This window comes from Anolis sagrei, chromosome 1 (genome assembly GCF_037176765.1).
Source record: "Anolis sagrei isolate rAnoSag1 chromosome 1, rAnoSag1.mat, whole genome shotgun sequence".
In the NCBI taxonomy this organism is placed as follows: Eukaryota; Metazoa; Chordata; class Lepidosauria; order Squamata; family Dactyloidae; genus Anolis; species Anolis sagrei.
The window spans coordinates 331,021,882-331,166,060 of NC_090021.1; the positions used below are offsets into that span (position 1 = coordinate 331,021,882).

The 144,179-nt window shown below is 40.2% G+C and overlaps 2 protein-coding genes across 6 annotated transcripts; both read left to right on the forward strand.

Moving 5' to 3' along the window:
• The first annotated feature begins 14,300 nt into the window (after positions 1–14,300).
• On the forward strand, positions 14,301–108,488 carry PPP2R5E (protein phosphatase 2 regulatory subunit B'epsilon). Of its 5 annotated transcripts, none has more exons than XM_060754230.2 (15): positions 14,301–14,618; positions 24,118–24,281; positions 68,283–68,479; positions 86,257–86,358; positions 89,140–89,232; positions 89,750–89,880; positions 89,989–90,048; positions 91,396–91,504; positions 94,152–94,205; positions 94,310–94,360; positions 98,135–98,254; positions 100,675–100,802; positions 103,207–103,308; positions 103,999–104,142; positions 106,155–108,488. In XM_060754230.2, exons 2-15 carry the CDS (start codon positions 24,125–24,127, stop codon positions 106,252–106,254), a joined length of 1,548 nt encoding a protein of 515 aa, XP_060610213.1. In that variant the 5' UTR covers positions 14,301–14,618; positions 24,118–24,124; the 3' UTR covers positions 106,255–108,488. The 5 variants fall into 5 exon arrangements, with proteins under 5 accessions (XP_060610213.1, XP_060610251.1, XP_060610222.1 ...); XM_060754239.2 differs by having other exon boundaries at positions 14,532–14,618; positions 24,121–24,281; XM_060754250.2 differs by having other exon boundaries at positions 14,538–14,627.
• Positions 108,489–129,574: 21,086 nt separating this feature from the next.
• On the forward strand, positions 129,575–141,458 carry GPHB5 (glycoprotein hormone subunit beta 5). Its single transcript, XM_060754882.2, has 3 exons — positions 129,575–129,590; positions 134,513–134,718; positions 140,823–141,458. Exons 1-3 carry the CDS (start codon positions 129,575–129,577, stop codon positions 141,009–141,011), a joined length of 411 nt encoding a protein of 136 aa, XP_060610865.2. The 3' UTR covers positions 141,012–141,458.
• The last annotated feature ends 2,721 nt before the right edge of the window (positions 141,459–144,179 follow it).

Here is a 144,179-nt window from a genome sequence, read left to right on the forward strand (position 1 = left end):
GTTTTCCTAGTTTCCAACAGACCTCACAACCTCTGAGGATGCCTGCCATAGATGCAGGTGAAACATCAGGAGAGAATGCTTCTGGAACATGGCCATACAGCCCGAAAAACTTACAGCAACCCTTTCCTTTCCTTCCATCTTATATATCTTTCCCTTCCTACCATTCAATCCCTCCTTTTGAGCCTTCAGTCTTCCTGGAGGCACAGGTGTGAGGTGGTGCCAGGCAAGACCGGGCAGGGCGTGAGGCTACGGGAGCCCAGGGCTTGGGCTGGGCCTACCTCCTTGCCTACCTCCCCACTCTCCCCTGGGCCCATGCCCTGCCTCTCTCCCCGGACTGGATTTCCTTACTTGCCCTGCCGCCCTTTCCCTGCTCTTCTTCTCCTGGTTCTACTCCAGAGGGAGGCAAGGTGGCAAGCTCAGTGAGGAGTGACCAGGCCACAGATCCCAAATTGCGGCTCTAGCCCTGATGGGATCGCTTCGCAATGTGTCGCTTGGATGTCCAGCAGATGGTGCTGTTTTTGATGCTAAGCATGTTTTTACCTGTCACAAGTGTGATATCTATATAATAGTAGGTATGTGCATACATAAAAACATTTGCCTATTTGCATGCTATGCTGTGTCCAAGTTTTGACGCAATCGGTGAAGTATTTTGGGATATTTGATGCCATTCACAAACAGACATTTACATATATATATATATAAGCATTGACAAGCCAGAACTACCTTCACATGTGTGCCTAATAAGTACCAATTACTAATCAGAGCTTTGTTATTGTTCATTTATTCATTTACAATCTCATCACATGGCTGCTGAAAGCCTTCAACAATAACACACTTTTTTGTTTTTAAATGATCGTGAGACGGAAGAAATATATTACCCAATTAAATCCCCAAATATAAACTACAGTCATTTGCCAATTAGGATTCAAGATTTGTTTTTACTGTTCACACCAATTTGGGGACTCCATGGCGGGCCAAAATCTGGTTGGCAAGTGTGCTGGTACAACTGTACCAGGAGCTCCAATTTCCTTTTCTTTCTTTGAGTGTTTGCATGTATTCCAATGTTCCATGCATTTTGCAATAAGGTGACTTCCCTTGGTTTGCAGTCATGGGACTAGTCACCTGCTTATCATCATTGGTTTTTTTTAGTTCTGCCCCTTTCCCCAGGGTTCAGGAGGGAAAGGGAGCCATTTTGGTTCAGTCTTACAGTTGAAAGCTTAGCTACAGGACGTAAATCAGCTCCACCTGTAGAGAAGCTTCGTTTCTTAAGAAATTCTGGGGGGAAACAGTCCCAAAGCTCTGGCTGGGGAATTTATAGACTCACAGCTTTAAGGAAAAGCCTTTAAAAGAAACAGTTTACAGTGCAACCCTTGTTGGAGTTAAAGAAACAAACCCACAACATTCATGGAGAAAATCGAAAGGACTCCAGCTGGAGAATCTACAAAGCCTGGAATGGCAGGTCTACTAGGGACCCAAGAAGCAGTTTGGAGCTGGGAGTAGGGCCCACACCAGTAAAGTTTAGAAAGCAGATTGCCCAGGGAGGGGTTAAAAAGGGTTTTCCTCTTAAAGAAAAGAAACCGTTCACGAAGCCAGTTGCCTGTCCCTTGTGGACAAGATTAAGAAAGTCACTAGTTGATTCAAAGCCTTGAAGTATTTGTTTGATTTATTGAAGACCTAAGCAATAATAAAGGACTTTGTTAAACTTTTCAAGTTTCTAAAGACTTTGTATAGGAAAATCCTTACGGCCTCTCAGCTGAGGCACCTCGGCTTCCTGCTGGGCACAAAGAGCACATCCTGTTCAAAAGCCAATTGCTATAGGCCCAGCGTGTGACAGCACAGCAAGACTATTTATTTTTATTATTATTATTAACTTTATTTGTACCCCGCTAACATCTCCCGAAGGACTCGATGCGGCTTACAAAGGCCAAAGGCCCTCAATAGAAGCAACAGCATAACAAATACACATAACTCATAAAGCAAAAAAAACAAACATTAAAGCAATAACAGTAAAACAGTAAAACAATACACCATGACACAATAAAACTAGGGCCGGGCCAGATGTAATGGGTACAATTTAAAAGTGCTGGATATGACAGGTGAAATATGAGAATTTAGGGTAAGTGTGATGTGCAGACAATCTTAAATTTCTAATAAGGTGCGTTTGGGACATGATGCTAGGAGTTTCCTATTCTGGAAAGGCACACTGGAACAGCCAAGTCTTCAAGCTCTTCCTAAAGACTGCCAGCGTTGGGGCTTGTCTGATGTCCTTGGGGAGGGTATTCCAGAGTCGGGGGGCTACCACAGAGAAGGCCCTGTCCCTCCTCCCCACCAAGCGCACTTGCGACGCAGGTAGGATCGCAAACAGGGCCTCTCCAGATGAACGAAGGGAATGCGTGGGTTCATAAACGGAGATGCGGTCATGCAGGTAGGCAGGTCCCAAACCGTTTAGGGCCTTGTAGGTGAGCACCTGCACCTTGAATTGGCCCCGAAAAATGAACAGCAGCCAATGGAGCTCCTTGAACAGGAGGGTTGACCTCTCTCTGTAAGAAGCATCAGTTAACAACCTGGCCGCTGCCCATTGGACCAGCTGAAAGTTCCGAGCCATTTTCAAGGGCAGCCCCACGTAGAGCGCATTACAGTAGTCCAATCTAGAGATGACCAAGGCATGATCCTCTACGGGGAATGGATTCAGGTTCAATGGACAGGGCAGAATTTTATTTTATATTATATTTTTGGTGCTGGTTCAAGTGCAAATAATGATTCTGGAAAGTTTTGGTTCCCTTAAAGAAAGTCATTTAAGGAAACATGAGTAAATAAGGAGTAAGACACACATCACCTGGCTTATCAATGGGGGGATGGCACAGAATTTTTGGTCTCAGAATATTCTAAAGCAGTTGAGACAGTTGAACAGGAGGGAAAGGAGTTCTGAGGAAAGCGGCACAGAGCGGAGGAGCAGAGAGTAAGTCATGGGAAGTGGCATTGGGAAGTGAACAATTGGAAAAAATGGGGGGAAACAAGTGGGAGCTCAGGCCAAATTACATATGTCTTGACATTCAGCTAAAGAAAATCCTGACAGCACAGTCCTTTTCTGGAAAGCTTGAAGCTTGCAGGGAAATAATGAGGGAGTAAGCGCTTAATCCTCTCTCCTTGTGGTCAGCTTTTTATGGCCAGCTCTTCACTTTCCAGTCGTATATGTTCAAGAGTTTGCAGGAGTAGTTTCAATCTTGGAAAGAGTTTAGAGCCATAAATGGAGAGGTGAGAGAGAAGGAGGGAAGCAATTGTAAAAACTACCTCCACTTATTAAAAACTACCTTTTGGAATTGCTAAATCTGAAATATTTCAAGATCTAAAAGTATCCAAATGGGTGGCAGAGATAGTAGTGACCCCTTCACTTTGTGGTGGTTCAGTGTAGATGTCCTTTGTCTTATGTATCAAATTATTTAAAAATATTTATTTTATTTTATTTATTTAGCAGTTTTGTATACCGGTCTTCTCACCTCCATCGAGGGACTCAGGCCGGTTTCCAACATCAATATTACAAACAATCATTAAAAACATCATATTCCAAATTACTAAAACATTAAAAAGCGAAATACAGTCAAATAATTACAATGGTCAGTCGTCATCATAAAATCATTGTTCGTCGACATCCACCCATATCACAAGAACTTGACTCATTCTTCGAATGCCAGTTTCCAGAGCCAAGTTTTCACCTGTTTTCTGAACGTCAAGATAGAGGGGGCAGTTCTGATCTCCAGTGGAAGGGAGTTCCAGAGTCGTGGGGCCACCACCGAGAAGGCCCTGTCTCTTGTCCCCACCAGACGCGCTTGTGAGGCCGGTGGGACCGAGAGCAGGGCCCCTCCAGACGATCTTAGCAATCTTGATGGTTCATAGGGGAGAATACGTTTGGACAGGTAAACCGGGCCAGAGTCGTATTGAGTTTGAAATTATTTTCAGGCTATGTGCATAAGGTGTATATGAAACATAAACCAATTTTGTGTTTAGGCTTGAGTCCCATCGTCAAGATCTCCCATTGTGTGCACATATGCAAGTACAGGCAGGTATTCCAAAATCTGAAAAACATCTGAAATCCAAAGCACCTCCGTTCCGAAACATTTCAGGTAAGGGACACTCAACTTGTACCACAATTTTCTGACTCAAGATTGCATGTAAGTTCAGTTTGGTTCTCAGAGGCATTTGTCCAGTAAAGATAAGCCTTTGAACATCAACTTTGGGTTGTGACATGGATTGTTATCACTCAGCCTTCTTATCTGGAAGAAACAGATATTGGGTCTCTCGTGCTGGGAGAATTAGTCCTAAACGCCATCTCTCTGTCCAAAGGTTATTCTAGGCCAGTGGTTCTCAACCTTCCTAATGATGCGACCCCTTAATACAGTTCCTCATATTGTGGTGACCCCCAACCATAAAATTATTTTTGTTGCTATTGTAATTTTCTACTGTTATGAATCGTAATATAAATATCTGATATGCAGGATATATTTTCATTCACTGGACCAAATTTGGCACAAATACCCAATATGCCTATGGTGGGGTTGAGGTGGGGGGATTGATTTTGTCATTTGGGATTTATAGTTAATCTACAATCAAAGAGCATTCTGAACACCACCAATGATGGAATTGAACCAAACTTGGCACACAGAACTCCCATGACCAACTGAAAATACTGCAAGGGTTTGGTGGGCATTAACCTTGAATTTTGGAGCTGTAGTTCACCTACATCCAGAAAGCACTGAGGACTCAAACAATGATGGAGATCTGGACCAAACTTGGCACGAATTCTTGATATGCCCAAATGTGAACACTGGTGTAGTTTAGGGAAAATAGAACTTGACATTTAGGAGTTGTAGTTGCTGGGATTTATAGTTCACCTACAAAGAGCATTCTGAACCCCACCAACGATAGAATTGGGCCAAACTTCCCACACAGAAACGCCATGACCAACGGAAAATACTGTGTTTTCTGATAGTCTTTGGCGACTCCCTCTGACGCCCCTTTGCGACCCCCCCCCCCGGGTCCCGACCCCCAGGTTGAGAAACACTGTTCTAGGCAGACCAAAGATGTATTCATTTTAAATCTCAATAAGTGTAAAATGTGTAGAGTTGCTATTATGAGAACTGTACTTTTACAGGATTCCCTAGCACTGAGTTATAGCAGTTAAAGTGGTGGATAGACCTCAGTATCTTTGCTGCCATTGCAAGGAAATAATGTCACAATTGCTGCAAGAATGCTATAGTTATTTTAGGCTGGTTCTACACTGACCATATAATACAGTTTGAACTGCATTAAATGGTAAGTGTAGAACCAAATAATGCAAGATTTATTTATCGTGTCATCAGCAACCAGACATTTGTATTACATTTTTAACAAAAACAAACAGACAAAACACAGAATTTGCAAGCTTGGTAGTTGATTAAATGTCCTTTGACCAGTATCTGGCCACTTGGAGATAATAATGATAATGCAGATAATGCAAGATGAATTGCACTGAATTGCATTTGGCATCATAGCTATCACTTGTGGCTGAGATTGATTGCTTTCCAAGTGTAGAGTGTTGGTGGTGGGTCCATAGGTGACTGTAGTTGCCTATTCTGGATCTACAGGTTCTTTCGCAGTGAAAACATTGATTTCCAGGTGGAAAGCGGTCCCGACAAGGGTGGCCTTGACGTACTTTCCTCTTGACACGTTTCTCCCTTTTGCCGTCTATTCATGCCTCTTTGAGTTCCACAGCACTGTTGGTAACAGCTGACTTCTAGTTAGAATGCTTGAGGGCCAGATATGCATGCTGGCAGACAAAAGGTGGACTGTGCTTGAGATCCGGATTAGTAGACACTCATTATAAAGGCATCACTACACGCATTCCTATCTGAACTACAATTTTGATTCAACAAACAGGAACAGCTACCTGCAATTTCTTAGTTTTCAACAGATGTAATATTGTATTGTCGAAGGCTTTCATGGCCGGAATCACTGGGTTGTTGTAGGTTTTTTTCAGGCTATATGGCCATGTTCTAGAGGCATTCTCTCCTGACATTTCGCCTGCATCTAGGGCAAGCATCCTCAGAGGTAGTGAGGTCACTACCTATGAGGATGCTTGCCATAGATGCAGGCGAAACGTCAGGAGAGAATGTCTCTAGAGAACATGGCCATATAGCCCGAAAAAACCTACAACAACCCAGATATAATGTTATAGTAGTAGCCCCTGGTGGCACAGTGGATTGAACCGCTGAGCCACTGAATTTGCTGACAGAAAGGTCGGCAGTTCAAATACAGGGAGTGGAGTGAGCTCCCGCTATTACCTCCAGCTTCTGCCAACCTAGCAGTTTAAAAACATGCAAATGTGAGTAGATCAATAGGTACCGCTCCAGAGGGAAGGTAACAGCGCTCCATGCAGCCATGCCGGCCACATGACCCTGGAGGTGTCTAAGGAAAATGCCAGCTCTTTGACGAAATGGAGATGAGCACCAACCCCCAGAGTCGGACACGATTAGACTTAATGTCAAGGGGAAAACCTTTACCTAATATTATAGTCCTTATTTTTCAGATAAGTCCTGTGGGACTACACTTGTTTAATAGATGGAAGGATGCCTTCTTTTGTCCCAATGTAAGGGAGGAATGTAAGATGCTACACTTAAGGCAGAAAAATAAAATCAAATGCCCAAATACAGATAGGTGACACCTGGCTTGTCTTAAATGTATTAGAGGTATCGGAAAGTGCAGCGCAGTCATAGGAATGTGTTTTGTGTGTGTATGCTTATGTTTTTGTTTAGCAGCCAAGGTATACATATATATCAGTTCCAGAATTCTGCTTTTGTCACAACAAGCTATGGATTTAAGCCTTTCTCCTGGATGTAAATCAAGCATAAAATAACAACAGGCAAACTGCTGTGTTTTTTAAATGGCTGTCTCTTTATAGATGATTCAGATTAGATACCTGAAAACAGTACTGTTGTTGTTTTCAAAATACAGAAATACAAGCATTCATGGGGAATGTCCAGGATACAAAAGGAAAAGCAACCTATAAGAAAACGAAATATGGAAAATATGTAGTGGTTCAAACAAAAAGCACAATGTAAGTTTCAGCATGATGCTGTGGCCTCTCTTCCTTCTTTATGTTACCACTGGATTCATCTACATATAATTTGACAGTTAAGGAACGGTGATCCTATACTTTATGCTTAAATACTGCATTTCTTGGAGCCTTTGGTGGCGCAGTGGGTTAAACTGCTGAGCTGCTGAACTTGCTGACCTAAAGGTTGATGGTTTGAAGCTAGGGAGCAGGGTGAGCTCCTGCTGTTAGGCCCAGCTTCTGCCAACCTAGCAGTTCGAAAACATGTAAATGTGAGTAGATCAATAGGTACCGCTCTGGTGGGAAGGTAATGGCACTGCATGCAGTCATGTCAGCCACATGGCCTTGGAGGCGTCTATGGACAACGCCGGCTCTTCGGCTTAGAAATGGAGATGAGTGCCAACCTCCAGAGTTGGACACAATTAGACTTGATGTCAAGGGGAAACCTTTACCTACTTCACTTACTGCATTTCTTTCCATGAGCTGCATGCTCTGTTGTAAGTTCTCATTCAAATTAAAAGAACATAACAATATTATCCAACATTTCACAGATGAAAACTGGAATAGGTGGTGGCTGAGCAACATTAGAATGTGGTCAACATGGCAATATATCTTTCTGTACACATAATAAAAGTGAAAATATGTATGTGTGTATGTAGCTGGTGTGCCCACCTTCACAGACAGGCTCCCACTTCCACGAACAGCTATGATTCCCACCTATGAGGAGCCACCAAAGGCCCTCCCTCCAATGACATTGCAGGTTATAACGAGCACTGTGAACATGTACAGGAGCTCTGCCAGTGTCCTCCACAAACACAAGACTGCCCACCACCCAAGTGAAGGCTTTCATATGGGTACAATTTCATCCTAGATTTGATGTGTTTCCTCCACCACAAATATCTCAGTCTTTCTCACTCTCTCCATCGGTGTGGAATTTGCATGCCCACTGCCTCTTCTTCCATAATTCTTTCTTACTCTTTTCTATGGCACACAGCAAACAGAGCAGAATACTGGAGGGGCTTGAGGACCTGACTCAACATGATGAAAGTTGTAGTTCACCCTGCATCAAGACAGAGCATTGTGACCCCCGCCAAGATGGGACCTGGACCACATTTGGCAAACAGAACCCCAATGACCTACGAAAAATACTGGAAAGGTTTGGGAGAATTTACCTTGATTTATAGGAGTTATACTTGACCTACATCCAAAGAGTACTGTGAACCCAAAAAAATATGGATCTGGGCCACACTTGGCATGCATACACAATATGCCCAAGGGGGAATTGTCCTTGACATTTTGATGTAGTTACTGGGATTTAAAGTTTATCTGCAATCAAAGAGCACTTTGAATCCCAACAAAGATGGACCTGGACCTAACTTGAAACACAGAACCCCCCACAACCAACAGAGACAAAACCATAGTTTGCAGTTATTCTGGAGTATTCAGTTCCTGATTGGCTAGCAAATCAAAAGCTGAAGTTTGACACCTGCCTTCTTTGTTCCCACCCCGGCTATCCCCACTTCAGAAAGGCCCATGGGAAAGTGGCCAAATGACTACCCCTAACTAACCTTCACCTTTCAGCCTTCAGGCAACTGTGTTAGCCTGTGGAAGGTTGGACTGAGCACATCTACACTGTGGAATTAATGCAGGTTGAATCCACTTTAACTGCAATGGCTCAATGCTATGGAATCCTGGGATTTGTAGTTTGGTGAGGCACCAAGCCTCTTTGACAAAGAAGGCTAAAGGCTTGTAAGACTGGCCACTTTTCAGCTTGCTGCACTAATAATGGTGGAATGATAATAGTATAGAAATTGTAGTTTGCGTTCTCAAACGTATAAGAGATGAACCATGATTTAGAAGTGCATGCTTGATTGTAGTGTTGCATACTTTGATTACATGTGTTGTCAGTTTGCTTTACATTATATTGTGTTTTTTAATTTGCATTTTATGTGGGTGATTGGTTTTGCAATTGAATTGTATGGGTTTGTGATTTGTTATTGCTTTTTCCCTCCCTGTCTGTAGGTGTACACACTTATATTTTAGATTGTATGCCTCTGGCATGACCCATTAATTTTGCTTCATTTAGTGTAAAGCCAGCCCTCTAGTCACTGGGTGTAGCCTTTAGACAATGCTGAAAGTAAAAGAAAAATGCTTTACTTCAGTAAACAAAAAATTAGCAAATGCGATTGAAAAGTGCAAAAGAAAGCAAGGAAGTCTTAATCCAGACACAAATTAAAGTCTCTTACAAAGTCCCAAAAGAAACACCAGTCTTCCATCAGACAACAGGCAATGAACTAAGTCCTTAGCAGCAGACACAAAGCTGATTCCACTGGAGTGAAAACATCAGTATCAGGGTCGTTGTTACCAGCGAAAATTGACTGCTCCTGCTTCTGATTTATAGCCCTGAATTCCCCAGGCAGGAGGTGCCAGGGCATCTCCCAATTAGCTCAGCATTTTTAGCAGCTATTCTAGCTGAATGTCATCTGTGCTCTCAAGTCTCTCTAGAAATGTGAGCACTTTCAAACCCTCATCGTCTGATTCTTCTCCTCCCTCCAATTCCTAAGCATTTCCCTGCTCCCCTTCCTCTTCCGAAGATGAGGAATCCCTAACATAGGGGTGCACGATCCATGTGAAACTGGAAAAATGCAAATAAGGGAAACACAATTTCTCTACTCAAGAGAATACCTGTCTAGGATTGCATAGCTCTTCCAGCACAACTTCATAGTCAACTTTCACCTGAAATTCATCACAGATTCACACTAAAGAACCTACCAAAGCCTAGAGAAGTATTCTTCCTAGGAATTGCTAGATCCTCCAGCACAACTTTTGACGGAAGAGAACTACAGAGTTGCACTGGAGGAAATACATATTCCTGAACAGAACATATTAAATCTGCAAATGTCAAACCAGCAAACGTGGAAAGGGAAGTGTACAGTACTTTGTACATTTGATGGTGCCATATACATAAGCAATACTAATACCAACAGTAATTTTAAGCAGTTCCTCAATGTCATGAGGTTATTCTTGTCTCTACAAGCAACCAAAGCTGAAATGACTAATAGTCAGATATTTTATGCTGGACCATGGTTAGCACGGGCCATACAAATCCACTTCAAGCTATGGTTTTCATTTCTGGTTTATTGACCAACCACAAATTATAGTTGATCAGTTCATGCATTATGATGAAGTATAATTAAGGCTCTTTAATTATGATGTCACGTCAGTACTGAGTCAAAACTTTCAATACGAACTAGAAGTTATCTAAAGGCAATGACGTCTGTATAGAGGAGAACCATGCTCTTACATACTGCATATACATTTAGGCCCACCATGAGATATAATACTGTAAATGTGGTGTGTCTGCAACCATAAAACCACATAGTTAGAAAAGACCAACCCTGTTCCACTTCAGTTCAAAACGCCCTTTGCTTAAAAGCATTCCTGACAAATTCTTGCCAAGCCTTTTCTTGAAAACCTCCAAGGAAGGCAACTCTACTTTTGAAATTCTCTCTACTTCATAATTTAACTCAGAGAATGTATGTTTTGGGCCACAATTCTCAGAACGTCATCCAATAGATTTCAATGTTTTGGACCACAATTCTTCGGGCAGCATGTCAAATTAGACTATGGGTGTTATAGTTCTCAAAGTAAATTCTTTAATCTCTGGCATAACTCCATAAATCCTAATTTATTATTCCATACATACTGGTATTTCTCTCTCTCTCTTTTAAACAAGATACTCTAAAATATTTGAATTCTAAAAGCACATCCCACTTTCTTTTATATAGGCAGAACACACTCTTATTTCTTCCCAATGTCTTCCACAAATTTCTTTGGAATTGTTTAACTAAACAAAAAGTTCCAAATATAGGTTGAGTATCCTTTATCTGAGCTGAGGATCCTTCTAACCAAGGTAAAAGAAGAAAGTGCAAAAGCTGGGTTGCAGTTTAACATCAAAAGAAAAAAGATTACAGCAACCAGACTGATTGATAACTGGCAAATAGAGGGAGAAAACGTGGAGGCAGTGACAGATTTTGTATCTCTAGGCGCACAGATTACTAGATACAGATTGCAGTCAGGAAATCAGAAGACATTTACTTCTTGGGAGAAGAGCAATGACCAATCTCAATAAAATAGTGGAGAGTAGAGACATCACACAGGCAATGAAGATCCGCAGTGGTATTCCACATAGTAACCTATGTATATGAGAGCTGGACCACAAGGAAGGCTGAGTGAAGGAAGATAGACACTTTTGAACGGTGGTGTTGGAGGAAAATTCTGAGAGTGCTTTGGACCGCAAGAAGATCAAACCAGTTTATACTCCAGGAAATAATGCCTGACTGCTCATTGGTGGGAAGGATATTAGAGGCAAAGATGAAGTACTCTGACCACATAATGAGAAGACGGGAAAGCCTAGAGAAGACAATTATGCTGGGGAAAGTGGAAGGAAAAAGGAAGAGGGCTGACCAAGGGCAAGATGGATGGCATCCTTGAAGTGACTGGCTTGACCTTGAAGAAGTTGGGGGTGGTGACGGCCGACAGGGAACTCTGGTGTGGGCTGGTCCATGAGATCACAAAGAGTTGTAAGCAACTGAACAAATAAACAAGAACAATTCTTTATCTGAAATGCTAGTATTTTGTATCTCCCCTCATCCTGTCTTTCCAGGATGAAGAGGAAGCATTGGTGAGCATCCTCTGGGTTCGTCCATTTAACCAATTACAGATCCACCTAACCGTAGTTTTGCCTTACCCTAAACCTAACGCAAACCCTAACCCTAAAGATTACCCTAACCCCTAACCCTACCCTTAAAGCTTACCCTAACCCCTAACCCTACCCTTAAAGCTTACCCTAACCCCCTACCCTTAAAGCTTACCCTAACCCCCTACCCTTAAAGCTTACCCTAACCCCCTACCCTTAAAGCTTACCCTAACCCCCTACCCCTAAAGCTTACCCTAACCCACTACCCCTAAAGCTTACCCTAACCACTAATCCTATCCCAAAACCTTTCCCTAATACTAACCCTAAAGCTTACCCTAACCCCTAATCCTAACTCTAAACATAACACAAATCCTAACCCTAAAGCTTACCCTAACCCCTAATCCTAACCCTAACGCAAACCCTAAAGCTTACCCTAACCCAAAACCTTTCCCTAATCCCAACCCTAACGCAAATCCTAAAGCTTACCCTAACCCCTAATCCTAAAACAAACCGTAAGCCTAACTCTAACCCATACTGTAAACATTACCCTAACCCCAAATCCTAACCCTAAATCTTACCCTAACCCCTAACCCTAAATCTTACCCTAACCCCTAATCCTAAATGTAACGGCAACCCTAACCCTAAAGCTTACCCCTCATCCTTTCTCTAACCCAATACCATTCCCTAATCCTAATGCAAACCCTAAAGTTTACCCTAAGCCTAACTCTAAACCTTACCCTAACCCTAAAGGTAATGCAAACCCTAACCGAAAACCATTCCCTAATGCAAACCCTAAAGTTTACCCCAAGCCTAACTTGAACCCTAAACCTTACCCTAACCCCAATCCTAAATTTAACGCAAATCCTAACCCTAAAGCTTACCCAAAGCCCTAATCCTTTCCCTAACACTAACGCAAACCCTAATCCTAAAGTTTACCCTAAGCCTAACCCTAAACCTTACCCTAAATGTAATGCAAACCCTAACCCTTAATCCTAACCAAAAACCATTCCCTAATCCTAACCCTAACGCAAACCCTAAAGCTTACCCCAAGCCTAACCTGAACCCTAAAGCTTACCCTAACCCTTAATCCTAACCCTTAATCCTAACCCTAAATTTAACGCAAATCCTAACCCTAAAGCTTACCCTAACCCCTAATCTTTTCCTGAACCCTAACGCAAACCCTAAAGCTTACCCTAACCCCTAATCCTTTCCCTAACCCTAAAGCTTACCCTAACCCCTAATCCTTTCACTAACCCCTAATCCTAACCCTAAATTTAACGCAAATCCTAACCCTAAAGCTTACCCTAACCCCTAACCCTTTCCCTAACCCTAAAGCTTACCCTAACCCCTAATCCTTTCCCTAACCCTAAAGCTTACCCTAACCCCTAATCCTAACCCTAAATGTAACGGCAACCCTAACCCTAAAGCTTACCCTAACCCTAGCTCTTAATCCTAACACTTTTTAATCCTAACCTTAACCCTTTCCTTAACCCATTCCCTAACCCTAACCCTTTTCCCTAACCCAAAACCTTTCCCTAAACCTTCTCCTAACCCTCCCCTCCTTCCTTATCCTTCCACCCTCACCCTAAATCTTACCCTAACCCTAACTCTTAATCCTAACCCTTTTCCCTAACGCAAAACCTTTCCCTAACCCTACCCTCCTTCCTATCCTTCCACCCTCAACGTGTCCCCTTCCCTTATTCACAACCACCGTTGCGGAATGTGCGTAAAGCTCGGAGCTTCCGGGCCCAGCTATCCTACTACCACCAGCCATCCAGCCATCCTTCTTCGCCTTCCGCTTCTGAGAGGAAACAGTTGAGGGGCGTGGCTTAGGTGGGGGAAAAAGGGAGGGCCAGCCACGTGACGGCTTCCCCGGCCAATCAAGCGTCGCGCTGCCTTATGCGCGCAAGGTACGCCCGTATAGATTCACAGCAGCGAGCCGGCTTACGTCTTTTGGCCGGCGTGCGCGCGCCCGCGAGAGAGAGCGAGAGAGAATCAGGGATGAGGAGGGAGGGGGCGGGGCCGGGGCTGTGAGAGCAACGAAGGGAACGAACAGGTTAGGTTGAGTTGTTGGTGAGAGAGAGAGAGAGAGGGGAGCGAGAAGAGAGAGAGAGAGAGAGAAGGTGGGGGCGGGGCCAAGCAAGGTTGCTTGTGAGCGCGGCGACCAATCAGACGTCGAAACCGGAACGAGCGGGTTAGGTTGTCAACACCCTTAATAACGAACGAACGAACGGACGGGGCTGTTCGTTTGAGTGACGGGGCGCGTGCCCCTTGTGCGCGAGCGCGGAGGCCTGGAGCGGGAGCGCGCGCGCGAGAGCGAGATTGAGACTGAGAGAGAGAGGAAGGAAGGAGAGCCATGGCCGGAGCCCAGTAACTGACTGACAATAGGAAAAAGGAAAAGGAAGGACGACGAGGAGAGGAAGACGGACAAGGCCCTTCTCCTCCTCCTCCTCCTCATCGCCAGGCACGACTAGGCCGCGCTCGCCCCTCCTTGTGAAGGAGGAGAAAGAAGACGAAGGAAGGGAAGGGAGAGGGAGGGAAAGGGAGGGAGGGAGCGGGCCGCGTTGCATGGGACCCGGAGGGAGGCCACCACCACCACCAGCAGCCCCAGAAGAAGAAGAAGCAGCGGGAGAAGAGGCCTCCCGTGTTGCCGCCGCTGCCCCTCCTGAAGCCGACGCGGCCTAGCAGGCGGAGGGTGCTGCTGCTGCTGCTGCTCCTGCGGCAGGAGAAGGAGGAGGAGGAGACACACACACGCCTCACCCAGGGATCGCCTCACTCCCTCCCGCCTCTTCTTCTCTCCTCTCTCTGGATCCGGTACCTGGAGGGTTCAAGGTAATCCAGGTGGGGAAGAGAGAAAGCAGGGAAGGAAATCATTACAGATTGAGAGCATCCGGGGATGCTTTAAAAAAAATATAGAGGAGGGTGGGATGGTCTTCTGTCGGGAGGGCTCTGATTGGACTCGCCTTTTATCGCAGGTTTTTAAAGCAGAAGCTGGGGTGGCCTTCTGTCGGGAGGGCTTTGATTGGAGGCTCCCTTCCAGGTGAATTAATGTCAGTGGGGCCTTCCACACAGCCCTATATCCCAGAATATCAAGGCAGAAAATTCCACATCATCTGAGTGTGGACTGAGACAACCCCATTCAAAGATTTTCTCCCTTGGGGCCCTTCCACACATCCCTGAATCCCAGAATATCAAGGCAGAAAATCCCACAATATCTGCTTTGAACTGGGTTATCTAAGGGCCCTTCCACACAGCCCTATATCCCAGAATATCAAGGCAGACAATCCCACATCTGAGTGTGGACTCATATAACCCCACTCAAAGCAGGTATTGTGGTATTTTTTGCCTTGAAATTCTGGGATATAGGGCTGTGTGGAAGGGCCCTGAGATTTGCTTCCAGGTGAATTAATGTCAGTGGGCGCTTCCACACAGCCCTATATCCCAGAATATCAAGGCAGAAAATCCCACAATATCTGCTTCGAACTGGGTTACCTGAGTCCACACCTAGATAATGTGGGATTTTCTGCCTTGGGGCCCTTCCACACAGCCCTACATCCCAGAATATCAAGGCAGAAAATCTCACATTATCTACTTTGAACTGGGTTATCTAAGGGACCTTCCACACAACCCTATATCCCAGAATATAAAGGCAGAAAATCCCACATCATCTGAGTGTGGACTGAGATAACCCTGTTCAAAGCAGATACTGTGGGATTTTCTGCCTTGGTATAGGGCTGTGTGGAAGGGCTCTGCATCCATATTCTGAAAATGTGGGATTTTCTGCCTTGGGGCCCTTCCACACATCCCTATATCCCAGAATATCAAGACAGAAAATCCCACATCATCTGAGTGTGGACTCAGATAACCCTGTTCAAAGCAGATATTCTGGGATTTTCTGCCTTGATATTCTGGGATATAGGGCTGTGTGGAAGGGCCCTGAGTCCACACTCGGATAATGTGGGACTTTCTGTCTTGGGGCCTTTCCACACAGCCCTACATCCCAGAATATCAATGCAAAAATACCACAATATCCGCTTTGAACTGGGTAACCTGAGTTCACACCTAGATAATGTGGGACTTTCTGTCAGTGGGCCTTTCCACCCAGCCCTAAATCCCAGAATATCAAGGCAGAATATCCCACAATATCTGCTTTGAAGTGGGTAATCTAAGGACCCTTCCACACAGCCTAAATCCCAGAATATCAAGGCAGAAAATCTCACATTATCTGAGTGTAGACTGAGATAACCCCGCTCAAAGCAGATATTGTGGTATTTTTTTCCTTGATATTCTGGGGTATAGGGCTGTGTGGAAGGGCCCTGAGTCCTCATTCGGATAATGTGGGATTTCCTGACTTGGGGCCTTTCCACACAGCCCTACATCCCAGAATATCAAGGCAGAAAATCCCACAATATCTGATATGAACTGGGTTACCTGAATCCACACTCAGATAATGTGGAATTTTCTGCCTTGATATTCTGGGATATTGAACTGTGTGGAAGGGCCCTGAGATTTGCTTCCAGGTGGATTAATGTCATGGGCCCTTCCACACAACCCTAAATCCCAGAATATCAAGGCAGAAAATCCCACATCATCTGAGTGTGAACTGAGATAACCCCATTCAAAGCAGATATTGTGGGATTTTCTGCCTTGATATTCTGGGGTATAGGTTTGTGTGGAAGGGCCCCTGCGTCCACCCTGATAATGTGGGATTTTCTGCCTTGGGGCCCTTCCACACAGCCCTATATCCCAGAAAATCTGCTTTGAACTGGGTAACCTGAGTCCACACATAGATAATACAGGATATTCTGCCTTGGGGCCCTTCCACACAGCCCTCTGTCCCAGAATATCAAGGCAGAAAATCCATATTATCTGGACTCAGATAACCCTGCTCAAAGCAGATATTGCGGTATTTTTTGTCTTGATATTCTGGGGTATAGGGTTGTGTGGAAGGTGGAAGGGCCCTGCGTCCACACTCGGATAATGTGGGATTTTCTGCCTTGGGGCCCTTCCACACATCCCTAAATCCCAGAATATCAAGGCAGAAAATCCCACAATATCTGCTTTGAACTGGGTTACCTGAATCCACACCTTGATAATGTGGGACTTTCTATCAGTGGGCCTTTCCACACAGCCCTACATCCCAGAATATCAAGGCAAAAATACCACAATATCTGCTTTGAACTGGGTAACCTGAGTCCACACCTAAATAATGTGGGACTTTCTGCCTTGGGGCCTTTCCACCCAGCCCTAAATCCCAGAATGTCAGGGCAGAAAATCCCAGAACGTCTGCTTTGAACTGCGTTATCTAAGGGCCCTTCCACACAGCCCTCTATCCCAGAATATCAAGGCAGAAAATCCTACATTATCTGGACTCAGATAACCCCGCTCAAAGCAGATATTGTGGTATTTTTTTGCCTTGATATACTGGGGTATAGGGCTGTGTGGAAGGGCCCCGAGTCCACACTCTGATAATGTGGGATTTTCTGCCTTGGGGCCCTTCCACACAGCCCTATATCCCAGAATATCAAGGCAGAAAATCCCACAGTATCTGCTTGGAACTGGGTTATCTAAGGGCCCTTCCACACATCCCTATATCCCAGAATATCAAGGCAGAAAATCCCACATTATCTGTTGACTCAGATAACCCCGCTCAAAGCATATATTGTGGGATTTTCTGCCTTGATATTCTGGGGTATAGGTCTGTGTGGAAGGGCCCTGCGTCCATACTCTGATAATGTGGGATTTTCTGCTTTGGGGCGCTTCCACACAGCCCTATATCCCAGAATATCAAGGCAGAAAATCCCACAATATCTGCTTTGAAGTGGGTTATCTAAGGGCCCTTCCACACAGCCCTAAATCCCAGAATATCAAGGCAGAAAATTCCACATCTGAGTGTGGACTGAGATAACCCCGTTCAAAGCATTTATTCTGGGATTTTCTGCCTTGATATACTGTGGTATAGGGCTGTGTGGAAGGGCCCTGAGTCCACACTCTGATAATGTGGGATTTTCTGCCTTGGGGCCCTTCCACACATCCCTATATCCCAGAATATCAAGGCAGAAATTCCCACAATATCTGATTTGAACTGGGTTACCTGAATCCACACTTAGATAATATGAGATTTCCTGTCTTGATATTCCGGGATATTGAACTGTGTGGAAGGGCCCTAAGATTTGCTTCCAGGTGAATTAACGTCATTCAGCCTTTCCATCCAGCCCTAAATCCCGGAATATCAAGGCAGAAAATCCCACAATATCTGCTTTGAACTGAGTTACCTGAGTTCACACTCAGATAATGTGGGATTCCCTGCCTTGATATTCAGGGATATAGAACTGTGTGGAAGGGCTCGTACTACCTGGACTCAGATAACCCGCTTAAAGCATATATTGGGGGATTTTCTGCCTTAATATTATGGGGTATAGGGCTGTGTGGAAGGGCCCGAGTACACACTCTGATAATGTGGGATTTTCTGCCTTGAGGCCCTTCCACACAGCTGTGAGGAAGGGCACTTGATTTTCAGGGATATAGGGCTATATGGAAAGGCCCTGGGTGGCCTTATTATTATTATTATTATTATTATTATTATTATCTTCCCCAAAAGGAGATTCAAAGCGGCTTCACACAAAAGCATGAGCATACAATTGAAAATATACAGAAATTGAAACAGTAAAATAGAATTAAGCACTAAAAAAATCCACAGTTAAACACCATCAAAAGGGTTAAAAACCACGCGCCCCCTGAAACATCATCTTTAAAAGCCTGCCTGAATCTTTAAAAAGCCCTGCCGGCCTTCTGTTGGGAGGGCTTTGATTGGAGTCTCCTTTTGTAGAAGGTTTGCAATCAAAGACTGGATGTCCTTCTGTCAGGAGGGCTTGGTTGGAGTCTCCTTTTTATAACAGGTTCTTAAGCAGGGGCTGGGTGTCCTTATTGTTATTTATTTATACCCTGCATTAAGCGGCACATGAGTATACAATTAAAACTTTACTTATTTACTTTGTATACTGCTTTTCTCACGGGGGGGGGGGGGGGGGGAGAGGAACAGGACTCAAAGCGGTTTCCAACAGATATACTGCAAAATTTAATACCTTACATACATAAAAACTTAACATAAAATAATAATAACACACAGCTATCAATTCAATCATAAAAATACAAAACATTAAAACCTGGACTTAAAAACATATTAATATAAATGTTAAAACCACACAATCCAACAATCCTAGGCCAGGGCCGTTCCAAATATCAATATCTATTGCACATGATCCTGATTGTTCCTTGTATTGTTTACTGCCCAAAGACTTAGCCCCATAGCCATGTTTTTACTTTTTCTGAAGGCCAGGAGGGAAGGTGCTGATCTAATTTCGATAGGGAGTTCCATAGCCAAGGAACCACCAGTGAGAAGGCCCCGTCTTTCCTCTCCACCAGTTGCACTTGTGAGAGGGGTGGGACCGAGAGCAGGACCTCCCTGGATCTTAATCTCCGAGATGGTTCATAGAGGGACATAGGTTTGGATAGGTAAGCTGGGTCAAAACAGTTCAGGGCTTTATAGATATATTTCTGTATAAAATATGCAGGAATACAGCCATCGACATAGAATTAAACACATTCATAGTTAAGCACCATCAAAAACGATTAAAAACCACCCCCACCCCCCAAGACTAATCTTTAAAAAGCCTGCCAGCCTTTTGTTGGGAGGGCTTTGATTGGAGTCTCTCACTCTTTTGTAGTGAGTTTTAAAGCAGAGGTTGGATGGCTTTATTATTATTATATTTATTTATAGCTTGCATTAAAGCGGCTTGCATTAAAGCATTACTGTACAATTTTAAAATATACAGAAATGCTAATATTAACTTATTTATTTATTTACGCCATTTGTATCCCTCTCTTCTCACCCTGATGGGGACTCGGGGCATCTTACATAATTAGTATTATTCCATGCCCAAACGACAACAATTAAAATCAATTAAAAGAACAATTTAAAACATTAAACGACATATGTAAACATTAGACAACTATTGTGCATAGATCTAAATTCAGGTAATCATATTCATCAATCCAGGGGCAGTTCCAACTGTATTGCACAGATAATTATGGTGGGCCAAATGCTTGCTCCCAAAGCCAGGTTTTCACTTGTTTGTGAAATGACAAGAGGGAAGGGGCTGATTGAATCTCACTAGGAAGAGGGTTCCACAGATGAGGGGCCACTACTCGCAGGCCATGCCTGCAAAGGTGGTGAGACTGAGAGCAGGGCCTCCCAAGAAGATTGTAACCCCTCTGATACATAGGAGGAAGCAAATTCACAGGTAAACACCATCAGAATGGTTAAAAATCACAGCACCCTCGAACTAAACATCTTCATCTTTCAGGATCTGTCGACCTTCTGTTAGGAGGGCTTTGATTGGAGTCCCCCTTTTGTAGCGGGTTTTTAATTGGATGGCCTTATTATTATTATATTTATTTATACTCCATTTTATCTCCTCTAAAGGGGACTCAAAGCAGCTTGACATAAAAGCATTCATATACAATTTTAAATATACAAAAATGCAAACATTAAGGTAGAATTAAACACAGCACTAAAAAATTAACAGTTTAAAAACCATCAAAACAGTTAGAAACCACAGCATCCCCTGACTAAACATCTTCATCTTTAAAACCCTGCCTGAATCTTTAAAAGCTTGCCAGCCTTCTATCAGGAGGGCTTTGATTGGAGTCTCCTTCTGTAGAAGGTTTTTATTTAGAGGCTACATAGCCTTCTGTCAAAGGGGTTTTGATTGGAGACTCTTTTTATTGCAGAATTTTCAGCAGAGACTGGGTGGCATTATTATTATTATTATTATTATTATTATTATTATTATTGTATTTATATTTATACCCTGCTTTAAGTGTCTTGACATAAAAGAATTACTATACAATTTAAAATGCACAAAAATGCCAATATTAACATAGAATTAATCACATACAGCACTAAAAATTCAGTTAAACACAATCAAAATGTTTAAAAACCACAGCACCCCCCCCCCCCCCCCCCGACTAACATCTTCATCTTTAAAATCCTGCTGGCCTTCTGTCAGGAGGACTTTGATTAGAGTCTCCTTTTGTAGAGGGTTTTTCAGCAGAGGCTTCATGGCCTTCTGTCAGGAGGGCTTGGCTTGTAGTCTCCTTTTGTAACAGGTTTTAAAGCAGAGGCTTGATTGCATTATTATTATTATATTTATTTATGCCCTGCTTTGTCACTCCCCAAGGGGATTCAAGGTGACTTGACATGAAAGCGTGAGTATAAACATCTTTAGAATAAACATCTTCATTTTTAAAAGCTTGCCTGAACCTTTAAAGGCCTATCGGCCTCCTGTCAGGAGGACCTTGAGTGGAGTCTCCTTTTGTAGTGGATTTTTAATCAGAGGCTGGATGGCCTTCTGTTGGGAAGGCTTTGATTGGAGGCTTCTTTTCTGGAGGGCCTTTAAGCAGAGGCTGGATGGCATTATTACTATTATTATATTTATTTATTTATACTTTGATTTCTCTCTGCCAGAGGGGACCCAAAGTGGTGTGACATAAAAGCATCAGTATACAATTTAAAATATACAAAAATGCAAACATTAAAAAAGAATTAAATACATACAGCACTAAAAAAAAATCACAGTTTAAAAACCATCAAAATGGTTAAAAACCACATCATCCCCTGACTAGATGTTAAACATCTTCATCTTCAAATCCTGCCTGAACTTTTAAAAGCCTGGTGGCCTTTTGTCAGGAGGGCTTTGATTGGAGTCTCCTTTTGTAGCAAGTTTTAAACTTAGAAGCTGAATGGCACGTAGCAAGACAGCTAATTGCTCCTTGCTATCTGTCACTGTCTCCTCTTTGGGTTTCTTTTCTCTTGATGCTCCTCAGTTTTAATTCCAATGCCACCCTCCCCCCATAATTGGTCAATATTACCAACAAGCTTAGTGCTTTCATTATAGCCGCCAAAGAAATTCCATCACTTTAATAATACATAATCATAATCTGTTCTTAAATCTTCAGTGTTCTACTACATAGGTGAGAACCAAAGACAGGTGTGTGATTAAACGTATGTGTCCCATTTGCAATTCTTATTATATATTTTGGGAGAAAGACCTGGCATAAATCAGATAAATAAATAAAACATATACACTAATTTCTTTATTTTTCTACCAATATAGATGAAGAAACCCCTTTTCAGATCCTTGAATGGACTTCTTCATATATATTAGGAGAAAACAACCCCCTTTCCCAGAGAAGAGTAGATTATTGAATGTTGTTATCAAGTTTGTAAATATTCAGTTCTGTTGACCAAAGGGAAAATGGCAAGAGAAAATAATGATATTCATCTTGGCTCAATAGCTTTGTTAGGCCTGATTAGACTTCAGCAGCTAATAAAGCAGCACAGGAGAACTGTTACTAAATTTACAACTGAGAAGTATTGCTAAAGCTTCTTGCTGACACAATGATCCTGCAGTTGAAGTGATCTGCTTGAGAGTCTGTCCATTAATGAGGTTAGCAGTTCCATTTTCAGACTGTGTGAAAAGATTTCTGGGTGGGTAGAGGCAGCCAACGGGTTGTGGGCAGTGCAAAGATAAACCATCCTTTAGATGACCTGAGCTGTGCCATTCAGGCCATGACTGCGGTGCTATCTCTTCCACATTTAATTTGAGAGTAAGATAGATACATTAACCTCATTGTATTTTAATTCTGGACAAATATGTGGAGAATGGGCTGCCAGAATAGTGTTGGCTTTATACTGGAGTACCAGTAATACCTTTTTGTTGTCATGATTTGCAGCTTCCCTACTTTCACTGTATGTTATAGATCGGTTTTGTATAACTTGGGTATGCATAGCAGTGTCATTCTTCTCTGGAGTCATCACATATTAATGATACATGCAACATTTAAATGGATAAGCATCAGAATAATGCAGAATCATTAATCTCTTGCATTTAGGCTATCAGGATAACAATGCAGCAGCAGCCATGAGAATGATGAGTTGATAAAATAAGGGTTGTTTTAGATAAAGGCACTCTTACAAAGTGTCAAGGATTTACATGCTTCCTTCTAAAGGCTAGCTTTGGTGCAGACAAGTATGGATTGTGTGCCTTTTAAATTTTAGCAAACCCCAAACTGCCTTTAACAAAACCCTCTTCATTTAACTTTCAAATATGAATGTTCCAGTTTTCTGCTTCCATCTAATGAGAAATATTAAAATCAAGCATTCAGAAATCTTCTGTCATTGCATTGCTATTCCTTGTTCTGGAAAAATGTATCAGGAATTTCAACAGTGTGTACAGTCCCATTGACCCGATTGATACATCTTACTTTGATTTAAATATGATTGTTTGTAGTATATAATCTTGGCATTATTTAAACATCTGGCATAAGTAAAAATTAGGTACAGCATCCCATCTTTAATTTAGTCCTCTCGTCAGTGAGGTTCTCTGTACACATGGGGAGGTTTTGATGTAGACTTTTTTTTAAAAAAAGACATAAAATGATATCTAAAATGGTGGAAGGTCAATTATGGCAAATAATTAAGAACCCCTTAAGTTTAAGAGTAGCTTACTAGTGGAAAGCTACTTAATGAAGTATAGTATCTTTCTCTGGATATCTTTTAAGAGAAGGCAACATTGTGGTAATTTAGGATTTGCTGGTTTGGACCCAGAATCGGACCAGTGATCGGGTTAACTTTTGTCATTTTAGAAGTGAAAAGAAAAAGAGAGAAGTATTATATTGCTGATTAGTGCAATAGATAATGAACACAGTAGGTGCCCACAGGAGCTCAGTGTTAAAGTCCCATTGCCTTTTTACAGTTGGCATCAAAAATATTGCATAAAATTAAATGGGCTTGTCTCCATGTAAGCTGAGTCCCGAGTCCCTTCGGGGAGATGGTGGCAGGATACAAAAATAAAATTATGTTATTATATAATTTTCTTAGGTTAGTATGAATGGAAAGAGTCGTTGCAGCATGTTTATAGCGTAAAGTGAATTCTTGTTACTTCTTTCAAATGTTATGAGTTTACTTTCTGCATTACTCGTAGAATCGTTGATGCAGTTGCTCATATGGATGTAGACTGCAATATTCAGCTCTTCTATATCAATTTGGGCCTCAGGATCACTAATTCCTTGTGACATAACCAGAACTGGATAATAATAAATCTTTATTTATAAGAGCAGTGCTTTTTGATAACATCTGCATACCGTTTAAACAGTTGTGTTCAACTAAGTTGTTCACATGTAATGACTATTAGTAGTATGATCTTTGAGGTTTGGTAATGTGTGTGTTTCTTTACATGATAATATTAATGATATTTATTCCTTTCAGTAGGGATATGTCCTCAGCACCAACCACACCTCCATCAGTGGATAAAGTAGACGGATTTTCTCGGAAGTCCGTCAGAAAAGCCAGGCAGAAGAGGTCGCAAAGTTCCTCCCAGTTTCGGTCTCAGGGCAAGCCTATTGAGTTAACTCCACTGCCTCTGCTAAAAGGTAAATCATTCTATTATGCTTCTCATCTGAAAAAGAATGTTTTAATTATGTGATAATTGTGGTAGCAGATTCAAGTGATGTTTTATGTTTATTGAAAGAAGACTAACCTTGTACTAGACTATAAAGATAAGCTGTTTAAGTACGACCTGTTCTTACTTTGTGGATACTTATGTAGAAGAACCTGTGGTGCAGATACTGAAGGTGCACTCTGCTGATTGTAATGAAACTTCATTTGTATTAGGAAGTGCAGGTTTCACGAACTAGAGTTCGGTTACACAGTCTGACTATTTCATGCAGTGCTTACACTTGTTAAATGTAAACATACACCTAGAATAGTAATTCTAAAATAGGCTTCTTGGAATGACTGATCATCATCTATGGTGACTGGATCTTCTGAGAGTTCAAGTCCCAGCAACATCTAGGAATCACTGATCTAGAAATACTTCCAAGACAGCCTATCATCAATAGCCCTCTTCAGGTTGTGTAGACTCGAGGTTCTGGTTGTTTTAAATTGAGTTTATCCACCAGTAATTCAGTATTTCTCCTTTCCCACTTCACCAAGCATTAATTGTCTTTTTTTCATGAGGCATGCTATCTCATGATGTGCCTAAAGTATGATAGTCACAGTTTCCCTATTTTGGTTTCTACTGAGAGTTCAGGCTTGATTTGCTTTAGGATATATTTGTTGCCTTTTTGGCAGATCATGGCATCTATAGAATTCTGCTCTGGCATCATATTTCAGATGACTTGATTCTCTTTTCATCATCTTTCATCTTTGTCCAGATTTCCTTACAGCTGAAAGTGAAAATATTGTTGACTGTCCATACGGAGAATGTGTGAATGCTGTGGCACGGATGATCTGACTTTAGTATTCAATTATCTGCTATTACACTTGAGGGACTTCTCTAATTCCTTCTTTGTTCCCATTCCAAGTTCTAGTCTTCTGATTTCTTGCCTGCAATCTCTATGTAGATTTATAACCTCTTCCAGTGTGCAGTCATTGGCTATTTCTGTGTCTACACCCTCCATTGTACAGTTCTGTAAATCTATGGACATTAAGAAATAAAAATGTTAATCTGATATTTTATTTTGGCACTTTCTTCCTTTACTTCTCAATAGTTGTTTCAAGTCTTTGTTATTTTCTGTTAGTATTGTGTTAAATGGTGATTTTCTTTTAATTTTCATGCCTCCTTCTGTCTAAACCAGTTTTATTTATTTGGTATTTTTGTATATTAGTGTTTTGGACCAACTGTTTTTGTTTATACCAGTTATACAAATATTTTCCTTTTGTTTATCAGATCTGTTTGCTATTGGCAAGAATAAAATCTTCAGAAATGAATCTAATAAAGACCATGTATTTTTTGTTAAAGATAAAAGCAGAAAATACTTAAGTGTCCTCTGTTTGAAATCTGCACAGGTGGCCTGGATTAATATAAGTGCTCTCAGTGAAACATCTTGTGGTAGAGTTATCCTGTGGAGAGTGGAATAGGATCTTGCCCAGTCAAACTTTGATATAAATGGCCACACTGTGTAAAGAAATTATCTGACAGAACCATGACTATGCTCCCTGTAGCTACTTTTAAACAAGCTTCAGACACAATAAAGGAGTTTTGGGGAATGTGTTACCTTTGAGTAGTGCTATGAAGCTTAGCTTAAGGTCTAACTGGAGTCCCCCCTTGAAGATTAGCAACATGTTGAAAGGCACTTGTCTTTCCAACTGAAATAATAAAGGAGGGTTCTCTTTTCAGTCTTAGTACCATGGCATTGGATGGTTATCTGTTATATTCTGGTCATTAATGTATTTGGTGATGAAGAACTAGCACTTTTATGCTTATGGTTTATGCAGATTGAGAGCAGAAAACTAAAGCTGAAGTGTGATACAGTTGAGCTAAACAGTTCAAAGGTCTGGATAACAAGCCCTATGAGAAGTAGCTTAAAGAGCTGGGCATGTTTAGCTTGAAGAAGCGAAGGCTGAGAGGAGACATGATGAGGGCCATGTATAAATATGTGAGGGAAAGTTGTAGAGAGGAGGGAGCAGGCTTGTTTTCTACTGTCCTGGAAACTAGGATGCAGAACAATGGCTTCAAACTACAGGAAATGAAATTTTACCTGAATATTAGGAAGAACTTCCTAACTGTGAGAGCTGATCAGCAGTGGAACTCTCTGCCCCGGAGTATGGGGGAGGTTCCTTCTTTGGAGGCTTTTAAATAGAGGCTGGATGGCCATCTGTCGAGGGTGCTTTGAATGCGATTTTCCTGCTTCTTGGCGGGGGGTTGGACTGGATGGCCCACAAAGTCTCTTCCGACTCTATGATTCAAGGAACATTTGTGGAAAGCAAACAGAAAGGGTATAGATAATGCAACAGTTTTATAGCCTACTGGGTTCTGTAAGTGATGTGTTGCTGAGATTGCTGTTGTAATGCAGGCCTTGTAATGCAGAAAGAGGAAGGAATTGGACCAGGACTGACTCCTATATATCTAACTCTAAAACTCAGAAGAATCTTGGCACAGTGCTAAAGTTTTCTTGTGTAATGAGCTGCTGTAGAAGCACAGGGACAGGTGACAGTTGCTGCAGGGCTCCTGTTCTGAGCTCCTCAACACCTGATACATGGAATGCTTCACCCTGATTCCAGGTCCTATCTCACCCTGGTGTTTTCTTCCAGAGAGTGTGTTTCTAAAAATACTGGTGAAGAATTTGATATAAACACTCTTTACTCTTGCTCTTCGATATTACTGATATCCTGAATCCTTCATGTAGACCAACATTGCTGTAACACTACAAAAATGCTTGTCTGGTATGGTGAAATCACTTGACTTCCACTTGCTTTTTTTAGCCACTGTGATGATCTTTGGAAAACAAATCAGTGTTGCTTATGAATATTAACTATTTAAAAATCTGATTACTCTAAAACACAGCTTGAAATCTGTATTGTGTATGTGTGTAGTGATATTGAAAGTATACATTGATAAGGAGTTTGATAGATCAGAAAGTTTGCCAGTAAATGAGCCTAATAATAATTAAGTGTGTTAAAATATAAACTCACTAGAAATGTTAAAGGTTTGTGCTACTTACAAAAGCTCAAGTTGTTTCACTCATCATTAACAGCAACTCAGAAAAACTGCAGCTTGTTTGGGATGAGAAGAATTAAAACCAGAATCTTCTGCATGAAAAGAATGTACTCTGAGATTGAACTATGCACCCTCATTATGCAGTTAGAAATTAATGTCAGTAGTATTTAAGAAATTGAGCATTCCTTTTAAAGTTTAGATTTAGAACACAGGAGTCAAATTGAAGGCACATAACAACAATGGCAATTATTGTACTCCTAGATAACAAACAGAATGTACTTCCAGTTTAATTTTAGGTGGCACCATGTTATAATTAGAAAAGCAGTCTTCTCTGCATATAAGGGATTTCTTGTACATGGAATATTTGACAGTGAGTGGCATTTGACCAGGCGCTTGATCATTTTTCCAGACCTACAGAGAAAGCTTAGGAATTCATCAAAATTTGATGTTGCTTTATGGAAAATACTTATTGCGTTCTTTAGAATAGTAGAATCATAGAGTTGGAAGAATCCACAGCAGGGATCCTGACCCTGTCATCCAGGAGTATACAATCAAATCACTCTTGAGAGAGGGCCATCCAGCCTCTGTTTAAAATCCTTCAGAGAAGGGACTCCACCAGACTCTGAGGCAGCACATTCCACTGTTAAACAGCTCTTACCAAGTTATTTTTAATTTCTAGAAGGAATCTTTTTTCCTGCAGCTTGAATCCATTGCCCCATGTCTTCGTTTCTGGAGCAGCAGAAAACAAACTGGCTCCCTACTCAATATGACATCCTTTCAAATATTTAAATTTGGCTATCATGTCCCCTCTCAGCCTTCTCTTCTTTAGACTAAACATACCCAGCTTCCTAAGCCACCCCTCATAGGGCTTCACTTCTAGATCTTTTACCATTTTGATTGCTCTCCTCTGGACAAATTTCATTTTGTTTATATCACAGTATTCCAGGTGAGGTCTGACCAATGCAGAATAGAGTAGTACTATTACGATACTTTCTTCAGTCTATACACAGTACTCCTATTAATGCAAGTTAGAATTACATTGGCCTTTTAAGGTGCCAAAGCACACTGTTGACTCGGCTTCTGGTCTATCTAGACTCCAGTTTCCCCCCCACATGTGCTGTTATCAAGCCAAGTGTCACCCATCCTTGCTCCTTGTTGAAATTGCTCCTTGTTGAAATTAATTTTTTTAGTTTTGATCCAAATCTTTGATTGGTAAGGTAATTTTGAATCTGAACCTTTGGATATTAGATACTCCCCCCCCTCCCCCAAAAGGGTGTTACCTGAAAAATTGATAAGCATGCCCACTATTCCATCATCCAAATATTTGATAAAGATGTTGAATAGCACTAGGCTCAGGGCAGAGCCATGTAGCACCCCAGTAGTCACTTCTTTCTGTGATTAAGTAGCTTTTGGGCTACAAATCCACTTAACAGTAGCATTGTCTAACCCACATTTTAAATATGGGAAGTAAATACATAAATAAAATTGTTTAACCCGCATTTTACTAACTTATTTGCAATATTATCATGTGGGACCATTTCAGAGGTCTTACTGAAATCAAGATATGATGTATTCTCAACTTTTAGTTCACCTTCCAAGTCTGTAACTCTTATATAAAAAAGAGAGAGATATAAAAGCTTATATTTCACAACAAAGAGGTAATGCTGGAAATTGGATTTTTCCTCTTAAGTTTGGGATAGGGTACCTTTGTTGTTCTACTGCCAGGGTTTTTAAATGCCATTATTCATATAAAACAAAGTATATAATACTCTACTTTAATCATTGCAAATAACATGTAAACTTAAATATTATGCCTATCTTTCTCTAGCAAAATTTGGTATTTAAATTCATACATGATTAAAGCATCATTTGGAATGGAGGGTATTGCAAATTGATAAAATAAGTAAAAGATAACCTGGAAGTCAGGCTATTGCTTAGATTCAGTTTATTTGAAGGATCACCTACTTCTTCATCAAAATACATTGCCTATTTTCAATAGGACATTGTAAGATATGGCTTAGAAAAAAATATTCTTTCTTCCTGTATGAGTAGTGAGCTTCATGTGATGTATAATTTTTCATATATTTGTAATAGAGAAAGTCATTAGTTAGCTGCTGACTAAGAGAATGTTTCATATTTCACAATACCAGCACTACATTTCACAAGGCTGAATAAATATTTAATAATAGTGTTTAGTATTTCTCGAGTGTTCATAGTATATCTCCAATTTAATAGGACTGTTGTAAGCATAACTTTGATAGTGTATTATATTCATATTATTAGCTGGCAACTGTGTCTGATATAATAGTGTTTGTCTAATGTTTCAGTGTTAGGTTCATGTAGGGGAATAGTTGAGGTAAAATTTGAAATTTTGACTACTCAGTTTATTAAAAAATAAAGTACCGCCAGTTATTTATGTGCTGTGTAAGAGATTAAAATTTGAACATATATTCCTGGAAGCATAAAAGCAAGCAATTGCTGAACATCCCCAACGCAAAATGCTGGAACTGTTTTGAATTTTGTCCCCCCCCCCCCCCCCCCCCCCCCCGGGATTTTGGAATATTTACATATGCATAATCAGATAGCTTGCAGATAGGATGCAAGGCTAATCACAAAGTTCATTTATGTTTTAATTACACTTCACACACATAGTCTGAGCATAGTTTTATACACAAAAACTCTTACTAATTTTAACATGAAACAAAGTTGTCTTCATTGAACCTTCAACCACCCATGTGGAAAATTTTGGAGTATTTTGATTCCTGAATTCTGGATAAGGGATGTTCAACTTGTTTTAGTATTTGTGGAGAGGCATCATGATATCAAATAGGATTCTGTATACAGTGCAGAATGATATATGAGTAGCGCCATTCATGTTTCATTATAATTTCAAAGAGAAACCTGCTGCTGTTAGCCATTTCATGATGGGCTCTGGGTTGGCATGCTGGTGTGAGCCTTGGAGACATTTGAGGACAGGTATACATTAAAGCAGGCATCCTCAAACTGTGACTCTCCGCTGTTTAGGCCGCTAAATCCCAGAAGGCCTAGCCATCTTGTTCAATGGTCAGGAATTCTGGGAGTTGGAGGCCCAAACAGTTGCAGGGCCACAGTTGCAGGATGCCTGCTCTAAAGTATACTAGATCCTAGCAAAGAAAGAATAGTCATTGTTAGTATTAGTATAGGGGACTGCCAGTGATTACCATGTGTGATAGACTATATTTCACAGGATGCAACTAATAAAACCACCTGTTGAGTATTCGTTGCCTGTGAAAACTCTATGAAATGCATGGGGTTGCCATAAGTCAGTAGCTGGCTTGAAGGCACAATCATACAGATAGCATAGTTATGCTGGTAGAGACTGGAAATAGTTCATTTTTAATCATCTTGGCAAATGCAGTGTGGATATAATTGTATTTCATAGGAATTGGGGGCTGTGCCAAAATTTGATAGGTAGTCATTCAGTGCGGAAATATGTATTGAAATGTACAATGTTCAAATTTAATTCAGATGGCTTCCAGAGAACACTTTACTTATTAAGGAAGAAATCAAGGTTATGATAGAAGTAGTTGATAATGACGTTCAAACAGTTCTTGACATCAGTGCTATGTGTTACTCCCTAAATAGCCTGTACAGCTACATAGTTTGTTTGTAATAATTTATCTCTTACTACTGACATGCAAGCCTGAATATGGATCTGCACAGGTGGAGCTTATGACCTCCTGCCAGAACCTCATTGATTTAGGAGGAGATCTAGGCAATTACATAGCTAATGATTGTGTTAGAAACAAGAATTATTATGTCATCTGAAGAATACATCTGTCAGAGTTTATTGAACTAGAGGACACATCCCTATTTTAAATTTATAATCTAAAAACAAGTTTATAAATTGCTTCAGGATATTATTTTGTCTTATGAATATATACTTATTCTGCTCGTATAGTTCTCCTAAACATTTCTCAGTTTCAATATATCATATATTCTACACCTACATGGAACTCTTGGAGGTTTGGGCTAAAGTGGGACACAAAAGCCAAAATACCTGTTGCCATGTAACCGTTGATAGAGCTTAAGATGGTATTGGGTTTATGGTGATGGAGCTTTTGATCCAATAAGTAGCTACTAAGAAAGAAGGGGTGGAAAGCAGGCAGATAGATAAACACACTTCATTTTCAGGATTTTGCCAGTGTCATATTGTCTTTTAAGAAATCTGTGAATCACCACAGTTGGAATACTGTATAAACATGTGGTTGCCAACCCATTAAAAAGATACTGTAAAGTAGGGGAAGGTTTTGAAATAGAACAATACCATAAATTTACAGCTTAATTTCTAAATAAAAAGTATAAATTAAATACTTTTATAAAGCCTTAAACTAAAATCAAGTAGGACATTTTACATAGTTACAATCATTTTGTTAAATTTATAATTTACAGTACAATTTTAAGGACATCAAATTACAGTATTATTGGTGTGGGTAAGCTAAACAAAAATAATAATTGTTCATAGTAAAGAAATTGTAATGCTGTCAAGCTTATCTCCGCGATACTCTCTTCCCCTATGAACCAGTACGTACCTTGAGATCATCTAGGGAGGCACTGCTCTCTTCCCCCCGCCATCTCAAGCATGGTTTGTGGGGACGAGGGAGAGAGCTTTCTCGGTGGTGGACTCTCGGCTATGGAACTCCCTCCCTAGGGAGATCAGACAGGCTCCAACCTTGTCCTCCTTTCGGAGTCAACTAAAAACCTGGATGTTCTGGTGTGCTTTCGATTAAGCAGCTCACCAGTAATTTTCCTGTCCCTCTTGAGTTTCTGCACTTTCGACCCTCAAATGGCCTACCTCAACATTTTTTATGACAGCACTTCCCGCCCAATCTTCTAGTTTGTTGTATTTTTCTTGCGCTCCTATAAAATGTATTGCACTCATTGAATTGTACCTCAGCTATGTTCTTTTTCTCAGCCATGTTGCTCTTATGTTGCTTATAATTGTGTCATATTGTTTTTATCTGATGTTTTAATTGTAGCATTTGATTGCTGTGTTTTAATTGTAATTTTTGGGCTTGTCCCTGGTAAGCCGCCCCAAGTCCCCTAGGGGAGATGGTTGGCGAGGTATAAAAATAAAGTTACTATTATTATTATTATTATTATTATTATTATTATTATTATTACAATAACTGTAAAACACAAATAATATAAATGAAACATCGCAGTAGTAATACTAGGAATTTTAAAGATAATTGTGGTTGTAATAACCATTCTAGGTTACCTGTGTTCTCATCTTATGCTGTCTACATGGTTTGTAGAGGACCATAGTACTTATTAAGTCCTGTCTTTGAAGGCAGTTTTGAGGTTTTAGCAGATAGCAATAGTCCCAAATTTTGGTGAGACGTAAGTGTTTGAACCATACAACACTAATCTTGCTTCAACTCCACTGGCTGCCTATTAGCTACCGAGCACAATTCAAAGTGTTGGCTTTAATCTATAAAGCCTTAAATGATTCTGGTCCAATTTTCCTGTCCAAACGTATTTCCCTTTATGAACCAGTTCGTAGATTAAGCTCTTTATGGAGGTCCCGCTCTCGGTCCTACTGGCTTCACATGTACGCCTGGTGGGGATGAGGGACAGCCCCAAGGCTGTGGAACTCCCTCTCCAGTGAGATCAGGTTGGCCCCCTCCCTCCTGACCTTTAGGAGAAAGCTGAAGACCTTGCTGTGGTTCGGCCCATCATAGAAATATTTAAAGTGAAAGTTGAAAGTGCAATGACCCGTGACTGTTTATGGACCGCGGCTATGTCTATGTGTGATATGTGATTTTATGTGCTGCATTTAATAATGTTTAATGTTTTATTTATTTATTTACAGTATTTATATTCCACCCTTCTCAGACCGCAGGGGACACAGGGCGGATTACAATGTACAGATACATGGCATACATTCAATACCACAGACAAACTACATATATAGACAGACACACAGAGGCTACTTAACATTCCAGCTTTTTTGATGAGGGTATTTTGGCCACCAGGGGAGCTGTTGCTTCACTATCCATTTGTGACACTGATGAAGTACTTCCTCATTCTTTGCATGCTTGCTGGAGATTTTTATGGAGTCATACATTAGTTAAATTAGCCTCCCCGCATACGCAGTAGCTAAATTTCCTATTTGACAGGTGCAACTGTCTTTCGGGCTGCAAAGGTCAACAGCAAGCTACACAAATTGGTTGGAAGCTCACTCTGACCCGGGCTGGCTTCGAACTCATGACCTTTTGGTCAGTAGTGATTTTAATGCAGCTGACTCCCAGCCAGCTGCGCCTCAGTCCCAGTTTTATCAGGGGAGGGTCAGTTTTGATTTTTTTTAATCAATGAATTGTTGCAAATACTGTGAACCGCCCTGAGTTCCCTTCGAGGTTGAGAAAGGCAGTATTTAAATACCGCAAATAAATAAATAAATCAGCAAGCTTAATTCAAAGGATGTTAGTGGGCGACCAAAATGATAAAAAATCTGGCAGTCATAGCCTGTGAGGAGTGACTTAGGGAGTTAGGTATGTTTAGCTTCGATAAGGTTAAAAGTCTGCTTGATAGCCAAGTTTAAATATTTGAAAGGATTTCGTATTAAAGATAGAGTTTTCAGCTGCCCCAAACACCAGGACATGGAGCAGTAGATTCAAATTACAGGAAAAGAGATTCCACCTGAACATTAGGACAGTTCAGATGGCATACTGTGTGCTGTGCTAATAATGCAATATATTGTATACACATATATATTGATAATAATATTATAATGTAACACAATATAATACTAATAATAATACAATATAAGAATTATATTTTATATTACATGTAATATTACTAATAATATTACTGTATAGTAGTGTAGTACACTATAGTAATATATAATACTAATATTGTGCTGTGCTAATAATATAATATATTGTATACACATATAATATTGATAATATTATAATGTAATACAATATAATACTAATAATAAATATAATAATTATATATTTCATATTACATGTAATATTATTAATATTACAGTATAGTGGTGTAGTACAATATGGGAATGTGTTTTACTAATATTGTGTTATTCTAATAATATAATATATTATATTTACATATAACTTGTAAGTTGCTCCGAGTCTCCTTCGGCATGAGAAAGGCAGCATATAAATGTCATAAATAAATAAATAAATAAATACGGTGTCTTGCACTGTGTTTCAATCACCATCTTTGGGAGTTTTTAAACATGTGCTTTGATTCTTGTGATGTAGCATGTTAGTTTAGATAGTGGTGTCTTCAGACTTTTTTTTCTATCATTCTAACATTTGGAGCTTCTGCACCCATAAGTTAAGAGGCAATGTGGAGGCACAGACCCGCACACTTATATGAATCTGCTCAAGTATTAAAATCATCTATGGAGACTCATGTGTCCACCAGGAGGCATTAAATTAGCAGGCATAAGAGAGATGCAGTGAAGCTGTATTTAGGATATAGTTTCTCCTTCAAGGTGTGCTTAACTCCTTTCCTGTTTTCTTTTAAGGAGACCCTGAAGATGTTTTGTTTCAACATGGTTTTTGTTAATGCACATAGTCTAATAGCTCTGTGGCTATTTGCTGTTGTAAGTAAATTGTCTGAGCTTTTTTAGCATGTAAGATGAGATGATTGGCTTGAAATTATAAGAATGTACTTATTAAAAAGATAAAGAGTCATGTTATCTTAGATCAGAGACCTATCTAGGTGTTTATTCTTCTCAAGTAGTGGCTGGATATTTGCCCTTGGGAAGACCATAGTAATAAAGACTGAAAATATCAATAATCATTTTAAATTGTTAATATTGATGTTAAATTGGAAATGTGTGTTTAATTTAATGAAAAGATTAAAAACTCATTGATTGCATTTGTTTTTAGTAATTCATTAGTAATTTGCTAATTATAATTTTGAAAAATGAATTCAAATTACTAAAGATTGCTACCATACTCACCATTTTACCAATATAATGAATTGAAGTGATGTGGAAATGCTCATTGTTCCTTGCCCATTAGTGTCACTGTCATGTTAATTGTTATGATAAGAGCTTTTAATTAAAGCAAGCAAGGTTGTAGGTTAAAAAGCCGAATAAATACTCATACTGAATTGAAAGGAAGCTAAAGCTCATGATTGGACCTGTCCTGTGTTATGAGGGTGACAAAAGTTCTAAGGGTGTCTTCCAGTTGAGTTTTTCCAAAGTTGGCTTTTGCAGTTAGTCAGTGGCAGTTTCTGTTAAGTCTGTAAAACATGTGAATAAAGTAACAACTTAGGCTCTCCTGATGTTTAGATCTAACTTTTGTAATGTCAGAACACCTTGTTCTCTAGTCGCATTTGATGCGTTTGTGAGCCCTGTGAATGTGGGCAAAGTGGGTAGTGATAGTCAACTATGGTTTTTTTTTCTTCTGACATATTGCCTCCTATGGGGATGCTTTAATAGGTCCAGGTCATTCTAGAGCTTTCTTTGTGGCCTATGGATTTGTGTTTGATGGCAAAAAAGACAAGTCCTTCTCTGCAGTAGCTCCCAGTTGTACACCTGAGCATATTTATACTCTGCAGATTGATGGAGGTGACCAAGGATAGTGCCCACATCCTTAGGTTGAGCAGCTGCAACTTATCCCATAAACAGAGAAATTGGTGAGGTCACATTTTAGGAATTTGCATAAGCAAATATGAGAGGGATCAGTAACCTATGTCCCTTCAGATGTTGGGCTAGACCTGAGGATATTTGTGTCCAAATAGTCATTCGCTTTTTGTAAGTTCTTGGCCTAATCTTTGTCATAGGTCTCATGTAAAGGTAGAATGGAGAGGAAAGAAACAAGTGTGCTGTATTCAGCTTCTTGGAGAGAAGGGTGCAGATTAATATCAGTAAAATGTTGATTTATTTGTACAGCCACTAGATCAAACCTGTCAGTTCTTGGATAGTCACTGTCTTAACTGACAGATTGTGTGGTTAAGAAAAAAGAGTTTAAAACACTTTTGCCATTTTATCTTAAAAGCCAGAGGTAGAGCAAAGGGTGTAGGTAGTTCTGTTACTCACAATCTCAGCTGATAGTCTTCACTTGGTATGTCAGAGGAAGTGTTCACAGAATATTGTATGCAAGTACAGTGGATCCTTGGTGTCCACTAGGGTTTTTGTTCTAGGATCCCTAATGGGGAGACCAAAATTTGTGGATGCTTAAGTCCCATGAAATTTATGTAAAATGTAATTTATGTAAAACAATGAACAAATCAAATGGGTGCCAGAGAGAACCTGAGGATTTCTGAAATGGCAGGAAGCTACAGGAGAAAATACCTACATGTTAGTGTAGTGCTCAGTGAACATTTGGCTTTTTGGCATTTCTTTTTCCAAATGTTTAGTGCTGTAGTCAGTTAAATCTGTTGATGTATATCATCTGTGGATACAGTATATGAAAATGATGCCTTATAGTTTTTGGTTTTTTTTTGTCAGGGCTGTCATGGTTTGAGTGTTCTACTTCAATTTGGGAGACTAGGGTTGGAATCTCCCCTTGGTCATGAAGATTCACTGGGTGACCTTAGGCAAGTCACACTCTCAGCCTTAGAGGGAGATAAAGGGGATTATAAATATTTTCTAAGAATCTGCCAGAGAGTAAAATGGGACTAACTCCTAGGTGAGTAGGTATTTGATTACAGCCTTAAGGGCATATTTCATTATTCCTGTTTAGGTATGAATTGTTGTTGTATGCCTTCCAAAGACAAAAGGGGATGGTGTGAAGCATATTTGGCAAAATATTTTGTAGTAGCAGTGCAGTTAAAGATAATGTAGGCTCCTGTAATACTTTTGAAATTGGGATGGAAATATAAAGAGGGCTCTGTCTGAGTATGTTAACTACACAGAACATTAGGATTCTCATAAAAGAGCATGCATTTCTACAGAAATGCTGGACTTGGTGATTCGTAGCGATGGCTACTGATGTTCTTTCAAAAATGTTAAAGGGCCACTTTGTGATTTCTTTTTTTTATATGTGTTACGTACTTGGAAATATGTATATTAGTGACCACCTTTAGGCAATGAATTCCATGTCATAATTAGTATTGCTAGGAAAATACTTTGTTATTATAAATTTGTTATTGACTTCTCTTATTGAGTGGTTGAATGTACAGTGATATATGAGAGAGATAATTTTCAACCATTTCACTGAATTCTTTTTGAATATGTAAACTTCATCGGCCTTCATCTTCCAACTTTTCAGTTTACTTTTAATTAGAATTAAAAGCCCTTCCCAGGTTTCCTGTATAAGAAGCTGGTATCTCTGTCTTAATATTTGGTTTTTATAAATATATTAAAATATTTATATCCAAACCTATATTAAAAGATCTCAGAACAGATAAAATTAGTGTTGACAGATTAAAACTGATTCAAAAGATTAAAATATGTATCGTTTGGCAATTAACAAATCTCAGCTGGCATTCTTTCATTTTTTCATGTAGTATACTAGGTGCTGTAGGCTATATTTTAGCGGAAGGAACTGACGACACGAAGGAACATACACCTACACATGGGGAGATCTGTTTGGAGTGTTTTGGATTTCATATCCTGCATAGCAATACTTGAACCTTACTATTCATCCCTGACTCAGTCTCCTTTGCGAATATTCAGTGATACTGGTTCCAAATAGAACACCACGGGAAGCTCTCTGTTCCCCTTTTCTGCTTTCTGGTTGTTTTAGTTAATCAGCTACTCATATGAGAATTTGCCCTTTGCCATGACTACTGTATTTCTTAGATCCTTTTGATGAGGGTTATTTCAAAAGTCATCTGATAATCTGAATATTTAGTAACGACATCTTCAGTGGCATTTTCAAATTAACTTAAGCATTTGTGGAAGAAAGACTTTCCTTTGCTGATCCTTTCTCTAGCTTTAATCATACTTTTCAGGATTTTAACTGGACAAGCATTGGGATGTCATATTCCATCATTTTCCTAGGTTCACCTGGCTTCTTTAACTAAGTGTTAAGTTGACTATCTTCCATTTCTTTCTGATAAGGCATTTGATTTGCATATTTCAGTTTTTAAAAGCCCATATTTGAATGCCATCTGGTCAAGGTTGCTTGCTATATTTTAATTTATAAAACGTCATTCTTCATCAACACTGTTTGACATAGTTCTTCTACAACGCTCCGTGAAAATAATGGTGCAAGAACATATATCTCTAATATTTTCTGCAGTGAAGACCTGCACAAAAGAATTTATTTATCTTCCTTGCAATTTCCTTTTCTTTTAAGGTTCCTTTTAAAATCTTTGTCATCTAACAGCCTTTGGCTGGTAATTTGCTTCTGATGTAAATCCCAAGAATGCAAGCTTTTTTTTTTTAAACTGACATGGGTGCAAAGATAAGTTTTAAAATGTGATGATGGCATGCCTTTGAAAACTGCAAGTTAAATAAAAAGAGCCACAAATGATCTTTTCAGATATTATTATTTCTGAGATCTTATAGTTTGGAACATGTGACGTTCCTGTAACACCAGAAGTAGATCACTCAAACAACAATAATAATTTGCTTTGATGTCTGAATCACTGTGGACAGTGCTAAGCAGGATTGCCTCCAGCATATGGTTTCTAATTAGACTCAGTGTGTATGTGTATGTGCATTCAAGTTGCCTGTTCTTATGGCAACCTCATGAATTTTCATAGGATTGTTCTAGGTGAGGAATACTCATAGGTGGTTTTGCCAGTTTCTTTCTCTGAAATATAGCCTCCAGCACTTGGAACTTGTTGGTGGCCTCTGCTTCCAGGCCTAACCATAGCTGCCCCTCCTTAGTTTCCAAGACCAGGTGGGATCTAGTGCACTTATGATAGTATTTAGGACAATATCTGAGCACTTTGGTAAGAATTGTCACATGTGGCTTACTCATCCAAGCATTAACCAGGGTCCACACTGCTTCCAGAATTAGATGGAACCTGGTGCATTTAGGGTATTAGATTGTTGTTGATATGGCATGCCTTCAAGCTATTTCCAACTTATGGTGACCTTAAGAAAAACTTATCACAAACCTTTCTTAGAAAGATTTGTTCAATGGTCCCCCCCCCCCCCCCATTTTTTCCCTCGAGAGATCAGGAAATGTTTAAGTTGAAGTCATGTCTTTGTATATTTAAAGTATGGGCTGTTAAAGACTCTGGGAAGAGAAGAAGTGGAAAGTGAAAGCATAGACCCCTATCTGCTCGTCCTTAAGCAATTTTTTTTGAGATTTGAAAAAGGTCAAAACAGCTTAGCTGTTTTGGGTTGAAAATGAAGCAGGAGGAATTGTATCAAAGTGTTGGAAGTACAGTATTCCCTCGCTAGTTCACTTTTTGCGGACTTGCTATTTCACAGGTTTTTGCCTCCTGGCAACGATGGAGTGTGGTTTCATCCTTCCTCTCGGGAGACAGACAGCCAATCATAAAAAAGGAGAGAGAGAAGATAAAAAGCAGTATGTAAATCAGGGCCTTATAGCCCCTTCCTTATAGCTAGCAAAAAAAAAGTGCACGGTACCTTTAAATCTGTCCTTGCTTCTGCCTCATCCTTGGAATATATATAGAGAGCGATAGAGAGATAGATAGATAGATAGATAGCTAGATAGATAGATAAAGAGCGAGCACCCCTATTTCACGGATTTTCACTTTTCATGAGTGGTCCTGGAACGTAACACCCGTGATAAGTGAGGGAACACTGTACATCTGGTGCAGGGTTAATAATAACAAATGAACACAACCTAATGTACATACTGTGGTTTGGGAATAGCATGTTTCAACTAACATAAAAACTAGGTATTTCTGAAGGAAAAAAAGTCAAATTTCAAAAATGAGGAAGAATGAAGCCACTTTACTGTGTTATGATTAATACTTTACAGTTCTTTTCAAAAGTTTATTTTGAAAGCAAATTCAGATAGTGTAATCTCTTAGCTTTTTATAACATTTGCTATTTTCCTGCTTTTAAATGTTCTTCTTCCACTGTAGTTTTTAGCCTCAGACTTTAGTGAGTGGTAATCTATTTAACTATTGAATGAACAGCTCTTACCACTGTATATCCAGGAAAAATCTGCCAGTATATACTTTATGTATATTGCCAAAAAAGTATGGGATGTTTTTCTATGGTCAAGAATACCAAACGTTCTAGATAATGTCACAAAGATGGAGAAATCAAGAAAGAACTGAGTTATATGTGCCTATTATACCTCACATAGTAAAAATACCTTTCACTTTATTCAGTTCACCAAAATCTGTTGTGAGTTGTTCCTTTTCCCTGGGGAAAGCAATGTCCTTGTGAGTTGAAAAAGATCTAGTGCCATTTAAACTGGAGGCGTGGCCAAGTATCATTAGGGGCAGCAGTGCTTTTACTTAAAAGGAGAAAATAAGAGTATGAATGTTGCTCTTGTTCCCAATTAAATAGATATATTATGGTTATTAAAAATACGAACATTTGCAGAAATCCAAAATTCGGCTTTCTTCATGTTTTTGTTGATGGTTTTGTCTAAGATAGAAATGGGCAGAAGATTTGGATCTCTAGATGGATAGATGAAAATATCTAGAGAGAAGATGCCCAAGATGATTGGAAGTCTGGAAATCAGTTCTCTCTTGTAAGGAATGATTGAAGGAACTGAGTATGTTTAACTTGGAGAGAACTTAAAATACCTGAAGGAATTTATTTATTATTTATTTATTTACTTCATTTGTATACCGCTCTCTCTCAGCCCGTAAGCGACTCAGAGCAGTTTACAACCAAGTCAGTATACAAAGTGCACAACATTAGCATTTAAAACAGTAACCAAGGCAACTACATCAATATAACAATACATAAATACCATGTAAAAGATAGAAAAAGCTTATTTTCTGCAATTCCAAAGACTAGATCACACTTTGCAAGTAAAGAGACTCCATTTAAACATTAAGAGGAAATTAAAGGTTCCCTAGCAGCCTCAGACAATGGTGCTGTCCTTCGTAGTCCTATATACAGTAGATCCACTGAATCCTTAGAACTTAGATACGTTTGTTGATCTGCCCAGTTCCTATTAGTTTAGTGGATTTACCATAGCTGGGTTTAGCAATAGTGATCTGGTTAGAAAACAAAGTAAATACCAAGAAGCCTAGGTTCTGGTCACTTTTGGTCCAAAAACTTTTTCACAGAGGTGGCAGCAAACTTGCTTTTACTAACTGATGTTCTTGTGAAGAAATCTTGAGAAATCCAGGTATGTGATAAAACTACTGAGTTTATGATAATGGTTATTTGTGAACATAATAATTACAACTACACATATTGCTTTGTACATGAATATTTGCTAAAAAGGTAATGTGTGAAAATTCAAAATTAACTATTAAATATTTTAATGCATAATTTTTTTTAATGAGAGTGTGTTCAAGGACCAGTATTGGAGGAAGTTGCATTTGGTATTGGAGTGTAAGTGAGAATGAGATGAGTAGTCAGTCACAGATTTACTTAAGGTAAAAAAAAGTGAAGTGTGGAAACTCATTAGAAGTTATGAAATGTTGCTTTTGAATAATGAATTTACAAAAGCCAGGAAAAGTATTGGAAACAGATAACACAGTTCTGAGAAATTTCAGAGGTGAGTGAATGAAAAGGGAAAAAACCCTCTGGCAAGTTAACATGAATAGATTGGAGAGAATGAGAAACTTAATATAAAAAGAGACAAGGAAAGGTTAAGGATAGATCCTAGAAAGTTTAGAGCTGATGGAGAAAAAGAAAAGAAAAGAAAAAGAAAAGATAAAAGCCTAGAAATGTCAACAGTCACAAACTAAGACCTGCACTATGTTAAAATGCAGAAAAGATCTGGGATGTATACTCAAGTATTCCAGAGTCCCAGAACTGAAAGAGTTCATGTGATGCACCAGAACATGGCCAAATGACTGCATAGTAACACAACAAAAGTAAAATATCTTGTTTGTCTAGCATCAGAGCCCCCATCACTCTGAACAGTACTTTTTGAACCAGCTGACATGAGTTATTAGCAAGCCCCCCCCCCCCCCCACTGTACCAGAAAACAGGTTTGTGCCCATTGTCTATAATTTATTTCTTTCTTTCCTGGAAACTCCATAAGGGCTAGGTTGTGAATCAGCACCAGACCATAGACCACCACTTTGAGTAGCACAAATCGAGAAGATTTTTCTCTGATCTTTGATGTTTGAGGTCTAGTGGCATCGAAAACAGATGCTGGGAGTCAACTGCTCATGAATTAAACTCTGTCCACAAGCTTTTGTATTGAGTATTATGAAGTATGGTGTGCAGCACACTGTTTGCTACTACATTGGCAGGATGCCATAGCAATCTGAGCCACTTCCCAAATCAACTGAATGTTGTCATGGGCACAACAGGTTGAGACTAAAACAGATGTCATTTCCTGCCTACTTTGGTTCCTGCTGGCCTCTCCTCTTCCTTCCTCACTTGCCTGTATGGCTCATTTTCATACTATATAAACTAACTGTGCTTTGCAATAATTTACATTATTACTATTCTGAACTAATTTCAAAGGTAGCTAGGTCAGAGTTAATTGTTCTGTCCCATACTATTTGGGTGATCTGAGACTTTGAACTTCATCATAACATAGTGTAAAAACTATGTTCACTATAGCCCAGTGGTTCTCAACCTGTGGGTCCCCAGATGTTCTGACCTTCAACTCCCAGAAATTCTAACAGCTGTTAAACTGGCTGGGATTTCTCGGAGTTGTAGGCCAAAACACCTGGGGGCCCACAGGTTGAGAATCACTGCTATAGCCTATTAAGAGAAATCAATGATTCTAATAAACAATGACTGGAATGGGAAAACACTTCTTTTGAAAAGCAAGGTAGCAAAATCCATCATTTACCTGTTTTGGGGGGATGTTTTATGCCTGAAGAGATAGACGTACTTAAACATATACAAACTAGTGTGCTGGGGTTAGCACTCAAACCAATACACCATACTCTCATGTAGCAGTCATGTTGGGTAGAAATTAAGCAAAAGTATAATTCATTGTTAAGGGTGTTCTTAACAGAGGTGGGACTTTGCATTTTCAGGAATGTGCGAGTGAAATGTTCTTATTAATTTTCCTCCTGTGCTGAAACTTTGTTCCATGTCTCCTCCTCACCGGGTTTTCATTTTTCTCTCCTCCAATTGTTAGCTAGTATTCCATGCCCTTTGAATATGCTTATATTTCATAGGGCTGTTTAGGGGTGTCTTTTTGTGATGTGTTTTTCTAAATAATCTTCTGTTTTTGTTTTTATTTCCTAGGCTTCCAATTCCCTGTTGTATTTACCTTTTGTTATTTTGGATTCACAAATGTGGACACTGTCCTCTGGAGATCAGAAACACAGTATAAGATGTTTGTAGTTTTGTTCCCTCTAGACCTGCTGTTTAAAATAGCCAATTTTACATTTCAACCCTGGTGTTCTTCTAGGGTAGTGGTTCTCAGCCTGTGGATTCCCAGATGTTTTGGCCTCTAACTTCCAGAAATCCTAACAGCTGGTAAACTAGCTGGGATTTCTGGGAGTTGTAGGCCTGGGGACTCACAGGTTAAGAACCACTCTCTAGGGCATGCCAGACAATCTGGGCAAGATTAGTAGATAGATGAGCACATTATTAAGTAAAAAAGGCAGCCCTCCTCCTCCTCCTGATGTAAAGCAGTCAGCCCACCATATCCAAGGATTCTAGATTCATGGATCCAACTATCCATCGCTTGAAAACTGTTTTTGAAATTCCAAAAAACAAACCTTGGTTTTGCTATTTGATATAAGGAACAAAGTTTTATTACACAATTTTATAAAAAGGGACTTGAGCATTCATAGATTTTGTACCTCTAGGGTGGTTGTGGGTGGATAATAAATGCTCACTGCATCTCTGAAATACTTAACAAAGTTCAGTGAAATAGTCGAGTGATAACAGGTAGGGTCACCTTGATATCTTTGATCATTGTGGATCTTTTTTCACATTTAAACTCCAGAGGTAATCTTTGACTGTGCATATTAGGGGCAAAAAACTATTTTGTTCTGAGAACCTCACGTGCTCATACTTTGTATCCCCATTTGTAGACCACCTACTACAATGCCCTGCCACGTGCACAATGGAGGACCTTCTCACAGTGACACCAGAGACACTCCAAGTGGCCAGTTTCTGGTCAAAAGCCAAGTTGTTAACTTTGTTTGTGTTTTAAATACATTTTAACTGTACACCCATTTTGCTTCAGACATGATAAATAAATAAAATATGTGCACATACATATCATTACAAACACACATGTATCAGTGTGCATACTCATTTAACAGGGCTTTTAAAGTTCATTTTTAAAAACCCATTTCTTACTTTAAATAGCTGGCAACTATTGGCTTTAGATACTCATAGCCAGATCTTTCTCTATGTGTTACTCTGGTATTTGTCCTGTCTTAATTGCTTAATGGAGTTGTTCAACTCCTCCTCCTCCCCTCATTATGCAGAAATGTAGACCTTAGAATGCAGTTGTGTAGCATATGTAAGAGTTACAGATGGATTGGAATCATGCTGGCAGTGACACATTATGTTTGTTGTATAGTCTTGTTCTAAAACTGGCTGGAAACAATAATGTTACATACCAGTGGTCTTGTGTATGAAGTGATGCCTGCTTTCCCCTCTGTGGTAAGTTTTAAAAAGAACTGTTGACAAGGAAAGAAGAATATGTCTGTATTTTTTTCTAAGTAATCAGCCTTTGTCTGAGAATCAGTAACTTGAAGTGTGGTTGTTTTGAGTTAAAAGATACAGTGAACTCTATGAGATGGAGATAAATTATGAAAAAATACGAGTTTTAAAGATTGTAGAACCTGAAGGTGATATTTTATTGAACGTATCATAAAACTGACAGAAGCTGTTTTCTTTTTTCTTTTTTCTAACTGAGTTTGGCATTTTTTCAAAGCAGTGTAGATTTTATTAGCAAAATATGAAGTGGAAATAAAGTCAAAATAAGTGTAAATATGGGAAAGAGGTAAAATTAGGCAACATGTCAGGTTGAGGTTGATTTTATATCCCGCTTTTTCTCTCCATACGGAGACTAAAGGCCATACAGAGATTTTGACTTGCTTGGAATTGTTTTCAGGAAAAGAAAAATCCAATGCTACAAATTGTGATATGCATTTATTTGTGCTCATCTTTCCAGACCTACAGAAAGACCACATTTACCCTGTCCCAAGTTTACCCTTTTCTAGATGTCAGCCTATTTTCTGTATCTCTCTCTGCCAAATAGTAGATGAAAAAAGTGAGGAAGTACATTTTATAATTGCATATCTTTGTCTCAAGTTCTTCCCAAAATATTGTTTTGAATTATGCAGGGTTTCTGGTGTTTGGAGGCAAGTTTCCCCTTAATTTAGTCTTGAGAAGTCTTCTTTTTAGGTTTCATATCAGACAGTCTTTTGCTATGGTATGTAAATAATGAATATAAAGAAGTTACTGTGAAGGAAGTTAGTCCAAAATGGGATTACTAGGTATGAACCATTCCAGTTTGACACTTGGCTAATTAAAGCATTGTTCATCATCCTGTTTGTGACAGGTAATTTTTTTGTTAGTCATTGCTTAATTACGAATTATGTATATATGTTCGCTGTGAACTTTTGACAGATATGTATGCAGGGGAAGATGTGGTTTATTAACAAAAATAATAGTTTGTCTGTTGGTGCGAGGCTCTAGAAGACTAAATGAGAGTAGTAGTCACAATGGCAGATTGAAGCAACATCTCCTTTGTTAATGCACATGCACTGAAAAGAGTCCAGAGAGCTGTCATTCAGATACTGTTCAGAATTTATTTCACCAATATACTGTACTTTTTTGTGAGATGTGTGAAGATATATTTTATGGGCAATTGCTAAATGATGGCTTAGGTTTAGATTGTCTGAAAGTGGACTTTTAACAATGTTTCAACAGCTGGAAGAGGGAAGGAAGAGATTTGAGAAAAGTGTCATAATGCCCCCCCCCCCCCCCGCCCCAGATTTTGATGCTTTCCATGAACAGCCACACGCTTTGTGCTCAATAAACTTGTTAACTTTTGTTTGAAGACTGCCTCATCTCCATCAATTCTGCGTCCAGTGTGCCATTTCTCACAATATTATAACTTACCTCACGTGGTGGCAGAAACGCAGGGGAAAGTGACCAAATAGATCTATATTCTTATCTCCAGTCACGCTACAATACATACAGTATAATTACTACTAAGTTATTACTATCTTAATAAAGGAAGAGGTGCGATTGAACAGCCTCCCTTCTAACTTGATGGTAAATTTGGTTCCTTTCAAATTGGTAGCAACAATAATCATCCCTAGGAATTTCTTTTTTAGAGGGCAATTAAGGATCTAGATCTCTGTCTATTGTGTTTTGTTTTGGGTTTTTTTTTGGCAGAAATATGCATATACTTTATTCTTTTTAAGCTGCAGGGAAGATTTTAAAATATTTAATGTAGTAATTAAGAACCCAATAAATACATTGCATCTATAATGAAAAGGGCCACTATAGAGCAGAGTTTTTCAGGTTCATTCCATAGCATTCACTGGTAGAACTGGACAATAAGATATTTGAAATTCTGAAAAATTGCTGCTATTTAGTATAAAACATGTGCTGATGGTGTTAATGTATTCAGTGTAAGACAGCCTCTTGTGTGCCACTTATTAATGATTTGTTTTTTTTCAAGACACTATAGTCTAGAATATGAAAGATATATTTTAGGAATTAATTGCACTTATATTTGGTGAGGTGTTGTATTTTGCTATTTGAAGCCCATATTGGACAGAAAATACCTTATTCTTACAAGCCAAAATAAGGTTAAAAAGACAGGTGAACTTAGTAACGGAGACCTAATTCGATTGCCAGTCTCAGCCAGAGTAAACCTATTGTATCAAATGCTGATGGCAAGTAAATTAAATCAGTCTATTGGCTCTATGCCAGTTTTAAGTCAAAATACTCAAAGGCACGAGATCTTCCCGAGCTTGGAAACGAAGCAGGGTCAACCCAAGTTACTACTTGGATGGAGATGGCCAATGAATAGCATGTGAAGTAGGTATTACAAGGGTTGAATGAAAAGTAATGCCTCCACCTTCATTTGGGTTTGAATAGGAATATTTTAATAAATCAAACACAGAAATAATCCTTAGAATGTGCTCTTTAACTACTACTATTCACTTTTCCACGTAATCACCAGACAATTGGATATATTTCTGCCAGCGATGAACAGGTTTTCTGAAGCCATCACGGTAGAAGTTGACACTGTTTCCGCAACCAGCGTCTCACAGTTCTCTCAATGTGTTCATCAAAAGCATAATGATGTCCCCGCAGATCTTCTTTCATTATCGGGAACAGATGGTAGTCAGGCGGTGCTAAATCTGGACTATATGGAGGATGTCGTATTCTGAGATCCAGAATCTGAAGTTTCAAGTCTGTGCGCTTTCATTTCTGGCACCTGCATCCTGGATAACCATCATGCACAGATATTCTGATAGCCAAGCAAAGCAATAATGTGACCTACACATTCTTGTGAAATGCCGATTATGCTTGAAATTTCTTTCTGAGTGATACGACAATTGTCCTGAATCAATCTGTCAACCCTTTGCTTGTGAAACTCGGTGGTTGCTGTCACAGGACATCCAACTCCTTGTTTGTCACACAAGTCAGATTTTCCCACCTCAGCATCTTTACACTTACTCTTCCAATGACCATAAACAGCTTGCATTCTCTGATGAATCTCCTTTGGAGTGACACCTTCTGCTGTCAAGAATTCAATGATTGCATGTTCTTAAGTCGCATTGACCGACTGTCTGCTCAGGATTCCATACTTTGTGCTTTAACAACACAACCATTCAATGCTAAGGCTTCCAGCCAAAATGAAACAATAGAGGAGAGTCTACTGAACAAGCTAGTATCTGCCGCATACCAGTACTGCCATCTGTTGAGTTATGAAGGTGGATGCATTACTTTTCATTTAACCCTTGTAGTTTAGAGGAAGGAACCAATAAAACCACCCTTGAGTATTTTTTGCCTGAGGAAAACTATGAGATTCATGGGGTCACCATTGACAGGCAATTTGAAGGCACAGTAGCATGTGTGAATCAATGCATGTTCTCATTTTTCAAATCCTACTTTTTATATGTAGAATAACAGTGTAGAGTTAGTTCTTATTTTGAGAAATATTGTGTTTATTATGAATCTAATCAGATATTAGGACATGGAGCATTTAAGCTGCAGGAAAAGAAATTCCACCTAAACAGCAGGAAGAACTTGCTATCACTAAGACCTGTTTGACTGTGGAATACACTGCCTGGGAATTTGATTAATAGGCTGTTGGGAGTGCTTTGATCATAATTGTCAAGGAATTCCTTTTAATGTTTAATTGAAATCTGCTCTCTTGTTACTTCAGGCCACTAGACCTCTCTCTACCCTTGGAGGCAGCAGAACATTCCTCTCCCCCCTCTCTGACAACTGTTGAGGTTTTAAAAGTGTACAATTATGTTACTTCTTAATCTTCTCTTCACCAAGCTGAATATGCCCAACTCCTTTTCTGATATGTTTTCTTCTCCATAGCTCTTATAATACTTGTTGACCTGCCCCAAACCTGCTAAAGTTTGTCTATTTTCTTTAAACGAGGTACCCAGAACTGAACACAGTATTCCAGATGAGACATGACAAATGCAAAATATATTTCCCTTAACTTGGAAACTATGTTTCTGTTAATGCAGGCTCAAATAATGTTCACTTCACACTGCTGGCTCACCTTTCATTTATGGTCCATAATAATCCCAAGATCCTTTCTGCATGTGGAACTGCTGAGTCTTCCATCCTATACCTGTACATTTGGATTTTGTGTTCTAAATGTAGAATTCTGTAATCTTCTGTACTGAATTTCATTTCATGAATTTTTGCCTAATTTAAACCTGCCCAAGTTTATTTAGGTCTATTTGAATTATGTTCCTATATTCTAGCCACTTGTTAGCCACCCTGCTCAATTTGGTGTCATCTGCAAACCTAGCAAAGATTTAATTTCACCTAGTCATCCAAGTCATTGATTAAAAATGTTGAAGTGTAATGTTTCTAGGGCACGATATTGAGGCAGTCTACTTGAGATCTTCCAGTATGAAGCACAGCCATTGAGGAGGACTCTGTTAGTGGGGTTTTCACAATATTATTGGGGATCTTATTAAGGGACCTGAACATTAGGAAGAACTTCCTAACCCTGAGAGCTGTTCATCAGTGGAACTCTCTGCCCCGGAGTGTGGTGGAGGCTCCTTTTTTTGGAGGCTTTTAAACAGGCTGGATGGCCATCTGTTGGGGGTTTTCTTGAATGCAGTTTTCCTGCTTCTTGGCAGGGGATTGGACTGGATGGCCCACAAGGTCTCATCCAACTCTCTGGATACTATGATTCTTATGAAAGGCTTAAATGAAATGTAGATAAATGACATCCTCCTATCTACTAAACTAGTGACCTAATCAAACAAAGATACAAAATTAGTTTGGCACTATCTGCACTTCCCAACCTAAATTGATGACTGGATTGTCGACAAGATACTTGCAGATAGGCTCACCATGTCATTTTTATATTTTTCCTTGTATTGAAGTTAGAATGAGTGATCTATAGTTTTCTGGATCTTTTTTGCCTTTTTTTAGAAAGGAGAGAGGCAATGTTTGTTCTTCTTCTTTGGCACCCCACTTATTCTCCAAAGTTTTTCAAAAATAATGGCAAATGGTTCAGCAAGTTTCTTCAGTGCTTTGGGATGCAGTTCATCTGCCCTGCAGATTTTATTTGCTTAGGTTAGCTAAATAATTCCTGATTAACTCCCTATCAGTCTTGACTTGTAATCCAGATCCCTTGCCAAGATCTCTGCTACTGCATAAATGTATTTAGTTCTTCTTTGGGGAAAAACTGAAATAAAATAGGTACTGAGTAGTTGTGCCTTTTTATTATGATCTGTTAGCATTTTGTCATCCTTAGTAAACAGCAGACCCACAGTCTCCTTGGTCATTCCATTGTCTCAAATGTATCTGGGGGAAAAACCTTTTTTTGCTTTTTGCTTGCTTAGTCCTAGCTCATTTTGAGTTTTAACTTTCCGTATACTGTATTTGGGCTACACATCTGTACCCTTCCCTGATGTCCTTTTATCTCTTCCATTTCATATACATGTTCCTTTTTTCATTTCACTTCCTCCTTGAGTTTGCTGTGCAGCCACATTTTATTTTTCAAAGTTTCCTATTTTTTTCCATGAGATTGTTTTGTGATTTTGCTTTTTGCAACCTTTTCTTCAAGAACTCTCCAGTGATGGGTTTCTTTTTCATTTAGCATGTCTAATCATGAAATTCCATGCAGAATTTCCCTACATTCTTCTTTGCCCTGTCCAACAGTTATGAATTCTAGCATATTATGATCACTTCCCTCTAAGGTACTGACTCCATTGACTAACTCATCACAATTGCTTGGGATTAAGCCCAGGATTACCAATCCCCTTGTCCCTTCTTATACCATTTGAAATAAGAAATTATCTACAAGACACATCAGGAATTTGTTTGGGAGCATATGCTTAGCTAAGTTTGTCTCCCAGTAGGTATCAGAGTAATTGAAATCTCCTATAACTACTAATTCTTGCATCTTTGAGAGTTCTAAGATTTGTTTCTGAAAGACATCATTCACCACCTTTTGGTTCATTGGCCTGTAGTAAGTTTCTATTACAGTGTTGTCTGCCTGCCTGCCTTCCTTCCTTCCTTCCTGTATTTAAGTTTACCCAAATCCTCTTAATTGCTTCACTTTTATCACATTCATGGATTTCTGTGGAACTGAATGTGTCCTTGGCATATAATGTTATTACCCCTCATTTTCTGCCAGGTCTATTCATTTTTTAATAGGTTGCATCTATACCCCAGAGCAACAGGTCCTAAACCACCAGCACCTTTCGTTTCTTCTTGTTGTGGTTGGTGGTGGCCTTGACTCTTTCCTTGGCATGATGTTCCTGTTTGAACATTTTCACTGCTGTAATTTTCTCAAAACTATAGAAATATTTGCTTAGTTGGAGAAATTATGCTTGTGACATTGACTTTCCTTGAGAGTGTTTTCGCACTGCTTACTGGTCCTTTCATTTTCTTTGATTGGTTTTTTGTGGTCAGTTCATCCTGTGTTCTATTGAGAAAATCTTCCTGTTATTTAATATATTGAAGGTACTTAATACATAGCTGTATACACTGACCTTCTATTTCAAGAGCGCCACTAATTTGTACTCGCTACAGGTGTAGATGCTTTCTAGCAAAAAGACAAGCATTTCACTTACATCAACAACAGACAATTATGGATCCTTCTGCCTTTATCTCTGCTAAAGCAGGGAGTAATATGAAATGGAGTTGATTTCTTGTCCGACCAAAGTAACACTTTTGAGTTACTTTAGTAACTTTTGTATGGTTTGCTGGTGTTGATGCATTTCCTTCTAGTAATTGGAAATTGTGTGTACATTTTACCTTTATCTAAGATTGAAAAAGATAAATTAGATACATGTTAGTGTAATGTTAAAGGTTTGTATTTAAATGGAACTCCCTCCCTGCTGAACTCCCTCCCTGTGGAACTCCCTCCCTGCTGAAATTAGACAGGCGCCTTCCCTCATGGCCTTCCGCAAGGGCCTGAAAACCTGGCTCTTCGGAAAGGCCTTCAATTAAGTGCTATGTTTTGGAATGACCACCGGAATGGACTAAGACTACGAGATGGATTATGACCCAAACAAGATGAAGCGGATTTTTAGTCTAATTAGATGTGTGTTAGTAAGATGTGTGTTATGGTCCTGAATTCACTGTAACTGTTGTCTTTATGTTCTTTGTTCTGTACACCGCCACGAGTCGCCTTCGGGCTGAGAGTGGCGGTTAACAAATGCAAATAATAAATAAATAAATAAATAAATAAATAGTTTTATAAACATATTTATAAGAGGTGGACTTTTTGACAAGAATTATCTGTAAGAATGATAAAACGTTTGAGAACATTTTTGTTAGGTGTCTTGTCTGGCATATTGACCTCTGTGGGATTTACTATTAATCATTTTGTCTTTGACATCTTTCTTCCTAGTCCAACTTCACTAGCCAGTCTTTCCGGTTTGTGATGTATTTTTCCATTCTTAGTGAGGCATTCTTGGCTTTGATACTAATCACAAGGAAAATTCAGTAAAGATTCTGGTAAATTTAGTCTGAAATTGATTCAGAGATGAAATTAAGAAGTTCATGAAGCCATGTGTAAATGGGATGAGTCAGTGCAACGCGCTTCAAGTAGTTTGGTTTTTGGCAATTGTGCTATAGTTATCCGATCTGATGATTTCATTCAGATCTTTTTTCAGTACATTGGAATTGTTCCCAGCATACCTGTCACCACTAGAACCACAGGTGTTTTCTTTTCCCAAAGGCACTGAATTTCAATTTGTAGATCCCAATGTTTCATAATCTTTCCCCCTTTCTGTGTTTTTGATTCTTTGAATATCCTGAGATTGCCACATCTATAATTCAAGCTTTCTTTTTCTCAATTACAGTTATATTTTCCATAAAATGCTCCCATTATTTATTGCTTTGAATCTTAAAGTGTCAGAGAATTTTTAGTTCACTATTTTTGATAACGTTTTCAAGTTTATGTTTTCACTAGTCCACTGCAATGATAAATCATGTTTTCACAGATTACAATGTATCATTGCAGCTACTTCATTGTGGGTTTTCTTATATTCAGTCTATGCAGTCTTGGGGCATAAACTGAGAAGGTGGTCATTTGGAACATAAGTGGGTAAATAACTAGAGTAAAACAGGCACTAATTTTGCTAGTGAATGTGTGTTTCTCAAGTTCAAAGGTAAACAGACTTTTTCTACTGTCTTTCTTGTTTGTAAGGACTGGATTGTTGCATTCATACTGAGGCATCATCTGATCATCAATCTGTGACTTGAATTAGACATTTTAAAATTCAGTATAAGGATAAATATATATGAATGTTTGTTGGAAGTCATTGAAAAATGTAGGCTCATTCGCTGAACCCCATTACAGTGACCAAGAACAGTGTCCACCTCCTTAGACTGCAATAACTGGGACAGATTCCATGAAACTAAGACTGTGTTCTCCACAGGGACTGTATCATTAATAGTGTCACATTCAGTGTAATGTTCAGTGATTTTATTTTACCCCTTAGTGCCTTTTAAAATTGTCACAGCAGGCCTCCAAGGGCTTTTATCTGAATGTACATTTCGATCATGGCTGTGCAAGCTTCACTGAGTTTGACGAGATGAGATATGATGATAGGATGCGTGCCTTTCAGAATGTCGAACACTTTGAAGATATGTTTTCTAATCCCCATAGATATGGCAGCACTTTAGACTCGTCTACACTGATCTTAACAGTTGAGGCTATTACCTGTGTTTCCTTGTGAGCAGCAATCACACTTGGCTTTCCCATGCTGTTTGTATTGGAACTGTGTACAGATTATTTTTTCCTTTTTGGTTTTAGAACCTGCCTTACTGACTCAGATAGTGGATGGATCTTCCCCTTCACATGAAGCGAGGCTTTGCTTTACCTTGTTTTTGAAAGTGTCATATGTTTTCTCCATTAGATATAATGAAAATGATTGTCAAAATTTTATTTTGATATTCTCCAGTTTGTGGACATGCCATTTGACATATGAAGGGCTTTTGGTTTTAGTAGACCCTAGGAAAGCTACTTTTGGAGGTCTCCTCTAGTTCCCGCAATCAGTGAGCGAGTTACTTTATTTTTACCCACCTTTCATGCAACATAGTGACCCAAGGCAACTAACAATAAATATGAAATGATGTTCATAAAATAATTCAACTACATAGTAAATATAAATATAAAAATTAAAAAAAAACAATTAAAACAATTAAAATGTAATGTTTAAACCATTAACATTGAAATATATTAAAACTTTACCTCCACCTTAAAATTCTGATTATTTACCCCCAACTTAAGATTCTGGTTACATTATTTTAAAAGCCCAATCCTCGTCAGTATATAAATGCTTGATGGGAGAGAAATGTTTTTACATGTCAACAAAAGACAAGTAGAAAGTGGGCCATTCTATTTTCTTTAGGTAGGGAATTCCAAAGTCTGGGAGCAGCCTTTTTTATTTATTTGTTTATTTATTATTTGAACTTATATGCCACCACTCCCCTGGGGCTTGGAGTGGCTTACAAGAATGGCTAAAATCTAACACAATTTAAAAACAGCAATATCAAAAATCAAAGGCCTGTCGAAACAGGTATGTCTTACATGCCCTGCGGAAAGCTGATAAGTCCCGCAAGGCATGGACTTCAGGTGGCAGAGTATTCCAGAATGATGGTGCCACTGCTGTAAAGGCTCTGCGTCTGGTTGCTGTTAGACACAAAGTCTTGACACTGGGAATTTCCAATAGATCTTGGTCCTCAGAATGGAGAGATCTCGGGTTGGGAACATGAATGAGAAGGCCCTCATTCATGTTCCCAACATACAAGCTTGAGAGAGTGATAGGACAGAAAGGACAGAGAGAAGGCCACACAGAAGATTTTAGAGTTCTAACATGCTCATACAGTGTGTTGAATCCATGCTGCTGTAGTCTAGTTTTTCTTAGCTTGGCATTTAGTTTTGAGGGATTTGGGGCAGTTGCTGCCAAACCTGCTTTTTGCCCGAGTGCTTGTAGAACTGTCTTTGTAAAACTTTAGAGGCTAGGCTGGGCTGTTGCAGCCCAAGTCATCAGAGTAAAGTGCTTTGGATTAAGATAGTCAACATATCTTTTTGAGACAATGAGATTCACCTCATGTCACATTCAAGGGAAATACATAGTCTTAATTATTTTGTTAGTGTTCCTTTTTTCCTAGTGCAGGCTTCCCCTGCTTTGGACAGCTCATTTTCTGACGACTCACTCATTCAGTGCTTGGAGATTACAGAGAATTTCCATTAATTTATGTTCACTCTTTAATCAGTTCTTCTTCTCAATGAAGGTCACTTGAAACTGCTTGCAGGCACACTACGGTTTACTATAGAATGTTATTTATGTATTTTGATAGCCAAAATGTAAGTTAAAAATTATCTGGGTTCCATTTTTCTACCCATTGTACTTTCCAAGAGTGCTGTGGTCCTTAACCTATCAATTAAGCAGGGAATTCCTGTAGTTTTGGCTCTAAATCAAAATGTCAGTAAGGCAATCTGATTCTTTTCAGCTGTTACATCAGAAAGGATTTGAGAATTAATGTACAAAAAACTGACTGAAAAGTGCTAACTACAGTGCTCGGAAACTTCAGCTGGTTCAAAGAGCTTCAGCCAAGTTGCTACCTGGGGCTGGCTGCAGGGAGCGGACAATCCCCCTGTTGAAGTAGCTCTCCTGGCTGCCAGTCTGTTACCGGGCACAATTCAAAGGGCGGGTTATGCCCTTTAAAGTCCTAGACGATTCAGGCCCAGGCTTTTTGGCCGACCCCATCCCCTTGTACAAACCTGCCCAGGCCATGTGACCTTCAGGGAAGGCCCTTCGCCCAGTCCCACCTCCATCTCAAGCTCAGTTTGTGGGAATGAGAGAGTGGGCCTTCCTTCTCAGTGACTGCCCCTGGACTTTGGAACACCCTGCCCAGGGAAGCCAGAATGGCCTCCTCCCTGCTGTCCTTTCGGCACCAGAATAAAACTTTTTTATTCAGGAAGGCTTTTAAAGATGAAGGTGTTTAAGACCATCAAGGGCTGCTGTGATTTTGTGATGTGATTTTATTTGCTTTTATAGTTTTAATCTGGATAGTTTTAATATTAATGCTGTTTAATAATGTTTTAATATTTGTATATTTGCATATTTTAAGTTATATTTGAATGATTTTAGTTGTGAGCTGCTTTATGTCTCCATATGGAGAGAAAAAGCAGGATATTATTGTTGTTGTTGTTGTTGTTGTTGTTATTATTATTAATGATACATTTAAAGCACAGCCATTTACTGGTTCCTGTCTGATTTTGAAAGCTAAGTAGGATCAGCTTTAGTTATTGCTTAGGTGGAAGACCTAAGCAATGATTACCAAGTGATGTAAGTTATTTCAGAGGAAGGAACTGACAGTGATGGTCTGGATGAGAGTAAACGAAACTGAATCCAGACAAAACAGAGGCACTCCTGGTCAATCGCAAGGCCGAACAGGGTATAGTGTTACAGCCTGCGATGGATGGTTTACACTCCCTCTGAAGATATAGGTTTGCAGCTTGGGAGTGATCCTGTATTCATTGCTGAGCCTGAAGCCCCAGGTGTCAGCGGTGGCCAGGGGAACTTTTGTACAATTAAAGCTTGTACGCCAGTTGCGCCCGTACCTTGGAAAGCCAGACTTCGCCATGGTTACATGTTACCATGCCAAATAGACTACTGCAATGTGCTCTATATGGGGTTGCCTTTGAAGACTGTTTGGAAGCTTCAAGTGGCCCTCCCCAGTGAAATTAGATCAGCTCCCTCCCTCCTGACCTTCAGGAAGAAATTGAAAACATGGTTATGGGACAAAGCTTTCGGACAATAATGTTTTCAGTGCAATAAGTGAATATGGAATAGTGAAATGATGACCAGTTTTAATAATTGGTTTTAACGATGAGATGTTTTATCAATAATACTTTCTTGAGTTTCTTGAGGTTTTCATTTGGACTCCTGAACAAATACATTTCCTTTATTTGTGTTAAAAGCAAATCAAATAGAAATAAACTAAAAAAATGAAATATAAAGATGATGAAGTTTTGCAAGAGGCCTTCAACTTTAAAAAACCCCACACATCTTAAAGCCCTTTTGTGTTAGAGACCCCTTTGTGTTTACTAAAAGCAGCAATTTTACATTTTTCAGTTAAAGGTTGAGATTTGTGTTTTTGTTGTTTAAAATTTGTTCTCATGTATCTCTGAACAGCCAGGTTCTGTTGAGGGGAATGGATATAAATAAATAGGGTATAAATAAACAACCATCCAATAAACCAACTAAAATAGTTGGGCTAAGAAAAGCTGAGTTCTCTGACATGTAGTAATTCTCATATTGCACATCAGAGAATGTAGCTTTTCTTGGGACAGATATTTTGGTCAGTTTACTGAAGGGTTATACATAAATATTACATCATAAATGTGTACTTTTGATTTTCATTGAGAGGGGTGCAAAACCTGTGTAGATTATGGAACATCATATTAAATTTTCATTAAATTTCAAAGATTCTGCTTTTGTAGAAAGCAGAAAACCACACAAGCAGAAAACCTTTTTGCCTCAATCTTCTCGTATTCAATAGAACAAAGTTCTAAGGAGAAACAGTGTAATTGAAAGCCACTCAAGAGGTGCAGATACTTTATTAGACTCATAAAGCCGTAGAATTGAAAGCAACTCATTGGCCAAGAGATGTTCATCAATTGATCTGGTTACCTAGAAAGGTGATGGCATCTCTTTCTCTGAGTATCTCCCCCCCCCCCCAAAAAAGGCTCGATGTCCACCTTCTTGGGACCCCAAACACTTGTTTAAACAGTATCTTCACAGTGTAGCAAAATATGTAAACTAGGGGGCAACATATTCTTCAGTGTCTTTGTGACAGTTGAAAATGTTCCTTTTCTTGTCAGTCATGCTTTTACTGTCTTAGGGGAAGAGCAGATTTCTCCATCACATCTTAGGGCTCAGGCAGATTGGTATGGGAGGAAAGAGTACCCACCAAAAGTGTTTCTCATGCTTCATTTATCAGATATTTTGGACCTCAGTTATTGGAAGTCTCAACAGTAAGGATTAGGGATTTTGGGCATTGAAAACATGTGGAGGACCAAATGTTAAGAGCTATTGACATGGACTATAATTTTGAATTGTAGCTGAAAATATTAATATGAAGACTTTGAAGACACACAATATAGATTTCATATGTTTCAGATCCAGACTGTTTGGCAGATAGTATCCCCCTGTTTGATCTGCCTGGGTTCTTTAAAATAGTTTTTAAAAGCTTTATATTGATCTATTTTAATTGTATTAATTTAATTTAATTTAAATACTGATCTTTTGGATGTTTTAAGTGGTTTGCTTTTTAAGTGTGAGCTACTTTGGGTGTCATTTTTGAGGAAAAAACAGGATAATATAATAACAATGACAACGACAACAGTAATTATAGGCATAATCTAGTCTAGGTGTCACTATTTGCCACCATGGTAACATCTTGATGTTGTTGTACATAACCTGTGTAAATACACACGAAGAAGCAGAAATGCATTCTTAACATGTTATAATTGAAGGGTCTGTTCCCTTTTCCGCTGCTTACCAATAAGCAGTATGATTTCATTTTAATGATTTTGTGAATTATAAACATTCTATGCAGCTCGTATTTGACATTAACATTACAACAGGCTAGTGAATTATAAGATGAAAGGTCCACTCTTATTGATCTAACAAATAGGTCTCTATTCCCAGAGATTTAAAATGGAACATTTTCTGCCAATAAAGTTTTTGGTATGAAAATCGTTGAAAAGTGCCAGGCTGAAAATCTTTGTGTTTAAGAAGGAAATAAAAGGTTGTCTTCCAAGCAAATGTCATTAAATTGCTTAATAAAGAAAGAAATTAATTTTATTTGTGGCATGAGCGAAAAATTCAAAGAAGCACTTGATTTCAGTGTGTGGCCACCTTGAGAGCAGGTCAACAGACAGCAAGATACCAGAGTCCATGGAGACAGGAGTGTATTAGTCAAGCTTCAACATCAAATTCCTTGAAAAGTAAATGAAACTATAGTAATTATGGCAGTACAATATGTTACTTTGCTTCTTTGGCAATAATTACCTCAAAATGTATGATAAAACAGTTAACATTGAAGATTTAATGTTTCTTCCCACATTGTTGAAGTAAACAGTTTAAGGACAAAAGAAGATGGTCGAGGGGAAATCAGTTTTGGAACTAGATGAGTAATCCTAAATCCTTTTCCTAACGCTTATATTGAATGTTGCCAAAAAAGGAATGGATGCTTTGAGAATTTGTTTGGTAGAAGGATGGTAAAGGAACTGGGAAATAAGAAAAACTTTGTGGCGAGAATGACTTTAAAGGCCAAAGATTATGTGGAGAGCTATTGTCTTGTGTGCTTTTTAATGTACAAAACAACCACATGTGAATTTTTCCAGAATAGTTACAAATAGTCTTTGAGATAAGGGGATAAGCCTTTGACTGTGTGGATCATAATAAATTGTGGCAAGTTCTTGGTGGTATGGGCATACCAAATCACTTTATCTCTCTCCTGAGGAATCTGTATAAGGACCAAGTAGCAACAATAAGAACTGACCATGGAACAACAGACTGGTTCAAGATTGGGAAAGGCGTACGGCAGGTTGTATATTCTCACCTAACCTATTCAACTTGTATGCAGAACACATCATGTGATGTGCAGGACTTGAGGAATGCAAAGCTGGGGTGAAAATTGCTGGAAGAAACATTAACAACCTTAGATATGCAGATGACCCCACTTTGATGACCGAAAGTGAGGAGGAGCTGAGGAGCCTTCTAATCAAGGTGAAAGAAGAAAGCGCAAAATCTGGGTTGCAGTTAAATATATATAAAAACCAAGATTATGGCAACAAGAATGATTGACAACTGGGAAATAGAGGGAGAAAATGTGGAGGCCGTGACAGACTTTGTATTTCTAGGTGCAAATATTACTGCAGATGCAGACTGCAGACAGGAAATCAGGAGACACTTACTTCTTGGGAGGAGAGCAATGACCAATGCTGATAAAATAGTGAAGAGTAGAGACATCACACTGGCAACAAAGATCCGCATAGTTAAAGCAATGGTATTCCCCGTAGTCACCTACAGATGTGAGAGTTGGACCAAAGGGAAGGCTGAGCGAAGGAAGATAGATGCTTTTGAACTGTGGTGCTGGGGGAAAGTTCTGAGAGTGCCTTGGACAGTGAGAAGATCCAACCAGTCCATACTTCAAGAAATAAAGCCTGCTCATTGGAGGGAAGAATATTAGAGGCCAAGATAAAGTACTTTGGCCACATAATGAGGCGACAGGAAAGCTTAGAGAAGACAATGATGCTGGGGAAAATGGAAGGAAAAAGGAAGAGGGGCTGACCAAGGGCAAGATGGATGGATGATATCCTTGAAGTGACTGGATTGACCTTGAAGGAGCTGGGGGTGGTGACGACCGACAGAGAGCTCTGGCGTGGACTGGTCCATGAAGTCACGAAGAGTTGGAAATGAGTGACCGAATTAACAACAAAGGCTTTGAGAATGGTGTGGTTTTCGGATTTCCTTTTAGCAAATTGGGAAAAAAATACCTTCCTAGTGCGCACACATGTGAGAATAATAGGCTGCATGCAGGGCAATTCATCATCTAAGAGCTTTTTTCTTGTTGAACGATCTTAATTTCTTTCTCTATGGGAGCAGACTTCTCTGTTATCTGACTCAACAGATTTGCTTCCTGTCTTGATGCAACAATAACATTGGTTTAATTAGGGGAAACATAAGGCCCTGATTGTAGAACAAGAAATTTCTATTGATACTGCTGAGAGTTATATAAATTTGTCATCAAATATTTGGGTGGAAGACCAAAAAAACTGGAAAAAATGAAAAGTTATTTTACACAGTATTCCTGTCAGTCTGAACAAATGAGCTTAGTTTTATCTTAAGTCTATAGTGGGCCAATGCATTTATTGGAATTTCTTCAACAGATTTGAATATATATATATATATATATATATTCAAATTTGTTGAAGAAATTCCAATAATCATCACATAATTCAATGACTTCAGCCTAATTTTTGTCAGTATTGATGTAGAAAACTGGAGTGTAATGCTGAAGTCATTGAATTATGTGATGATTCTGGATTACTGAATTGCAACACTGTATGACTGAATGTTCAAATATATGTGAAATACATGCTTGTAGTATCCAATGAACACTGTCATGAACTGTGACCAGTGGCACCACATATGCAATTCCGTTTCTCCATGCTTCCTGAGAATGCAGAGTTCAACCTAAAACACCAGTGTCTGACTGATTCCACAGGAGAACTTACACATGATAAGGTTCCTTAGGCAGCTACACATAATTTGCTCAGATATGAACCAGACACATCATGATCCTATAGAGGATTGGATTTTAATAAAAATCTATTCATTTGCCACAACTAAACATTTAGTATCGCCATATCTGCAACTGGAAAAGCATGATTATACACACACACACACACACACACACATAGATATGTTTTGCCTGTTCAGATTCTCTCGTGAAGAGTCATCCCTTTTTGAAAAAAATGGATGACAGGAAGAATTTATACAATATCCCTGTAGATATAGAATAGAGCCAGTCTGGTGTAATGAAGGAGCCAATTACATTTCCTTGAGTTAATTGGAGGAAAGATGATATGGCCTAGAGCATACGTGTCAGACACATAACCCACCACGTCATTTTATGTAGTCTACAAGGCTTTCAATGTCAGAGCAACATTTATACAGCCTTCCAGTTATAAATAGCCGTTTGAAGGCAACCAAAAGGCTGATGTGGCCCTCTATGAAAATGAGTTTGACATGGGTGCTCTAGGGTGTTTCTTTATCTGTTTGGTATGGAGGACCATCAGCTTCTTCTCTATCTCGAATATTTGTGCCCGTTACTTTTGTTGCTGAAAACATGCCATCATGGACTAGGAGTGAAAAGCTTATGCACCTGCATTGGTTTTTGGACCACCACTTGGAGTAGCACTGAGTCACAGCTGCTCCGAGTCCCCTTGGGGAGATGCGGCAGGATATAAATAAAGTATTATTATTATTATTATTATTATTATTATTATTATTATAGGGGGCAAAGGAGAAAAAGCTTTGTCTGAACCAAAATAAATGTGTATGTAGTGACTTGATAGTACATGACTGTTACATTCTGTTCTGTGTACCGCCAGGGCTATAATTATTTGTTAATTCCTTTAAAAGCAAGAAAAAACAAAACAAAAGCTGAGTTGTGAGGTGCATATTCTTGAATTTTATAGTTATCACTGGCATATACAGTGTAAGGAAGCAATACAGAATATATTTAAAATTACTAATAAAAAGGTATGATTTCAATAGCATTTCAGTGGTGTTCAGTAAGATTTTTCCTTTGGAAGATTTTTGCTCTGACATGTTATTTCTGGATTGTACACCTGGTATGGCTTTTCCTTTAAATTAAAATGTTTTCGCTTGGATGAATAATCTTGATTTCATCAACCGTCATGAGTTTTTATTTAAATATTTTCATTTTAATTTATGTTCCTGCAATTTAGGCCCTCCAGAAGGAGCCCAGTGGCACAGTGGGTTAAACCCTTGTATTTGCGGGTCTGCTGACTGAATCTGGGGAGAGCAGGTTGAGCTCCCTCTGTCAGCTCCGGCTCCCCATGTAGGGATATGAGAGAAGCCTCCCACAAAGATGGTAAAAAACAACAAACATCCCTGGGCAACGTCCTTGCAGATAGCCAATTCTCTCAAGTCGCTCTTGACACGAAAAAGGCCCTCCAAAAATATAAGAAAGAATTGACTGCTACAGCTGAAGTAGTGGCTGTAGATGAAAGTGTCAACAATAAATCAGAGTCTATGGTAGATGTAGTAAAAAGAAATATTTCAAATTATAGACATGCAATGCTAGATAAGCCTGAATAGATCTGGGTGAATAAAAGTCTGAAGCATCTATGAATCAATAGTGAATGATCTTGCTCTAACCACTAATGTACTTTTCTCTGTTGTATCTGCTCACCCATTTCTCTTTTTCCAGCCATCATATTATTTATTTTAGTACTAGTGTATATCCCTGGCATTGCCTGGGTGTCAGAGGGCCCTCTGCTCCCCTCTTTCTCTTTCCTTTCCCCTTTCTCTTCCTCCTTCCTTCCTCCCTCCTTTCCTTTCTTTAACTTCTTCCCTCCCTTCCCCCTTCTCTTTTCATCCATTCTTTAAGTCTGAGAGGAGGTACCACTCATTGTCTCCATGACAACATAACTTACTTTGTGGCTCTTTCCTTCCCCTCCCATCCTCTCATAAATATATATCACCTTTCTTTCCCAGTGACATCACAGAGGGCCACTTCACCTAGCAACAGCCCTTGTGGTCCAAACAGACAGACAAACATACTTTGACAATATAATATTTAAATATTTTTTAAACTTTATTTATACCTTGCCCTTCTCCCCGTGGGGATTCAAGGTGGCTACCAACCACACACTTCTCTCACAATTTAAAACAAAGTGAATACATTTTTTTTAAAAAAACCCATTAAATAATACTCTGTGGGTTCGGTTAAAATACAGGTATAATGTAATAAATACAGTAGAGTCTTGCTTATCCAACATAAACAGGCCGGCAGAACATTGGATAAGCAAAAATATTGGATAATAAGGAGGGAGTAAGGAAAAGCCTATTAAATATCAAATTACATTGTGATTTTACAAATTAAGCACCAAAACATCATCAATAGAAAAAAAAAACAGTTCAATACACGGTAACGTTATGTAGTAATTACTGTATTTACAAATTTAGCACCAAAACATTGCAATGTATTGAAACAGCTGTGGATCCTGGCAGGAGGCAGACTGCATAGGATAATACAGAATGTTGGATGAGCGAAAGTTGGATAAACAAGACTCTACTGTACAGTTAAAATACATTTCAAAACACGCAATGGGGCATTCAGTTAGATATGCTTAGCATCAAGAGTGAGCTGGCCAAAAAAATATGGATAAAAGTGGCTATGTGATTGCTGCTTTGTGTTGCTGTTTTTGATAATCAATGCAGCTTGCAAATGTGAAAAACCATGTAAGTGATTCTATTTTTAGCAGATAACAGTGAAGCCAAGATAGTGAAACTTTCAGTATTCTTTCTTAACAGTGAGCAAGAAGACCTAGTGGCCCATTTTAATTAAATGTAGAAATTAGTCATATTTATTGACCATCACATGAACCAATGCTGGAGTTTTTCAAATGTTTCAAATGTTAATAATCTAAGAATTGTTATTATTGGTACTGTTCCATTATCCAGACGGAGGCCAAAAGTGGGCACAACACTGAGAAATATAGTCTTTGTATAGGGTGGGGGGGGGGGGAGTAGATTTTCCTCATTTTTGCTGGTTATCCCCTCCCCCTCCCTCTATGTCTTACACGAGGTTTGTTTCCATGATGGCGACATGGAGGGGGGGGGGGGAGGATAATAGGAAAACGGGATAATAGTTTTACTCCTTCAACACCCCTCCCTTAAAATGGACTATCCTTCTTTCTCTAGCACCCCTTTTTTGCCTCCACCTGGATAATGGAACACTACCATATTATTTTTGTATTTTCAGCATTTTATTAAAGGCAACTAACTTCCTGGTAATGTCTAAATATTTCTGTTACCCATCCAGAACAAACGATAATATGTCATAGGAACAATGAAAACTTTGAAAAATCATTTCTGTAGGCTAACTAAAGAACTGAATTGGGAATCACAAAAGGATATTGGTATTTGTTTCAGTTACAGTATGTTTCAATTTTGTTTTTACAACAAGTAACAATGATCCCTTGTTTCTCCCACTTTAATGAGCACAATAAAATAACTAGTACAACCTTAATAATGTAGATCTATTCATTTTATATCTATTTATATAGTTTGTTACATCTCATTTTCCCCAAGTCTTAGTCCGCTTTGTTTCAGGCTTAGCAACACATTGCATATTTCTTTATAAAAGGATCAGCCATTTCATATTTTACTTATTTGTTCAACTCCTTGTTTTTAATTTTTCACCTTGCCGCATGCCTGGTGTTTTATTCCACTGTGTTATTTTCCTTTTTTGTTTGTATTTTATTTGAGTTATTATCTGTTGTATGTATTTTATTTTGTTTATTGTATTTGTTGGGCTTGACTCATGTTAGCCGCCCCAAGTCCCTGAGGAGATGGTGGTGGGATATAAATAAAGTTTAATAATAATAATAATAATAATAATAATAATAATAATGTCAGGAGCTTGTGATTTCATTTTTAACTTGTCAATAAAGCCTAAGACTTCATCTCTTCAGACGTCTTGAAAAGAATGAGTTCAGAAATTATTTTCTGAGCTCCTTCTCACACATTGAAGAGAGATCAAGTAATAATTTCTATTCTTTGGATTCTCCCTATCTTTCATTACAGCCTTTCACATGTTGACCACCAATTAAATATCTTGCCAACTGTCACCTTGCTTCTGTTGTACTGGATGGCTAGGTGTAATGTTTAGTTTGATAGATCACTTGAAGGCTTTCTGTGTGGTTCTCTGTTCCCCTAGCAGCTCCCTGGAGATCATTAGAAGTGCCACCTTAAAAAGAGTCCACTGTGTGTGTTGGAGAGAGAACCTCCCTAAAATTCCAAGTCATTGTTGCTTCATCTGTTGTTGCTTAACACTATGAACCCAACAAATTCCCCAACTGGTTCCGTGCTTTCCTTTAAAAATACTTCCCCTATAGCTGCCAGGAATGCACCTTCTCTGGGATTCAGTCCTGCTACATTTTCAGAAATCATCTGCATTTAATGAGGGGATTTCTATGCTAATGCGGCTCTCAGTCTGCTGACACTCATCGCTGTATCACCTCTTTTGACCCAGAGGCAGAGGTTGAAGGACTTGCTAAGTGCCTGGCAGAAGCTGGAATCCAGTTGAATGTCAGCTGATTTAAACTTAGCTATTTCAACGAGCAGAAAACCTCTTTAGGATTATGAGGTGCTTGAGGTATGCTTTATATGAGAATGCATGCAAAGTCTTGGTGAGATGTACCATGCAGTAGTACAAAAATACATTCCCTGCAATATTGGCACATTCTTGATATCTGAGCTTAAATGCTTCTAGTATTAATGACACAGAATAACCAAGTCCTTCCACAGAAGTAGAGACTTTCTGTGATCTTGTCTAGGGCCCTTTGAGCTTTCAGAATTCATCTGTAGCGACTTTAGAAGTACCAAATGCCAAACCAAGGCTAAAGCTTAGTGACTGCCTACAAATGCTCAGACTTTTTGCTCGGATTTCTAATGCCAGGAATTTCACCCCAAATGACTACTGAGGAAACCCTCCTCCTCAGGGAAACCTGTCAAGTTGAAAAACGACTGTGCATTACAAGTCAAAGCATTCCATAAGGCTAACTTACTTAACACAAGTGGAACATGCAAGGGTCATCAATAAGAATACAGTTTCTGTCAGAAGTGGTAGTGTTCAAATATATATTTAAGAATGTTTAAAATTTCACACTTAATCTAAACTATATTCAGCTGCTACTATGGAGTTGCAGTGATGCAATGGGTTAAACCCTTGTGCCAGCTCAACTGCTGACCTGAAAGTCGGCAGTTCGAATCTGCAAGATGGGGTGAGCTCCCGTCTGCCAGCTCCAGCTTCCCATGTGGGACATGAGAGAAGCCTCCCACAGGATGGTAAAACATCTGGGCGTCCCCTGGGCAACGTCCTTTCAGACAACCAGTTCTCTCACACCATAAGTGATTTGCAGTTTCTCAAGTCACTTCTGACACACACACACACACACACACACACACACACACAAAGCTGCTAGTTCCAGCTAAAGTAGATTTATTAAAGGAGTTGGATTTGTTCATCCAGCACTTATTTAAATCTTATTGATTCAACAGGACAAGTCTCGTTGTGACTAACAGATTTAGCCAAGCATATTTAAATTGAAGCTTTGTTCTAAAATACATTTTATTTTAGTTCCTGATGATTTTTGAGCATTGGGAATAAAGCTGCTGTTTGTAATCATACTACAAGGTAGGAGAGATGTCCTTTCCTTTTGCATGATGTCTGCTGTTCAAATAAAGATCAATGTTTCTTACTGTGACTTGGCTATTATCATTAGTCCCCTGGGTAGTTGAGATTAATTTACATTTTATGCCTTCCCTTTGAAAACATGCAGCAGGATAACTAACCCGCTACTGTGAGTAAAATAGAAACTGTCAACTCCTTTAAGGAGATTTATGATATGGTTGCAGCATTCATGGTTACCTTTGTATATTTTTGTATCAAGCAATTGATTCACTACAAAATAGCAGATGCAAAAGATTTGTGCATGGCTATAAACAAACACTGTACAGTATACATACAATGTACACAATGGTCTACAGGTGCTAGTCTCAACTGTCGTAGATTTACTGACTTAATTGCTGAATACTTAATGAGCACTTAAGTAAAACATATATTTTGTTGATGGTTGTAACATTAGTCATGAAAAGAGATGTAGTGTTATATTCTGTCTGCAAGGCTTGTTTGTGGGTCAGATCTGCTGAGGTTAGGAAAGTAAACCCTCTCTTGTGTTTCTAGATGTTTTCTTCTAGTTTTTTGCTCCTACACAGATACAGACCAGGAAAACTAAACTGTATGTAATATTAGCAAAAACAGTCCCAAGTGTTTTGGCTTACAACTCCCAGGAATCCCAGCCAGTTTACCATCCACTGCTTTAAGTTGTTATTTTGCATCTCTGTGTGAATGATAAATATTATAATAAAGAATCTCAAAATGAATTGGGCTTAATTGCTTGAAACCAATTTTAAGAACTGGTATAGGAATTTTCCATGTAAAGGTGTGGATAGGGAAGCATGATATTGAAGAATTGGAAGCCTATATATATATATATACACACACACACACACATATATACATATATATATATATATATATATATATATATATATAAAATTAGTGATAATAATTGCAATGTGGGAGATATTCGGTGTTCTCTAGTTCTGTTGAAACTTGGTAGGATCTTTATTCCTTTGCAGGCACTGCTGTGAGGACACATCACATTTTTTTTATTTGTCTTATTTCTGAAATTATAATTACCAATTGATGTCTAGGATATAATTCAGTAACCAAGATGCCAGCCTCCAAAGAGGTCAATTACTAATTTGGTTCCTATTTTGTAGGCATTTAATAATTATTGCTGCTTTTTCTTATTTCCTTTTTGAACACATTGTTTCATATGAAAATTATATTTTACTCACGAAGGTCTTTCTTCTTTCCCTCTTGCAGACGTGTCATCTTCGGAGCAACCTGAGTTGTTTCTAAAGAAACTTCAGCAGTGCTGTGTCATTTTTGACTTCATGGACACGCTTTCAGATCTTAAAATGAAAGAATACAAGCGTTCAACTCTTAATGAACTTGTGGATTACATTACAATAAGCAGAGGCTGTTTGACTGAGCAGACTTACCCTGAAGTAGTTAGAATGGTGAGTTGGAATTTTCAAAATCATAAACATTTTATAGATCTAATTGCCTAAAGGGGGAAAATGTTGGGCCTCTGTCTTACTACTGAAAGTTAAACTTTTAAATGCAAAATTCAGAAGAAAATACTCATTCAAAACTGTATGGTTAGATTATTTAAATTGTGAAAATTCTCAATATGAAGCACAGCTGTGTTTATCATAGATGTTAAAATATGTAAGAAACATAGACGAATCATAGGAAGTGTTTGTATTAAATGTTTTTATTTATATGTATCACGCTCAAATGTTGAGCTTCTTTGTGGCTTTAAAACAGTTCTGTTGCTGTTAATTCCCATCAGATTAGTTTTGACTAGTGTCTGCTCTATAAATGAGAGGCGTCCAAGATCTCCCATTAGCAGCAGCCCTTTTCAGGTCTTGCACTCATGGCCATCTGTGGCTTTCTTAATTGAGTGTATCCATGCGTAATGCTGTCTTCCTTTTTCCCCCTCTGCCTTCCACTTTGCTGAGTGTGAATCAGTCCTATACAGTATTTGAAGGGTATTGTGATATGTAGGAAAGTACTAGTTTTCATGGGTAAGAACTAGTGAAAATGATTTTAGATCACGGAATTCTTGTGTATTATATGCCTGATTTCCCAAGTGTTGAGAAGTTATGCTGGTCCGTGTAGTGAGGTAGGGGGTATTGATAATGTTATTCTTTCTTACCATCAGCTGTGTATTCTCTTGAGCAATTAAAATGGTGTCAGACTACATTAATTCTACCGTATAGATGCACCATTAGATGTTCTAGAGCAGGGGTCCTCAAACTAAGGGGATGGATACGGCCCTCCAAGGTCATTTACCCGGCCCTCGCTCAGGGTCAACCTAAGTCTGAAATGACTTGAAAGCACACAACAATAACAACAACAATCCTATCTCATGAGCCAAAAGCAGACCCACACTTCCCATTGAAATAGTAATAAGTTTATATATTTTTAAAAATGGTTCTTTATTTTAATTATTGTATTGTTTTTAAGTGGGTTTTTTTGCACTACAAATAAGGTATGTGCAGTGTGCATAGAAATTCATTCATGCTTTTTCCAAATTATAATCTGGGCCTCCAACAGTTTGAGGGACTGTGACCTGGCCCTCGGTTTAAAAAGTTTGAGGACCCCTGTTCTAGAACTTGGAATGAATTGTCACAGTTGTGATTGTGTCTTACTGGCCAAGATTCAGAATTGATTGTGTGGTGCTTTTGAATACTCAAGTGGCGCGGGAAGCTTTCTGTATCTTTCCCGCTTTAAGAGCTTTGAGACTGTGTTACCAATGAACTATACATTAGTATGACTTTAGTATATGGAAAGTTCACATGGTACAAACATAAGATGTAGTATAGACTATCTTGATGATATTACTTCACTTGTTTAACCTGTTTTGTTTAGCTGTTCATTTCTGGCTGCAAGTCAATATGCCAATGCATGCTTTTTAAAGTTCTGAACTTCTTGGACCTGTATTTGGTAAAATATTACTATTTGTTGGTATATTCAGTGAGTGATGATTTCTGGAAGATTTTATATAGCCACAGTTTTCATAGGCCTAAATACCATAAAGACAGTAGATCTTGGAAGCTCATCAGTTAGATCTGATTAGTATTTGGATGAGAGACCACTAATACTAGGCACTGTAGGCTATATTTCAGAGACATTGACTGTGAGACCACCTCTTAGTATTCCTTGTCGAAGAAAACCTATTAACAGTCTTGAGTCCCTATGTTAGCAGAAAGACGGGATAAAAATAAATACGTAAATAAATAAAACCATATGACATTCATGAGGTCATGAAAAGTTGACAGGCAGTTTGAAAGTTCCGGTACACAGACATACATATTTAAATAAAGTTATAGTCTGCTTTGATATGGTAATGTCTGCACTGAAACAAGCAACTGTGGGCAGATCAACAGTGTATAACATTTGTGTCAGAGGTATGTGTTTGACTTGACTGTTGGGGGGCATTCCTGTACTAGATTTTATCACACTTCTTGAAGTAGTTCGTAGTGCTTGTAGTGGATGGTTAATTTGTTCAAGACTGATTTGTACTTAAATTCTTTGTATTATTGCTTGAAAATATACCCTATTATCTTCTATAAGACTTCGTTCCAATGCCTATAGTATTACAGCCAATGAAAGGAAATATTGCATGGAATTTTGTTCATCTGAAGTCGCTACAACCCTTTTAATCATAATTATTTCTGGAGGGCAGTATGAAGTTTTCTTTAATATTAAACAAGTGGTGGGGTAACATTTAGAGTTACCCCAGGTGGTGAGGAAAAGTGTAGGAAACATGGGAAACTTGTTACAAATAGATGTAACATTTGGGAGGTAGTATTAAGAAGCATGAAGCTTTAATCCCATGTCAGGATTAGCATCTCTAATGTGGTTTTTACTGAAAATCTGTCAGAAGTGATTTCATTAATGAAATGTGTGGGCAAAATGTACAGGATGATTCAGTAACTAAGTGGTGCCTATTGATAGCTTTCTCTTGTGGGTGCTGTGCTTCAATTGATTTGTTGAGTAGTGGAGAAGAAGATGATATTACTGATTCACTGTGTTGGATAAAGTATGTATAGGCAGTCCCCGAGTTACAAACATCTGAGTTGCGAACAACTCATAGTTCAGAATGGGGATGAGACAGCAGGAGGTGAGAGAAATCTACCCTTAGGAAGGGAAATTCAGTCCTGAAAGAGTCACCATGGAGAAAAGATGTCTCCACTAAAGCTTTATCACCAATCCTTGTTCCCACGACAGGCCAAATTTTTCAAAATCCAATTATCACAGGACAGAAAGTGAAGAGAAATCTTCAGAACAGGAGCACAGAAAACAAACACCACAGGGGTGTTAACTGTTCCCTATGGTTTCCAAAGATATAGATATAGATATATTTGCTTGGAGCTACACTTAAAAAAAAAAAGTTCCGACTTACAAACAAATTCAACTTAAGAAAAAAACCTACCGAACCTATCTTGTTTGTAACTTGGGGACTGCCTGTACTTGAAATATTGCTGTTGTTGAAATAAAAAAAAAATCACATAGAGCGATTATGTCAGAGGCTTTCATGGCCAGAATCACTGGGTTGCTGTGAGTTTTCCAGGCTGTGTGGCCATGTTCCAGAAGCATTCTCTCCTGATGTTTCGCCCATATCTATGACAGGTATCCTCAGAGGAATGTCCAGGGTTTGAGAAAGAACTCTTGTCTGTTTGAGGCAAGTATGAATGGGGACCACCAAACGCAGTGCCCAAATCAAAGAACTTTAAAGGCACTGCAGCCTAATTCAGTCTGAGAAGTCAGCCATAGCAGAGCACCTGAGGAACCAACCTGGTCACAGCATATTATTTGAGAACACAGAAATGCTGGACCGCTCTAACAACCACCACGTCAGACTACACAGAGAAGCCATTGAAATCCACAAGCATGTGTTCAATTTCAGCAGAAAGGAGGAAACTGAAAACAAACAAAATCTGGCTAAGTATTTAAAAAAAAACCCTCTAAAATCAGGACAGTAAATAAAGAGCAACACTAAAACAAAAAACAAAAAACAAAAAAAACAACAACAAAAAATTCCAGACAAGAATCAATCAGGGTCAGCTAACACCTCCCAACAATGAATTCTTCCAGGCAGCAACCAGCCAGGCTTTGAAGTTGCAAGGCCATTAAATGCTATTCAAGGTGGCCAATTGCAAGATTCACACTTGCCTCAAACAGACAAGAGTTCTTTCTCCCACCCTGGACATTCTACAGACATATAAGCCTCACCTGCTTAGTTTTCAACAGACCTCACAACCTCTGAGGATGCCTGCCATAATTGGGGAAGAAACATCAGGAGAGAATGCTTCTAGAACAGCACAGAAAACTCATAGCAACCCATATAGACCAACTGTTTTTGAAAACCCTGCACTGTCATCCCATTTAACTACCACATGCCATTGCCTTTATTTAGTTTTCCCTTCAGGTCCTCTCTGTCCTCTTTCTGCTGGGATGTTTGCTACCTTTCGATGATGACACTAGTGGAAGATTTACCCTTGTAAAATACATTGTCCTTTCCATTTAACACTCATTAGATTCACTGTCACGATTCTGCCTTTTGAAAATGCCATCAAAAGACTCTTCAAAGCAAAAGCAGATGCTCTTTAATCCATTGGGGAAAAATCCTGGATTTCCTCCCCTCTTATCACATCTTACAATTATATAGAACTGCGTATATTCTGGATTCATTCCTTCCATTCCTTCAACTCCTTTAATATGCCATAAAATCAAAATCTTAAGAATTTTAGTTTTTATTTATTTACTTTCACATTTTCATCTCCTTATAAGATGATGGAGCCGCTGCCTTGATATTTCTTGCAAAAGTACATTTACTAAGGGAAACTGGTGAGAAGGCATTGGGAGTAGATGTTGCTATATTTTAAAAAAAAAACCCTCTAAATTACATGTATGTAAGGATTGACAAGATATGGAAGCAAGGGGACAGTTTTACCTTGTTGTTGTGCCGGCATCGAATTGTGCCTTTTTGTAAGCCACCCTGAGTCCCCCCTTGGGGGTTGAGGGGGGGGGGTAGAAGTGTGAGAAATAATAATAATAATAATAATAATAATAATAATAATAATAATAATAATTTACATGAGCCTTTCTCATCTCAGTCACAGGGGCGTTTGGCAGGGACGAGAGAGAGAGAGAGAGAGAGAGAGAAGTCTCAGTGATTCCCCCCCCCCCCCCCCATGGAACTCCCTTCCTGGCGAGATTAGATCAGCCCCCTTCTTTCTATCCTTCAGAAAGATGCTAAAGACCTGGCTGTGGGACCAAGCCTTTGGGGCAGTGCAATGATGAAGTAATAGGGAACCTACTCCGCATGGTGTCTTGAGATGGTTTTAAACATTTGATTTTAAAGTAGATATGACTTATTTTAATGTTTGTGTATATTTATAGTTATTTTATGTCCCGGCATGGAATGTTTGCCGTTTGTATGTTGTGCTCTGCCCATAGTCCCCTTATTTCAAATAAACAAATACTATCCACACTTTTCTGGACTTTTTTTCTGCAACTAAAAAAGCAAGAAATTTGGGTTGTTTTTTTCCCCTGATATTTCCTGGGATATTTAAACATGCATGCAACTCTGCTTATAAGTAATGGTTTGTACCTTTAATCATTTTGGCTACAAAATCATGATTGTTCAGTTTTGGACCAGTGTAATTTTATGGAACAATACATGAAACAATGCATTCTTTGTGGACCTTACATCAGCCTATGACATGGTGCAACATAGAAAAATGCTGCAGAAAGTCCTCTGATAGGCAATCATTAAAAATATTTAGCTGTATTTACCTCTATTCAGTTTTTTTCATATCCAGAACCTGTCTAGCTCTTTGTTAATCTTATTAAGAAAATAAGTTTTATGGAGTCTTGAATCACTGCATGCACTCTGCTTATTATCCTACTAGAAACAGTGATCCATAAATATTGGTGATAAACACTTTTGTTGCTAATGTAGCTCAGTGCAGCGTACATTTGAATAAGGCATAGCGGGAGGGATGGTGTTTGTGAATTTAGATATCTATTAACTTTGGCTCCAAGCTCAAACTCCTCAAAGTGAATGATCCCTTAAAGAAGGGGGATAGGCAAAAAGGAGAATGGAAGGGAACAGAGAGACAAAAGCTGAAACTGAATGAGATGACAAAAAGGGGTTTTTTTTTTTTTAGATAAAACCTATTTGTTTTGATCCCCAAAATCCTTTATCTAAACCCATGTCCTCCCCATGCCTATTCTGAAGTAGATATGAAAGTAAAGACAACTTATTTAAGTGGAATTATCCAATTACTCAGCTATTCAATGGGATTTTTGATTAGATGGGGGAGGGTGTGGATTTAGGTACCTTTTGATTCCATCCCAAATAATATACAATGTTGTATAGTAGAAACCAGATTTAAATCAATAGTGGACAAACATTGCAGACAATTTGTCTAGAAGTAATATAAGTTAGTAAGGACTGATGCTTTAATTTCAACCAGAACACTATTTCCCTACAAGCACAGCAGTAAGTTTTACAAAGGTCCCATCTCCACTGACCATTTAAGGGAGTTTGAGCTAGCATCAGACTGTGGTGGTTAGACAGTGAACATCCATAAAAGAAAGCCCTTAATGTGCACCAATGCTCTGTTTTTTGTAATAACTATGCAGGCCTCAAATTAGTTCCATGATTTTCTATGTAATCACCTGCACAGGGAAACCATTTCCTTTAGTACTGGTTTGAAACTGCATTAAAAGGTCAATGTAGATGAGACTGGTTAATCAGAGGTGGGAGAATTCCTAATCAGAAACGTTATAAATGCCTCAGAGCATCCTTGTATCCTGTGACTGGGCACATAATAACACTTTCTTACATTGCTGAGAACTGTTTATGAATCTCTGGAAATAAGTCATTTCCAACCACCTTGGAAGTTAAGATTGTCCAAGGAGGCCCTGCTCTCGGTCCCACCCATCTTGCAAGCGCGGCTGGTGAGGACAAGAGACAGGGCCTTCTCAGTGGTGGCCCCCTGTCTATAGAACCCCCTCCTCAATGAAATCAGTTGCCCCCCTCTCTCCTGACCTATAGGGGAAAAAAACCCACTTAAGATGTGGCTTTGGGACCAATCCTTTGACCAGTAATTGGAGTAGTGCAATAAATGACCACGAACGAATGTGATTGACAAATAGAATGGCCCTAGATTATGATTTGGATTTTGTGATTTTAATTGATGTTTTAATAATTGATGTTTTAATTGCTTGGATTTTAATTGTATTTGTTTATTTTATGGACATATATGTATATGGCATTGAATTGCTGCCTGTTGTAAGGCTACCCTAAGTCCCCTTTGGGGTGAGAAGAGCACAGTAAAAATGTTATAAATAAATAAATATGCATCTGTACAGAAGCTTACCATTATATTTGTTATAGTTAAAATTTGTTTGACTTTCCATTGTGTCTTTTGTGTTTTATTAATTTTCCATACTGCGTAGATGGCACCGCAAATAATTTGTTAGGTCACACAAGTCTCTGTATGTATATATCCATCAGCTTTGTCCTTGGAATAATATCTGTTACAAAAATGCTATATTAATACAATATCATTGTTAAAACAAATTGAAGGACAAGAGAACACTTACTCAGAAAACATATTCAGGTGTGGCTGTGTTGATCATATAGCAAAATAAAACAGAATCAGTGTGACCCACAATGAGGTCATAAGTGACATTGGGTAACACCCAACCACCCAAAATACCCAAAAGGTCTTCCAGGAAATGAGGTCTGGGGTTACAATGTAATTGACAGAATGCTGAATAATGAACTAGGTCTTCCTCTCTCCAGCCTCACAATTATGAAACCATTTGCAGGGATGTCAAACTCATTTTCACCAAGGGCCTTATGGTTGCTTTCAAAGGACTGTTTGTAATTGTAAGACTGTAAATGCAACTACTCCTTAATACATTGTTAAATAACCTAAGACACCAGGTGGCAAGTACTGTTATGTTGTGTGCCTTCATGTTGTTTCTGACTTACGTCAACACTTAAGATGAACCTGTCACAGGGTTCTCTTGACCTTCCTCTAAAGCTGAGAGGGTGTGACTTGTCCAAAGTAAACTGTGTTTTAGAGGAGCTTTGAACACTGGTCCCTAGAGGTGTATTCCAGTGTTCAGACCATGGTGGTTCAGTGATGGTGCTACATAAATGTTAATAGCAATAATAACAGATAGGGGGTGGCAATGATAACCGTTTGAGTCTCCTTCAGTGGAGATAAAGCGGGGTATAAATAAATATAATAGCAACTCTATATAACAAAATTTGAAAAAAAAATCTGTTCCTGGTTTGAAGATGCTATCCCTGTTTAATTGAGCAGTACCTACGTTGAAAGTCATTTTTTTGTTTTTGTAGCTGTCACAAACTACTGTATGTTGAATTGGTAGGGTTTCTATGAGATATCCATTGAAAAACTATAGCAAAATGTCTGCAGGGTGGCTTGCAAAAACTTTTTTTTTTCAGTTTGGTAACTTTCCCCATGTATTGTCGAAGGCTTTCATGGCTGGAATCACTAAGTTCTTGTGGGTTTTTTTTGGGCTATATGGCCATGTTCCCTATGTTTTTATGATAGAACCAATTAGGAAATAACATTTATAACCCAGGAACAAAAATGGTGTAACAATAATAACAAAAATACTGTTTGGCGATGATGATGATGATGATTTTTTTTTTTTGGTCGTGTCAGGAGTGACTCCTGGTGTGAGAGAATTGGCTGTCTGCAAGGACGTTGCCCAGGGGATGCCTGGATGATTTGATGTTTTTATCATCCTTGTGGGAGGCTTCTCTCATGTCCCTGCATGAGGAGCTGGAACTGATAGAGGGAACTCATCCGCCTCTCCCCGGATTTGAACCTGCGACCTGTCGGTTTTCAGTCCTGCCGGCACAGGGATTTAACCCACTGCGCCACCGGGGGCTCTGGTGATGATGATGATGATGATAGGCTATTATGATAACAACAACGGCAGTTGTTAGCTTTTCCCTCTTTGACTCACCAAACTCTTCCCTCTCATGGTTCCCTCCACCCCAAAGGAGGACATCTCCCCATCCTAACATCTCTTTTATCTCCCTCAGTCCCGGAGTCCTCTATTGCTTTCTTGCCTAGGCAGAGAGAGAAAGAGAGAGATCCTCATCTTTCTGTCCTTTTGCCTTACCTTCCACTTGTGTTCCCTCAACCTCCCTCCATATGCCAACTATCCCCAGTGGACCTTTCTACCCACTACCACCTCCTCCTCCTCCTCTTCTTAATCTTCTTCTTCTCCATCCACCCTGAGGGGTTTCTTCCTCCCTCCCTCTCTTCCTGCCACACACAATATATGTCCCACAAGTCCTCTGTTTCTCCCTCTCTAGTCTCCAGACAGTGACCACCCCATCCCCTTCCCTCCTTTGTGACTGGCTGCTTGAAAAGCCTGTTAGGTCCTGTCCCCAATGATCTGGCATGTTGTTGGTTACCTTAGCTGTCAAAGCCAGATTGGACCTCATACTGAAGCTGATTGACTCAGGGGCAGATGCCACTCAACATTCATCTCAGTGTGCTTTTGGACAGTTTATCAGGGCTAGCACTTGGCAGAGGAGGTGAGGCCAGCACCTCTTAAATTGACGCGGTGGGCCATATTTGGCCCACAGGCCTTGGGTTTGACACATGTGGTACTGGGGATCCATTTATACCTCCTCTGTCATTAGGCATTGTTTGAAACTGGAGGGCAACGAAAGCATTTCTGAATATAACAAAAGTTTTTTTAAAAAAAATCTTATTCTATCTTTGGCTAAAACATAAGGAGAGCACTTGTGGTTGGTTGGTAAACATATTTTCATGAGAATCTGCATCAAAAATCTGTCTCCAAAAATCTGATTGTATGGGTTATAGAAGTCTGGGCAAGCTCAAAATAAAAGTGTGAAAATTATGTGATGAAACATAGTTCTTTAATAGGCCTGGGTAACAACGCAAAAATTTGTTTCTAAAATCGATTTGTATTTGGGTTTTTTTTTTTGTTTCGATATTTAAAATAATTACAAAATTTTCCCTTAAAAAAGTTCGGTATTTACGAAATTTCGTTAATATTTACAAAACATTTTGTAAAGATGGCGCCCTTTTTTTCGATATTTTTTCAATATTTTTTTAATTTAATTATTAATTTAGTAGAATAGGGAGGAGAAATTATTATTAAGGAGGGAAGGCAGGCACTCACTCACTCTGCCGGGCCCTCAAGCGCTGCCGCCGGCTCCTCCGAAGCAATGCGAAATTGGGAGAAGGGCTCTCCAAAGGCCATCTAGCCCAGCCCTCCGCTAAGGAATTGAGAGAACGAAGCACACCCACCGCAAAGGTGAGGAAGGAGGGACGGGCCGCCTTCCCGCTGAGGGTCGCTCGCCCTCTCGCTCGCTTGCTCAGCCGGCGCCTTCCCCGCCCTCTCCTCCTCGGGAGAACGAAGCAAGCACACCCACCGCAAAGGTGAGGAAGGAGGGACGGGCCGCCTTCCCGCTGAGGGTCGCTCGCCCTCTCGCTCGCTTGCTCAGCCGGCGCCTTCCCCGCCCTCTCCTCCTCCTCCTCCTCCTCTTTCAAGCTCTGACTGGCTAAGGAGAGGAGAGAGAGGAGAGCTCCCAGCAAGCATCTAGCCAAGCCATCTTACGTATTTCCGAAATGGACGGAAATATAACATTTTTTTGGCTCATGCATTTCGATATTTAAAAACACTTCCGGGTTTAAAAATAAGTTTCGTAATCGTTTTGTAATTGCTAAAATTAACGAATATTTAACGAATTACAAAATTAACGAACGAAATCGCCCAGGCCTATTCTTTAAAGATCCCCCACCCCCCTCCCATTTAAAGTACTGTGTGTAGTTCTTAAAGTATGAATATTTTATGAATTTTTTGCCTTAATTGAAGGGAAATCTGCCAGTTTTAGCACTGATGAAAATTATGTCTGTGTTAAATCAGAGAAAGGAGAGATCTGAATTTAATGCTCACAAAGTATAACATGCCAGAAGTAAGAAAAAATGTTATAATTATCATTAAGAACTTTAAATGGACAACCTTGTACCTTGCAATTGGCAGTGTTGACAGATGATTCCGTGTGATCAAACTTGTCTATTTTAGTGAATTGTGAACTGAAAAAGCTTTGAAACAGCTAGAGAGAATGACACTTTATATGTCCTCATAGTGTTTGGCATAAGGATGGTACTTCTAAGGACACTCATATGACACCGATCATATAAATGCACTGGCACCAGGATAGTGAGGAGATTGATTTGTCCTAATGCTGTGTAACTTCTTGTACTTTTTAAAATATCTTTGGGGGAAGTGTAATTCACATTTTGTATTACAGAGTGCTTGTTAGAGAGTAGTTGCAGGAGTTCAGTTAAAATAACCATTCTAGCTCAAATCTGCTTTATAATTGCTCTGATTACTTTAGGATCCTTAACTTCTGTCTATTTCTGTAGTCTGTGGAAGATTTGTGGGTTTTATTTTTAAAAAATCTTTTTACAGCACACCACTGTAATCAGGTCATAGCAATGGGTATGCTGTCACTTTGTCTTCATTGTTATGTTTTCGGTATTTTTAAATTGTTTCAAATCAACATGGTGCTAGTGGAATAGTTTATCTAATTGTTTTAATTGGTTTTCTTTACTCTTATGTCTGGGTTTTAACTATATTTTGTTTTATTATGTGTTCAGAATGTCTGATCCTGTTAAAATGACTAAGGGCGAAATCACATTAGCATTCTAGGACAGAGGCTTTAATCTTCCTATCGCCCGGTTTGCTCTGGCAGAATTCTGGGAATTGTAGTTTAGGGAAGTCAAGACTCCTCTAGCTGAGAATTCCAAAGGCCCCACTCTAAACTACATTTCCCAGAATTCTGCAGGAGCAAACCAGATGATTGGGAGATGAAAGCCTCCATTCTGTAACGCTAATGTGATCCTGTCCAAGGTCATAATATAATAATTATATTAATGAAGTTCACCTTGAAAAGGGTGGAATGGTTTTTCACCTTGTAACCTGAGCTAATAAACATACTTATTTTCATTTTAAAAGTTTAACTGTTAGGATTTTAAAATATAATTTCTGACTCTTAGGGTTTTCATGGCAGTATTTGTTTGGAAAAGATTGCCTTTTCCTAAGAGAGTGTGATTTGCCTAAGATGACCTGTTGGATTCCACGGCCACATGGAGATTCAAACCCTGGTCTCCAGAATCATAGTTTAACACTCAAACCACTGCACCACACTGGCTCCCTAAAGATTAAGATAATAAAAGAAGAATTCAGATCTCAAGTCCTTCAGTTTTTGAGAATGTAAATATGCATATATATAAACAGTTGCATATCTCCTATAGACAAATGGATTTTATAGTTCATTTATATCTTGCCTTTGTCCCAAGATGTTACCTAATGCAGCTCCCATGTAAATATGGCTCAAAACAGTTGCAGTAGTAGAATTGATTAAAAAAATTAAATATACAGTGTGCTAGGGATACTATTGTGCAAATTGGCATAACAATGACTGTTAACCCTAATTCTAAAGTAACTTTTCCCACTGGTGAAGAAAACTGATTCCTGGGACACCCTACAGGTCAGTGGCAAGTGTGCTGAACATGAATGCCCTGGCACCAGTAAAAAGTATTCTCCAAGTCCCATACCAGAGAGATAGATCAGGAGAGTACCATAAGTGCTCATATCAAAACCTGCATAGAAGAGGTTTAGAGAGTGAATAAAGACTCATGTCTTGCCACTGTAATCCTGTATTGAACAAGACTTCCATGTTTCTCTAGAGTTGCTCTTCCATTATACACAATTGATAACATTTGGATCTCGTTGACAGCTTTAACTTTTTTTTTTGCCATAGGACATGTTCACAACAAATGTCGGCATTCATTTGGTGCTTTAGAGAACTCAAGACTTTCATTTTACATACATCATTTTAATTCATAAAACAGCTATGTAAAGTTGTTCGATGTCTTTGTATGGCATTATTATTTGGAAGACCCCTGTAGAGCAGAGGTCCTCAAACTAAGGCCGAGGGCCAGACACGGCCCTCCAAGGTCATTTACTCGGCCCTCGCTCAGCGTCAACCTAAGTTTGAAACTACTTGAAAGCACACAACAACAGCAATCCTATCTCATCAGCCAAAAAGCAGGCCCACATATCCCATTGAAATACTAATAAGTTTACATTTTTAAAATTGTTCTTCATTTTAATTATTGTATTGTTTTAAGTGATTTTGCACTATAGATAACATATGTGCAGTGTGCATAGAAATTCATTCATATTTTTTTCAAGTTATAATCCAGCTGTCCAATAGTTTTGAGGGAATGTGACCTGGCCCTCTGTAGACGTAATAAAGGTTCTTTGTATTTATTTCATTATAAATCATGTGTTTCATTTATCTTCTCTCCTCTCTCCCCTCCCCCCCAAATGTGACTCAAGGTGGCTTCTTCCCATCAAATGAGCCTGAGAAGGCAGGTGGGACAGAAGGAAGGGCCCCTCCAGGTGATCCTAGAACTCCAATTTTGATCAATTTTATATCTGGTCTACATCTCAAAGTGACTGATTCATAATGGAAGATACAGTCCTTCAAGTAACTTGGACTCAAGCTATAGAGCGCATTGTAGGTCAAAACCAGCACTTTGAGTCATGTTGGGAAACTGAGCAGTAGGAAAGAATGGGGCCACTGAAGAAGCCCAAGCCGAGATAGGCAACTCAGAAGAATACCATGGCTGATGGTATTGAAATCCTTGAGAAGTCCAGAAAAAATCAACTGGGGCACACTCCCCCTGCCTAGTTCCCTGCATAAGTTGTCCATCAAGGTGACCAAACCTGTCTCCATCTCATTACCAGGCCTGAAACCAGACTGAAATGATTCTGGATAAAAATGAGGCAAAATATACATGCCTTGAGTGATGATATATTTCCTGGCACCACTGAATTCCAGTTCCCATTTTTTTCCAGAAAAATCTCCTTGAATGGAGTGAGCTGACAGACAATTAGTGGACATTTCAGCTTTGGTGCATCACAGTTTTCTAAAAATAAAATTTAAAAAATCCAGCATATGTTTTTTGTCCCATATTGGACAAAATAAGTACTCTGGTGACAAAACACAGTGGTTTTGTTGATTATTTTGCATCCTGAACATTTTTTAAAATTATGGTGTGGGGGTGCAGCAAGTGGCTGAAACTTGGTTGTGAAGGTTGCCAACTGTAAAGATAAAATATCATTGAATGTATACATTGTAGGTCTAATTCCAAGCATCCTGCAACAGAATGTGACACCAGGGACTAAAAGGTCCTGTCCCAGTGCATGAGGGTTGTAGCCACTTAGTGACATCAGCAGTAAGAGGATTTGAACTTGCGGATCTTGGGTTCATTGCTCGTTCTCTTTGCCACTGTGCTAAGCTGTATCATATAGATCAACAGTTAGATCTGATGTTCGAATTTCACCAGCAGCATGATGCATATGATGGGGAAAACAACAGAGGTTCACTTATAGCCAGTGTGCTCCAGAGGTTATGCTGATGCTTTTATGTTAAGCCACTTTGAGTCCCCTTCGGGGGAGATAAAGCAGGGTATTAACAACAACAACAATATAAAAAATAATTTTGACAACTGTTTTACCTATTGGTAATACAAGTCCAGTATTCCTTATCTGGAATTCTGAAATATTCCATAATCCAAAATTGTCCTAGTGCGTGGTTGAGATTGCCATCTCTTTGCATTCTCATGGTTCAGTGCAAAAAGTTATTCAAAATATTGTATATAATATTACCACTAGGCTATGTGTATGCGTATGAGGCATATGTGAATTTAGCATTTGGACTTGGGTCTCTTTCTCCAAGATGCATTATATGCAAATCTTCCAAAATTAGGAGGAAAAAAATCAAATCAAAAACGGTTCCTATTTCCAAGTATTTCAGATAAGGGATACTCAACCTATACTCATTTCTCTCAGTTTGAGACAGTAAGATTTGTTGTGCATACCAAGGGTTTCAGTAGAAGCCAGCAACCTTTATTTAGCACTGTGTCAAAATGTTCCCTCTTGTGGTAAGAAAAGGAAAGACCAGTTACAAAGTTGCTTATTTGTGGACAGTTTCTCAATATTTAGCTGCCTTCTTTCTTCCTTTTTCCTTCCTGTATCCTTCATGGCTCATCTTTTGAACTTTTCTTTTTTTCTAGTCTATATTTGTGATAGAAATGGCTATTGTTATGTCTGTTTTGTGTTGCCAAGAAAAAGAATGGACATGTTTACCAAATAAAACTAGGTACTAACAAATGTCAGTGTAGACATTCTGGCAGGTTGACTTTTTAACAGTGGATATCCATTAATTGAATGCATTTGCAAACCGCACCTTTCTGTAATTGCACTAAAACAGTAACAAGAATAAAATACTAACATTTTAAACTTTTGAAAATTCACATACATTACAACAAAACAGATAAACTCTCTGGAATATCTGAAAACTTTAAAGTACAATACAGATTTCACTAGTCATAGAATCATAGAATCAAAGAGTCGGAAGAGACCTCATGGGCCATCCAGTCCAACCCCCTGCCAAGAAGCAGGAATATTGCATTCAAAGCACCCCTGACAGATGGCCATCCAGCCTCTGTTTAAAAGCTTCCAAAGAAGGAGCCTCCACCACACTCCGAGGCAGAGAGTTCCACTGCTGAACGGCTCTCACAGTCAGGAAGTTCTTCCTCATGTTCAGATGGAATCTCCTTTCTTGTAGTTTGAAGCCAATGTTTCGTGTCCTAGTCTCCAGGGAAGCAGAAAACAAGCTTGCTGCCTCCTACCTGTGGCTTCCTCTCACATATTTATTTATACATGGCTATCATATCTCCTCTCAGCCTTCTCTTCTTCAGTCTAAACATGCCCAGCTCCTTAAGCCACTCCTCATATAGCTTGTTCTCCAGACCCTTGATCATTTTAGTCACCCTCCTCTGGACACATTCCAGCTTGTCATGGAAAAGCCAATGATTAAGGAGCCAAACTTTCTTGATTTCAGTATACTAAAATGTGGCTTGAAACTTGGTTTGGTTTGAAAGATTGGGGAAGAGAGTGAGAGAGAGACTCTTTTGGGTTAAAAATCCTGGAAATCTTTCTGCTTAATTTAAGCACATTGCCTGGAATCATAGAATCATAGAATCTAAGAGTTGGAAGAGACCTCATGGGCCATCCAGTCCAACCCCCTGCCAAGAAGCAGGAACATCGCATTCAAATAACCCCCGACAGATGGCCATCCAGCCTCTGTTTAAAAGCTTCCAAAGAAGGAGCCTCCACCACACTCTGGGGCAGAGAGTTCCACTGCTGAACGGCTCTCACAGTCAGGAAGTTCTTCCTAATGTTCAGATGGAATCTCCTCTCTTGTAGTTTGAAGCCATTGTTCCGTGTCCTAGTCTCCAGGGAAGCAGAAAACAAGCTTGCTCCCTCCTCTCTGTGGCTTCCTCTCACATATTTATACATGGCTATCATATCCCCTCTCAGCCTTCTCTTCTTCAGGCTAAACATGCCCAGCTCCTTAAGCCGCTCCTCATAGGGCTTGTTCTCCAGACCTTTTATCATTTTAGTCGCTCTCCTCTGGACACATTCCAGCTTGTCAATATCTCTTGAATTGTGGTTCCCAGAATTGGACACAATATTCCAGATGTGGTCTAACCAAAGCAGAATAGAGGGGTAGCATTACTTCCTTAGATCTAGAAACTATGCTCCTATTGATGCAGGCCAAAATCCCATTGGCTTTTTTTGCTGCCACATCACATTGTTTGGAAGTTTTGGAAGGCATTGGGAAGGTCAGATAGCAGTTTGAGAGCATATGCAGCATGTTGGATTTAGTTTTGCACTTGGACCATAGCTTTACAAATATATTCATTCAGTGGGTTTGAGGAAATATATTTTATCAATTGCCTAACAGGCTTGTTAAGAGGTTAAAATGCCTTGGTTTAGATTTGAAGTGGACCCTGGAAAGGGGAATGTATGCATCTCCAGGTACTGATGGAGTGTTCCTGTGTTGGCAAGGACTAATAAAGAGTAGCAGTCCAGCAAACTTCTGGAGGGCTACCCTTCTATCTTACTGGAAGGTAAGAAAAGTGGGTCCTATTAGACCTAACTATAGCCGATGAACAATATCATTGTGGAGTTACTCCCTTTACTCAAAATAGGAGCCCTGACTGTGGTAGCTAAGGAGGAGGCAATTAACTCTTAATTTTCAAAAGCAGAAGTGAGATTAAAAGCAGTCACTCAGGACACACTCTGTTCTAGATCGTAGTATTGTGCATTTGTATAGGATTGCTATCCGTTGTGTTTGCTTAATTTGTATGACCCCGTTTTCATTTTTGAGTGCTGCTTCAAAAAACGGTGCCTTTCCGAATGAGCATTTTTGTTCCACATCTGAAAAACTAGATATTTTCATCCCATTGATGGCAATGGGCATGCGATACTATACAAATGCTTCCCTTCCTCATAGTTGTTGCTCGGCACTGACTGCATACCCTGGCAGGCCCGCGCATGTAGGCCCAAAGCACATGGGCCTGCCAGGGTTTTTCTGGGACTGCACAGTTGCTGAGTTGTGGAGGGCAAACCCCAACAAGCCGCCAGCCCCATGCCAAGGATCTCCGATGAAAAGGCCTCAGTGCAATCCCTCTTCTCTGTATAACTATGATGCTGAAAAGAAGGCTTGGAGCCGGTACCTGCTCCTACCTGCCTTTTGTATCTAGTTTAATTTCGTTCTGGGAGGGGGTCTTTTGTATTGTGCCATGGATAATAGATATACCGGGCCCATGACTAAGATCTGGCAGTACCTGATACCTGTTTTCATTGGGAAGATAAAAATGTGGCAGGAATTTTTTATGCAATGTGTAAACCATAAAATGCTATCAAAATTGTTTCTATGTAGTAGTAATTTGTTAATAGAATGCATAAGAAATATTTACAGACTCCGTGAATACTTGTTAGTGATTATTTATTATTTTAATAAATGTCCTTGGATTCCTTGTGGTTCTTTTATTCTGAAGTCTTCAAGGGCGGAAAACGCACTGAACTAGATAAACAGAAATAACTGCAACAGAACAGCAATGGGCAGGGCTATAGGACCGAGCAACTATGAAAGGACTGAGCAACTATCAAAGAGTGAAATTTTAAAATTACTCCTCCCTGCTCAGCCATTGGCTGTCTTTGTAGAAATGCAGCTTTTAATTTGATCTGTTGTATTTTCTAGGTTTCTTGCAATATATTCCGAACACTTCCTCCTAGTGATAGCAATGAATTTGATCCAGAAGAAGATGAGCCTACCCTTGAGGCATCATGGCCACATTTGCAGGTAATTTATTTATATTTTTGTTTAATTTTGTAATGTTTAAAAATAGAGTGAGCTTCTTTATTTATTGTAAGGATACAGAACTAGACCCCATTTTTAAATTACTTTTAGGAAGAAATATAATACATTGATAAAAAAAATGATACATGAATGAATGGATAGACATAAGGGAAATTTGATTGTGACAGTGCCAGAATAATATTAAACAGACATTTAAGCATACATGATAATATGGTTGCAGGATAAAGATAAGAAGAAGGACACAGCTTGATATATACTAAGGCAGATCGTTAGACCATTATTGGTTATTGTCTGTTTGGACTAACCTTGGCTTCTGTAGTTTTAGAAATGAGACTTCATGCTCTGAGCGGAGTTGAAAATACATGAATCTAAGATATTGTGTCTGTAAAGTGCTAGTACCACTGAGTCTATAGTCTTTCTTCTTACCAAGTAACCATACGATCTTTTTGCTAAGTTCATTCTGCTGGTTGGATGACCCATGTGGTCTCTTTCAACTATATATTTCTATGGTTTCTTTGACTACTGAGCAGAATTGTCTTTCCCGTTAGCTCTGGAGCCACAGCAGAGTTTTTTTGTGGAAGAGAGAGAGAAGTAGCTGCTGCTCTCCTGGTTAATGGGCCCACACCATGTATGAGGACTGTGTGGCACTCCCAAGTGTTGTTGGATGCAAGTCCTGTTAACCCTAGTAGCATAGCTGATGGTGAAGAATGCTGAATGCTGCAGTCCAACAACATCTGGAGGGCTGCAATTTGTTCACCATTGCTTCGTATCTTTCAGCTTATTCTCTTAGTGGGTTAAAACACCCGAGACACATTTATGTTTGGCCATGCCTTCTACAATTAATTTCACTCAGGTAAAACAATGTCAGTTTAATTATTTTCTTCTGTGTTGTGCACACTGGACAAGGAACCAGCCAGGTGTGTTAGGTTTTCTTAAAATGATTAAGGCATGGAGCTATATTTATTGAGAGGGAAAAATTAAAAATTGAGAAGGGACCAGGAACAGAGAACCCCTTATTTTTTTCTTGCTTCAAATTTTGTTGCCCTTATCCTGATTTAAAATGTCAACACATCTAAAACCCCTGTGGAGAAAGAAAAGCTGTTTAAATAAAGGTAAAGGTTTTTCCCTGACATTAAATCTAGTTGAGTCTGACTCTGGGGGTGGTGCTCATCTCCATTTCTAAACCGAAGAGCCAGCATTGACTGTAGACATCTCCAAGGACATGTGGCCGGCATGGCTGCATGGAGTGCCGTTAGCTTCCCACTGGAACGGTACCTATTGATCTACCCACATTTGCATGTTTTCAAACTTATAGCGGGAGCTCACCCTGCTCCCTGGATTTAAACTCCCAACCTTTTGGTCAGCAAGTTTAGCTGTTTAGTGGGATCATTTATAAAGGTATCCTCAAACTGGGGCCCTCCAGCTATTTGGGCCTCAACTTCCAGAGTTCCTGACAATTGAACAAGCTCGCTAGGGCTTCTGGGAGTTGGGGGCCCAAACAGCTGGAGGGCCACAGTTTGAGGATGCTTGATTTATAATGCGGAATCAATGCAAGGAAAGGGTTACATGTCCTCTTTTTCTAATGTGTTTCTTATATCCATTATGTCTTCCACAAAGCAAAATAAATGGATATGCTCTGTTAGCATTGTACATATTTACATGTAGTGCTGAGGCTGACCCTCAGTGTATATGCGTGCAAGAAAGAAAGAGAATGTATGTAAGTGCCCTTCAGGCCGGAGGGAGGCACATTCTTTGAGAAAGCTTTCAGAAAGCCTGATTAAATCGCATTATTCTGCATCAGACATCTCTGCCCTGGCAGAATGATCGTGAACATTTTCTAATTACAGTTAAATGTTTCCAAACTGTTTCACCAACTCTTGTCAACATCATAATTGCTTTAGTTTATATGATTTCAAGAGTCTGGAGGGCAGAGGAATGTGCTTGTTGATTACCCCTGGGAGCTTTGACAAGCCAGTGAACAAATATTACAGGGTTAGCGGTGCCTCTTCTTCGCATGAGCTGGAATTCTTCTGATGTCACATAAATAAGCATTAATAGGTACTAGGTTCATGTAACTCTAGTTTATATGGTTATATGGAAAATGAGATAATTTATTTGGATTCATTTCCCATTCTGTCCTCAAGACTCCGCATAAGCAATCTTTGGTATATATGGTTTCTTGACATTGAAAGGGTTACCAATAAAAATAGATTGTGCAAATCTACTCAAGAAGAGAGAGAGAGAATATTAAAGACAGGGGAAAAAATCTTTCTTTGGAGGTCAAGGGCAGATTTTTAAAAGATTGGATTCAACTATGCAATTCGTTAAACCCTTGTGCCAGAAGGACTGCTGACCAAAAGGTCAGTAGTTCAAATCCAGGGAGTTTGGTGAGCTCCAATCTGTCAGCTCTAGCTTCTCATTTGGGGACATGAGAGAAGCCTCCCAGAGGATGGTAAAATATTGAGGCGTCCCCTGGGCAACATGCTTGTAGACGGCCAATTCTTTTGCACCAGAAGCAACTTGCAGTTTCTCAAGTTGCTCCTGACACACCAAAAAAGCCTATAAAAGCTTTCCTGCACATGGAAAACATGTTATAAATCTACGTAGAGGGATGTTTTTCAGCAAATAGGATAACTCAGGAGGAGATATACAGCTGAACTCTTATTTTCCTGTTTTCCTCTCCTGCTTCCTCCAATGAAGGCTTCATTGGAAATGTAGTATGTATGTAAACTTGCTGAATTTTATAATTTTGATTTCTTGCAGCTTGTATATGAATTTTTCATACGATTTTTGGAAAGCCAAGAATTCCAGCCCAGCATTGCCAAAAAGTACATAGATCAGAAATTTGTATTACAGGTAAGGAGACTTGTTTTCTTTATGGTTGACTTTTGCTATGCTGGTATTTATTAATTGGGATGTATAGTAGGCTTTTAAAACGAGTTTAATACAAACCATTCCACACTCTTTCATATGAATATGCACAAGAAACTCCCACAAACATAAATGAAGAACACATGGCGGGATGTTAGCTGAAGTTCCCTGGATAGTTAGAAAGTGAGAGGAATCTGGCACTAATAAATAGGGGGAAAGTGGCACAATGCCATTATTTGAAACAGGTTTTTTTCTGGTGCCATTCTATGCATGTAAATCCTATTGTGTAAAATCCCTCAATGCATTAGGATCTGCTCATGCTAAGTATTATGTTGGCAATGCATTGAGCAATGGAAATTCCTGGTAGACCTTTTGGTTGCAGGGTAAAGGTAAGCAGAAGGACACAGCTCGAAAGAGAGGCAGATACAGCATATATAGAGATGCAGAGGTTCAGAATCAGGCACTGTGTCTGAACATTTTGTTATGTTTTGTTTTTAAATAGCTGTTGGAGCTATTTGACAGTGAAGATCCTCGAGAGCGGGACTATTTAAAAACAGTCTTACACAGAATTTATGGCAAGTTCCTTGGTCTTAGAGCATTTATCAGAAAACAGATTAACAATATTTTTCTACGGTAAGTTTTTAAAAGCGGGCTGAGTTGGAAGAAAACTTCTTATAGAGTTACATGTGTTGCCTAATTGAACAACTGTGAGCATTTAATCTGTGTAATTTGTTTGTGCAGGTTTGTTTATGAAACTGAACACTTCAATGGTGTAGCTGAATTGCTGGAAATATTAGGAAGGTAATGAAATCTCTCCTTCATGGCTGACCTCACCTCTAAAGCTTCTATATAGTACTAAACTTGATCTATGAAAATGACTTACCTTAAACTATTTGTGAAACTCCAAAAAAGTTCACTTTGAAGAAAATGTCGTCATAGTAGTCATTGTCACCACAATCATACTTCTGCCTCACTCTTTCTAAGGGGTAGGAAACAACATTGTTTTCCTGCTATACTCTCACTAAACCAGTATGGAGCCCCTGGTTGCACAATGGGTTAAGCCCTTGTGCCGGAAGGATGACTGACTGAAAGGTCGGGGGTTCAAATTTGGGGAGTGGGGTGAGCTCCCATCTGTCGGCTCCAGCTTCTCATGTGGGGACATGAGAGAAGCCTCTCACAGGATGGTAAAATATCTGGGCGTCCCCTGGGCAACGTCCTTGCAGACAGCCAATTCTCTCACACCAGAAGCAACTTGCAGTTTCTCAAGTCGCTCCTGACACAGGGAAAAAAAGAAAACTGAACAGGTGAGATAGAGAAATGATTATTAGATCACTCACTGAGTTTCACGGCTGAATGAGGATGAACTTATTCTAGTCCAGCACCATATGTTGCTGAAAGAAAAAGTTGTTTCCAGAGAAGTACAGTCGCCACACTGCCCTCAATGACCTGTTGCATTGGCATAAAGATGCTTCGTAAGATGTGGTGTATTGATTTCAACAGAAATACACTGACGTTTTGCTGAGGCCCTCCTGTCACCTGCAGCAAAGTGCCAGCTTTCAGCCTTCCTTTTGTCAATTTTTTTCTGCCTGCCTATGGCACATGCAACATGTAAACAGTTTTACAACTGTGTAGATGACAGTGAAGCCTGAAGTTTTTGAGTAGATTTTGAGATGGCTTTCACCTGGGTCCTGTGCACTCATTACTTGATCCTTAAAATTCCCTGTTCAGTAAAAAGTATATCACATCAGGAAGAAAGCTCACACTTATTTGGTCATAGAATTGTTCTACTGTTGAAAATGAATTCCCTAATTTTTATCTTGCACAGTTAGGGAAATTCCAATGTGAAATGCATAGGATTCATTCATTTCTGCTTCAGAGGGAGGGAGGGAAGAGACTAGAACTTATTTTCTGATAACACTATCACGAAAGGAAATCCCCCCTACTTTCTACTTGTATGCATCAATAAATTATGTTTTCTTTCTCGTCAATACAAGTTTTGTAAGTAAATATCACTCTCAGGCAAATTTAGAGCATGGTCCATATATATAGTCGCACCAATGTCTATCCCTTGTATACCTGTGATTGTATAGTATACCGTTAATACCGTGATAATAAAACTCCTTTTTTTCTTTCTTTTTCCTTTTCTAGTATTATCAATGGCTTTGCTTTACCACTTAAAGCAGAGCACAAACAATTTTTGGTGAAAGTACTGATCCCTCTACATACTGTTAGGAGCCTATCGCTCTTCCATGCACAGGTAGAAATGTCTATGGTACCTTTCCTTTGTTTCCTGTGTTTGTGAAAACTTTTTGGCTCTACTGAATTAGAAATACAAAATGAGAGTTTCCACAGAAGCAGAATGTTGATTTCAGTAAACGTATAGCAATATTTGCAGAATCCCAAACATTTCTTTTACAATTTTTTGATTTGAAATGTCTTCTAGGCCTGTAGGGGGCATTACACCAAAACTTAGGTCCATCATGGATCAGTTTAGACCCAAGAGGGGTCTTGTTTGAAACAGAAAGTGAACAAGAATAACTTCTACTTTCTTCTTGTTAATATAAATGTCTTCTCCTGGATACAAAATAGTCCAAGAAGCCCCCCAAATATGGTGAAAATGCCTCCATATCTATTTGGGGGCAAAACAATTTGTTTTCTTTCTTTTTCCTTTTTTTTTTTTTTTGTAGGGAACAGTTATAGCAGGAGAGTGCGGCTTTTCAACCTCACTCTCGGAAGCAAATGTAGCTCCCTACCCTTCCATATTTGCCCATGCCTCCCATAGAACTCAGATTTAAGAGAGTGGTATATTATATCTTGAATAATTTTTTATTGTTAATTAGCTTAGGAACCGGTTTCTTTTCCTGGTCCAGGATGGCTTTTGAAACTAATGCAAAGAGAGAGAGAATTTCATAGCATATCTCCAGTGTTTTGTCTACTTTGGCCTATGCTGAAGTGCTAAGTAAAATATGGAGGCAGTATTATTATTATTATTATTATTATTAACTTTATTTGTACCCCGCTAGCATCTCCCGAAGGACTCGATGCGGCTTACAAAGGCCAAGGCCAACAATAAAACAGCAATATAACAATTATATAAACCAAAGCAAATAAAAAAACATAAAGCAATAACCATAAACAATAAAACAACACACCGTGATACAATAAAACTAGGCCGGGCAAATGTAATGGGTACAGATTAAAAAGTGTTGAGTGTGCTAAATGATATATAAGGATTTTGGATAGGTGCAATGTGCAGACAAGCTTAATTTCTAATAAAGTGCTAAAATTCTGGAAAGGCACACCGGAATAGCCAGGTCTTCAAGCTCTTCCTAAAGACTGTCAACGTAGGGGCTTGTCTGATGTCCTTGGGGAGGGAGTTCCAGAGTTGGGGGGCTACCACAGAGAAGGCCCTGTCCCTCTTCCCCACCAGCCGCGCTCAGATCAGGCAGTACTGGATTAGGGAAAAACAGGAAGAAGTTGAAGCAATGCTAATGTTTTTTCTAATTGTTTCATGTTCCCTTGGGTCAACAGGCATGTTTTTAATGTACAGTGTAAATTTACATCCATGAATTCAGTACTCGTGGAATGAGAATAAAAATAAAATGAGTTCCTATCATTTACTCTTAAACACTCCCTCTCTTAATGCTGCTGTCTTGTACTCTGGTTGGGGTACGGCAACTAGATATGTTTACCAGGCAACTTTGGTGGTGCAGGTGCCAGAGGTTTAAATCCAACTGCCAGTTCCAACTGAAATAAACCCATTAAATCAGTGACATTTGCATAAGTGCTTACTTTTTATTCAGCAGTTGATTCAATGAGCTGGGTCTAACAATTCAATTTAGACTAAAGCCAGATAATTATTTTGCTTCCTTCCATCCCTGTTGCAGTGCAGTCATGCTGGCTGACGCTGAACATGTTAGACTAGGGCAGTGGTTCTCAACCTGGGGTCCCCAGATGTTTTTGGCCTACAACTCCCAGAAATCACAGCCAGTTTACCAGCTGTTAGGATTTCTGGGAGTTGAAGGCCAAAAACATCTGGGGACCCCAGGTTGAGAACCACTAGACTAGGGTCTTATCTGTCCTCAATGGGAAAGAAGCAAAATTTCAGGAACCATACGGGAGGAATAATATCATGGACTACTCATTATCCCACCACTTCTCAGTGTAACTGCACAAATTTTGAATTAGTTGCTCTTAAGTATTCTTATTTTCCTGAGTTGGATAACAAATCTTCCCATTCAACTACTGTATGTTTTATCTTTTCCTGAGTCATAGGGAGCAGCACTTTCTAAACTTTGCTTCCAGTCTCTGTGCAGATGCAGTCCTGGTAGATTAAGTCTTTTTTATCTTCTAGTTTCTGACAGTGCTAGCTCATCTCATGAGATGCCTACTGTTGCCAAAAATGTAAAATAAAAACATTCCCAGGACAATGAGGCATTCAGCACTGAAATTCAGATGGTTTCAAGTCCATAGTCATCTAGTTGCTTGATTGTACTGAAGAGTGTTTTGATCTGCTAAGCAGCTTTGGTTGGACTATACACCAATTCTTTACCAGAAAAAGTGTATTTCTAGTGTGGATCCAGAATTGCCCCTATAGAAATCTTCTGTGTGTTCATAAAAGGAAGCATGTGTCTGATTTGCCTCTTCTTACATCAGCCACCTGCATTTACACCCCATGCTGTTCCAACGAGGTTCCCCAGCCATCAAGTGCAGCTTTGAGGAGGTGTAGGAGGCTGTAGCAGGAAGTGAGAAAACTACAGAACAGTAGACTCCGTACCTTACCAAGTAGTTTGATCTACCTTAAGATCTGAAGTGTATATCTAGATTATCCACCTTAGCAATATAGGATGCTTTTATCTTTCCATCAAAGATCTTAATTGCCTGTTTCTCCCCTGTCTTTGCAGTTGGCTTATTGCATAGTGCAGTTTCTGGAGAAAGACCCTTCGCTCACAGAGCCTGTAAGTATGACTTATGCACCCACATACCTACTTTTTAATCCTTAGTGTTAACTCTGCAGAGTTGTGTATTTACAGCCTGTTTTATCTTCTCTGCTTTGATTTAGGTCATTAGAGGTTTAATGAAATTCTGGCCGAAAACTTGCAGTCAGAAAGAGGTAAGTTTTGAGGCACAGGTGAACATCCTGTTTGAAATGAATCCAAAGCAAAAGGGAGGCTGTAACTAATAATTGATTGAGATATTAAGAGCACAGGCCCAAATTATACAATCTCTGCAGACGTAGGGATTAATATTATGCCAATTTCTTCAGATATTCTTGAGTGAAACATTGTATCTGTATTGGGACTTAAAGGCATATAACCCTGCTGATGTAGGACCTATTTGCATGGTCTGTACGTTGCAAACTCCTATCACAAACTACGAGCAGTCCCCAAGTTATGAACAAGATTGGTGCTGTCGGCTTGTTCTTAAATTGAATTTGTAAATAAGTCAGAACAGTTACATTTTAAAAGTGTAACTCCAGTCAAAAATAGAATTTTTAAGCTTTAGATAGCATAGGGAAGAGTTAACACCCCTGCAATGTTGGTTTTGCTGCCTGTGCCCCTGTTCAGAAGATTTCAGCTCACTTTCCTTCCCTGTGATAATTGGATTTTTTCAAAATATCTTGTCTTGTTATGGAAACAAAGATTGGTGAGAAAGCTTCAGTGGAGACATCTTTCCCCATGCTGACTCTTTCAGGAGTGAATTTCCCTTCTGAGGGGTAGATTTCTCTCACTTCTTATTGTCTCACCCTCGTTCTTAGCCATAAGACATTTGTAATTTGGATGTTTGTAACTCAGAGACTGTCTGTTTAGGAATTTATGTCTGTGCTAATAGCACTAAATCTTCAGCCTTGCAGCTGTGATATTTAATTCTCCAGATCTGCATTTTGTGGCAGAGTTTACACAGAACTAGACATTCAGGATACTATTTTATAACATTTTCCTCTGGTATGTAAACACTGCCCCTGAGTTTCTGCCACCTACAGTTTACCAGCCAGTAATCTTAAAAAAGAGAGCTGGTACTCACTCATGTGTTCTATTTCATGAGAAACCGTTTTCAGGCTCCAGAATAATGGTTCCCAACCTGTGGTCCATGGACCAACAGTGGTCCGAAAGAGCAAAAATATGGTCCACAGCCTCACCATTACTACACTGTTGCCTCAAAACCACGCAGCAATGAGAGCGACCAGTCTCGCAAAACCCTCTTAGAGTGCCGAGACAACAGGGATGTCGGGAGGGGAAAGGCTGACTACTCACTAAAGATTACTATTACCACATCAGCTCTAGATGATTAAATATGGTGTTCTGTGGGTGAGCAGATGACGACTACTGGATGGCATAAGTTCTGTAGCAAAAACTAGAGCTGACGTGGTCTATCCAATGCAGTTTTCTGAATCAGCACTCCAAGTAACCAAGCTGAATCTAAACTTGACCAAAACTGATTCGTAACCCTTTTGATACTAATGTTGGAGAGCTGTCCCTGGTCAAAAAAAGGTTGGGAGCCACTGCTCCAGATGAATGGTTATTTGTGGAATATCCACACTTCAGTAGGGATGGGCATTTTAATTAAGGCCACTAAATATCCCATATTAATTCAGTCAGTGAATAGTTTTTTTCTATCTGTGTGGATGATTGTTGAAAATATAGAAGAAAAACTTTTCTTAGTAGTACAGAAAATGCTGGGCAAGTCTTAATTCTGATGGCAGGCTGTGAATTGTGAGCCTTCTTTGCACATACGTTGAAATTATGTTAGTTAGAAAAAATTGTGTGAGAGACCCTTTGAACCAGTTACACCAGCCTGAGTGACAGTATACTTCTATCTTTTTGACACATTCAAGTTTAAGAGGGGGTATTTGTAGACATAAATGCAAGCATCTTGCTTTTCTCAGTTCAGAGAGCTATATCATGCTCCCTCACATCAATTTATTCTACCTAAACGTTGAAGCATAGCACTATAGGAAATGGCAGCTGTAAAATTAAAAAATATTTCTTCGATAATAGAGCAAGCCTTAACACTGTGGCTTTTGTAGACTTTGTCATAAATTCTAAAGTTTAGTCTCACTATGATTCTAGTAAAAATGTAACTTTTGGGCGCTACTGGTTCAAATCCTCACTCAGCTGTGATGCTCACTGGAAGACCTTGAGTCAGTCGTTATCTGTCAGCCCAGTCTATCTCACAGGATTGTTGTGAGAACAAAAAGGGAGGGCAAACATATAAACCACATTGAACTCTCCAGATGGAATTCAGATGCAATAAATAAATGGCATGTCACATTGTATTTCAAAACTTAACTTTCCATGAGGAAGTATAAAGGTGAACACTCCTACTAAATGATGGTACATGCATTCCATTTTGACATGCATAATTGACTACTTAGATGTCACGTGTCCTTTGCCTTATACAGTGTTTGTCAGCAGTCTTATTTAAGGGTTTGAACAATAACTATTGTATGTTGCGTTTGCTGTAGGAGTGAAATAATAGTTATCTTCTTAATGCCATCTGGGAAAAATCTACCTACTCAACTCTGTCCTTAATAGTGTAAGGTTTTTAGAGTATTGGAAATTTGTGGCATTTAGAAGTCTAGAATTTACACTTGTATGCAGAGTGAAGTGTTGATGTTTCGGTACCAGTAAAAGTTGTTGACTTTCATGCTTGATTTTGAATATAGTCTGCTCACATATTATACAAGAAATCCATTTCAGCAATCTTTATGTATCATAATTTTCACTTATAATCTGGAACACTATTTTAGTAACCTGAAACAAAAAAATATATTGAGCTTCTGGCTCAAGCATATTGTACGATTGTGCTGGGCCATCTAGAATTTTTTATTTGGGGGACTCGGGCCGGTTTCCAACAATAAAATCACAAAACAATCATTAAAAACATCATATAACATATTCAATTAAAACGTTATAATAGCAAAATGCAATCACATAATAACAATGGTCAGTCGTCATAGTGAATTCGTTGTCCATCATTCATCGTCATCTATCCGATCACAGAAATGTCTTCTCTAGGAATTTTCTAGATTCTCCAGTGCAATACTATGGTATGCTTATGACAGAAGTAGGCTGGGGCAGCTCTATGTGTTTAACTGAACATTTGCAATACAAACTCTCATTATATGCAGGCGGACTGTATGTAATAATTGTGTAAGAGTGGTCAGAACCTGGTAGGACATAGCTACTTATAATTGTGGGACCCAGAACAGCATTGACTGGCATGTCAAAAGGAACTTGTATTACTGGGCTACTTAAATGTGCAGTTGTTGAACACGATCTCAGCTAGTACATGAAAAAGATCATTTTCCTTATGTCTTTTTCCTGTTTCAATGGTGGGGAAGCTCCAGGAATCTGGGGGCTATATTAACACTCCTGGGCCCAGCCATTCAATGGGAACTTTATGTGACTGAAAAGTTACTTCTGGTTGTGAGGTTGTTAAAAAGGCTTCCCCTTGACATTATGTCTAGTTGTGTCCAACTCTGGGGGAGGTCCGTAGAAGCTGCCAAGGTCATGTGGCGGCGTGACTGCGTGGAGCATTGTTACCTTCCCACAGAAGCGGTACCTACTCACATTTTCATGTTTTCAAACTGCTAGGTTGGGAGAAGCTGTGGCTAATAGTGGGAGCTCACCCCGTTCCCAGATTCAAACCGCCGACCTTTTGGTCAACTTAGACCACAGTATTTGACTGGGGAGCACCTTGCTCTAGGGGAAAATCATTTCTTCTGGGGGTTTAACTGAACTGCATTTCTTGGGACGAAGTCTGGCACTACCAAGAACGTTCTTCAGGCATTGCATGCTTGAAGCTTATTTATACTTTCTTCAGAATAATGCTGAACATTACAAATGGATGATTTCTGAATTAAAACCTTTGTTTCTCACTTCAGGTCATGTTTCTTGGGGAGCTAGAAGAGATATTAGATGTGATTGAACCTTCACAATTCGTCAAAATTCAAGAACCCTTATTTAAGCAAATAGCTAAGTGTGTCTCTAGTCCTCATTTTCAGGTTAGTATTACAGCTAGAAATTCAAAGGAAAATTGTGTGTTATGTTAGAAAGTTGTAACATCACTTTTTTTAAACACTCATCTCATATTACAGTGAAGCGGACATGCACTTTTACTTTTTTTCCTACAGAAGACCCATGACAGAGAGTCATGGAGTCGCAAAATCAAAGTTGGAAAGGGCGCGCGCGGGGGGGGGGGGGGGGGGTCATGAGCCATCTAGTTTAAGTCCTCACTCAATGCAAAATCTCCCACTAATGCAGTGGTTCCGAACCTGTGGGTTTCCTGATGTTCTGGCCTTCAACTCCAGAAATCCTAACAGCTGGTATACTGGCTGGGATTTCTGAGAGTTGTAGGCCAAAACACCTGGGGACCCACAGGTTGAGAACCACTGCACTAAAGCATAACAGAGTTAAGAATGGTCTTAGTGACTGCCGTCTTTAGCTAGAAGCATACTTTATTGCATTGATAGAAACACCAGTTGAGCTAATTTAATATGAAATGACACATTCCAAAAACAGTGTATTCCAAAAATTAGAAAGTTTTTGTAGGTATCCTCTGAAAGATAATAATAATAATAATAATAATAATCTTCTTATACTCTGCCACCATCTCCCCAAGGGGACTCAGGGTGACTTACTTGAGGCCACGCCCATCAATACCATAAACACAATACAACACCAAAACACAACAAAAATCAGAAAATAAAATAACATAAAATACAAAACCAATGTAAATAAGTAGCACAACAATATAAAATCAAAACATTAAAACACTAAAAATGATCACAGTGGGCAGGGCCAAATTCAAAGATTAAAATTTTAAAACACTGGGAGATAGGGCAGCGTAAAATATCAGGAAAGGGATCTGGTGGATAAGGTAGGATTTAATTGCACAAACCAGAAAATAAAGTGCTTTGAGGGCATTTTATGCAGTTTGGTCAGGGATTATCATACATTCAATCATTGAAAACACATTGGAACAGCCAAGTTTTCAGGCTCCTCTTGAAGATTTCCAGGGTGGGGGCTTACCTAATATCTCTGGGACACATTACCAATTTTTTTTGGACTGCATTATCAGTCACCATTGGCCATACTGATAGAAATTACCTTTCCGAACGCATCTCCCCCTGTGAACCATTGCGGAGATTAAGATCCTCCGGGGAGGCCCTGCTCTCCATCCCGCCATTGCCACAGGCGCGATTGGTGGGGACAAGAGACAGGGCCTTCTCGGTGATTGCTCCCCGACTTTGGAAATCCCTTCCTGGTGAGATCAGGTTGGCCCCCTACCTCATGTCCTTTAGAAGGATGGTAAAAACTTGGCTGTGGGGCCAAGCTTTTGGGACAGGGCAATAAAGTGGCAATAGGAAAGATGACCAGGCCAATTAGATTTGGCGCGGATTACTAGGGCGGTTTTAAATGGTATATTTTAATATTTTGATAAATGTTTTTTAATGTTTATGTATTGTATGTGAATTTGTGTCGGGCATTGAATGTTTGCCGTGTATATGCTGTGCTCCACCCTGAGTCCCCTTCGGGGTGAGAAGGACGGAATATAAATATTTTAAATAAATAAATAAATAATTACAGCCCAAAACATCTGGCTTCAGGTTAGAGAGAGCTTGCATAGCACAAGTAAGATTACTTAATTGTGTTGTTTTCTTGTTTGAAATGCAAATCATAAAAAAGGAGGTTGCCCTGCTTCTTCCACAAGTTTTTGACTCCTTCATCATTATTGTAACACACACCCAATAATAATATATCAGTGCACCCGTAAACACTGGGGTGAAAGATAGGATATTTCAGAAGAGAGATATTGGTTTAGATTTTAGGGCTGCAGGCCCAGATGTTAAGTTAAAAATCACAGAATCGTAGAGTTGAAAGAGACCACAAATGGTCATCTAGTCCACACACAAGAGTTTCCAGTTAAAGGGCATATGCCAGCAACGTGCCCTTTACTCACTGTATGTCCTTGCAGTGCTTTCCTCAGCTTTCATTGTTTTCCTCCAGTGTAATAGAGATCAGTATTTCAGTTGCAGTATATCTAGCAATCTATAAACTTTGCTTGTGCTTGTTTAAAGGCAGTACTGATCTGAGGTATTTTAAACTATTAAATGTTATGCATAACTATATGATGAACACCTGGAAATGTGTACCATCACAGTGCTAAATGTGGTGCATGTTTGATGATTTCTGTGCTTTAACTTGGAACTTCATAACAATGATCCCCCCCCCCCATGAGGGGGGGCACATTCAGATAGGTCTTTGTTCAATTGTGAACATAGAGGAAATATTTAGAGCTGATAAAAAGATTACATGCACCCACACAATAATTTCTGTCACCTGGACATGTTTTGCCTTACCACACTTTTTCCCCTTACTCCATTTTGGAAATAACAAATTGTGATGTCTCCCTTCCTCCAAGGTGGCTGAAAGAGCATTATACTATTGGAATAATGAATACATCATGAGTTTGATAGAAGAGAATTCGAATGTAATACTTCCCATCATGTTTTCCAGTCTATACAGGATTTCTAAAGAACACTGGAATCCGTAAGTGGGGATTTTTAGCATGTGGGGTGGCTGTGGGTTGTTGCTTATCCTTCAGCCTGCCAGAAGTCTTAAGTTTCTGCTTTAAAAAGAAACTATATTCTACACAATGCAACGTAAATTCTCCTGCAGTTTTTAGAGCACAATTAAATCCAGTATAGAATTATGTAATTAACTTTGGAATTACACAATCAGAAACAGGGACTTTTACCTCATTGTGAGCATGGAATATGTTTCTGGAATACTGTACAATGAGTGGGAAAATTGTTTTGCATTTCAGTACACAGTACTTTCTGTTAATAATGTGCAGTACAGTATGACAAAATAATTGCATACATGTCTCCCTGAGATATCTAGAAGGCAAGAAACCAAAGACAAAACAATGTGAGAGTGATGAGAAAATGTGGTTAGAATGTATGTTCATGTCTCTTCATTAGTTTATGTACACAATTAGGAACTTAAGAGTGTTGGAAGACACAGGGGACCTGATAGTTTTATCAAAAGAACTCTCAAACTATTGATTGAAGTATTGGTATAGTTGAATTTTCTGTTATAAATGTACTAATTCTATCTTAGAATTAGTATATGTCATGCTTTTGGCTCTGCTTCAGAAAATCCACATTTACAATCTGAATCAAGGAAATGACTGATACATTTGTGGGTGTAGTGTATTAGAAGAGGTTTTGAGCTGGCAAAGAACACACTTCTAGCTGATGTGTATGCCTGCCTACAATAGGAAAGATAAACAGTAACACCAAAGCAGAGAGCAAGGCAGAGTAAAAAAAAAAGACACTCTCATGTTTAAAAACCCAATAGATGGGAAGTCATAAGAAGAGTACAGGCTTATGAAAAAATAGTGCAATCCTTGGATGGCTTTTGGAAGAAACTTTCAAAATATCTTTTTGTTTACTTATGTAACACTTCCCTGATCAAGTTTTTTAATTTCATATTGTTAATTTTGAATAGAACATTTGCTGAAACAATTTAACTGCCCTATACTTTACATGTTATTTCTGCCTCAGCTTCCAAATTTTCTCATAAATACATGACAGCATGGTTAGTTGAGGTATACTTGTTTTACTTTTTTAAATGACATGTAATCAGGAATGAACTTCAGTGTGAGAACCCTGTGAACTCAGTACATTTCTAGTAGTCCAGACATTTCTGGGCTCACAATAGTCTCACAGACATCCTGTCTTCTCATTTGGAGTGTTTGCCTTTTGCTCTCAGCTGATGTTGGTGGATCCTGGAATTAAAGTAAAACAAGGAAGATCCAGTATGCCTGAAACCTTTTCCAAAGAATTATATAGGTCGAGAATGAGAAAAGAATGGTTTACTGTGTAATTTCTGTGTGTAGATTATACAAATGATAGGTTATGCAGAGGAGTCACATGTTTGCACTCCTCATTTGTAATACAGGTTGAGTGACCTTTGTCTGAAATTCTTGGGAGCAGCAGTGTTTGGAATTTTTTTCCAGATTTTGGAATATTTGTTTTTGCATCTATGTACAGGGTGGGCCAAAAGGGTTTCATGCATATACTGTATAGGCTACTATGGTATGTGAACCCTAAACAGGTAGGGGCTGTGTTTCCTTTGAATAAACTGAAACAATGCCAATATGTTCCTATTTTCTTTTTTAAGAGTGTTGCCAAAAAGCAATGCCTATTTGAACACATCTTTCTCATCTCCTACAGCAGTGGTTCTCAACCTGTGGGTCCCCTGGTGTTTTGGCCTACAACTCCCAGAAATCCCAGCCAGTTTACCAGCTGTTGGATTTCTGGGAGTTGAAGGCCAAAACATCTGGGGACCCACAGGCTGAGAACCACTGTCCTACAATGTTTTTGGAATTTAACTTACCACAGTTTCTTTTGTTTTGCTTTGTTTTGATGTTGTTGAATTTGAAAGGGTGCCACACTCTGCATTTGGCTGGTTTTGCTTGCAAGTTTACACAAAATGCCTTTGCTCAGGAGTCAGAGACCACAGAGACTAGCTAGATTTGAAGAAGGCCCACACCTCAGAGGATTCGTAGTAACCGTTGTTTGTGTATCCGTTTTGCTGTCCTACTCTCTTGAGCATGCCTGGTATTGTGAGGATGAAGAAGCATAAGTAGAACATAGCAGTAGGAACTTCAGTAACATATTATACACAGCAAAATGTTCACCTAGATCGGAGAAATAATATAGCCCTCCAAGATATTATCAATTGCAGCTCCCAGGATATCTCAGCATTAGGTGTGTTGGCTGGGGTTTACAATTCAATTTGGAGGACCAGACCTCTAAGTTAATTTTTCCTTTCTCTCTGGAGTAAAATAAAAAGAATTTGGCTGTCGCAAGAATTTGGCAAAGTGTTTTTGGTCCTGTTTGAACTGTACATTAGTGGTCTCTGACTTTTCTTTCATGTTTTGCAGGGCTATTGTTGCTTTAGTATACAACGTGTTGAAGGCATTTATGGAAATGAACAGCGCCATGTTTGATGAGCTGACAGCCACTTACAAGTCAGATCGCCAGCGGTAACTTTTTAAAGCTTTCTATTTGTCAGCTGTGCATAAAGCCTGCTGTTTTAGTTTCCAGTTCTTTTTTTTGTTCTTTTTTGTTGTTCTTTTTACAGTTTGCAGTAATTGCATAATTTCCCACACACAATTGATTGCAATGCCTCATTTTTCCCCCCTGCATGCTCATTAGCCTTGCCCTTGCAAGACGTATAGATGGTTGTTTTTTCCCCCCTTTATGAGATACAGTACCCATTGCGTAGCTTGTGAAATTTGCATTCCTCACAGAACTTCTTTTGGCTCTATGTTTTTAAAGACTTAAATGTATCAAGAGATTCGGTAGCAAATGATACAATTTCAAAAATTAATAAATAAACAACACAGTGCCCAAGAATTAGCCATCACTTTGCTTGAAGATAGTATCTGGAATCCAGACAACCTCTTTGCAAGTCAACTTTGTGTTTGACAGTAACCCTCATGACTCATGCCTAGCTTTTCTCCAAATCTCTAAGCAAAGTGACACCCTTCAGTCTTTATAGCTTTTCTTCTTCTTCAAATATCTTGATACATCCAAGGCTTTGACATTGAAGGATCTAGAAGAAGTGCCATTCATACAGTCATTAGTTGCACCCCAGTTAAAATGTTTCTCTTGTCTTTTCCTTAATCATCCTTCTCCAATTATAGTGCATCATCTTTTGTCTGAAATTTCAGCTTATCCAAAGCAGCAGGTGAAACTAATGAGGAAACTTCGGGAACTCTGGGCAGTTTGCGACTTGGTGAAAGTCGTGCCTTTTGTGAGACTCGGGGTTCCCACAAGCAAAGCGAAGGGTACTGTATGTCATCAAGCCTTGTTAGGTTAGTATAGCCTCTCACACCAATTTTGGAGGCAGGAATGTTGTTCAGTTCTGTCACCAGGATCTCTCAGCTCATTGCTTGAACGTTTTTTCTGTTTCGTTTTCAAGAAATGTAACTGATGGGGACCAAATGCCCATGTTTTTTATACATTTTATGCCTGGTGCGCATAGACTCAGTCTGCATTATGCCTGTTTATTTATATTTTGTGTAAACTGAAGGTAGGTAGTTTGCATAGGATTTCACACAGTCTTAATTAGCATGAATAATTATATTTTGCAAGTTCCACTAAAAGACTGATGGATCAATTGTGTTTCTGGCATTTGAACATCTTGGTTTTTTTGTAAGCTCACATGATCACTTTTTTTAAGTCATGAGGTCTGGAGGCAAGTACACCTAAAGTCATATATTTGAAAACTGCAATCCTTAGTGTGATTAATGAGTTTTTGATATGCAACACAATTTAGAAGAGAAGGTCTTCTCAGTTTCAAATAGTTTTAAGGAATACAGGCCCAAAGTATGTTGTTCTTTTGACCCTGGCAGTGATTCTTAGAGAAACAGAAAGAATTAAATAGAAAGCACACTTATCTAACCAGTAAGCCTTATTTAGGTCATTCTCTGTAATATGTGGTTGTAGGACGTAGCCCAGGATTGTACTATTTAAATACCGAATGTCATAATTCTCAGCTAACTTTGGTATGCATGACTATTGACTCATTATAGCCTGCTGAATCATTTTTCATTACAGGAAAAGGTAAATGGGCTGTGCTTTAACTAAAAATTAATTCCTTGATTAGGGATGGGAATTGCGTAGCTCTCTAGATTTATTGTACTGCAGCTGCCAAGGGCCTTAGGCAGCATAGTCAGTGATGGGAAATGCTGGGAGTGCGGCACAATTCCCATTCCTGCCCTAAATGGAAAGTTAGGTGCCTATTAGTATGCAAACCAGATAATTGCAGATGTTAAGTAAAAATTCCTTTAGGGAGCTGAAATCTTGCTTCTTTTCTGAATACAATTTCATGTTAAGGTAAATATCTATTGATACTAAAGGTAAAGGTTTCCCCTGATATTAAGTCCAGTTGTGTCCGTCTCTGGGGTTGGTGCTCATCTCCATTTCTAAGCCGAAGAGCCAGCGTTGTCCATAGACACCTCCAAGGTCATGTGGCCAGCATGGCTGCATGGAGCACTGTTACCTTCCCTCAGAAGCAGTATCTATTGATCTACTCACATTTGCATGTTTTTGAACTACTAGGTTGGCAGAAGCTGGGGCTCAAAGCGGGAGCTAAACCCACTCCCTGGATTCGAACCACCAACATTTTGGTCAGCAAGTTCAGCAGCTCACTGGTTTAGCCCGCTGCGCCAACGGGCCCTATTGATATATTATTTTAAGGCATAGTAATGAAAAGAGAGGAGTTAAAACAACAGTTTACATAATAATATTGTAATACTGAACTTTCACCTGCCAGAATAAGTTTATTTTGAAAGGTGATTAAATTAGTAAGAACTCACTGGGGAGAAAATAATTGTGGTAGTTTCAGGTGGTTAATGAAGCTGCATTATATAGAGGGCCAAATGGGTTATATATACTTTTTTCCTCAAGTACAGTGTGCAATACTATATGTTTCTTGTAATTAAGTTCATGCTATAGATTTACACCTGTATTGTAGAAGACAGGCTTCAATAAACTGGATGTTTTTCAAAATCATTAAATGGAGAACAAGGTTAAGCAGGAAATTGAGTAGGCAGATATGACTTTGACTTCCCACTCAGCTTGGTTGAACTGGATGCTACAAGGCAGCACCTTGCATGCATGGTGCCATACAGATGTTGGTTTTGGGTATTTTTTAAAAAATAATGCGTTAAGGAAAAGGGAAACCTCAGTCTCTTCAGTGAACCTTTTACTTCTAATAGTTTTCTGCTTTGTTTTTGTAGCAACCCTTTTGTAAGCCACAAGGTGAGACTAGACTCTTACAATCCTTTCTTTTGTTACTAATTCTCATTTTTTAATTTGCTAGTGAGAAGAAGAAGGAGAAGGAGCGTGAAGAACTATGGAAGAAACTGGAGGATTTGGAATTAAAGCGAGGTCTTAGACGTGATGGAATAATCCCAACTTAACAAAAAGAAACAAAGCAGCATTAAATTAACCTGTGGAGTCACACATGTATGTAGTAGAAGATGGAGCAACAGTTTTCTGTATTGTGCAACTTTACAGTAGATTTCACATTTGTTTCATTAATACAACAGCACTGTATATATCTGTCTCTAAGTAAAGGAAAAACAAATAAGGACTTCAATCCAAAGTTTGGACAACGGATGGACTTCTCAGAACTTTGCAAAAATAATCATTGTTTTAACCCTTCTTTAAAACCAGTCTTCAAAAGATCTGTTGATGAAAATTGCTATGTCCATTGTCAGGACCTGTTCCTTATTTATCATTAGCAGAGAGTGATACAACTTCAAATGTGAACAATCTTAAATTTAGCTTGTCTTTCTGCTCAACTGTTAAATGTATTTATAGTAAAAGAGAGAAAAAAAGATTGTCATTTCCTTATGAGTTTGTGTAACATCTTTCTCCTCTGGATAACTATGATGTAATTTGACTTTGGTTTCCCCCTCCCTTCCTTTTTTGCACATCTTCATGAGTTGAATGTTTATACAGATCAGGGCCGTGAGAACGAAACAAAAACAAAAAAACAGAGGTCCTTACTGCTAAAGAGTTTGTTCTGGTATAAGCAGCTTTTTAAGTACCAGACTTGCTTTGGTGTTCCTTCAGAGTGAACATTATGAGTAAATATAAGGTGATTATCAACAGAATTGGGAAGTGTGTTCTGGATTTGTTAGTGAATCGATTGTGAATCCAAGCTCATTTCACCAGTCCTTGCTAAAGCGTGCGGTAGCAACGACACAGACTTTGGTATCCGACCAGTATTAATTGTACACCAGACTTTGTGTTAGTTATACAGGCTAAGTTATTTTATCACTATAGCTTCCCCCTTGGCCACTTGATTTTTTTTATATAAAGTATGAAATCGGTCTCATGTGGTCATCTTGGATCTTGTGTGGGGTGGATGGGAAGGAGCTAAACAAACAGTTTGGATTGTTTGAAGTTGTTGCCTTATCTTTCTAAATTTGTATTTATTAGACATTCCAGCCATAAGAAATCAAAAGAAAAGATGTTGACGACAGAGAAGAGAGGTTCTGTGGTGTGCTTCAATCTATAATACCATTTCTCATCACAGCAACGTCTTTTTTGTTTGTTTGAGCTGGAATGGATTCTGGATAACATACTTCAGCTTTCTGAACTTGGACGCTCATTCCCAATTACTGTATTTGTTACCAAGAGTGGTTCTCAAAATGCTACTGAAAAAGAATACGATATTCCGATTCCGGCAATCCTAATGTCCTGAGTATTAATAATAAAATTTAAAATGATTTTATATCAAAGGTGCATTGTGACCAAATTGTTTAAGGTTTAAAACAAAGCAAAAAAAGAAAAAAAGAGGGCTGTATTATAAGTATACATTACTGGCTATTGCTTTGTATTTAAGAGTGGAATCTCACATCTTTGGTAGATAAAATGCTGATAAGACTTGTGTACAGTATATATTTAGCTAATGCAGGTGCATTATTATATACCGTAAGGTATGTGTTTTTCAGGATTTTTCTCCAGGATGCATTTGAATTGTTATAGACAACATATGACAACAATGATTGGTAATCCTAAACCATTGATCCAGCAGTATTTACAGTATAAAGCTGAGTTGGTGTTCATGAGTCTTTTGTGATAGTTGCAAACATGAATTTACAACCTGTTGCCATTGATAGAAGTGCGGTATAAATACAAGCTTGTATATTTTTCTTCCTGCCATTTAAATATTTGGTAGAATTTGAAGGTTTCTTGTTTTCAGGCCAAATGAGAGGGTGTGGGAAGAGAGTGTGGAAATAATAATAATAATAATAATAATAATAATCCCCTTCCTGTCTGACTACTGTTTCGGGATTATCAGGTCACAGTTTGTACATATGAGTCTTTGCATATGGATGTTGTAAACTCTCAACAGCTTTGTAAAAAAACAAAAAGAAAAAAAACCTAAAACTTGACACTGTTAATTTGTGGGTAGGGTGGGAGGTTGGGTGGGGAGAGAAATCAGAAGTAAAACTTGTCATATGCAAAACCAAACACAACATGGTTTAATGGGATTAAGGTAAGCTTCTTTTAAGAACATTGACTGGGACTCAATGTAAACTTGGCAGATGCTGCCGCAAGTGAAACGTTCTATTTTAAAAAGTGCTGGAGCAAAGGTGCAAGCTGAAATACTGAAGATGAAATAAATTTATAACAAATCACATCCCTTAGGCCTTCTTGATTTTGACCAGTCTATTTTTTTTTCTCCTGCAGATTTTGGAGGTAATCTCTGCTTGAAACAAGCTGTGTTGCTTTTCTGCATGACTGGCTAGAACATTTTAAGCTACCTTATTCCCCCTCAAACAACCCATTAAAGCCAAAAGAAATGTGTATTCTTTATTTGATGTAGGAAATTAACAGCGAGGGCAAGAAACAGATATCTCCTGCACCCTGTCATTCTGGTGCATATCAGCTGATGTTGAGGGCTTTGTTAGGCTGTTAACTGTTTCTTCTCTATTGTGTTCTCTGAAATCTGACATAAAAAATTGGAAATACAGTGTTCCCTCACTTATCACAGGTGTTACGTTCCAGGACTACCCGTGATAAGTGAAAAACCGCGAAGTAGGGACACTATACTGCATATGTACTGCCTCAGCTCCACCCACTCTCCTCTCTCCCTCTCTCTCACGGTCCACCTTCCTTGGGCAGCTCTTCTTACCTCCAGGAGCTCCCTTCGGCGGGTAAGAAGAGTCGGGTGCTGCTTTTGCTGCTGTTCTTTTACCTCGTCTGCCCTCCCTCTGGAAGATGGCCTCTCTCTCTCTCTCTCTCTCTCTCTCTCAATCAATCAATCAATCAATCTCTCCATTGGAGCATGTGCCCGCTGTTCCTTCCACGGGGCTGCCCCCACCCCAAGAGTTGAGGGTGGGAGGCAAAAAGAGAGCCGAGAAGAGAGAGAGAGACTTCTTCCCAGCTGGCGCTGATCTCGAGCTGGGATTGGCCGCTGTCTCCGTTGACATCACAATCATGATGACAGCACGGTGGGTGCACGGAATGGGGTGTTTGTTTTTTTTTGTGGGTGTGGGTGAGAGAGAGCAAGCAAGCCCCATCCCTTCTGAAGGGCCAAGTGAGGGCGAGGAGCCTGAACCTACACTTCTGCTGCCACTGCTGGCCTGGTCTTGCGAGGTCTCCCAGATCTGCAAGGATCCATCCATCCATGTGTCTGTCCTTCCTTCCTCCTCCAGTGTTCCATTGCTACTTGTATACAGTACTGTATTTTAAATTCTTTTTTAAAAACTGCGAAACAACGAGTCCGTGAAAAGTGAACCGTGAAGTAGTGAGGAAACACTGTACTTAAAATCTATGCATTCTCAGGTAGGACAGTAAAGTGTTAAGTTTGTCTTATATTCAGTGACTTCTCAATGCTGGCAGTAGCCCTAGGAAACACATTTCAGATTTCTTCTCATTCAGACCTGCAACTGAAAAGGTGTATAAATGATGTGTGAAAAATCAGCATTTCCCTTGTGTTTTTTTTTCTAAGACACAAGTCAAGTAAAGCACCAGTGGCTCCAGTTTCTCAAACCTCTCCACCTATCATTTTCCTCAGTGTCACTTTAATTGGCTTCTTGATGAAGACAAAAAGGAAAAAGACCTCTCAGAAAGAAGCATATACAGCAAGGCACTACATTCCTCTTGGCTAGCCTCTTGCAAAGGTGGAGGAAAGTACCAAAGTCCTTGTTAACTTATCATTCAGAAAGTTATGGTTTCCCAATCCTTTCACATTGTAACACTGAACATCTTCCAGTGTTAGTTGAGACTCGATGATCGGAGACTTGAGACCATCTGAAGTAGAATGGTTTAGTCCAGTGGTTCTCAAGGACTTTAATGTAGCATTAAATCACAACTCCCAGGATTCCATAGCATTTGAAGTAATACCACACTCCATTGATCCTATAGTGTAGTTGCATCCTATATCAGTGGGGAAAAGCATAAATTAATACAAATCTGTACAAAATTGGTATATATTAGTGACTGAAATATTTGATTACTACTACTATTATTACTACTCTACTTCCACTATATTTATTTATATAATTGAGACTAAAAACAGACCATAATAATAAAAAGACATTGTTAAAATCCACAAGATCTAGAGGTTAAGCAGTAAAAAATTAAAACCAAGTTAAAACATACATCATGAAAAGACACACTCTAGAACAGTGGTTCTCAACCTGTGGATCCCCAGATGTTTTGGCCTTCAACTCCCAGAAATCCTAACAGCTGGTAAACTGGCTGGGATTTCTTGGAGTTGTATGCCAAAACACCTGGGGCCCACAGGTTGAGAATTATCGGTTTAGTCTGGACCCTGAGCAGCAGCATCCATGAATGGGAAGTGGCAGCGGGAGAATTTGTTGTCTTCATGAGCTTCTCAAGAGGTTAACAAGTTAGCTGCTGTGAGAAACAGGATTTTGAATATATTGCAACCCATATCCAGTGCTGTCCAGTTATCCAGTAATGTTTTTTCCCCTCAGGACACCACTCCAAAATATTATCATTTATTTATATAGCGTCATCATTGTATGTACCTTGCGCCCGTACCTTGGGAAGTCTGATCTGGCCACAGTGGTCCACGCTCTTGTTACATCCCAAATAGATTACTGCAATGCACTACGTGGGATTGCCTTTGACAACTGTTCGGAAACTTCAGTTAGTCCAACGGGCAGCAGCTAGATTAATCACTGGAGCGTCATACAGGGAACATACCACCCCTCTGTTATGTCAGCTCTACTGGCTGCCAATCCAATTCCGAGCACAATTCAAAGTGCTGGTTTTTACTTATAAAACCTTATACGGCTCCGGCCCAGTGTACCTGTCCGAACGTATCTCCTATGTCCCACCTCAGAGTTGAAGATCTTCTGGGGAGGCCCTGCTCTCGGCCCCGCCTCTATCACAAGTGAGGTTGGTGGGGATGAGGGACAGGGCCTTCTCAGTGGTGGCCCCTCGCCTGTGGAATTCACTCCCCGGGGAATTAGAGAAGGAAGCTGAAAACATGGATATGGGACCAGGCTTTTGGGTAATCTGGCAGACTGACAAGGTAATGACGACCAGAATTTGGAATGGACTATGGTAATGCTGAATGGACTTACGGATTTTACAACTCGGTGAACGTTGGCCACTAGATTGGCTTTTTAGTTGTTATTGTATTAATTGAATGTTTTAATTATTGTGGTTATTGCTGTCATGTATTTTATCTGATGAATTGTTGGCATCGAATTGTGCCGGTTGTAAGCCGCCCTGAGTCCCCCCTAGGGGGTTGAGAAGGGCGGGGTAGAAGTGCCCCAAATAAATAAATAAATATGTAGCACTTTCCAAGTACAAAACAACAATAAAACAGTTCCCTTCTCTCAGGCTTACAATCTAATTAAGATATGACACAAAAAGTAAAAAGAGGGCGGTGGGCAGCGGGGTGAGTAGATTCTAACCCTTTCTTCTTTTTCCTTAGATGCCACAGTAGTGGCAGTTGGGATAAACTTTCTGAGGATATGGGACAGTCAGCACTGGAATAAAGTCCCTGAGAGTATGGTGGAGTTTTTTTCTCTGAAGCTTTTAAACATAATCTGGATGGTCATTTGATTGTGTATTCCCTGCATGGCAGAATGGGGTTGATTCCTTCGAATTCTGTGAAAGGTCTTTCATCTGCTTCTGGGCTCAAGCATCATGGAACTGTGCCTGCCTCCTCTCTCCCTCCAAGACAAGGGCAGTAGCAGTTGGGATGGAGGAATGGAGAACCTTTCACCTGCTTTTGGGACTAGGTAATAATAGAGCAATGTCTGCCTCTTCTTTCCTTCTGAAGTCAGGTCAATAGTTGGATCCAAGGAGAACCTTTTTTCTACGTCTGGGTCCAGGCATAAGAAAGCTGTGCCTGCCTCTTCTTGTCTCTCCCTCAGATGCCAGGGCAGTCACAGTTGGAATGGAGAAAGTACCTTTCACCTGTTTCTGTACCTATTTATTTTCAGTATTTATATTCCACCCTTCTTACCCTGCAGGGGACTCAGGGCAGATTATAATGCACATATACATGACAAACATGTCAGGAGACAGGAAAGCCTAGAGAAGACAATTATGCTGGGGAAAGTGGAAGGCAAAAGGAAGAGGGGGCCGACCAAGGGCAAGATGGATGGATGGCATCCTTAAAGTGACTGGACTGACCTTGAGGGAGCTGGGGGTGGTAACGGCCGACAGGGAGTTCTGGCGTGGGCTTGTCCATGAGGTCATGAAGAGTCGGAGACGACTGAACGAATGAACAACAAACATGACAAACATTCAATGCCATAGATACACAACATACACAGACAAACACATAGGCAATTTAATATTCCAGCTTCATGAGGTTACCGGGGTAGCTGTTGCTGCACTGTCCACTTGTGACCCCGAGTCCTTAATGGAATACTTCCTCATTATTTCACCCGTTGCTGGATATTTTTTATAGCATCATAAATTAGTTAAATTAGCCTCCCTGCATAAACGGTACCGAAATTTTCTACTTGACAGATACAACTGTCTTTCGGGATGCAAAGGTTGACCGCAAGCTAGACAAATGGTCGGGAGCTTACTCCGACCCGGGCTGGCTTCGAACTCATGACCTTTCGGTCAGTGGCAATTTACTGTAGTTGAGTCCTAGCCAACTGCGCCACAGCCCAGTCCTAGACAGAATGGAGCTGTGTCTGTTGCTGCTTCTCTCCCTTTGAGACAAGGGTTGTAGCAATAGGGAGAGAGCTTTTGTTTGTTTCTGAACTTAGGCATGATGGAACTGTGCTTGATTGAGATCACATCTGAAGGGGTTATCCATTTTCCACAGGGACAAAATGGTGCTTAGTACTGATTTTTCCCTCTCTTTTCCTTCGTGTTTGGGAAATTGCTCTAATTCATAAGTGGGCAAGTGCTCCCTTCCAGAGGATACTGGACTGGAGCTCCTAGTACCACTTGCCAATGACTTAGAAAGACAACTTTTATGGCTGTAGCCCATTCCTTATACCACAGCCATACTGCAATAAGAATAGCCCATTCTTCCACACTTTGCTCTGAGCTCATTTGGGTATTTTGGGCTTCAGGCCCCATTAATTACCCTAATTATCTTGACTGTTGGCCACTGGGGTTGGTGCAACATCCAGTCCAAAATATGTGGAGGTGGTTCTTGTGGGTTTTTTCGGGCTATAGGGCCATGTTCTAGAGGCATTTCTCCTGGCGTTTTGCCTGCATCTATGGCAAGCATCCTCAGAGGTAGTGAGGACCTCACTACCTCTGAGGATGCTTGCCATAGATGCAGACGAAACATCAGGAGAAATGCCTCTAGAACATGGCCCTATAGTCCGAAAAAACCCACAAGAACCTAGTGATTCCAGCCATGAAAGTCTTCGACAATACATATGTGGAGGTGTCTTGTCGAAGGCTTCTGTATAAAATCAAATCATTTATTTCGGTCATTGACCAGCACAGGAAATAGAAGTCACATTTTCATACAAACTTGGTATGTTTGGTACATTAAAAATATAAACATAACTACTGAAGCACAATATGGGTGAGGGAGCAGAAGGGAAAACGGTAAAAACATACAATGCCCAGATCCATCACCAAATTGTAGATTCAGGGAAAAAGATTACTGGACACACAGTTAACTTTTGGGACTAGTCATCCCCTGACGGATTTTGTATGCTGCTGCCCAGAACTTTGCAACATTGTAGGTTGTAGCTGAATTAGTATCTGAAAGTAGCGGGGAGGTATAAAATTGTCCTGAATGGCTTCTGTATTGTTTTGAAGAAAGTTATTCTTGGGGGGAAAAAACATGTGAGTCCAGTACCATCCACTTTCAGACAGTTGATTCACACCAGCTACCTGTTTTCTCATTGGTTTTTAATACTCTTTTCAAAACAATAGGGCTCTTTTATAATCCAGACCGAAGTGCTGTCAAAGAGGTTTGCAAACCTTGTGGTTATTAAAGTGGAAATGCCCCACTTTCTATATTTTTCTTCCAAACCTTCTGGAATGTCTGAGGATGCTGAACCAACAGAAAATGCTGTAACTTTATGAATGCCTGAACCCTGAAGTTGTATATTGCAGCCTCAGGCTCCCTTACTATTATAAAATAATGGAAAGGACGCACTTTAATAATACTGTAAACTCTCTACGTTCACTGGAGTTAGGGGTGCAGAACCCCTGTGAAAGTTTACGAAATGTGACTACAAACCCAGTCATTTTTTTTACCTAAGAGAACACTTCTCTAGGAATCTCTAGATCAGTGGTTCTCAACCTGTGGGTCTCCAGGTGTTTTGGCCTACAACTCCCAGAACTTCCAGCCAGTTTACCAGCTGTTAGGATTTCTGGGAGTTGGAGGCCAAAAGATCTGGGGACCCACAGGTTGAGAACCACTGCTCTAGATTCTCCACTCTTGATCTACGGTCAGCTGCTGGAAGTTGACTATAAAATTGCGCTTTAAGACTTACGAATGCCTAGATACTGTATATACTTGTGTATAAGCCGCCCCAAATATAAGCTGAGGCACCTAATTTTACCACAAAAAACTAGGAAAATTGTAGGTTGTAGCTGAATTAGCCTGAAGAAGAGAAGGCTGAGAGGGGATATGATGATAGCCATGTATAAATATGTGAGAGGAAGCCACAGGGAGGAGGGAGCAAGCTTGTTTTCTGCTTCCTTGGAGACTAGGACGCAATGGAACAATGGCTTCAAACTACAAGAAAGGAGATTCCATCTGAACATGAGGAAGAACTTCCTGACTGTGAGAGCCGTTCAGCAGTGGAACTCTCTGCCCCAGAGTGTGGTGGAGGCTCCTTCTTTGGAAGCTTTTAAACAGAGGCTGGATGGCCATCTGTCGGGGGTTATTTGAATGCGATGTTCCTGCTTCTTGGCAGGGGGTTGGACTGGATGGCCCATGAGGTCTCTTCCAACTCTTAGATTCTATGATTCTATGAAAATGTATTGACTCGAGTATACGCCGAGGGCAGGAAATGCAGCAGCTACTGGTAATTTTTTTAAAAAGTTCCAATAAAATTACATTAATTGAGGCATCCGTAAGTTAAATGTTTTTGAATATTTACATAAAACTGTAATTTAAGATAAGACTGTCCAACTCTGATTAAACCATTCTTTTAAACTTCTCTAATGCAAATGTGTTTGCATATCCTTCCAATAATAATAAAAATAATAAAATAATAAATGTAATAATAATAATAATAAAGTAATAAATATAGATATAATAATAAACAGAGTAATATAAAAGTAATAAAAATAATAGAGTAAAATAATGGAAATATAATAATAGATAGAGTAAAATAATGTATTTATTTATTCTTTTATTTACTTCATTTATATACCGCTTTTCTCAGCCCTTGGGCGACTCAAAGTGGTTAACAAAGTTGTGTATCAATAGTGGTGGTGGGAAGTCTATGTTTGAGCAGGAACAGTACAATCCATGCCACCAGGAAATTATCCACCGCAGCTTATAGAGATACCAAAAATGGATAAAAAGGCAAACAAATACGTTTTAGAACAAATCAATCCTGAACTTTCATTAGGAATGAAAATGAATAAACTGGGTAGTCTATGAGACAACATGACACATTGGAAAAGATGGTAATGCTTGGTAAAGCAGTAGGAAAGTGCAAAGAATATACTACAGGTGAATTGAGTCAGCCAAATAAAGCTATGGCTCAGAATTTGCAAAACCTGAATAGGGTAATTGGTGATCTTGACGGTCTCTCATTCATAGTCTTGCCATAAATCATCATCGAGTTAATAGTATAATAATATAACCATTCTGTATTTTTTCCTTGCCCTGCTGCAGAATTAGATCAGCCTTGAGTGTCAAGGAAGTCCTGTTAAATACCTCTTAAGTATGGTAGTGTAGGACCACAGCCTACCTTTGCAATCAAACCTGAGCAACCAAAACATGGAAGCGGGGCCTTTCACTAGCTCCTGGGATGAAGTCCTGATGGAGCTGTGCCTGAATGCTTTTCTCTCCCAAAGAGACCACAGTGGTAGTATTTGGAATAGAGGGAGGAATTAGGATACCACAGTTTCCCCCAACTCTATAGATTAGGTTTGTGCTTCCTGTAACATTTTTGTAGCTTAAACACAATAATGCATTTCATTGTTAAGCCAGGTGGGGGCACCAGAAGCTTAGTTTCTTCCCTCTAGGAATCCTGTGATGGAATTTATTGCATATGATTCCTGAAAAAACAGCTCATGTGAGCCATCTGCTGATGGGTCAGAAGGAAACTTTTGTAAACATGCTGAGATTTGCTCAAGGTCAGCCAGTGTGTTTCCATGACTGAGTAATGATTATGATGATTTGAACCATGGTGTCTTGGCATTCTAGTTCAACACTATACCACCCTGTTTATTCCTTCCTCATTAGCACTATTAAACATCAAAAATGCAGTTTCTGTCTACTCATAAGGTTTTTTCCTCATATTTTTGGAAAAGGTCCCTAAGGCATAAATTGTCCACTGGACAGCAAGAAGAAGAAGAAGAAGAAGAGGAGGAGGAGGAGGAAGAGGAGGAGGAGGAAGAGGAGGAGGAGGAAGAGGAGGAGGAAGAGGAAGAGGAGGAGGAGGAGGAGGAGGAGGAGGAGGAGGAGGAAGAGGAAGAGGAAGAGGAAGAGGAAGAGGAAGAGGAAGAGGAAGAGGAAGAGGAAGAGGAGGAGGAGGAGGAAGAGGAGGAGGAAGAGGAGGAGGAGGAGGAAGAGGAAGAGGAAGAGGAAGAGGAAGAGGAAGAGGAAGAGGAAGAGGAGGAGGAGGAGGAGGAGGAGGAGGAGGAAGAGGAAGAGGAAGAGGAAGAGGAAGAGGAAGAGGAAGAGGAAGAGGAAGAGGAAGAGGAAGAGGAAGAGGAAGAGGAGGAGGAAGAGGAGGAGGAAGAGGAGGAGGAAGAGGAGGAGGAAGAGGAGGAGGAGGAGGAAGAGGAGGAGGAGGAGGAGGAGGAGGAGGAAGAGGAGGAGGAGGAAGAGGAAGAGGAAGAGGAAGAGGAAGAGGAAGAGGAGGAGGAGGAGGAGGAGGAGGAGGAGGAGGAGGAGGAGGAGGAAGAGGAAGAGGAAGAGGAAGAGGAAGAGGAAGAGGAGGAGGAGGAGGAGGAGGAGGAGGAGGAGGAGGAAGAGGAGGAGGAGGAAGAGGAGGAGGAAGAGGAGGAGGAAGAGGAGGAGGAAGAGGAGGAGGAGGAGGAGGAGGAGGAGGAGGAGGAGGAGGAGGAGGAGGAAGAGGAAGGTTACAAATTAAAATGACAGAAGCATAACAATAATAACAAGCATCAAGAAATAGTAACCCAGTTTTTGGAGGGGGGGAGGGAAGGAGGCCAACATACGAACTGATTAATCACTAATAATAATAATAATAATAATAGTAATTAATTACTAATCACTATTGTCCATGTTAAAGTTTTGTGGTTTGAAGTACAAAAGCATCTTGGATCAACAATGGCTGAAATGAAGCCCCCAGAGCTCTCCAAAGTTCTGAAGTTGATCATAGAGTTGCACTGGGAGATCTGGGAATTCCTAGATAAAACACCTCTCAAAATGGTCCCTAAGAGCTTTGGAAAGGGGTTATGATAAGATGAATGGACTCACTAATTACAGAATTTGGCCTGCATCAACAGGAGCATAGTGTCTAGATCTAAGGAAGTAATGCTACCCCTCTATTCTGCTTTGGTTAGACCACATCTGGAATATTGTGTCCAATTCTGGGCACCACAATTCAAGAGAGATATTGACAAGCTGGAATGTGTCCAGAGGAGGGTGACTAAAATGATCAAAGGTCTGGAGAACAAGCCCTATGAGGAGCGGCTTGGGGAGCTGGGCATGTTAGCCTGAAGAAGAGAAGGCTGAGAGGAGATATGATAGCCATGTATAAATATGTGAGAGGAAGCCACAGGGAGGAGGGAGCAAGCTTGTTTTCTGCTTCCCTGGAGACTAGGACATGGAACAATGGCTTCAAACTACAAGAGAGGAGATTCCATCTGAACATTAGGAAGAACTTCCTGACTGTGAGAGCCGTTCAGCAGTGGAACTCTCTGCCCCGGAGTGTGGTGGAGGCTCCTTCTTTGGAGGCTTTTAAGCAGAGGCTGGATGGCCATCTGTCAGGGGTGATTTGAATGCAATATTCCTGCTTCTTGGCAGAATGGAGTTGGACTGGATGGTCCATGAGGTCTCTTCCAACTCTTTGATTCTATGATTCTATAACTCAGCGAAATGATGGCCACCAGGCTGGCTTCTTTTCTAGTAGATTTTATTGTATTAACTTAATGTTTTAATTATTTATAATTACTGTTTGTTGTGTATTTCATTGTGTTTCATTGTAGGCATCAAATATGTGCCGGCTGGAAGCTGCCCTGAGTCCCCCCTAAGGGGTTGAGAAGGGCAGGGTAAAAATATCTGTAATAAATAAATAAATAAATAAATAAATAAATGGAAGCTAGCCATGCAGTTGTGCTGGAGAACCTAGAAATTCCCTGGGAGCAGTAGTCTAACAAAATCAATTTTCCCAAGTCTTGCTCAGCACACTACATCCTGTAGAGTAATAATATTTTTTCCATGTCAGGAGCGACTTGAGAAACTGCAAGTCACTTCTGATGTGAGAAAATTGGTCATCTGCAAGGATGTTGCCTGGGGACACCCAGATGGGAGACTTCTCTCATGTCCCCTCATGATGTTGCCTGGGGACACCATCCTATGGGAGACTTCTCTCATGTCCCCTCATGAAAAGCTCATCCCGCTTCCCGGATTTGAACCCTTGTGCAGGCAGGCTTGCTGACCAAAAAGTCAGTGGTTCAAATCTGGGAAGCAGGATGATCTCCCGTCTGTCAGCTCCAGCTTCTCATGAGAGGACATAAGAGACATGGTGCACCACTGGATTATTATGATGAAAAATCATAAAAATAATATCTGCCCATCGTTGCAGCTTATGGCCAAGTACAACATAGTTAAAACAGAGAGGTAAAACACTAGTCTGGTAAAACAAGAAACACAGTTAAAGTACAGGTTAAAATTCACTGATAAAATGCAGATTCACATGCTAGAATTGACTGGGTAGTCCTGTCAGAAGAGATAGGTCTTTAGTTGCGTATTGAATGTCGACAGCTGATTTAGCTGTCGGAGCTCTTCCGGCAGGTCATTTCACAGTTTTGGAGTGGCCAATGACTGTGGGTGATGGTTGCCAGTCAGGTTCTGGAAGGCTAGAGTAGCCTCTCCCCAGAGGACCTTAGTGACCTAAGGCAGTGGTTACCAACATTTTTTTGACCAGGGAGCACTTGACTTAGGACCACTTGTAGGACCACTTTGACCAGAGACCACTTTGACCAGGGACAACTCCAACATTAGTACCAAAAGGGTTATGAATCAGTTTTTGGTCAATTTTAGATTCGGCTTGGTTTTTTGGGGTGCTGATTCAGAAAATTGCATTGGATAGACCACATCAGCTCTAGTTTCTGATACAGAACATATACCATCCAGTAGTCACCACCTGCTCACCTACAGAAAACAATATTTAATAATCTAGAGCCATAGACTTTATTTTAGATATCGCGGCCCACTAGTTGGTCATGGCCCACAGGTTGGGAACCAGTGCCCTAAGGGGTGTGGAAGAAGGTGATCTTGTAGTTAACCTGGAACCAAATCATTTAGAGCTTTAAAGGTCAAAACCTACACTTTGTACTTTGCCCAGAAACTAATTGGCAGCCAGTGGAGTGACTTTAATATGGGTGTAATGTGCTCCTAGATATTCCTGTAACTAGTCTGGCTGCTGTGCTGTGAACTAATTGGATTAGGCCTGGTGGAGACAGATTGACCCAAACTTTCCATTACATTGAATGGAATTTCTTAGCAGGTAAGTCACATGCATATGATGCGAACCCCTCTCCTGTACCTGCCATGAAATGAACTTTTCAAACAATCTCAACTGGCAACAATATGTTATTGCTTGATAAAAATAAATAAAAGAGAGCACCCCCCCCCCCCCAAGAGCCTTTTCTTAATGGAAATAACACTTCAAGCTCATCCACACCCACTTTGTACATGCTTTCCTAGCATGATGCAACTGATTTGGCTTTCCTACCTTAGTAACTAATTCAGAGACGATCACAAGTGACAATATGCATGCCAGACTGGCTTCTGTTTCCCATGACAATTAAGCCAAACATATGTATATTTTGCCATCCGTGCTAGTAGTTTGAAGGCTGTCCAACCAAGAAATATAATGCACATGAAAGTGGTCCAAAAGTTTTTGCTGTCTGAGACAAAGGGGCGCTTTTTGGCTTTGGAAATCCTTTTCTAGGAAACTGAGAATGGTGGTTTTTCCTTGGTTGACCTTTGATAATGGGTTGTTTTCAAAGGAGAGGCCTTAAATACTGTTATTTATTCTAATTTTCACCTATTTCATCTTCTTTTAAAGCTCCACCCACTTCCCTTTAGGCTACACCATGGTAAAAGGAGCCTCAGGCCTTGCAGAAACTTTCCATCTTTGTTGTTAATTGCCATCAAGTTGACTTGGACTTGTGGCAATCCTATGAGTGTGAGATTCCAAGATTCCCTCTCATCAATTGCCCTGCTCAAGTTTTGCGATTTCAAGCCTGTAGCTTCTTAGTCTGAATCAACCCACTTGTTATACAGTACCCCTCTTTTCCTACTGCCCTCTAATAGACCAAGCATTATTGCCTTTTCTAATGAGCCATGAGTCTTATAGAATCATAGAGTCATCCTACCTAATCTCCTGCAATGCAGGAACACGCAATCAAAGCAGTCCCTATAGATGGTCATCCAGCCTCCGCTTGGAAACCTCCAGAGAAGTGTTGTTGAGCAATTTAGAGTGGCTGTGGATAGAGAGATCCAAGCCATTATGGGTTGCCTGGTGGGCAAAGAAGCCAGAATAAATCTCATCGAGTTGAAGAGAAAGCTACCGAGGTTTTATTTCATTCTGGCTGGAAAGGATGACGATTGCAGTAGCCTGCCAACAAAATCGACATGCCCACTGGGCAGAAAAATACAAAATATATAGCCTTCGGATTCAAAAGTTCCTATGCCCACCTACCCACCTGAGCTGGCTTTGTTATGATTGGCTGTGACATCAGCAAGCCAGCAGGAGATCTAATGAGGACTCTGGCCCTGCTTTTGGCTGCTCATCCAATGAGGTGGAAGGGAGGCAGGCAACAAGGAAACAATGAAGAGATGTCTAGTTGACTGGATTAAGATGACCAGTGTTTGCCCAACGATCCAGCGATAGCTTAGACTCTCAAGACAAATCTAAGTTATTGTCTCAATCTTTTGAATCAGCATCTTTGTCTAGCCCTGAGAGGCTAGGTCCTTTTGTTTTGTGTTGCTGTAATATGGAGTTCGTTGTTGGAGTAGAAGCTTGGTTTCAGATCAGGATGTGACACAGTGAGAAGGCTGAGGCAAAGTCCCTGGTTCCTCACAGAGAATTGCCTTTTGTGTTGGGTGATCCAAAATGCCCATAGATCCTATCATTCCAGATGGCTTGGCTTTCAGCCCTCCGAGGTCCGGTCTGATAAGAGCCATTTACTTATTGTCCATGCAAATGGGCTTGGTGAAATCCTTTGTTAGGGAATTGTTGGCTCAGGAAGTTTGGAAACTCAAAGAGCCATGATCTGCTGGCTTTTATGAAACAGGCTGCTTTCCTTCATATTTTTCATATAGACATACATACATATAGGCAATAAGGAATGGGGCAGGGGAGCATACACAGAGTTCATCGGAAGAGGGGGAATCATGAAGGGTTTAAGGGGAAGTCATGTCAGCCCCCCAAAGTTCATAAAAGTTCATAAAGTTTGGCAAGAGTTTATAAAAGTTCCTATAAAGTTCATGAAAGTACATGGAAAGTCCATAAGAGTTCATGGGGGTGTATAGAAGGCCCTAGGAGCACTGATTATGTTCTGGTATGGCTGTACCAGGAGCTCCAATTTTATTTGCTTTGTATTGGGTGTTTGCTTGCAGTCCAAGGTTTCAGGGAGTATGCAGATAGGTGGCTTCCTTTGGTTGCAGTCATAGGGCAAGTCACCTGTCCATCATCATTAAGTTTTGGTTCCTCCCCTTGCTCAGGGCAATTGGGAAGGGAAGGGAGCCATTTTTAGTTAGTCTCAGCAAGGAAAACTAATGTACAGGATGTGTGCAAGCTTCCCCTGTACAAAAGCTTCAACCCTTAAGACCTTCTGGGGGGGGGGGCAGTCTTAAGAGTCTCCAAAGATTTCTAGGAAAACAGCCCTAAAGACCAAAGAACTCCAGCTGGAGAATATCTAAGCCAGGGGTCCTCAAACTATGGCCCGCGGGCCACATGCAGCCTGCTGAGGGCATTTATCTGGCCCACGCAATCTGGCCTGGCCCTCACCGCTTACCAGGCCCAAGGCTGTTAGGAATGGTGGGAGTTGAAGTCCAAAGCACCTGGAGGGCCCAAGTTTGCCCATGTCTGCTATATAATAAGGCACCACCTGCCCCCCCCCCCCCAATGCTGTGTAACTGTTTGACAATGGTTCACCTGTCAGTTTAAAAAAACAACTATACTCCGGCCCTCCAACGGTCTGATGGACAGTAATCTGGCCCCCTGTTTAAAACGTTTGAGGACCCCTGATCTAAGCCTTTACTGGTAGGTCCACTCAGTGCTTCGAGATGCATTTCGACCCGGTAGCGGAGCCCACATCAGTAAGGGTTAGATTACAGACAGCTTGGAAGAAGTTAAAAAGGGGATTTTCCATTTAAAGTAAAGAAGAAGTTATTGAAGACAGTTGCCTGTCCTTTGTGGGCAAGATTAGGAAGTCACCAGTTGCATAAAGCTTGGAAGTATTTGTTTAGCTTTATTGAAGACAAGAGAAGTTTCTGTTTGATTGTTCATTAATAAAGAACTTTGTTATACTTCACAAGCCATCTAAAGACCATTTATGGTGGAAAATCTCTGAGAACTTCTCCTTGGGCTTCCCGCTGGGCAAAGGTTGCACGTCCTGTTCTAAAGGAAATTCTTCACAGGCCCAGCGCACGACAGAACAGATTAGCTGGAAAGCTTCTGTTCAACCATTTCAGAGCTTCTTGCTTGAGTGGTGATGGCGCAATGTAGATGCACCCAATATTGTAGAATGTCTGTTGCATCATTTGCTATCCATGAAATGTATCTTATTCCAGTGATATGTGTCAGAGTTTGGCAGTGAAATAACTCTTAAGGAGCCCATTTTCTATCTTGCCAATACTTTCAAAATTTGTTTGGGTGCATGACTATTCACATAAGAACACACTCACATTGTGACATAACAACAGCTGCTTTGATTTGCTTTTGGCTTATGTCACTTTGGCTCTCAACCTGTATCCCCCTTCTCCACCAATTGTCTTGCTCAAGAGATAAAGAAAGGACTCATTCTTTTTCAAGAACTCATAGAAAATGAAATCCTCTGAGGCATAAATCTTCGGACAGCTATAGTTTTCCCTATGATTAATCTCTGCTTTTTTTCTTTTTGCAAATTCTTGAACTGAGCTAAAGAAGTAATTTACTTCTTATCAGGTCCTCAACTGTCATTAATTCAAAGAGAACTCATAAAAAGTCGTTGTAAATCAGATATGAAGTGCGTGACCAAGATTGTCATGAAATTGTGCTTGCTTTTCTATTTTCAATTAATTAATAATCACTTCAGGGACTGGTGGGCTATTCCCTATATTAAAAAGCCATTTTTGATCAAAGAGGGCATGGGAAAAGGCTTTTTAGATTATACCTCCCAGCATCCCCAAACTAGTTTAGTATCTGATTTTGTTGGCTAGACATTCTGAGAACTGTACTCTGGAAAAAAAACCAAACCAAAAATCTCAGAAGCTTTAAAGTAGTTATCCTGTGTATAACATTAGGCATTACACCAATCTCCTCAAAAACCCCTTCAAATATTGATCTGATGGTCTATCAATGCACTTTTATGTATATGTATAGCTCTAATGAAGAAAAGTTGTAAGGACTGTGGCAGCGAGGATGTGCTATCAGTATGCTAATGAGACCGACATATATTTCTCCATGCCTTCACAAACAACATTAGCCAAGGATGGCATGTCTCCCCTGAATGAATGCCTGGAGGAGGTAATGAGCTGGATGAAGCAAAATGAATTGAAACTGAATCCAGACAAGACAGAAATGCTTGCCATCAAGAGTCCTAATCTGGAGGTGGAGGTGTGTCAACTAGCCCTGGATTGGGTTGCACTCACCCTGAAAGACTGTGTTTGCAGCTTGGGACAAGGGGTTCTGGATCCACCTCTCCAAATGACAGTCACAAGTGCTTACTACCAGCGTCGGCTGATACTCCAGCTGAACTCCTTTCTGGAATTAGAAGACCTAAAGCTTTTTTTTTCATGTCAGCAGCGACTTGCAAAACTGCAAGTTGCTTCTGGTGTGAGAAAATTGACTGTCTGCAAGGATGTTGCTCAGGGGACACCCAGATGTTTTATCATCTGAAGCTGAAGCTGATGGGAGCTCACCCTGCTAACAACAACGTTTACGGCCTGGAAATTTCAATTGGTTCTACGGGCGGCAGCCAGGTTGTTAACTGGTGCTCCTTACAGGGAGCGGTCAACCCTTCTGTTTAAGGAGCTCCACTGGCTGCCATTCATTTTCCGGTCCCAATTCAAGGTGCAGGTTCTTACCTACAAAGCCCTGAACGGTTTGGGACCCTCCTACCTGCGTGACCACATTTCTGTGTACGAACCCACACGACTCCTTCAATCATCTGGAGAGGCCTTGCTCACGCTCCCACCTCCATCGCAGGCATGATTGGTGGGGACGAGGGAGAGGGCTTTCTTGGTGGTGGCCCCTCGACTCTGGAACTCACTCCCCAAAGACATCAGGCATGCCCCAACTTTGGCAGTCTTTAGGAGGAGCCTGAAAACGTGGTTGTTCCAGTGTGCCTTCCCAGAATAAGGAAACTCCCAGCAATATGTCCTCTAAATGCACTTTACTATGGATCTAGGAATGTCTGCATGCCCCATCCCTCTCTGAAAACCCTATCCTAGTTCATAGAATCATAGAATCATAGAATCAAAGAGTTGGAAGAGACCTCATGGGCCATCCAGTCCAACCCCCTGCCAAGAAGCAGGAATATTGCATTCAAATCACCCCTGACAGATGGCCATCCAGCCTCTGTTTAAAAGCTTCCAAAGAAGGAGCCTCCACCACACTCCAGGGCAGAGAGTTCCACTGCTGAACGGCTCTCACAGTCAGGAAGTTCTTCCTCGTGTTCAGATGGAATCTCCTCTCTTGTAGTTTGAAGCCATTCTTCCGTGTCCTAGTCTCCAAGGAAGCAGAAAACAAGCTTGCTCCCTCCTCCCTGTGGCTTCCTCTCACATATTTCATCTGTTCATGCTCAGCATTATCTTTAAATTTTAATTATTACATTTGGTCCAGCCATAGGTTTTAAATGTCATTGTGTTACTGTTAATGTTTATTGCTTATTTTTATTATGAGTTTTATTTTATTGTTTGTATTATTTGTTGTTATTGCTTTTATTATTGATATATTGTGGGCTCAGCCTTATGTAAGCCGCACCGAGTCCCTTGGGAGATGGTCGCGGGGTATAAATAAAGTATTATTATTATTATTATTATTATTATTATTTGTCTAAAATGTGACAGTCTTAGTTCCACTGAGTCAGTTGTTAATGGTTAGTCAACACTTCTGTCTACTCATTCATTGAGGTTACTCTACCAATAGTAGTCAGGCTATTTCCTATTGCCATACCTTGAATTACTCTGTCCAGGGATAATCAATTCGGAAGTAATTCCCAATGAATTGAGAGGAACTTACTACTGAGTAATCCTGCAAAGGATTGACATTGAAAACCCACCCGAATAAACAACAGTGATTTATTTGAATTGCAATCCTGATTTTTTTGCATATGCAACTTATACTCTTGTTACGTATGTTTCAGTTCTTCATGAGTGCATTCTTTATGTGTATCCGGGTGAGCTGGATCCCATGGCAGAGCAGACGGATCCTTCCTTTGTTTCCAGTTTCATTTCATTGTAGGCTTTGTTTATCACCAAGGCGATCTTGGAAATAATTTTACATGGCGGAGAAGCAAGTTTGGACGAAGTGTTATTTTCTCTTTTCCAGCATGGTGGTCAGAGACAATAGGAAAATTAACAGCCTGGTGATGACATGGAATTGAACCTCTGGATTCTAAACTTCATCTTCAACCCCTGAGCCAAAAGGAAGGGATTATGGGATTCCTGGTGTTGCCCATCACGTTGTCATAGAAGCCTTTCCACAGGACAAAAAAAGAAAGTAAAGACCATGGGAGTGATTCAAGAGATGCGAGTTGATGGGCGTGTGCTTCCCTTTGTGGCAAAATTTAAATGACAACATGGTCCTGCTCCCATAGAAATGACAGTAACTTTCCAGGAGAGTTGCCCAGAGTTAGGTAATGGATGACTTTCAGGTGTCATAGAAGTAAGACAACTGGCCTTCTCCGGAGCTCAGAGGAGTTTCCATTGTAATAGCACATTGAGTATCCCTTTTCTGAAATTCTTGGGTCTTGCATCGCAGTGTCCCCCCCCCCCCCAAGTTTTGGAATACTTGTGTATCTATATATGTAAAAGCCAAAATATGTTTGTTTATGCAAGAGATTCCACTTAGGCAGAAAAAATGAAATGCAAAGATACAGAATGGGGGACGCCTGGCTCGAGAGCAGTACGTGTGAAAAAGACCTTGGAGTCCTCGTGCAAAACAAGTTAAACATGAGCCAACAACATGGTGCGGCAGCAAAAAAAGCCAATGGGATTTTGGCTTGCATCAATAGGAGCATAGTGTCTAGTTCCAAGGAAGTCATGCTACCCCTCTATTCTGCCTTGATCAGATCACCCCTGGAATACTATGTCCAATTCTGGTCACCACAATTGAAGGGAGATGTTGACAAGCTGGAATGTGTCCAGAGGAGGGTGACCAAAATGATCAAGGGTCTTGAGAACAAGCCCTATGAGGAGTGGCTTAAAGAGCCGGGCATGTTTAGCCTGAAGAAGAGAAGGCTGATAGGAGACATGATGGCCATGTATAAATATGTGAGAGAAAGTCATAGGGAGGAGGGAGCAAGCTTGTTTTCTGCTGCCTTGGAGACTAGGATGCAATGGAACAATAGCTTCAAACTACAAGAAAGGAGATTCTGAAGTCGAACATGACCCCCCCCCCCCCCATAAAAGATAGTAACTGATAGTTTTGCTAAGGACAAGGACACCAGACTGGATAATAAGGGTTAAGCCTTAGTCTATTTGCCAAGACACTATGCCCTAGGTTTCATATATAGCAGAAGGTAGCACATTTATTACTGAGAAACCATCTCCCTTTACACTTATGTGCTCTCTTGAACTTCTATGGGACTCTGGTGGGAGTGATAAGTGGGTATGATTTCTATAACATGATTTCTATATTTCTGTATTTCTGCCTGTGTGTCTGACCTTTTCCTGACCCTTTTTTGCCCCATTCCCCTTTTGGAAAAAAATGTATCAAAATATAAGGAAGCCACCCTGACCCTGGAAGAGAAGGAATTAACAGTTGAAAGAGCCCTTATCAAAAGACACTCTTTGCATGGACTATAACAAAGGATTGTGACCTCTGGCATCGGAGGTTTTGGCCACCAGAGGAAACGGCCGCTTGGCAATTTTGATTATATCTCAACTAGGACAAAGGAAGGCCTTCGGAAAGCCGTTTCATGTCCTGATCTGTCACCCATTCAATATCTCTCACTAAGACATCCACCTAAGTTTCCCCCATTGTCCCCATGTCGCAGCCTGAAAGAAAATACAGATTATGGCGGTATCGCCTGATATCAATGTTTATTGCAGCCACCCAGAACAATAGAAAGGCTAGCTCGTAGGCCTTTAGGACTCGCTGGCCCCTTGGACATTTCCTGAATTTCCACAATCCACTCAAGAATGCATTGTATTCCCTTGTCCCGCCTCCCTCTCTCCTGATTCGCTGAAGCACCGAGGCGGCTGAAGCCCGATGATTGGCCCAGGCGCTCGAGAGGTGGCTGAGCCTCCTCCCAGCTGTTGAAGTGCCAGCCAATCACCTTCAAGCCATGTGGAGGGCGGGGAGCGGGAGATTCAAACCAGACAACTTTGTTTTTCTATAAAATGGCTTTTATTTGTACTCATGCATGCTTTGCTTGGTGAAATATTGCTGCTCTGCATCCTTTTCAGCTGAATTGCAAAAAAATCATCTTGGTGGCGCTTCCTTCAATCTTGATGAGATTCTTTTTGGCAACCTAGGGGAAAAAATCATTTTAAATTGGGCTTCTCTTTGCTCATCATTGTAGCGAGCCCTCTTTGGTGGGTCCGCAGGGTCTCTCCTTCAGGGCCAGACCCTTTTAAATTCCACCTTGATTTCAATTCCATCTGAACATTAGAAAGAACTTCCTGACTGTGAGAGCTATTCAGCAGTGGAACTCTCCACCTTGGAGTGTGATAGAGGCTCCTTCTTTGGAAGCTTTTAAACAGAGGCTGGATGGCCATCTGTTGGGAGTGCTTCGAATGCAATTTCCCTGCTTCTTGGCAGGGGGTTGGACTGGATGGCCCATGAGGTCTCTTCCAACTCTATGATTCTATGATTCTATATTGTTCCCTTTGAGAAATCTGAATGGAGAATTGAGGGTGGGTCTTTACTGTAGAATTAATCCAGCCTGACATCACATAAACAGCCATGTCTCAATACAATGGAATCAGTTTGCAGTAATTTTAGGAAGCCAAGGACAAAAAGGAAGGAGAGAGAAACTGGGACACTTTAGAAGCAGCTGAAAGAGTGGGATGACAAAAGAATAATTGTAGGTGTGTCTGCCAACTCTAGACAGTTGAATGGTGTCTTAGGGATTTTGGGAGTTGTAGTAAAAAAACCCAATCCCTTTCCAGTCTCCGGAATGAGCCAATGCCCTGCTCATTCTTTCCTTCCTCAGATTCTGCAGCCCCACCAAGGTTTTCTGCTTTTGTTTCAGTCGGGTGATGTTAGGAGAAACAAATACCCCTTGAGTTCATAAGCCCTGGAAAAGAGTGTCTTGTTCCCTAGCCCAGTGCCTTTGATGCCGCAGCAGCTTCATGCAAGGATCTGCCTCCATTGTCATTTGACTGACACAACCCTTTCTATAAATTTGAGCAATTAAGCAGCCCAGTAGCAGCTGGGAAAAAAGAGAGCTGCCGAGAGAGCAAACCCTGACAGAGGCTGTGTCACCGAGGCCAGATCTCCTGATCAGTGCAAAGGAGTAGCTTGAGTTGAGAACCCCAGTGGGGGAAAACGAGAGATGCCCATTAAGGCAGGTAAGAGACTTTGCTGTCTTTTGCTGAATGTAAGTCATTGCTTAGGCTCATCCGTGAGACAATTATAGCACCTTGGTTGATTCTAACAGATGGCTGTTGCATCCTATAGAATCTTGGTGCTGTTAGAGCAGGCATGGGCAAACTTGGGCCTGCCTCCAGGTGTTTTGGACATCAACTCCCACAATTCCTAACAGTCCCAGGCTCCTTCCTTTCCTGAGGGGGAAAAGGAAAGGGCCTGAGACTGTTAGGAATTGTGGGAGTTGATGTCCAAAACACCTGGAGGGCCCAAGTTTGCCCATGCCTGTGATAGAGTATAACTGTCTTTGGCAGAGAATTCGATATATTGCATGAAACTGTAATGGGTTTCTCTGCAATATAAATGGTATTTGTCAATTTTGAACTATGGCAACCTAATGAATGGAAGACTTCCAAGTCATCCTATCCTCAAGAGCCCTGCTCAGTATTGCAGACTCAAGACCATGGCTTCCTAGATTGAGCCCATTTATCTGAAGTGCACTCATCCTTACCTACAGACCTCCACCTTACCATGGTCTTTTCAAGAGAGTCATGTCTTCTCATGATATGGCCAAAGTATGTCAGCCTCCATTTAGAGTTCAGCATTTTTCCGAATGAAGCAGAGGACGTTTGAGGATCAGGTCATCCATAGGGAGACCAAGGTGCTTGTTTATAAAGCTATTGTCCTCCCAGCCTTGCTATACACCTGCGGAACGTGGACTGTCTACACAGAGGCGGCCCTAGGTAATTTTCAATGGTAAGCAAACAGTATCCCCCCAACCAATCACTAATATATATTTTCTGTTCGTCGTGGGAGTTCTGTGTGCCATATTTGGTTCAATTCCATCATTGGTGGAGTTCAGATTGCTCTTTGATTGTAGGTGAACTATACATCCCAGTAACTACAACTCGCATATGTCAAGGTCTATTTTCCCCCAAGAGCGCCTCAAGAGCACCCCTGGGCAAAATCAACTATACTGCAAATGCTTACTTTGCGTAATGGGTTGAGCCGCCCCTGTGTCTACAGATGTCACACTCAACTCCTGGAATGATTCCATCAGCATTGCTCTGAAAAATCGTGCAAATCTCTTGGGAAGACAGGCAGAAAAACATTAGCATGCTGGAAGAAGAAGCAAAGACCACCAGCATAGAAGCAATGCTCCTACACCATCAGCTCCGCTGGACTGACCACATTATCCAAATGCTCGATCACCGTATCCCAAAGCAGTTACTCTACTCCCAACTTAAGAATGGGAAACGTAATGTTGGTGGACAGGAAAAGAGATTTAAAGATGGGTTTAAAGCCAACCTTAAAAACTGTGGCATAGACACTGAGGACTGGGAAGCCCTGGCCCTTGAGCACTCTCACTGGAAGTCAGTTGTGACTAGTAGTGCTGCAGAATGGCATGAATGGAGGGCGAAAGACAGAAACATGCCAAGAGGAAGGCGCATCAGGCCAACACTGACCTGGAAACTGATGTGCTCACTGTGGGAGAACATGTGGATCAAGAATAGGGCTCCATAGCCACCTACGGACCCACCAGCAAGACACTTAGAGGACCATCATCCTTGGGCTGTGAGGGATTGCTTAAGAGAAAGCGTCATCTTGGCTACTAGGAAGAGTTCCTCTAGACCAGTGGTTCTCAACCTGGGGTCCCCAGATGTTTTTGGCCTACAACTCCCAGAAATCCCAGGCAGTTTACCAGCTGTTAGGATTTCTGGGAGTTGAAGACCAAAAACATCTGGGGACCCCAGGTTGAGAACCATTGCTCTAGACCCTTTGGGGCAGTCCACAATTCTTCTCCATCACCGCATCTCAAATAAGTTCATTTTATTGTCCTTGATTTGTTTTTGAATCAATTTATTACAAAATAGTATACAGGTGCTGTACTTGTACAACGTCCCATGACTCTAAAGGAAACAAAAAAGGTGATAAGCAATGAGCACACACCCACACAAAATCATTAAAAACTTCAGATATTTTTAAATTGAAATTTGAGAACCAATGGTTCAGCTTTAGAACTGGAGTAAGGCCTACCTAAGTAGTAGATTTGTGTACATGTGCTCCAACTGTTAAGCAAAGCAAAGCAACTATCTCAGTAGGTAGGTCCAGGGAAAGAAGGAGATTCCTGCTTATTGACATCATTTCTGTACCAACGTGCTGGCACAGAAGTGGAAGGGACCCCTCATACCAAGGAAGGTGATGGAAACATTGTGGGATTGGAAGGTATCAACACATGAATAGCAAGAGCAGGAGAATTATAAGAAGGCGGCTGACCAGCTTCACCTTGTTCACTCAAAACACACCGAATGTAGCATAGTTTCAATACTGAATGGATACTATCAATTTCAATAGAGTAGGAGCCACTTGGGTTGGCTACTTCTTAAAATTGAATGACATAAACCCAGACTTAGGATGCAAACTTCTTTCTCTCAGTCTCAAGATCGGTATGCATTTTGAAAATCTTGTTTTCGTGCTTCATCTTGATTGCTCCTGCTTATTCTTGACTTATAATAATGGGTACTTCCGTCAAATGAAATCAAAATCTTGAGGTGTTAATAATGTCATCAGATGCTTGTTAATAGCATCATACCCAGTTTTAATCAGAATTGGATAAATCATGGCTTGCTTGATTGGTTGACTACTTCTACTTCATCTCTAAAATCATCCCCAGAACAACTTGACAATGGAACAATGATGTTACTTGAAGATGAGTACAATCGATGGCTATTTCAATATGCAATTGAGCTGTTTTTCAGCACTCCTCAAGCTGTTCACATCAAAACACAATGCTTGCTTGACAGAGGTCATCTGCAGAGGGCTAATGTGACAAACACATTATCCAAATTATTACTTTTAAGTAGATCTTCAAATGACAACACCTTGATTGTTGTGATGTAGATGATGGTTGGGCACAATGAGGATTACTGCTACTCACCATTTTGGCCACCATTAGAGCTCCAGAGTTGAGATTCAAAAATATTATAATCAAACGTGTGAAATTGACTTTCAGGAAACACCAGGGAGGAAATCCTGAATTGTTGAGAAACTTAATAGTTCAGGACTTAACTCTGTTAAATGCACACATTTTAGCTCCACAACCAACAGCATTTTCTGTGCAGAAAAAAAGCTGTGTTTTTTTTGCATTAAAATGAATGTGTTTTGCACAGAATATCCCCCCCCCCCCCATTGTGAAAATTTTCAAAACAACCCAGTTTTGGACAACTTTCTTGCAGTGGGGAATTTTAGGCCTATCAGAATGAAATTAATGGAAAACCTATGTTCTTGACATCAGCAGTCTAGTGTCTTGTAGCCCTGAGTAGAGAAGGGCGGGGTACAAATATTTGAAATAAATAAATAAAATAGTATGGGAGTCTAGTGTCTAGATCCAGGGAAGTCATGCTACCCCTCTATTCTGCCTTGGGTCAGACCACACCTGGAATCACACTGTGTCCAATTCTGGGCACCAGAATTGAAGGGAGATGTTGACAAGCTAGAATGTGTCCAGAGGAGGATGATTAAAATCATCAAGGGTCTGGAGAACAAATCCTATGAAGAGCAGCTTAAAGAGCTGGGCATGTTTAACCTGCAGAAGAGAAGGCTGAGAGGAGACATGATGATGATGCATGTACAAACATGTGAGGGGAAGTTGTAGGGAGTGGGGAGCATGCTTGTTTTCTGCTAGTCTGGAGACTAGGACACAGAACAATGGATAATAATAATAATAATAATAATAATAATAGTAATAACAATAATATTTTATTTATACCCCACCACCATCTCCCAAGGGGACTCGGGGCAGCTTACATGAGGCCAAGCCAAACGGCACATCAATAAAACAACAAAGCAGTAAGCAAATAAAATAATACAGTTAATATAAATCACATATAGGCAATAGCACACATTTTTTAAAAAAAACCTATGGCCAGGCCAGATGTAATAGATTAAAATTTAAAATGGACATTGGGCGTGAACAGAGGTAGGATGTATCTAAGCAGGAGGGTTTTAAAGTATACTGTAGGGAGAGCATCCCAACGGATAGTTAAAGTGCTTCTGAAGACATTTTGCAGGGGATTGGTCAGAGCAGGGCATTGTTTCCTTTATTCAGGGATTCAAAATACAGGAAACAAGATTCCATCTGAATATTAGGAAGATCTTTCTGACTGTGAGAGCTGTTCAGCAGTGGAACTCTCTGCCCCTGAGTATGGTGGAGGCTCCTCCTTTGGAGACTTTTAAACAAAAGCTGGATGGTCATCTGTCAGGGGTATTTTGAATATGATTTTTCTGCTTTTTGGCAGGGGGTTGGACTGGATTGCTCACGAGTCCTCTTCCAACTCAATGATTCTATGAAAACAACCTGTATACTTATTTATTTACTACATTTATATACCACCCCTCTCAGCCCAAGGGTGACTTGGAGAGGTTAACAATAGGCAACAATTTGATGCCGGTGCAGTTACAACAAATACTTATACTTTTATTCAAGTTATTTATACTTTTATTCAAATTGTATCTTTTTAGATCAGTTGTTAGTTGCCTTGAGACTTATTACTGAGAGAGAAGCAGGATATATATGAATACAGTAAGACCCTCGTATCGATGGGGAATACATTCCCAGTTGGACTGTGGCCACCTAAAATTGCAGATACAACTGGATGCTATTCAATTGCTTGACTTCTGGCCCAAGCTTACCATTAAGTTGTGTTGGAGGAACTAGAGGCTCCTAAAGAGTCCTCCAATTTAACTCTGTTGGGGAAGGTTGTAAACTCAGAAAGAGTATCTAGTAAATTCTTAATAAAAGACTTTTCCCTTGGGTGTGGATAAGTGAAACCACAGTTATGGGTCACGAGGATTTAAACAATAACATCAATTTAAGAGGGCTTCAATTCTCCTGCTTTTCTCACAGGCGTAAAACCCCAACGGGTGATCCAGGGATCTTTGTACCTCCTGATCTTGGCCAGCTGTGTCAGTACCCTCAAACCTTCCAGTATCAACCTGAGGACATTCATTGGCTGTGCCGTCCGGGAGTTCACTTTCCTGGCCAAGAAACCAGGCTGCAAGGGGATGCGCATCACCACCGATGCCTGCTGGGGTCGTTGTGAAACTTGGGAGGTAGGTGCGCTGGATTGCTAAGTATGTGGAATTTGCTCTCTTTGGTCATGTTGCTCAAGCAAGAAAAACTTAGGTTGCTTCTGCACCTACATCTTCTCTTATTTTGCATACCTCTATCTGGTTTTTCTTTTTTCTTTTGGTCAAAAGAAGGGCCATCCCTTTGACTTTAAACTTATCTTGTAAAGATCATTCATCTTTCTATATAAAAGCCAAAGTATCCATGTATGTATCCATGTATGTTAGTTTGTATCACACAAGCTCCTACTTGGCCAGATGGATCTAGACCAAACTTGGCACACATACCCTTCCAACTTAAAATACTCGCTGGGTTTCAAATGAAGTCCCTTTTGGGTGCAGGGCCCCCAAAACTAACACAGTATATAGATAGAAAGAGGTAGAGGTTTGTGTGTGTGTGTGTGAGTGAGTGAGGAGTGACTTTTTTTTGTCGTGTCAGGAGCAAGTCGCTTCTGGTGTGAGAGAATTGGCCGTCTGCAAGGAGGTTGCCCAGGGGACACTGGATGATTGGATGTTTTTATCATCCTTGTGGGAGGCTTCTCTCATGTCCCCGCATGAGCAGCTGGAGCTGATAGAGGGAGCTCATCTGCCCCTCCCCGGATTTGAACCTGCGACCTGTCGGTCTTCAGTCCTGCCGGCACAGGGGTTTAACCCATTGCACCACCGGGGGCTCCTAGGGTTGACTTGAGGGACTTGAGTGACTTGAGGGAGAGGTAATATATGAAAGTGTGCTAGACTGTCACCAGTAAACTATTGTAGGACCTTGCCATGGAGACATTGTGAGGCAGGCATTTGCAAAGGGTCAGGCAAACATGGAAGCGAAGTGGAGAAGGGAGAAAGCAGCCAGGTGGCCAAGATGGGAAGGGAGAAAGAAAGGAAAGAAAGGAGAAAAGTAAGAAAGGTGTATGAGGGAAAGGTAGGGAGGAAGGAAAGAAGAAAGAAAACAAAGAACGGAAGAAAGAAAGAAAAGAAAGAAGGAAGGAAGGAAGGAAAAGGAGGAAGGAAGCGAAAGAAAATGGCAAAAGGAATGAGGGAAGAAAAGAAAAATAAGAAAGAACAGGAAAAAAGTAAGAAAGAAGAGGAATAAGATAGGAAGTTAGAGATCAGAAAGAAAGAAGTATATGAGGAAGAGCAAGGAAAGAAAGAAAAGAGATAGGGAGAAGGAGTATGAGGGAAAGGGAGGAAGGAAAGAAACACAGACAACAAAGAAACTGCAAACTCGTGCGTATATAGCAGGCATGGGCAAACTTGGGCCCTCCAGGTGTTTTGGATTTCAACTCCCACAATTCATAATGGCCAGTAAGCTGGCTGGGATTTCTGGGAATTGAAGTGCAAAACACTTGGAGGACCAAAGTTTGCTCATGTCTGGTACAAGGCCTAGTATTCTTATAAACATGTCTTGACAAACATAGGTGTTAGAAACAGTGGCAGGAAGTAATGTACCACTTAGAGCACGCATGGGCAAACTTGGGCCCTCCAGGTGTTTTGGACTTCAACTCCCACCATTCCTAACAGCCTCAGGCCCTTTCCTTTCCCCCCTCAGCTGCTTAAAGATCCTGAGGCTGTTAAGAATGGTGGGAGTTAAGTCCAAAAACATCTGGAGGGCCCAAATTTGCCCATGCCTGACTTAGAGTAATAGAATCATAAAGTGATTCTATGATACCATCTGGCAGATGCTTACCATAGCATCACTGGAGGACCAAAACAACTCCTATAGTTTTGTTAGATGTGAATATGTAAAATCATGTGTATTAGTTCCTCAGGTACAGAGATTGTACTGTAAATTTGAAATCTTGCAAATTGGGAGAATACAAACTCCTTACATTCTGTGTCCTACACGACTGGGCACTGCCAATCAAAGTGGTACGCATTGATATGGATTTTAGTTCCTTTGACAGAGAAAAGGTGGGTTATAAATGCTAATTACAGCCCAACAACATATTTTTTTTCTTGGTGTCTTAGTTTTTAGGCCTGTTCTTGGGGTTATTTGTGGCACTGATTCAGAACATTGCATTGGATAGACCGGATCAGCTCTAGTTTCTTAGATATGGTTGAATTTATAAAATCTTAGGACCTCATCACACTAGAGCATGAATCCATTTTAAATCCGGTTGCTGCCTCTTCAGAATTCTGGAGTTTAGGGCTGGGTAACCACGGAAAAATTTGTTTCTAAACTCGATTCGTTTTTAGGGGGGTTTTGCATTTTGTTTCTTAAAAGAATTCCGAAACTTTCCTTTAAAAACGTTCGAAATATACGAAATTTCGTAAAATTACGAAACAATTACGAAACGATTTCGAAACAATTACGAATCAATTCGTTAATGGCGGACGCGATTGCGCAATATGCTAAAAAACCCTCCAAATGGGACAGGGGGAACTTCTGAAGCTTCCCTCTCCCTCTGTTGTTGACTGTTGGTGTGATAATTTATTTTTTATCACTGATAAAACAAACAACAACCCTAAAACTTGCACCAGACATACGGAAATAATTACGAAACAATTACGAAACAATTACGAAATAAATTGAAAAAATTCGTTTCGATTTTTAATTACTCCTGCATGGCTCAATATCGGATCGTAAGCTAATTTAAATACGAATTAATAACGAATTACGAAATTAACGAATGAAACCGCCCAGCCCTACTGGAGTTTGTAGTTTAGGGAGGAGCCTTTAACAGCCTCACTAAACTACAAACCCCAGAATTCTGCAGGAGGCAGAAAGGGAATTAAAAGTGGATTCATTCCCTAGTGTGATGAAGTAGTAAGTTTGTATCCCAAATCTGTGCTTCTGGTATGAAATAAGTAGATGTTCATGTAGTATACTTCTCTATTAATGTTGAAGCCCCCGGTTGGTGCAATGGCAAGACTGCTGATGTGAAGGTTGGGTTGCTGACCTGAAGGTTGCTGGTTCAAATCCGGAAAGAGCATGGATGAGCTCACTCTGTCAGCTCCAGCTCCATGCGGGGACGTGAGATAAGCCTCCCACAAGGGTGGTAAAACATCAAACACCCAGGCCTCCCCTGGGCAACATCCTTGCAGACGGTCAATTCTCTCACAACAGAAGCGATTTGCAGTTTCTCAAGTTGCTCCTGACATGAAAAAAATTATAGTTTCCTTCATGCTTAAACAGTGTTAATTTAAACATGATATTAAAACATCCTGATTTTTTATGAGTGAGCAGAGCGAAGAGTGGTATGTGGCATGTGTTCTGCATATCAAAAACTAGAGCTGATGGGAGAAAACCGGTGCCATTTTTGGAATCAGCAGGTCAAATATATCCACCAATATTTGTGTTGGCCAGTGTAGTAGTAGTAGTAGTACGAGATTGAGAATGGGCCCAGTCCACTATAACAACCACCTTGCAACATGGATACTTGTGCCAGCATGTTATAGTATACAAACATGACCTCATTGGCTTCCCTGTATCAGAGATGGGGATGTATCACAAGAGAGAATCCCTTGCCTTAACATTCCCTGCTGTAGGTTTTTTCCCCCTTTGGTTTTTCTCCCCCTTCCCCAAAGCCTTAGTTTTGTGTGGCAGAATATTTCTAAAGCATTTACGTCATGCTCTCATTATATAATTTCGAAAGCCTCTTATGGCTTAAACACTTAAGGGGAAACGGGCCTTTATTACTCCACCGGCAGAAAATTCCGCAGAGATTAAAACAGAGCCCCTGATTCACAAGTGATACATTTTGTTCCATCTCCCCATAAGATGCCTGTTTCTAATTTGGGCTGCCTCAGAAATGTGGTCATGGCGCTTTGGGGTGGGAGCGACAGGATGGGCGAGCAAGTCCACACACATTGAGCAGCAAGAAGATAGTGACTAATTTTAGCCTGCTCTTTTTAAAATTTCAAATACCAGTAGGACCAAGACTAATTTCCCTTGTATTGTCGAAGACTTTCATGGCTGGAATCACTGGGTTGTTGTAGGTTTTTCAGGCTATATGGCCATGTTCTAGAAGCATTTTCTCCTGACATTTTGCCTGCAAACTCTGAGGATGATTGCCATGTTGTTGTTGTTCATTCATTCAGTCGTCTCCGACTCTTCGTGACTTCATGGACCAGCCCACGCCAGAGCTCCCTGTTGGCCGTCACCACCCCCAGCTCCTTCAAGGTCAGTCCAGTCACTTCAAGGATGCCATCCATCCATCTTGCCCTTGGTCAGCCCCTCTTCCATTTTCCTTCCACTTTCTCCAGCATAATTGTCTTCTCTAGGCTTTGCTGTCTCCTCATGATGTGGCCAAAGTACTTGTCTCTAGTATCCTTCCCTCCAATGAGCAGTCAGGCTTTATTTCCTGAAGTATGGACTGGTTGGATCTTCTCGCAGTCCAAGGCACTCTCAGAACTTTCCTCCAACACCACAGCTCAAAAGCATCGATCTTCCTTCGCTCAGCCTTCCCTAGGGTCCAGCTCTCACATCCGTAGGTTACTACAGGGAATACCATGGCTTTGACTATGCGAATTTTTGTTGCCAGTGTGATGTCTCTACTCTTTACTATTTTATCGAGATTGGACATTGCTAAGAGTGCCATAGATGCAGGCAAAATGTCAGGAGAAAATGCTTCTAGAACATAGCCATATAGCCCGAAAAACCTACAACAACCCACTAATTTCCCTTGTTCTTGTGGGAAAGTACTCTTGGCATGGGCAAGATTTTACTGAATTGAAAGAAGGTGTTTATGTGTGTACTTGTGAGGAGAGAATTCTCTCTTTCCTTTCATACAGTTTCATACAGTTTCTGTCACACAAACAATGTTTTTGCATTTTACTCAAGTGTCACCTTCTTTTTAGGAACTGACTAATCAGGAACAAACATCTAAGACCAGGGAACAAACCTAGATAAAAAATCCCATGATTTCCAAGTGCAGGGGCATACAGACTTTGGAAGATGTGGATTTTTGGCTCAGAACTGGGATAGTCCCACACCTGAAAATCTCGCTTTATTTATTTCAAAGTTTTATATACCGAGCTTCTCACCTCATTAGAGGGACTCAGCCCGGTTTCCAACCATAAAAACACATACAATTGGTAAAATATCAAAGTACATAATTACAATAAAACACTGGAAAAGCACATAAATTTAAAAACTACAGTGGCCAGTTGTCATACTAAAATCGAATATACACCGTCTTCCATCCAGAACATTGTCTCATTCTTCGAAAGCCTGTCTCCACAACCATGACTTCACCTGTTTCCTGAATGTCAGGATTGTTGGGGCGGTTCTGACCTCAAGCGGGAGAGAGTTCCAGAGTGGCGGGGCCACCACCGAGAAGGCCCTGTCCCTCGTCCCCACCAGCCGTGCTTGTGAGGCCGGTGGGACCGAGAGCAGGGCCCCTCCAGACGATCTTAGTAGCAATGGCTTCCATGTTTACAGGGAACAGTCTGTTTTGCTGTGAAAGCTCTTGGGATAAAGGTACTGTCTGGACAGGTCCAGAAACGAAAGTTTAAAAGCACGTTGTGCTGAAGCGTGGAGGATGTGGAAACATATCCTCTCTTGTAGATTCAGAAACAATCTGTTGCAGCTTCTCCTGGAGATTCCATCTGAACATTAGGAAGAACTTCCTGACTGTGAGAGCCGTTCAGCAGTGGAACTCTCTGCCCCGGAGTGTGGTGGAGGCTCCTTCTTTGGAAGCTTTTAAGCAGAGGCTGGATGGCCATTTGTCAGGGGTGATTTGAATGCAATATTCCTGCTTCTTGGCAGGGGGTTGGACTGGATGGCCCATGAGGTCTCTTCCAACTCTTTGATTCTATGATTCTATGATTCTATGATTCTATGATTCCTCATAAATATTTTTTTGCCATCTTGACCACACTCTGATGTTGTTTGGCTCCAGTTGTCATAAGTGGAATGTCGGAGGATATGAATGTTTGCGTCAAAGATTTCTCAGTTTGCATCCAAATTCCAGTTTGCAGCAAAACATCCCCTAGAACTAGTGGAAATGTTCACACTTTCACACTTTGTCCCCAAAACGTAACAAAGTTTACTCTTCTAATGCTTTTCTCTTCATATTCTTGGTTCAGTAAAAAGGAGCTTTCTCTATCCAAACTTAGGCCCTCATTTCTGTTTTTTCTTTTCCTGCAAACAGAAGCCGGTGCTGGATCCCCCTTACATTGAAGCGCACCACCGCGTCTGCACTTACAACGAAACTAAGCTGGTGACGGTGAAGCTCCCCAACTGTGCAGCCAACGTCAGTCCTTTCTACACATACCCCAAGGCCATCCGCTGTGACTGCAGCATGTGTCTCACCACAACCACAGAATGCGAGACTTTCTAAGGCATCCAACTGCTGTACTTTGATCTGTACCATATTTTGCCCCAGGAGAAACTGCTGTGTGATGGATCAGCTGGGGTAAATTGGGGCAGAATGTAGCTGCTTGCTTGAATTTGAAATATCTACATCTCCTGGACTCCATTTTCAGATCAGCTGTGGAAGCGTCAGAGCAACCTGCACTTTATGATCTCTCATGTACACCTTAAATCCTTTGCACATTGCCACTGGTTTAGGCAGAATGATTCTCCAGTTGCTTGGTACTGTTGGCAGGGTTTATGCATCATTCTCTCTTTTTTGGCTGTGCCATTTTCTATTATTCTTGACTGAATAGTAATTTAGCTGCCTGAAAGGTTCAACAGAAAGGTAGAATTGTTACTACGTGGCTTCAAGTTGACTCCAACCTACGGCAAGCCTATCATAGGGTTTCCTTGGCAAGCTTTATTCTATGGAGGATTGCCTTTGCTTTCCTCTGAGGTTTAGAGTTGGATTGGCCTACAGTCACCTAGGATACATCTACAGCCAGAGGCGGCCCTAGGTAATTTTCAACAGTAAGCAAACAGTATTTTGGCGCCCCCCCCCCCAACCAATCATTGATACATATTTTCTGTTTGTCGTGGGAGTTCTGTGTGCCATATTTGGTTCAATTCCATCATTGGTGGAGTTCAGAATGCTCTTTGATTGTAGGTGAACTATACATCCCAGTAACTACACTTGCAGCACTTGCTCCCTTGCCTGGCCTGCTTTGGGTCCGGAGGCGTGCCTAAAGACCCTGGCGTGTGCACCAAAAGTCACCTCTTCTCCGGAATTTCTCCTTAGCCATTGAGACGGAGAGAGAGAGAGAGAGAGAGAGAGAGAGAGAGAGAGAGGTGGAGATGCCCACCTTTCCTGAAGGTAGGCGCAAAAACAAAGGAGGGAGCGGAGGTGGGGGATACCTCCAGCCAGAGGGGCTCTCTCTCTCTCTCTCTCTCTCTCTCTCTCTCTCTCTTGGTTCCAATGGCTGAAGAGAAAGTCAGGAGAAGAGGCGACTTTTGGTGCTCATGCTGGGGTCTTCAGACATGCCTCCGGACCCGAAGTGGGCCAGGTGCGGCGGCTCCGCCCCTTGGCCCACCCGCGGATTGGGGAGATGAGAAGAGGTGGGTGGAGCGCTGGGGGGAGCCGGCCATGGGGAAGGGATCAAATGCGGAGAACGATTGAGCGCTGGCTCTGCTCGTGCACCCGGTGGCCAGGTGGAGCAAGAACGAGAGGGGCTTGACGAGGCTCAAGGGCCCGGCCCCTTTGGGAAGAGGATCACCCGGCAGCGATGCAAGAAAGCTGAGGCTCCCCTCAGACTGCTAAGGCTGTTGTGAGCTGAGGGGGCGCTCCTCAAGTGGCAGTCGAGGGGCATTTACAGAGGCGCCTCTGCACCCCTGGCAAAAAAAAAAGTCTTCTGCGACCACTTACTTCGTGTAATGGATGAGCCGCCCCTGTCTACAGCATAGAATTATTGCTGTTTGACACCACCTGGGGTCTCTTCTAACTGTAATTCTAACTCTGTATGGTGGGAAGAGAGAACAGAAGTCAGGGGTGGGTTGGAAACATCCCTTCCCAAAAGGCTCAGGCAAAAGCAACCAGTTGCATCCTCTCCTAGCCCGAGGATCTAGAAGAAGAGGAAGGAGAAGAAGAAACAACCAGTTGATCTTAGGCCATTTCTTCATCACACAGCTGTTCCAAATGTTTCAAGATAGCAAGGAGAATTAGATCTGATCTAAAGTTTTAGTGGAAGAGTCATGTTTCAAGGGGGTATTGCAATTTAATAAGAATAATGGCACCAAGCAAGCTTACTAAAAGATAATGTTAATAAAAAATTGAAATGGGGCATGTCGTTGTTGAGCAAAGACTGATGATTGCAGTGTCATATCAAGGAAGTATAATAGCATATTGTAGCAGGAGTTGAACAGCTTGAACACCTATGTCTATGTTTTCAGATGTGAAATGTTGGAGGGAGAGGCATGTCTTCAACTATCTCTACTACAAGCCATTAAATTTGTCAAAATCAGAACCTTGAATTCTGGCCAAAAGTGAATTGACAGCTAGTGCAACTCCTTTGGGTTCTGCAGAGAGAAGGAGAGCATGGAGTTGTCCAGAGCAGAAGTTCCTAGATGCTGTTCCGCAGAAACCTAGGGTTCAACAAAAACATTGTAGAGATTCCCTGAGAAATCCTTAAAATCATTAAAAAAAGTTTTAAATATTCTGTGTCAGAGTTTGAAGATCTTATTGAAATTCTGCTTCAAAAGCAAAATATGAATCTATGCCACTGAATGAATTTTGGGTAGGGCTGGTAAACAATGACATATAGCTATCATTAGCTGGAAAAGCTATCTGAGCAATGCTCTCCTTCATGTCCACCTTGTGTTGTTGCTGTTCATTTGTTCAGTCGTCTCCGACTCTTCGTGACCTCATGGACCAGCCCACGCCAGAGCTCCCTGTCGGCCGTCACCACCCCCAGCTCCTTCAAGGTCAGTCCAGTCACTTCAAGGATGCCATCCATCCATCTTGCCCTTGGTCGGCCCCTCTTCCTTCCTATTGATTCAAATTAGGCTTTTTGTATTTGAAAATAATTTAATGTATCATTCAAATACACACTTTCAGAGTACATTCTAAAGGGCTGCTGTCGTTTTAAACACTTAATAAGAATGTACACTTCAAAGACAGACAAAATCAGTTAAGTCAGAAATCTCGATGTCTAACATTGTGGTGTTAAGCAAGGCAAACAACATGAATTGCATGTGCTACAGTATACTGTATAGTAAAGATAAAGGTTTTCCCCTGACATTAAGTCCAGTCGTGTCCAACTCTGGGGGTTGGTGCTCATCTCCATTTCTAAACCAAAGAGCCGGAGTTGTCCGTAGACACCTCCAAGCTCATGTCGCTGGCATGACTGCATGGAGTGCCAGGACTCTTATGAAAACCTTAAATAAAGACAATTCTATTGTTCAGCTGAATAAAAACTTATCTAGGACTTTGTAAGTCTTCCAGTATGAACTTAAGGTTGATTTCCACTGGACCAAGGAATCATAATGGAGACTCTAGAGCAGGGCTCCTCATACTAAAGCCCAAGGGCCAGATATAGCCCTCCAATGTCATTTACCCAGCCTTCACTCAGGGTCAACCTAAGTTTGTCATTTCAGACAG

Bases quoted from the DNA above. Each gene is read 5' to 3' on its own strand.
- PPP2R5E (XM_060754230.2), top strand. From the start codon at position 24,125: ATGTCCTCAGCACCAACCACACCTCCATCAGTGGATAAAGTAGACGGA. The intron at 24,282-68,282 runs GTAAATCATTCT...TCCCTCTTGCAG, and splicing joins TCCACTGCCTCTGCTAAAAG to ACGTGTCATCTTCGGAGCAA. The intron at 86,359-89,139 runs GTAATTTATTTA...GATTTCTTGCAG, and splicing joins CATCATGGCCACATTTGCAG to CTTGTATATGAATTTTTCAT.
- GPHB5 (XM_060754882.2), top strand. The intron at 134,719-140,822 runs GTAGGTGCGCTG...TCCTGCAAACAG, and splicing joins GTCGTTGTGAAACTTGGGAG to AAGCCGGTGCTGGATCCCCC.